Source organism: Serinus canaria, chromosome 2 (assembly GCF_022539315.1).
Source record: "Serinus canaria isolate serCan28SL12 chromosome 2, serCan2020, whole genome shotgun sequence".
Taxonomy (NCBI): Eukaryota; Metazoa; Chordata; class Aves; order Passeriformes; family Fringillidae; genus Serinus; species Serinus canaria.
In genome coordinates, this window is record NC_066315.1 from 39,691,193 (window position 1) to 39,835,371 (window position 144,179).

Consider the following 144,179-nt stretch of genomic DNA (forward strand, 5'->3'; position numbering starts at 1 on the left):
TTTAACTTTCTTGAAGTCATCAAGTAAGTTCCCACCCTGCGTTTCTTCTTTACTCATGCCAGCAGAAATTTCCACGGATTCCATGGAGGCAGACTATTCACTGTCCTCATAACTATCCCCCTGCTATGACACCAGCCATGAGGAATGTGTAAGAAACACACCAAACAACACTCACTAGTTGTGCCAAATAAAACTGAAATCAGACAACTCTTTTAAAGAACAGGGACACATTTAAATAAAAATGCCTTTACAGCACAGTCTCATTTAATTCCATTTAAGACAATGAAATCAGAGCAATAGTAATGCATTAATTTTAACTGGGGATAATGACATTTAATTAGTTATGCTGATTCAATTACATAGGAAGAGGAATGCATTCTGACAGCACTGGAATGCAGGATAGGACAAGAAATGCTCCAAGAACCCAGTCAGAAATGAAAGAATCCACATGATGAGAAACAGGAGACAAAGGAATTACCCCAGACTTGATCTGTGGCCCAGTCTAGTATCTGTCCCAGATGACATAAGCACATAAGCTTCAGAAGGTAAAAACAAGGCCCAAAACAAACAAAACCACAAAGAAGTGTTGGAGGATGAATCTACCCCCACTGACTACAGTGTAATGGGCTCTTCAACAAGAAGTTGTCTCACATTCCTTATAATCTTTATTAGCAATAACTAGCGGATATGGATAGTTTGTAAGCCAACTAGTTTCTAGATTTTCCCTTGAACTCCTTTCTTAATCACTGCAGTGGCTGAATTCCACTGTCTAATCATACACAGGATAACAGGCTTAAGGTGGATAAAGAAGCAGTAGACATGGTAGCTTTAATAAGACTTTTGATGCTGTTGCTGAATAGGAACGTATCTAATACCCTATCTAATACCATAAACTGGGTCAGATGAAGGTCAGGTGAAAATTCACTCCCTAAAAGACCAATTAGAAATATATTATTGTCAAAACAGAAAAGGATTTCAAACATGGTCAAGATGATGGCACAGGAAGAATCAAAGGTGATGAAAAATTCCCAAAAGATACTTTTCCTTATCCAATCTGGCGGGAAAAAAAAGACTTCTGGCTGGCTTCCCCTCTCATTCTCAAAGAGCATGGCAGTCACAATAGATACTCACCAATGACAGGAACCCACACAGACAACGTTTGAAGAATATTTCTTTCATTTTAACTGAATCAATATGGAAATCTATGTGTTTCTTACACACAAAAACTTCCACACACATACATATGTCTCAATCTTTCTTTAATTACTTCTTTGGAGAGTTTCTAAAGGTTAACAAGGGTAAGGTTCTTCCTTGTTGTCCTGACAAATGAAAACATTCAAGCTACTGCTGTTTTGGGATGGTTTGTCTTTTGCTTTTTTTTTTGTTTTGGTTTGGTTTTTGGTAGTTTTGTTTTGTTTTGTTTTCCCTCTGCACCACCTCATGCCATACATGGTGAGACCTATTCTAAGATTGCTGGGTCCACCAAATGTCAGTCTCTTGGTTAATTTCCAAAGTGTAACTTTCCTCTGTAGTTTGCCTAAATCCATCTTCTTAAACAGCAGTTTATGGAAGGAAAAAAAAAAAAAAAACAAACAAACAATAAGGGATCTCTGAGGTCTAGTGAGCAGCTCAGGTTAGTATCAACTCGAGAGTAACACGTAGCTCTTTGAAGTTCACCCTCTCTGCTCTCACTACCGAGCAGAGCTTTATAGGGAATTGTACCGCCATTCCTTAGAGCCTCTGGGAACCACGAGATTTTTCAATGCCTACCGAGAGCCCAGAGCTGTGAAGGAGCGAGGCTGTGGAGCACGTCATTAAGTGGAACGGGAGGAGGATGGGGACATTGCATCCCCTTCCCTGCACTCGACTGGACTCTCCCGTCCCCAGCCCTGCGTTTCCCCGTGTTCCCGTCCCGCCGTCCCGCGCCCCGCGGTCCCTCAGCGGCTCCCCCCGCCGCGCCCCGCGGACGACTACGGCGAGGCTCGCTCCCCCGGGACGGGACCCATCGGCCAATCGCCTCCCCTCTTCTTGGCCCGCCGGCCAATCGCGAGCCGCCATGCTGCGCGGCCCGGCACCGTTGCCATGGGCACGGGTAAGCCCCGACCGCGCCCGCCCCCAGCGCCCCGCGGGCCCCGCGGGCAATGAAAACAGAAGCGGCCCCAGTGGAGTCCAGGAGATTGTTTATTGCTTTTACCAACTTTCTGAAACGTTACAAAAGATAATTTTATTCTAGCAGTAATTAAAACAACACAAAGGCTGAATCACATTAAAAACGAGTCGGAGACTTGTGTTTTCTGTATAAACTGAATATTGATTCTACAGTTGGAATAATGTTTTCATTTGCTTTGGATTTGTTTATAAAGTAAGAAAACGTCACTGTAATTAGAAAAGCAGTCATAAAAAATTCGAACCGTACAGTATGTAATCACATTTCAAATAAAGAATATTAAAATCAAAACAGCGGTTCAGCTGCAAAAGCTGAACCTGGAAGACACCTTTGCACAGGAGCATCAGCAACAATAGAAAGGAAAATACTAGAAATTATGTGTCTTTCCAATAAAATCATTTAGAAAAGTATCGATTTTCAAACTCATTCATTATTCCAAATAAATGTCAACAGATACTAAATTCATTATGAAAGTGTCTTTAGGCAAAGTTCAATGCCAACTACAAAGTCCTAGAAGTTTTCACTAAAAACATTATAAAATAAAATTGACAAACTTACTGAGCAATTTGCTTTATATATAGCACTACACTTACGCTGACTCAAAGCCGTGTGCATCTGTAGTCTTAAAATTTGCCATAAAATAAATTACTGTTGGTATAAACAAAGTATTTCCCACGTTTTACCGTACTTGATAATTTTGTCCTAGATGAGTAATTAAAACATTACTAATCATAAGAAAGCAAAAAGACAACTAAGCTCGCTGTGGTGCTCGCCTGACAGATTCCGTTTGTGAACTGAGAGTCCTGAACCATTCACTTTATGATTGACAGAACCTATGTACAAGACAAACCCTTTGGAGCAGCGCAGGCTCTGCGATGTGACACCCATTTGGTACAGAAATATTTTACAGCCTGTCGAACCTGCCTTTGCAAAGGGCACGATTTAGGAAGTGACCGGATAAAGACAGAGATGCAGGTGAAGCAAATGATAACTTACAGGAGAACTTGCATTCAATGAAGAAAAAATGGCCAAGATACTAGGTTGAAAAAGATCCCAAAGCCATTAGGGCACCAAGTTCTACCCTGATGGGTTTTATGATGACAACTTGGCAATTTGGAACATTTCATGGAACAATTATATAAAATATTATGTTATAGCTGCAAAGTTAACCTAGGAGGAAATTGTTGTTAACTCGGGCATATGTAAACAGAATGAAAAATGTGTGACTGTAATACATATGAAAATGAGTTTTCTAGAATATAATTTAAACACAAAACTGCATTTTAAGTGATACATTTTAGATGATAATTTAAATGGAGTGGTCAAAATTAAGACCTACATTTCATGTAAACATTAATATTTATAAATAAATTAGAAAAAAAAAGGAAAAAGGAAAAAGAAAAAAAAAAAAAAAGAGGGACTTCCTGAGGTGGCTCTGCAGCCAGGTACACAGTAGCACTAAGCTCCATTCCAGGAAACCAAGGCATCTATAAAAAGTGCAGGGTTTTTTATTTTCCTCTAGCTATTGGAATGGAAATCCATTGGCGTAGTTTTTACAGGGCTTAAGCCCTATGAAAAAAAACCATAAAAATCAGTGCACAGCAATTGTCACTGCTCTTTTGCATCCATTAAGGCAAAACATACATCTACATACAATAAACTACATCCTTAGCTGTCATATTGTAATACTATGTGTGACTTTAAAGCAGAGAAGGTGTAAAATGACCACTGAATCACTTAACCATATATTAGCAACAGGGATTTATGCACTTAATACCAGATCTTCTGCTGTTCATATGGGAAGGAAGTGCATTGCCCAAGAACACTGGAACTAAAGGTCACTGTAAACTGGTTTGCCAACTCATGGTATTTCTGGCACTGATTAAAATATCTACACAATTAAATAAATACTGTGATTAGACTTGTGGGGCTTTGGTTTTGTTTCCTTTCAACGTTACTCAAAATGTATCCACTTCCTGTAATAATGACCAAAACTTCTGAAGTAGAAGCCAAATACAAAGTGTGCAGCACCATGGAACCCTGATTTCCAGCATTAAAGAGTTAGAAATCCAAGAGGCTTCTAGTAATTTTTTGGGTCTTTGGAAACTGTTGCAGGACAGTGAACAGGAAGCTAAAAATACAACTGAGAGGACAGAAGTACTGTATTGTGGATAATGCTACATAAAACCCTCAAAATATCCCTTCCCTCCTCGATTCAGAGCAAGAGGTACTTAGTTGTCAACTACTGACATGCAGATGGGTGTTTGGGTTTTTTTAAAATAATGTACAAAGTTTTGAGAAACCATCTGCTGTAGTTTCATTGTTATCTCAGTTTGATCAGAGGGAAACCATGGGTTACTTTCTGAAAGAGCACAAAGTCAAACTAAGGCACGAGCTACACTACTATCTAAGAATGCAGGTCATTACCCAGTATTGCTCAAACTGGTAATGCAGAACTCTCTTGCTTTGCCCCCGACCTGAGCCTGTTATGACTGTTTGGATACCATTATTCATATTGCTGTACACTACGATTTCCTTTCTTTAAACTGCCTTCTCAGAATTCAGTTAAATGAAAAAAGGAAAGAAAAAAATGCTAAATAATTGCATTACATTTAAAGGGAACAGTAACAGTCCATGTAATGTAAATACTATTTTTAAATGTTTCTATTATTCCCACTGATTGCCTTATTTTTGTAATATACAGTTGCCTTCTCTACAGGTGACACTTGGCTGAAGAGCACCAAAATTCCACCTCAAGTGGTATTTTCAGATAAAGTCTGCCCTCCTCCAGAATCAGCTCCGTTTGCAATTGTTGAGAATTTTATCACTTGGTCCATGGTAAAACTCCCAGCTCTGCTAAAAGCAGCATTATGCAAACAGCATCTTCTAATAATAAATGAGCACATATTCTAATTAAAGCCATTGTAATGCATCCAGAAAGGGCTAGTGGCAATTCAGCATGTAAAGAGATAATCGTGGAAATTAAAGCCAAAAAAACTAAGGCATAAGGCAAAAAAAAATATTAAGAATGGAAACTGCGCAGGTAAGTCATCAAGATTTTCATTTATATATAAAATTCTCATTATTTCAAATATTATAATGCTAAACACTAGAACTTGAAAATGTAAGTACAATAAAAGCACTGACTGCATCTTTATCAGTGGAGTCCCCAAAAAATCCCATTTACTTTAATAAATGAATATTTATTTTTTTCAATTCATCTTACATGATAGAAATTTATACTAATTAAAATAAATAATGTGTTTAAAAATAAGTTGGTGTGCTACCATATATGCCCTTTACAATGGAGAGGATCAGAACTGTACATACAAATACCACAAGCAATTAGTAATCCATAAAATAATACTGATCATAAACCTATTCCAGAACTGAGCTACAACTAATTTAATCAAATACACAGTAAATTAAAAAATTTATTAACCAAGAAATATATTTGATGAAGATATTAAATACTCCAAAATCTTAAAGCTGAGTAAATTAGACACTGAAAATCTATGGGAAAAAATGTAAGCAAAAACAGGAAGAAAAGAATTCAAGAGTACTGACGTGGTAAGTATTTATAATTTCCTATAGACCAATTGCTGCCTGTAAATCCAATTCATATTGTGTAAACATGGAGTGTCCAGAATGGCAAATACTGACTTGGGACTGTAACTGCCATTACTGTACTCATACTGCTACTGGACAATAATGAAAACTCAAAAGAATTCAAAAAACCAAAGAAAGCAGCACACCAGGGTATTTAGATACATTTTAAGGCTTAACTAACCACCTGACTTAGGGCTCTAGGCCACACCTGTAGAGTAGGAGAGACAGAATCCAGAAAACACTAGCATGGAGTGGAGACATAAAACACAGTAGTTCTTGTCAACAGCACATTAACATTTGTTCTATGAAACCACAAAAAAAAGTATACCCTGCAAAAACAAGCACTAATTGCCTGCATGGAAAATAAAACTTCTGTGGCGCACATTCTAACAGAGGTATTGCAAAATTTTAAGCAATGTGGACCAGTAATCATCAGCAAAAGCCGATGTAACTTTTATGCACGTATTGATTATGGAAAATAATAAGTATTCATTACAGTCTTCCTATTTAAAAATGAAAATAAAATTTCCAATAAAATAAATAGCTGAAGTGTGATTACCACTTATCTTATTTGCTGGGAAAATCTTTGCATTATGCAAGCATATCTACAGTGCCCAAAAAAATGGCAGAAATTAAATATATGTTGCTCCTTAAACTGGAAATCACACTTCCATGGTATAATATCCTACAGCGATATATATACACACACAAATACACGCAATTCCCATTGGTTCCGTTCTATAAAGATGTTTCAGCATCCACATATCTCACAACAGGTGACTTTTCCACTTCTATTTTCACACTTTCTGGTTTTTCAGGGCTGTTTGGAAACAAAGAAGAAAATGTAAAGTCTGGCCCACTTTTGGAAAGGTTAAATTTCAAATGTTTTATACTTCAAAATGAACACTGAAAGTATTTACATAAGGATGCTTTTATGATAAGGCACTTCTATTACATTTTAGTAATTGTTAAATAATATTCACAGGAATAGTACAAACTTAAAAGAGAGAAAACACCAATATCTCCTTCATAAATACCATATCCAATTCCACTGCTTTTATTGATTTGAAACTGCATGTGCAAAACATCTCTAAAAACAAACAAACAAATCCCCAACCCAGCCTGCAAAACTGTCTAGGTAAAAATACTCAAAAATACATAACAAGCAATATTACTAATATGTCTTTATTCTTGGGCAGGGAAACCATCTGTTCAGAAGAATGAAAGGTCTGTTCAAAAGGGGAAACCACACTTCCAACAACAGCAGAGGACAGTAAGAAACCTGTGTAGCCTGAACCTTCCATTCAAGTGAAGCAGAAGACCCAAAAGACAAGTGGCACCTGAACAAGTGACACTCTTAGGGAAACAGATACTGAACAGTGCCTGACTGAAGGACAATAAGGAATGTCCCAAGGTAGTTGGAAGTCAGTAGAAGATTAAATGGAACAGTCTAAGAGGGAGGATGAGTTTCAAAAGAGATGACACATTTGTAGAGTTGCTCTTTAAGGAAAAAAAATATATTAGAAATTCATGCAAAGAGAAAAATTCTGGGTTTCCTTAGAAGAGAAAAGTGTGCTGGGACTCCACAGTCAGTAAAATACAATAGATGGCTGAGGAAAAAAGAAAAAGCAATTAGGATCAAATCAGAAAAACAAAAAAATTGGAATTTATTTTCTTAAAAATATATGGTTTTTAATAAATCATTCCAAGCCATACAACATGTCATCTGGAATTATGAAAGACATGCCTCCTTCAAACTGCATTAGTATTTGAATATAAATCTGAAAATAGCAGTGCCTACAGAATCATTTTTACCACAGCACTAAATGTCTTGTCTGTACCACCAGATGAAGACAGTTATGCAGAAAAAACTTACAGAACTGAAATTAGTAATTTACTGGAAATTACTTTTGAATGACCAGTAGTGACACCTCTGAATCTCAACAGGATGCAAAGAAAGTATAGCAAATACCTCAAAACAGCAACCAATTGAGTTAAGGCTCAAGAAGTCTGCCTTTTTTAACATTTTCAAGATTAATGCACTAAAAACCCGGTTTCTGGCACCAGTGGTTCTTATTTTCCATTTGTAGTTTTAGCAAGTTCCCTACCAAGATGGATTTTTTACTGTACTAAGCTCAAGCAGGGTATACTATAGAATCAAAGGGAAATGTCTTATAGCAAAACATAATGAATAGATGGAATAATGAATACAAAGCTAAGCACAACAAAGAACACTGCAAACTGATCAGAAGCCTGATTCGCTAGCATTGCATATAATTCCACACTAACTTAACCTACTCAGGAAACAGGAAAGTGAGAGATGAAATTGTACTGAATTAGAACTGCCTGAAAACCAAATCTAAGCATTTTCATTCTTCTGGAAAAAGAAATACAGGCCTGTATCTCTTCAAGCCTTATATGCCCACTGACTATCAGATAATGCACTAGAATCATTCACAAATTCTGTAATAGGCTGCTTCTAAGAATTTAGCAAGGAAGAAAAAAAACCTACTGACACACATACTCTCTTATCTCCTCAATTTGTCTTCTGGATGGTCTCACTCATGTGGTACTCAAGATTTTGAAATATTTTCATTAAATATGTGTTTAACATTTTTAAAATGTTTAAACAATACAGCATAGACATCATGGAAATGGTGCCTGCCCTAATGAGTCTCTTGAGCTTTTCCTCTTACAGTACACCTCAGAGCTCTTTCTCGGTCTCCTTTACCCTTGGCTGACCTGCTGTCTGGCCAAAACAGCATACTTCCATGCCTCGTTAGGAGCAGTGCACGTGGTGAACAGACAGATGGTGTACAAGTGCTAGGTCACCACTAGTGCTTCCAGCAGTACCTGAGATGACTTGGACAGAGCCATGAACAGAGCAGGAATGCTCCAGCCTTGGCTGGAGTATGAACACTCCCTCCTCACCATGAATACTTTCACTGAGATGTAATTTTATACAAACTTGACAATTTTGTATCTCTCGAATATGTCTTCCTCTGATGAAATGGCGGAAAAAGATCAACCAATAGAAGATGCATACAATAGACAACAGGACTGCTTAGGTTTAGTTTCCTGAGGCAAACATGCCCATTCTCCCCTTTCCTACATAAAAAATGCTAAGCAATAGCTGCATGGATGATGAGCAGTCCACAGACAGAAGTTCTATAAATCACAAGCCTTTCAGGACATTGGGGATATTCTGCACAAATACTCATGTCTTGGCTTGTTTCCCTAGATAGATTCAGTTAGACAGGGAATAAATTAGGATAGAATAGCAGAATGATTCATCACACTCAGACTTTGTTCTTTGATGGGGAGCTCACAGAGAAGAAAGGCTACTGGCCTGTGTAGAAGATGCTTGTCAGCTTACAGGGAAAGTTCAGAGCACTGAGGGCTCATGATCTGTCCATGTACTTCATTCAAGTATATTTCAGTGAAGACGGCATTTGAGACAGGTTCAATTTTTAGATACTTAAAATGAGTTGAGGAAAAGCAATCCAAGCAACACACTCCCCTGCAAAAAACAGATCCTAGGGCAGTACAAAGCAACAGCAAAACTGCTGGACTTACCGTGTATTCTCAGTGGAATTTGTATTATTGAGCATCAAACCACTACCATGCTCATGTACAAACACACTAATACTTAGAAACCCTAAGCTCATCAGACTAATAAACACTTGTGTTAAGTAAATAAATAGTAATTTTAAAATTACTATTTAAAATAACACATTAATAAAATAGTAATAAAATAACTCCTTATTTTCAAATTCTAATTCTTCTAAAGTAAGAAGTCAGTAACTCAGATTCATAAACCACTTTTTTTTTTAAAAGATACAGTTCAATAAATACAAGTACAGCTGATAAACACAAGACAGTTAGAAAAGGTGTGAGTAATTATAGCTACCTCAGGTTAGCTCTTGTTACTTTGGCATTCTCAGTACTCATGGCAAGAGCCTTCCACTGTGCAGTTTTGGCCATTTCGTCTGATATGTTTACAACTGAGGGATCAGTGCTAAAGAACAAACATACTTTCAGGTTAGTATTCAATTCCTTGCAACACTATTATACTTACTGTCACTCATCATTTACATCAGTTGTGCCTTCTTTCAATATTTACACAGCCACAAGTTGAGTTCACCTCTTAAAAGTATGCCTCAACAAAAAACTGAAAATTTAACTCACTAGCACTACCATAATTACATAGAATCTCAAAATAGTTTTTCACATAGATACCAGTAAGATATTGAGAATACTTGAGAGGTAACCCATACCTAAGTTCAGAAAATTATTTTGCATGCCCAGAAATAATGAATTGAATTACACTGTTGTGCTAAAGCTTTCATGAATCAGTTACTTTAAGTGGCCTCTAGGAAATAATCAAGGGCAAAGTAACAAAGGTTAATGAAATTTCAAAAATTCAAGTGAGATTTGAAACTAATCAAAAATGTAGAAATTCCAATTATCTTGACAGATAAGTTTTGGGTTTTTTTCTCAAAAGCCTTATTAGATATTTTGTAAGGTTCTTTTGCCAGACTGCCCCCCTCCCAAGTGCTGCAGAAGATAAGTTTACCCTCACAGATGAAAAGTTTTTAAAGCCCATTTCCACTTTCGTCCTGCACACAGTTACATGTCTAGCAGACTCAGGTGCTGCCTGTAGGTCTGCTTACTGTTCTGTTCCATATTTAAGCTTCAGAATCTAACCCAGGTCATCTGTAAGTTTTTCAAATGGCAGAAAAAACTTTCAAAGCCATTCTTCCTCAGGGATCCCCACAAGACATATAAGGCAGCAGAATACATACAAAACACATGCACACAATTGATGAAGTCACAGCTCACTGTGAGAGCAATTAGCAACTCAAGTTTTTTTTTAAAAAGCTTTAGCATTTTCATTTGAGTTGCTTAAGTCTGATTAAGCCTGCTCTCAGAACAGACAACAGCACTCAGCAGAAATATCTGTCTAATCCAAATTTCTGTCCCCAACTCTCATCAGGGCATACCAGGTACTACCCTAGATCCATAGGAAGGCAAATTTTTAACCTAGGAACCCTTAGTATTATGGAGGAAAAGAAAACCTGTAAGCTATCCATCTGTCACATCTTAAAGTTGTGTTGGAAAAGTTGAGAACACCTGACAACTCAGCTAAACACAACCCCAGTAAGGGAAACACCAACTGAGACAAAATGCCTAACACCAAAGCTGAAAAAATTTTTATTACTGAAATTCCAGTACTTCCTTTTCTGGAAGAGAATCTATTTGTACATTTATGTTCAGAAAATAACACTTTGAAGTAGAAATGGTTGCCTGTAAAGCAGGTTTTGTGTACCACAGAAATTATGACATTAGCCTTCACTTAGGTAAACCAAATAATTACACACTTAGATTTCTTCTGAAAAACACAAGTGGCTGGCAAACACATGGCTCAACTGATGCTATTAGTTGCTTAATGCTCAGTATTTCATGCACAGTAGCACACAAATATTCCATCAAAACTGACCAAGGATGCTTCTTCACCTTAAGTACAGCTGGTCGAAATTGAGTCATCTGATCTGTTCAAGATGGTCATGTAAATGTATAATTAAGATGCAGTTTTAAAGAACAATGCAATATAGAAATACTAATGTAGCACCATGAGATATATCTTCATATTTCCTAATCATGACTAAGTTACCAGCTTGGGGGAAAAATTATTTCAACTCATACACAACCAACTTAATATAAAGCAAATTTTGGGTGCTGATAAAAGAACTTTTAAACAGACACATTTTATACCTGTATTTCAGGCTTTTTACAGGAAAATCTATACTTGCTTCTCCATATGCAAGGTGTACACTGTCATGGTCTGAAAACATTCTCTCTGCTTCCTGTAAATTCCAAGTAAGAAGTTCGTAAAATTACTCACATAGCAGAAACCACAGTAGTATCTCAAGCTGTTCAGTTATTATCTCAAGTCATTCAAGTTATATGACAGGTATTCCATAGGGGTAAAAGGCACTTCTGTGTAGGTACCACAGCTGAATGCAGGAGACAGAGCTTAGGACCTTTCCTCTTAGAAGTGTCTTATTAAGACAGGAGACATGGGAGACTGGGGAAGGAGGGTGTTCCTTCGCAAGGAATTCCTCAAGGAGATGCACAGCAAGGCAGGACTTTTATGGAGAAGTTCCAGAAGCTATATTACTGTATTTTTGGTAACTAGTAGTTGCACTAATGACAGCTCCACAAACACATAAGCAAAATGTCCCTGATATTATGAACCCTTCTGTGACTAATTTAAGCAGAATAAAGAAATCCTATTCCACCACTTCCCTCTCCCTCTCCTTTCTCTCCTTTTTCTTTCCTTCTAATCTGATGAAAGACCAAAATACCCAACATTTTTGTGCTAATAACTGCTTCTTTCCACTTTGCTTGAAAATTCTGATCACAAATAAAAATCATATTTCGTAATAGCATAGCTGAAACAGAGACTTAATTCCTTAACCACCAGCAACTGTTCTTCTAGTAAAGAATTTAATTTCTTAAGTGAAGAATTTCAAAACGTGTATCTGGTATATAAGGTCATATACTCAGGTCACATAAAATTCTTTTAAATTGCATTAAGTATTTCCTAGAAATTAACAACATGCTCAGTTTGATTGTTTTCAAACTTACTTCTTTCTCTTTTATCTTTTCATCATCTTCTGTCTTCTTTTTACTTTCTGGCATAAGATCATCAAGCCAGCTAAGCTCTTTTTTGGTGAAACACAAATCCATAAGCTTACGAATGAACACTAATGCTAGAACCTAAAGGGAACCACAGACAAAACACTATATATATTAAACTATTCAAATGAACAAAAATGAACACACTCTTTCAGAACACTCAGATTCTGTAACTGAAGCCCTTTTCTCTAGTACTAGATTTCATTTTACCCCAGAGGTAAATAATTTCCACTTTCAATAGCTATTCACAAATTAATTGCTTGTTTTCAGGAAATGAGAAGTCTTTGTGTTTCAGAAGTGAACAGCTTGTACTACAGGGGCTTTTTGTTTCTTTCCCATTCCCTTCTTTCTTAAAGGCAGCTAACATCTTCTGAAGAGACCCTGAATAATACATGTAGTCTTGTACAAAAACTATTAACTGGCAAACCAGAAAACTTACCATCATAGGGAAAACAACAGCAGCTGCAGAGGCTTTGATCACCCACAACAGAACTAGACAAGTGAGCTGAACAACTGTAAAGATATGGACCTTCCAGAGTGGCACATAACGCAGATAAATCAGGTCAGGCTGATGTTTGGCAGGCATTCCAAACAGTTTTAGACGGTCAAAAAACTGCATGGAAAATAAAATCATTTTTCAGTTAATTATTTTTTGCCTCTCCAGAAGAAAATAAATGTTTTTAGGAGACTACAGAAATGTAAGATAATCCCAAATTAAATACTAATGAAAGACAGTGAACATTCAAGGGGGTGGAACTGTGGGCTGTTTTGCAGGGATTGTCCCCCCTCACTAATAATAAAAAAATTCAAGAATATTTCAGAAAATTTGTTTCTTAGCTACACTACTGAAAGAATAAATTAAAAAAGAACTGAAAAGTTAAGACATAATATTGTAAGAACAAATATGTGAACATGACACTCAGGAAATTATCCTACATGCTAATCAGAAAATATGGAACAACTTTATTGTGGCTCACATAATGCAGGATGTTACAGTTTCCTTTTCATTCAGTGTTAAACAAAAGCAAACTGCTTGTTAAAATCAGACTTTACCTGAATGCCTTTTAAAGATGATACTCCCATGTAAAGAAAGACACCATACAAAACTGGCATTGGAATAAACTGGAGGGGGAAAAAACACCCACAGTTAAAAGTGGAACCAATATGACATAAGAGAGCAGTCCATATCAGTGAAAGGCACAGACCAAGTAGTTTTTTACTTTATATTTTACTTAAGAGAAATCTGAGGGCCTTTATTTAAAAGAATACATATGTATCATTGAGCAGCACAAAAATGTAGAACTAACAAGGCTATCAACAGGATAAAAAGTAGCTCTGCCTTGACTGCTCACTCACTCAATTTTCTAGGTTGCAAGAAAAAATTTCTATTCATGCTAAGTATACTGCTATAACTTTATGTTGCTATTTGATAGGAACTGTATCAAGACTACTGTATTCTGTACAACTTCATGAAACAGCCACATTAAGTTTTACTTTTGAACACTTGAATATCTGGAGCAGACAATACAAGAATCTCACCATACCTACTGAGCTATGAAAATGTGCGAATTATTCAGAGCTAAGTTTTACTTCAGTAAGAAGACCAATTTAAAGCTTATTAAAGATAATATTTATAATAATTTAAATTTTAAAATATAATATACAGCTTACATAATTTTATACAGTTTGATTTTACATTTTTATCAAATTTAAAGCTTACTAAGTTAAAGTTGTCCACTGATTTCAGTGGCTCTTGCATCAACCCTTCGCAGTGAAGCTTTCTTTGTTCCTGAATTCATTAAGCTTCCAAGTAAAGGACAGCCAAGATACAATGTGAAATCTTAATAAAAACTGCTGCTATCAAGACTGAACAAACACCTTTATTTAAACAGTGTGAAATAAAACTCTGCCTTAGGGATTCATTACTGCATGTGTGTGTGTGGCTAGTGTCTTCACTGTAAGTTCTGTAATTTGATATAGTGTCTTCTACTGCATTAAATCAGTATAAATCCACACATGGAACAAAAGCGCAGCTACTGACAGATGCAAAGCTTTGTTCTCCTTACTTCTTTTGAATAATAACAGTCATTCACACTGAAAAAGAAAAACATTTCTTAAAAGCAAAGAGTAATAATTCCATTCCTATTACCCTGGGCCCATAAACCAAAAAGTATTAATTTCTAAGAATAAAAAGTTAGAATATGGGATTTAAAACACTTTACTTCAGCAACCACCACTTTTAGTTTTTGCTTTTGAGCAACAATAAATCTATTTCAGTGTTTCTGCTTTTGATTCTGATTATTCACATTAGACAGCTGAGCTCTTGGTTAACTTTTCAATGAGAGATTGTCAAAACTGAATACTTTTTTTAGTAACTGCAATGGCCTTATTCTTTATGGACCTTTACATTCTTTAATAGACATACAAATGGTTAAAATTTAAAATTTATAATACATAACTACTTATTAAACTATAGCTGCATGTTTACAGCATTCTTCTTTCCCATTATCTAAACTTGAGAAGCTGCATTTCTTATGAAATTACTTGAGACCTGTCATTGTTTAAACAGACTTTTACAAAGTTCTTTAGAAATACCAGCAGTTATGCAGTTATCTGCATGTCTGACAACAAAAAGATAGCTCTCCTTTTAACTACTGGATTTGAAACAACAAAGTAGAAGTTGAACAGATTTTAGTAAATCTGAGCAAAATCCAACTGAATTAACTAATTTTCTTCCAACAGAGTCACTGAAAGGTCACTAGGGATATAAATTAGGGGATAAAGTGTAATCTGATGCTACAACACAACCTGCAAAATCACCATTATAGTGTGATCATGTATAAAATAATCTTGACACTCTAAAAATCAAATTAAGTTTAGTAAGCTGAAGAACAAGACGTGAAAAATGTAATTTCTCCCTTTTAAAGCAATGTTTCTGCTCCTTCTGCTACACTATATTACTGCTGCTCAAGTAACTTTACTTCTTTATCATATTCCTTTTCTCTCTCCATTTAAGCATTTACATAAAACCAGCAGTTTTTAGGTAATGTGAACTCAAGAAACTAAAAAAGAGCTGGCAAGAAAATCAAGTAACACAGGAAAAGGTTGCTTTCTTCACTACTCACTACATTCCTAGCTTTCTCAGATTTCATTTTCTTGCATCCTTCCATAATGTTTCTATTCAACTAACATCTGTTTCTAAAAAAGCAATTTGAGAATGAGTCCAGGCATATCTTACTTAACATAAAAGAACTTTCTCACATTATGAAATGCTGAATTACAGCATCAAAAGCACAAAGAAAATATTTTGGGAAAACTCTCTTTTACCTTTAACACAGAGGTCATGAACACTGACGTCCCCATCAGCACAAAAATCATCAATCCTGTCACTCGCTGCTCCCGGATTCCCAAAAACTTTGGTTGTTCTCCTGGTGCTGAGCATTCAGATTCAACTTTCAGGCTGTTAACATGACTTATAGACAGGACAGTTGCAGCAACAAACCACGGTAAGCCCATGATAGAACATATTCCCAACATAATACCAACCATGAGCAGATCAAGATGATAACCACAGCCTTTCTGTAAAATTAAGCAAACAAATAACTTGAAAAACTTTCTATTTATATGATCATACTTCTAACTCAGCAGGTGAATAACCTACAAGTATAAAAGTCAGATACTTTGAGAGCATCCACAAAATTGTATTTGTTCTTGATTAGTCAGTTTATATATAGCAACTGATGGTAATTTCACAAATTTGCGGAATGAATCTGATTTTAAGTAACTTACACAACATTAGACTTCTGTAAAAAGTACTTTTACCTTCAGTTTATGCTCTTTCCTGTTTATAATAACAGCTGTTATTTGTTGATCCATGAAAATGAGAATGGTACAGAGTAAAGCAGGAACAGCAGCAACCAAGAGTGTCCACCAGGGATTGCTTCCAAGAGGATTTATGAACCATCCTCGATCTTTTCGGGTGGGCTGAAAAAAGGACACCAACCCATCAACAATGAGAATTACATGACTAAAATTGACTGCAGATTTTATAATTACAAACAGTTTCAATGATCAACAGATCAGTCTCAAGTATATGTTTATGTTGTTTTCCAATGGCTTTGACCAAAAGACTGATTTAGCTGTTACAGGTGAACATGACATTTATATGGGAAAAATAAAACAAATCCATTTGATTCCTTCATTTTATACATTTATGCAAAAGAATGCTTCCCTTTCAGTAATAATATAAAACACAATTTTTTCTGTCAGATGAGACATACATCCAAAACCATCCAAAACAGAAAAGAGAAACTACTTCATCAACCACATTGTAATCAAAAAAGATTTACTGTTTCTATACAATTTGATTGTCCTACTGTTCATAAAACTTTAATCATTTTAAAAGTTATGCTTTTCAAAAGGTTTTGTTTCTTACTTCAAACTTCTCTGGAACATGAAGCTTAGGAGAAGGTACTCCTATAAGATAGTCAATCACAACCATGATTACTATGGTCAGAAATACTGCAAAGTCGCTGATGGTGGAACGCACCTATAAAGAAAAGACTTGGATTAAGTCTTGCTTTTTCACCATTATAATTTGCATGTGTAGAAAGACTATTTTCTCCCCTACAAAAAGTGAGGTTTATTTATACTATACTACACCACTGAACATTATTTTCTCTTGTTACTTTAAAATTTAAGCTGCCTGCCAGCATAGTATGAAGCTGCAGAAGACAAGTGTTCCGTACAGCTGTTCACTCATTTAAAAGTGGTCTACTGCAAGAGGCAAATAACTTTAAACTCCATCATCTTCCTTCTCCCCTCAATCCCATTAGGAGGCTCCGCCATCACAGCTAGTCCCTGATTCCTTAGGTCAGTAATATTCATACTTTAGTGTTTTAATCAATAGGAGGTGGATAATTTGCAATACATTCATATTATCAAAGATAACTTTATTAAACATTAGGAAGACATTACAGGGATGAGCTGAGGTTTATAGCAGATCTAATCACTGCATTTTGCCTACAGAAGTTACATAAATCAATCTAAAAAGAATCATCACATTAACATCTATTAGAAATAGTAATCCCCTGAGGAACCACTCAAAACCCAATAGATATCAGTAGTGTGGGAAAAGTAATTAATTGTTTTGTATGGCTAGGTGAGGAAAAGAGCAGCAATATTGTCTTTACTAATGATACCTGTCAATACTGATTAATGGGGGAAGATGGACTGCTTAGATCTTTTTAAGTTTAGAATATTTTGCTGTAATTCTACAAAAATACAGAATAAGCACCAAATTCTCTGCAGATGATTTCTTTCCTCAAATGTCCTAAACTTTGTAATTATTAGCTGAATTTTAGGTTTTATTTCCTTTCCTGTTTTAAAGAAATCTCTTAAGACAGAATTCAACTCCATTAAATTATACCCAGGTATATATTACAAGGTAACAATAGTCTAGTCTCTAATCAGAATTACCTTAGTTGGGAAATAGCGTTTGGTCTTGAATTTCTTAAGGAAAGAGGAGAGGAAAAATGTTGCAAAAAATAGTATGACAGACCAGAAAAGAACATCTGGAATATATGGTCCGTGATGGCCACAAGCTGATCCATGAAACACACCATGATATTCTAAACATTCCTGCAAAGAGAAAAACTCTTCATAAGTCTGTTTAATTAATTCAGTATAGTCAACTAAGCTTCCAACTTTTCCATATAAAAGAAAATGTGAGAAAGTTCGTAATTCCAAAAATTTGAGAAAGCTCATAATTCCAAAAAGGGAATTCCTTCCTTCACTACTACCTCACCCTGAAAAGGCTAGACATGTGTGCTGTCTGTTCCAGAAATGCCACAGTAGCCACCATGGATTATTTCAGGATGCCAAAATGCTGGGAGATGCCCAAGAAGAAACAACTTCTTTACGGTCACATTACCTGTATTCTGTTTTATGATGCAGGAAAAGCAGAATATCTAATATCAACTTTAAGCCAACAAACATAAAAAAGGATCTCCTCAGTTCCTCCCATCTCTTTGACTTTGTTTTGTTCAGTTAAGGGAAAAAACATAGTCTTATAAAATAAGATTACCCAAACCATAAGAAAAAGTTTCTACCAAAGTAGGAAAGCGTTGTAAATAATGGATTTAAAGAAAAAAGAAAACAAAGTCAGATGACAGCTATCCAAAAGGCTTACTGAAATGCAAAGCAAAAGTTCAAGTAGACACACAGAGTATAACAGGAAACAACAAGCCAATAATTCAAGTAGCTGGAAGCAGTAGTGCACTAACCTAATTTATTAGTTAATTCATTGAAAATTTTTATTTTATGGCACAAGTTCTCCCTTTTCACCATCTACCTTGATTGTAAGATAACACCAAATCCTGGGTCATGTCTGTCTCTCAGGTAAGACTAAATATGCTTTAGAGATAAAGACATACAGACAAAAAGGCATATAAAATAAGTAATAAATATAAAGGAATATAAAAACTAAGTTGAAAAGAAACTGTCATCCTAAGTGATTACTGGGAGCCATAGGTAGCACACACAAAAAAAAGTCCTGCTACAAGTCAAGTAAAGCATTGAGGTTTTACAATGGAATTTCTGCAAAAGAGGTGCTTTAGTGTGAATGTCTACACTCAGACACAAGGGGAGCCCATACACAGATAACCACTGCTGTTCTAAATGGCCTCAGATGACCAACCTAACAAGCATAACAAAACCAGCAGCAAATCCAAATAATTCAAGAGCAGGTGGGAATCAGATGCCAGTGTAAGCAAAGTGGCTGTACACAGCTGCATTTATTCCACTGCACACTGCCCAAGAAACTATTAATCAGCAAAAGTGTTTCTCTCTAAAAGCTTTCCAGAGCACTTGCACATGATAACTTTCCTCCTGTTCACCTACACACAAAATTAGATATTGGTATCAAATATCCACTTCATAAGTTAATACCTTGGAGCCTATTCTAAACAGTTGTTTTCAATTTCAAATAATTATTTTCTTCCAATCAATATTTAGGTAGTTCCTTAGATTCTGTGGGAGTTTTGTACCTAAGTCCAATAAACTAATGAAATGTGTTTACTGCCACACTTCAAATACAAATTCCATCATCACATCATATTAAACATATTTCTTTCAGGAACTGGAAGAAAGCAAATTCCTGCTTATTCATCTTATCATGCTCACCTGCAGGAAGATTACTGTGGTGCCAAAGAGCATTAAGGTGGCTACGTCAAGCAGACTTACATTAGCATTTAATTCTTTGGACTCACTCATCTAGTCCTCTACAATGACTATGTAAAGCCTTATGGAAGAAATTAAGAATGTTCAAAAATACAGTTTTAAGGAAAACAGTCCAGGTTCAGTTAAAAAAACAAATCAGATGAAAAAATGTAATAAACGCTGGTACTGTGCATGTGTTTGGTTTTTATTCATATGCATCTATACACACACAGATACATACACAAGCTTCTAGATACTCACAGAAACTGTAAGATTATTCCATGCTATATCTTCACGAGACTTATTCATAGTCCTCCACAAACGCAATGTTTCATTGCTTGGTTTCTCAGGCTCAGAACACACACATCTGAAGGCAAGAAGAAAAGTTTATATGCTTTTAAGCTGTATGTGCCAAAATGCAGTAATTTGAAGTAAATTCAAAAATCCTGAAGAGTTTAAACCAGAGTTTACCCCAAACTTCTATGGAAGAAGCAGAGTACAAGGCTTTTTCTTACATGACCTAGGACTATTGAGAGGGTGGGGGAAATGAAGAATCAGGTCACCCTCAAGAAAGACACCATATCTGTGTATGTAGTGGGCAAACTGAAGATATAAATGCTTACAGTGCTCAGCTTTAAAGCAACTGTATACATAATTTTTAAGCAATATTTTTGTAGAAGTAAAAATCCCCCTCCCTAATGCAGCATTTTGCAAACTCGAACTGAAGAATCCTTTCTGTCAGACAGGTTGATAGAAGTACACATCAGATAAAAAAAAAAAACAAACAAAATGCAATGGACTGAATATTGATTTAATGGGAGGTTTTCAAATAAAGCTATTCAAGTATACCAACTGGTAAGCTTAACACATAAACATTTATGTAGAAGAGGAAAAAGAGGTAGTAAGCAAGAAATAAGTCTCCTATTTCTATGAGATTCACTAAAGACACTGAAAAAAACCCCAACGAACCATGGAAGGGAAAATCTGCATCCTGGTGGTGTGAAGGTAAAGAAAAAAGAAACATTAAATGTGCATGGGCAAAAAGAACCTAGATTTGCAAAGCACAATGTCTGGAGAATTTAGAAAATACTAAGTAAACATATTTTCTTTTGTTAACTGAATTCTAAACTATCAGCAAAAGGAAATGGGAAAGGAGTGGAAAGCAGTAGCTCCTACAAAGCAGTTGCCAACACAGAATCATCAGAAGAGAAAGGAATTGCAACAATAAGCATGACGAGACAAATCATAATTGGTTGTTGGTCAAGGCAGCAACATAAACAACCAAGCTGAAGGAAGACTTGACAAATTTCTCAACAAAGGCAATGAAGATTAAGTATGCCACCAAGTAGATAAGCAGAAATCAGAAAGAGAAAGGAAAAAAACCCACACCCAGAGAAAATGTTAGAGTATTTGACATTGTCTTGTGGCTCAATTAACAGAACATGCTTGTTCTCCACCCTTTTCCCCACTGGGGGTTACAGAGTAGGGAGAAAAGGAAAGGGAAAGGAGCAAGAAAGCAATTGTGAACAGCTGGATCTCCTACAGCTTTGTAAGAGAAAAAAATGCAGGACAAACCCAAGCTGAACACTGTGGCATGTCCCAAAAACCACAGAGCTAAACCAAATTAAAACCCCACCTTTCCGTCTCCACCCTCATGGCCTGCCTGTGGCAAAACACAGTCAGGTGGCAAGTGCCCAAAGACCTAGAGTACAGTTTCTGCCAGCTCGGTGGATTGAACATGCCTACACAGAAGTCCAGTGAGGACCCAGAGCCACTGAAAACAGAAAGATGAGCAGCCAGTAGAGGAAGGGAAAAATAAGTGAGTGAGTGTGCTCCCACAGCCCACTCCTCACGATGTGGCCAGGTCTTAACAGCGGCTAAGACAGGAAAGTGAGTGTAAATGTCAAGTGTCAACAGAACGCCAGTGGCAGACTGACAGGCTGTTTGCCCTTTCCCCCTGGAAGAAAGTACTGAAGAAGCACTGAATGATTGCAAAAGTGGGCAGAGATCTTGGAGGGGAAACACAGTAATCCAAAACGGTTTTGACACTGCTAGAAGTCACCCTGTGTGCAAGGGGATCACTGTCCTGGCCAGGCAGAGCAGCTGCCCAGCAGGACTGAGAGTATTCTGCTCTCCAACTAGGGAACGACTGTCCCAGTGCAACAAGCAGGGACCCTCACCCCAGGTGCATGGACATGACCTTGTTAGGGGTCCCTCACCCACACTGTGACCACACAGGTACAACTGAAGTCGGAAGATGCACATCTCCAACAGGAGGGGAGCACTAACATTTAAATTACTTCTTTTAAACTATGAGAAATGTTTTCTCTGAGCAACAGTGAGCAGCATCTTCATCTGGCAGGTGTGAGCTGGTAACCCAACTCATGCTATTTCATGAAACTATACTTCCTAGAAGTAGCAAGGCAGAAGTCCTGTTCTGACCTTTAGCAAAGCTGTTTTAAAGCAGGCTTTGTCACAACCCCTTATCCCTTCCAAACACCCATAGCTAACACAGAAAATTCAACTTCACAGCATCTTGAGTAGAATTGTTTTGGTGTTCCTCATGCCCATACCACCCTAGCATTCCTCCTATCCTTCCTGGAAGTGGCACCCACTGCCATTTAGTAAACAATACATCTCTCTATATGTCCCTATTTATTTCACTAACAGATAGTAACTTGGAACTTACGAATATGAAGTCAGTTTATTCAAATCATTGCGCATGTTGAAGGGATACACTTCTCCCAAATGGATAAGCTTTTCCAATGCCTCGTAAATAAATATGATGCATATAAGTGCTGCAAAAGCTTCCTCAGTAAATCGAGTGATGTAGCACACGAGGCTGCTGGCATCTGTGGCTACAAGCATGATGCACAGAAATGCAGTCCACAGACCAATGCTAGCTCGCAGGGAGAGGTAGGAAAGACCATAATCCCTGGGTGAAGAAAGAAACAAAAAGCATTAACTGAGTCAAAACCCACCTGTATTACATTCTATTTGAAAAGACACTGAGGCCAAGCTTTATAGGTTTTCAGCACTTTTCTCATGCTTGATATTAGCTCTGAAGAAAGCAGAATTTTTTTTTTGTCTCATCTCTCACCAAAGCACAGCAACACTGCAATATGTTTCTAGGACTGACAGTGCAACTACCTAGCTTAGGAAGCATCATGGGGATGGGTCTCTCCAGAGCTACTCAGATGGTTTCTCCTAGAGGATAGATCGATCTCTGCTTACCCCTGCAGAAGCAAAGCCAACAACTTCACACAGTCAGAATATAACTTTTATTTCCATCCTTGCCACTTCTTATCACTGATTTTCTCATTCAGGTTGCCAGTGGCTCACAGCTTTACCAAATCATATCAATCCCTCAGTCTCTTGCCACTGTATTTACCTTCATGGACATACACGTTTACTGCACATCTGCTTCCAATCACAGCTATTGAAACAGGCTAGAATGCTAAAAAGTGCATCATGCCAATATAAACATCACTTACCTGCAAAATTTAAATAATATTTTTTCAAATACTAGAACTGGTCCTGTGCTTCCCAAGATAGTAAGAGGTTGCCCAGCAAAGAGAGAATAGGCAATCCCAGTTAATGAGGCTCCAAAGAGAGACTCTATTGCACTCTGTTTGGGGGGGAAAAAAAAAGCTGTAACTTTGCTGCCTTTCAGGTTAGCATTTAGCATCATATCCTCATAAATACAGCTTTAAGATGCACTAACTTAGAAACAAGACAAGATGTAAACACATTGCAATTAATTCCCATGTTTGAGACAAGAATAACTTAACACTGTTTTGCAGTAACAATACCACGGACAAGATTTTGAAAACTTCACCCCTGAGAAACATAAAGCCATCCAAAACCATAAGAACAAATTACTAGTCCTGCTAGCACTGCAGGAAAAGCATACCAACAATTATACAAAGTTACAAAAAACCAAAACAAAACAGCCTAAACTAAAACAAAAAACCCCAAACAAACAAAAAAGAAAATAGTTACTCATCATGTTGTTTACAGAAAGAATTAATGGTCTCTGTAAAGAAAACAGATATTTGTATTCCACCATACCTACAGTGTGCTGTATCAAACCTGCATCAGTCAACCAAGCATTACAAAAGGAAAAAAACAAAACAAAACAAAAAAAAACAAGCTGACAGGCAAAGGTGCGGGAGAAATCACTGAAGAATATTGGTTTATGTATACATGACACCAAAAATAGATGAGCAGTAAACCAATGTCCCGCCTGGTAATGCATTTCTTTTCAAGGAATTAAAGTATCTACTTCAGTTCTTGAATTAAGCGTTTCCCTGAAATATTTTCTGCCAAAAATACCCAGATATAATGTACCTCAAGAGAGAGAGGCCAGAATTTTAAATACTAAAATTATATTAAATTTGCTTGAAAACAGTTAATTACACCACCTAGCACAATGAGAAGTCATGGATTACATATTTCTGTGATGGAATACAGTGTTCCTGGTGGAACTTTGAATCATTTGCTATTTGGAAATTATGCAAACCTAAGAAAACAGAATTCTTCAAACTTGAGCTCCAATTCAGGAAAGCATCTGAAAATGGTCAAAATGATTTGCTGAACTGGGCTATTAAAATGAAAATGAGTCCTTTGTTCATAACATTAAGGAAAAAAACCATAATTCCAGTCTCTTGTTCTATTACCTTCAAATTAGTGTTTTTGGTTAGTCAATGCATTAACCTTGGGGCTCTCAGTCAGGGTGGCAGGGACAGGAGCACTGTGGAGGTGATGGCCTCTGAGAATGCGAGGGAAGGTTTCAAAGACAAACTGTGTACCTTACAATGTCAGCTACTGTGCTTGAACATGTGTGTGCAGTAACTAAATGTTTTATTCAATGATGCACACCAAGTATCTGAAGGCAGGAACAAACCCGCAAACATTTCCAGATAGCTAAAAGAAAGAAGGTGTTTGAGAATCAAGCTTTGAAAGGAGGGTAGTTTCATTATTATACATGTTGTATATTCAAAAGTTACACTGTCATTTTAGTTATCATTCCTACATTTACAGTGGGAAAACCAGCACACAGAAAAGACATAATTGATTTCTATCAGCTTGAAGTGCTACATCAATAAACAAGTATCTGAGTCAACAGCAATAATTGAAAGAGATAAAACAGTTAACTAAGTTTTAATATAGTACAAGCTTAAAAATTTCATTAAGTATCAAGGAGAATTTTGTAACACAGGTTTCAACAGCATCTTAGCATTTGATAAAGACATGTCTGAATACATCCTTCCCTCCCACAAAAGGACAGAGCCTTGTTTATTTGTGATAGATTTAAAAACAGAAAATACACTTCAAACTAGTTTACTCATAAGCCAATTGACACTAGGTTACTAACACTGCTGATATTAAGGAATTCGTCCCTGCTTCAAAAAACTGCTGGTGAAAAGGTGCTGGTATTATCTACTGCCCAACAAAACAGTACCAAAATTTCGTATGCATATGGTTTACATTTGAATCATTTACAATGAAGAGTATTTTCTGCTGATAAACCTCAAACACATTATTTTATTGTGAGCAACATATGTATTAGTGCAAGCATAAACACATCCTGTCAGTTTCATAAAACTGGACTGGACTGCTGGCCACACACTGCAGGCATTATCATCCTTGTAGGCCTACTACTCAAGGCCAGTACATATTCTTGGCTATCCACCTTGAGCCTCTGACTTTGCCTAAAGTAGGCCCAGTGGGATGGTGCACCTTTACTGCTATTTATTACTCTTAAGCAGCCAAAAAGAAGGCAATGCAAGCCTTTTCTCAATTCATGAAGCCATTCATCCAATAAGGCAGGATAAACATTTTTTACCTCCCCTGTGCATCTTCTCCTGTTCACATAGGTTCCCCACATTTTCCATAGCAATTACCTTTTGGGGAAGATCTGCTTTGGGGCAGGCTAATCAAGTGCTGTGGGTAAATTCTTCAAATACAAGTATAAATAAATGAGACAAATGCACACAGTGACTTGCCTCTGAAGGTCTAAAAGCCTGGCCGCTACCATTCTTTGTACTCACTATTCTGCCTTGTGTAGCTTCTCCCAGGAGCCCTCCAAAAGTGATTACAGGAGACATACAGGCACAGTATAGGAAAAGAATCGAGGCCAGGCACTGCAGGCTTAATGCATCCTTGAAGTCACTCAAGAAAAAAGGTGCTTTCCTTTTGATGTCAAGTATCAAACCACCAAAAAGCCTAAATAGGTGAGATGAAACTCGTCAAACTGTACACTAAAGGATTCTGGCTAGTTTAAAACTATGGGCTACACATGACTGCCAGTGCCTATTGCCGGCACAAATTAGCTATTTCATAATCCAGATTAAAGCATAACAATTAAAAACGTCAATGAGAATCTTATCTACTCCAATTTGGCAGTATTCCAAATATAATCAAGCAAGTTACCCACATTTTTAAAAGCTGACTATGGTTTTTTTTAATATATGGGCTAGATACTGAAAAAATAACTTTGCAAACAATTTCACCTAAATGATGCTTTAAGTCAATTCGTCTTATGATATTCAAAATAATGGAACAGAGAAATATGCTAAATCTCAACAAGATCACTGCACTATCACGCTTCAATATTACTACTCCAACACACAGTTGTAGCTTTTTATTTGAATTCACTACATACATATGATTACATCAGTAAATAAATTTAGTTCTATCATTTTTAATAGTGTTCCTATCTGGAGAACACAGATATTCTACTTAGTTCAACTAGGTAAATTATTACCAAGAATTTGAAAATCAATTTTTAAAAATCTTAAAGACTCCAAAATAATAGGCATTAATTTGCATTTAGAAAAATTATTTTATTTTTAATTATTAAAAAATCCCTTAACACTCCTAAGAAAAAGGAAAGCCTTATCTACAGATAATTTTGTGAGCAGAACTGAACTTTTCAGCTCCACATACTGTCTACAAAAACAGTAAAAGGTAATTATAACAAAGCCACAAAGGTAAAAATCAACACAAATGTTGTGAAGTCTTTCTCGCAAATGTATGAAAAAGATGCATTTGATTTGGAAGTTTATTATTCTGGGGATAACAACACTGTACATATGCTCCAAAATTTTAAAGTTGATTTAATCTCTACTCTCATTTCAGATACTAAAGTTTAATCATAACCAGGTATTTCCATTGTTGGAGACCTCTTTAGCAAATATTTTGGAATAAACAGAGAACAACTAACTGAAAGAAATTCCTTCAGTTTTATTTTATTTGTATAAGAAACCTGACCAAAACTCAAAGCTAACCAATACCAAACTACTTTTTGCCACTTTTCATTTCTTATTGTTCCGTTTCATACATGCTTAATAAAACAGACTTGCATTAATGGGATTTTTTAGTACCTAGCCCAACACCGAAAATTGCATATTCCTGCTGTAATTATGATAATTGCATGCTCCTGAAGATTAAAATTTAAAACCCAACTTTTAAAAGACAGTTAGTTAAATTAGGCAGCATCTTATGCGAAATCCTTCGCAAATGTGTTGAGAAACATTGCCAGAGGCTTGAAAATACTTTAAGAAGATTGGCACTTACAGGCAAGAATCCAACACTTGAAAAGGACAAAGGATGCGCTCTGACACTTGTACCGTGATTTTTTAATGCTTAAATGTCAATCATTAAGATGAAGATTTATCACTTTCATTTCTTTATGGAAGCTAGCATTTGGGGAAGTGAACACACCTTCCAGTTCTCTGAAGTTCAGGTCCAGCATGATGGCCTTCTTCTTTAAGACCCTCTCCTGTAGGAGTAGATCCATTTGGATATTTAGGTGCCTTCCTTTTCTCCTACAGAAGAGATGTGGGGGGAAAAAAGGAAAAAGGGAAAAAAAAAAAACCTTTGAGACTGTTTTTACACTAAAAAGTATAATTAAAAGAGAGCATGAACAAATCCTATGCCTTCCGCACCATTTTTCATATTCCCAGCTCACCAGCAGTCCTCCACTTTCCAAACCAATCTTTTGTTGAGTACAGATGACTAGAACTGTACAGTACCACCCAGAAGACCTTATTAGTACCTTGCACAACAGTATTCATCTTCCCTGTACCTACAAGAAATAGATTCCTGAAACACAATGAAACAAAGCCTAGATTTTCAACACACAGTAGAGGCTCAACCATGAGACAGGAATCTTTAGATACTTTTTTCTTCAACCATTTACAGAGCAGAAACGTTTAACATGTATCAGAAAATGACCTATTTTTATGATACACACCGTATTTAGTTGAAATATAAATGAGAAGTAATTCCCCTGCTGAGCAAGCTGCTTACCAGCTCCTCATAAATTTTTCAGCTGAGCATGCCTCCCAAAAAACCCAGAGCCCAGCTTATTTTGGAAACAAGTTATATAGTAACCTCCGGCCATTCATGAATAGATTGCACTGCTGTTACCCCATTCTATTCCACCCAATCTGCCAAACCACCACAGGACCCAAAACCAACCTCAACCTTCTGAACAAAAAGCTCTGGTCTCTCCCCTGCTTTTGATCCTGGAGGCCCAAATTCCTATAAGCTGTAAAGAGGGAGGAGGGGAAGAAAATCTCTCCAAGGACCCACTTTTGTTAGCTCTCATTGTAAGCCTGCATCATCACAACTGAGCAATATGATGGATTTTTATCTATTTCATAAACATTCTGTTATCAGTATATGCTACGTAAAACACATTGAACACTGTAATGAATACTGCATGCAAAGAGAAGTTCTTACAATAATTAAAATATTCTTGCTGACCATTCATTGCTAGACTACTCATAGAATTTTTGTTAACATGAACTCCAATACAGTTTCCCACCAATTCTTCCAGTTCTCACATGAACTCATTTCAGTATTTCAAAAGGAAATATTGTAAATAAAATTAACTTAACAGCATAGCAGAAAACTGATTAACGCGTTTCCCCCCCTTCTTAATTTTTTTTTTTTTTTGGTAACTTATATAGACAATCAACTTTTTCTTGCAAAATGGATGTGGGGACTTTCCTGATGCTTTACAGCCGTCTGGACAGGAGCCAGCAGTGTGGCCAGGTGGCCAGAAAGGCCAGTGAGATCTTGGCATGTGTCAAGTAGAGTATGGCCAGCAGGACGAGGGCAGGGGCAGTGATTGTCCCTCTGTATTCAGCAGCTCAAATCCTATGTTTATTTTAGAGCCCCTCACTAAAACACAGGACCTTTATTTCCCTTTTACCTGGGAAGGAACACTTTTTGGTGGCTCAATTCGTATAGATGGATCCCACTCCCCCGGAGGCAGGACTGTCACTTGGTCTAAAAACTCATCAATTCCTGACAACAAATCATTTCGGTCTTTTGCTTTATAGGCAACATCATGGAAAACCTACAAGAAGAAAGTACTCAACACTCATTTTTATTTTATTTTTTCTGAAAGAGGAACTGATTATCATTATATAATGATTACACTTGATTAAAAGGCATGGAAAATATTTTGCAGGTCCTCAAAAGTTTGGCTTTTACTTTACTTACATACTTTTAAACTAAAAACTACTGGTATTCACATTCTTATGGACCATAAGACATGGAAGTTTTATCTTCAAACTCAAAACTAATACTGAGGTAATCTCTAAAATTAAATGAAAAGGCAATCTTTAATTTTCAGGACATCAAGTTCATGTACTATTATCTGAACAATTCTGCCTTACAGCCACACTACCACTATGCTGTGCTAAATAATGACCAAAAATACTTGAAATAAGCTTCAAACCAAATCACAAGTTTTTATTAAGAATAAAAATGCATTTTTATACATCTACCTTAATTAAGTTTAGAAGACTGCTTAAAAAGCATATAAAAGCAATCCTCCTAAAAAAACCTGTACCATTTTACAGACTACTACATCATGAACTCCAAGATATATTTTATACACATAGAGAAAATAAATGCTATTTTGTTATAAAAAAACTGCTTGTAGAATAGGATCCTATTTTTTTCTGTACATTTGAAACCTGAACTGTTTCTCTCCAAATACCATTAAATTTGATCATTAAATCTTCTAATCTTAAAATAGATCTCTAAAGTCTACTCAGGTCTTTTTAGACCATCAAAAAATTGATTTTTCTTTCTATTTCAGTGATCTAGAGTAGTCTTAAAAATCAAATCAGCCTATCTAGAAAAGATCAGAAGCTGCAACTAAAGCTTTTAATATTCAATTCTCACACTGAACAAAAACTGTATTCACACACTCACTACCAATTGCAAAATGACAAATTTCTAGTTTACATCACCAAATTGTTGCAGAGCAAAAAGTACTTGCATTTTTGCTAGTACCTTAAAAATTATCAGAATTCAGTAGGTGGCGCTCAATGTGAAGTCAAAATTAAAACATCCTAATTTTGCTCAGCAAGATGGCAACACTCTTACAAGGTCTTGGTTCCCTCCTTTGGTCCTTAAACCAATAGGGCTCTAAGCATATGACTTCAAAAGGCTATTAAAATTCTCATTTTATTTATTTGACCTGGCTTAGATTAAAAAAAATATATATCTATGATGACTCAATTGCATGCATTTTTAAAACTTTGTGTCCTGAGCACTTGTGCAGCTGCTTCTGTCCTTTCTGACATACAGTGACTCATATCAAATGCAGTTCTATTTAATAGTTCTGTTAATCAATTTAACACAAAAATGAAATCTATATATTAAAGCCAAATTTTGTTTTCAGAAACACATTTAGGATTTCTTCAAGACAGACAAGAAGGGAAGGTAATTTACCATTATCTACTTCACTAACACAAAAAATAATTAAGTTTACAGTTCTTCATTTAACTAGTTTGAGGGTTTTTGCCTTTAACCTACTACTCCAAATCATGTACTAAAATCAGCTGGTAAATACCTCTTTCTAGACTTTAACCACAAAGCATTTAAAACACATCACTCACGTCATCTGTCATAAGCGTTGCTATTGATCGTCCAATTTCATGGTACTGTGGAGCTTTTCCTGCTGGTCCCAGCAACAAAAACAAAAACCTGTGAAGAAAGTAATACAGATGAGTATGGCTGACTCATCTGCATATATTCAAGAGGGAGTCTTTCAAATTAATGTTTAAAGAAAATTTAGTGGTGGAGTAAAAATACCATTTTCACTGTTTCAGATCTTAAAGACTGCTGCAACACTGCGAAAAGATTCTGCTTCAAGTCATTACTGTAAGGAACTCAAATCCTGAGCCAAAATTACTCAGATATCTTCTTAATTAAGCCTAGTTTTTCAACTTCTTATAATGCTTTAAACATTGTAGAAATCCACAGACTAGAGCTCAATGACTATTTCCCTGGGATTCTAAGCCTTTCTAACATTCCCAGTAGCAAAGACCTCTTAAGTGGTAGCCTAGGAGCTCTATGACCTGTCCTATGCTCCCTGATGATAACCTTTTCATGGGAATTCAACCCCCTTACCTGCTGTGACTGGGTATGGCACACAGAGGATGCACCCACTGTACTTCTTACAGTACACTTGGGCATACTCATAAGCCATATCCTAGTCTTGTGTCAGTGGAAAACAAGGGAACTTGGGTATTTGAACATCTATAAGAGACTTTCTGGGAAGCTGATCCCATCTGGGGGGTTGGGTCACAGCACATATTAGTAGATCCTTGTGCAGTAACAGTGCCTGACATAAAGCTCTCCAAAACCTTGAACAGGAATAACATTTTATAAATTCAAAAGGATACAAACCAAAGAGTGGACCTCAGTAATTAGTTTCACAACCTTCTTCCTATATTTCATGAAAATAACATTCCCAAGCACAACACATCTGAAAAAAGTAGTGTTTTCTTTCAACTCATAGTACAAAAAGGTCACTTGTGTCTCCTTTTCAAGTTTACTACTCTAACTGAAAACGAGAGGGCATCCTAAGAATCCAAGTATGCTATTCCAGATCTGCAAGTCTACACCATTCTGAAAAACTTAGGACAGAATAGATTCAGCTACAGTAATCAGTATGCAGAAATTTTGGAATTAGGGGTACTCCTGTCAACTACTCTCCAAAAATTCTCACATATATATATTTCTGCCCTTTAATAGAGTGCATAAGCTGAAAATCATGAAAATAAACAAACACTTTGATAATTTCAAAACATTAAAAATCCACCAAAAAACATAAATACAAATGTATGCCAAACATTACATAACAGCCCAATACATCAATGTGCACAGAAAATGAAATGTCATCCATGATGATTGATGAAATGATCTTCTACCTTCATCATGAGACCTGTATTTTGATATTTTGAACATCTGTGGTAAACATACCCACAGTATTCTGGTGAGATCCTTGGATTTGGGGGAGCAGGGGTGACTGCACCAGGTTGGATGGCATATTGCAGACTGAAAACTATTAGCTGAAGATTGACTACTCCAATGTCAATCATGTAGATTTGGGTATCCAATAAAAAATTGGTTTTTCACCACTTAAGTCATTCATATGCAGAGCATTTGTATAAAAAGAGCAGATGTTCAGATCAGACAGACCTTCAGACTTTGTGTGCTCTTCGCCACTGACAAGCTGTGTCACACCCAAGGAACTATAACTATCTTCATGCCCATCTTCAAAATGTCAACACCAGCTTGGAAGACTCAGTGCTTTTACTCCAAATCACCTTTCAGTTTCAAATCCTGCACTTGCTTAAGACAGCATCTTTACATGTATATAGATGTATATGTTTGTGTGTATGTATACAGAGATATATATATATAAAGATATACAATGCATTCAGAGAATTTTGTGGCAGATCTCATTCCTTCAAATTTTGCAGCAAATGACTGACATAATGTTAAACAAAACTCTACATTTTTTGAGCTTAATACAGTATATATAAAAATTTACAGCTATTTGAGATCTTAAATATTATTATCTTATTGCATAAGTAAAGCCAGACTTTCCAGGCATTTATTTACCGTGTAGGAACTGGAACCTCTGTGAGACCCGAGAGAAGCACAGCAGGGGAGAGCCTCACAAAAGCAATAATAGGTCTTTCTAAAAAATCTACTTCTCCCACTAACACATTTGATGCTTCTGCTCCTGAAGGAATTTTCCTCATGAAGTTCATATCAACCTATTCATACAAAGATGAAACAAGTGTTTAATCCCTTACATTTCTTAGCAGAAATTCCATAACATAATTAAGTTTACCAGAATTTACAAGACATTTATGCAACAAAGAAAAATTAAAAAAAAAATTAAATATCCCACAATACAGAAAAGACAAACACATTTAGAAAATGTCAGCCAGCCAGCCAGCCAAATAATAATAAACTATTTTCTGTAAGTTAGAATTACTAACACCTACTATATTCTAGAAGACTCCAAACTGCATAATCACCTTTCTAATATTATCATGACAAACATTTTGTGATAGGACATAAATTAACAAAATCTATGCACAATTAAGTAAGGAGAGTTCATGTAATTACACATGGTTTCTAGAATGCAGTAAGTTATTTCACAGCTATGTATTTCAAGTATGTCAAAATTTTGAAAAATAATTTGTATGTTCATACAAATCAAAGAATGATGGCTGAAAATCTTCACCTTTATTTCTGTACATAACTACAGAAGTGCATTAGAAAATGGTACAGCACATGAACTCTGTGTTCACATACATACACGCACACACACGCACCACTGACATTGCTAACTAGAGAACTTACATATGGCCTCTTGAGTCCCACACCAAGTGTGCCACAACTACAGGAGGCTGACTCCTATCCAACAGGAGACAAGGCAGGTGTACACAAGGACAGGCCAAGCAAAAATATATAAACTGTGACAAAGGAGCAGGAATATATGGCATCTGCCATGATTAGATCAGAACTACAGTGTAAGTTAGCTATCCTTAAGCAAAATTATTTAACTTGGCAAAACAATTTTCTTATAGTGTTTCACAGTATAGATGACACTTCTGACTGAACTTTATAGTAACAGCCACAATGGAACTTGCCCAGCAAATTTAGATTATAGAAGAAATATATGAGCTTTACAGCAGATTTTTTACAAGGTTTCTTTCAGAAAGTGGTATTACATGTTACTAATGTTACAACTTTCGTAGAGAAAACTCATTATACATATAAAGCAAATTCTTCTTAAAAGCCCTCTTCACACACACAAAAAAAAAAAAAAAAAAAAAAAGGAACCAACAAAAAGTTCTAGCTTGTGCAACACAATGTACAAAACTGCCCTCATAAGAGCTTTAATAGCAGATGTGTAAATATCTCCATCAGCATGAGAAATTACAGCAGCTGCACTCGTATGTTACCAAAATATTGAGAAGTATTCCACTAGGAAGAATTTTAAAACATGTGGCACATTTAGCCTAGATGGTATTGTGACACAAGTTATCTCTCAGTATATATTTCATGGAAATAACTAAGACGTGTCCCAGTGTAACTAAGGGGGAAGATACAACCAGCACAGTTTTTGTTACATAGTTATTTGATGCCAAACACCAAGCTATTTAATGTTACTTACCTTACTAAAATCAACAGTGCTGTTTTCTCTGCTTCCTCCTGTTCCAGTAGCTTTAACATCTCCACTTTTCCCAGTGTCCAAATTTCCAGGTGCTGACTGTGGAGATGCCAACAGCCCTAAATTAAAACAAAGGAGATAAGTTGAAAATGGTGCAGGAAATGAATTGAGTGTGCAACATTACCAAAACTCAATGTGGCAGCTTGCTTCACGCAAAAGTGCACGTTATTCAGTAAGTGCCCTACATTAGTATCATAAATGCAACATTAACAAGTCACTGTGTTGTCAAAAAAAATGACATAATTTAAAAAAAAAAAGGTATTGCCCCAAATGATGGCCATTTGCAAAACAGTCACCAGAAAACATCAGCTGCTTTAACTGCAGAAAAGATAACTGCTGGCACTTTAATCATAACTGATTTGGCAGTTAGTATATAGCATCTTCACAGTACTAAGAAGTCCTTGGACACCAAACGCAAACACCTCTAGTCTGCCGTGTAGCAGTTACTGCAGTTGTAAAAAGTGTCATCAAGCCTCACAAGGAATGTAGTCAACTAAGTTAACTAAGCTATAAAAGTTTAGTAGCGTACTACATGAAGGATAGCTTGCAAACCATGCTTTCAATCAACAGAGCTAAGCTCCCACTATTCATCCAACCATGTGTTACTATCTGGAATATATACTTGAGCTGAAGAGCACACACAATAAAGTTTTTTATGTTCAACGCACAGCTTCCCTCTAACACTCATACCAAAACAAAACTGTGTTATGAATCCTGCACATTGCCATCAGCACCGAATTGCAGGTTCACTAAAGGGTGCAAAAGGCAAGTAACCCAAGCATTCATACACACTGAATTCCATGTTGCATCATGGTTCTCTCTACCCAATTAACATTTAAAAGCCGGTCTAGGCATGCACAACCAAGCCCAAATCCCACCTTTTGAATTACAGAGCTTTTGCTTGTTCAGTTTAATGTGCACTAGAAATGCATTTGGCCTTCCTTGCTTGTCTACACTAGACCTTTCAGCTGTGGTGACAGAACATGGTTTCACATGCCTTCAAAACCACATCTAGATAAAGACTGAAGCCTAAACACTGTATTACATGGAGAAAGTTTGTATTTAGGCCAAGCATCTCTCTAGTCAAGATATAAATGAAACCCTCTCTGGCTATCTTCAGGCTACTGCTCTATCAAAACTACTGCCACATAACTACTTGCACACCCCCATGTTTATAATTTCTCCACTTTGAAATTTTTTTAGCATTTCAAATGATGACTAAATTCACTTTATTTCATCCCCATACTTGTTTTCAAAAAGCTCTTTCAAAAGGTCATCATATCAACAAAAACATGCAGGTCCAAGCCTTTACCGCTAATTTTCATTCTTACAGTTCATAAGGGATGTAAGTGGTGTGGGTAGTTTTTCCTGAAGCAAAAACCAAATCAAGTTAATAGGCTGTCATTTCCTTCATAAATCCTAGCATGCACAAGTAATGAGCCAACACAACAACAAAAAAAAAAATCCCAACAACAAAAACCATGTTCTACTCTTCTGCTTCAAGATTTATATGTTATTCACAAGAATCATATCATCAACCACCTACGAAACGAGCTGATCTAAGTATTTAACTGCTTAGGAGTTGATGTTTGTAGCACTAGAAAGAAATATTAAACAGTTATTGCAGAAGAGAAGCATCATACAAAAGTTTAGACATATAAACTCCTTCATTTTTCCCCTTCTCTGTAGCAATACAGGTAACTTAGAATGTTTTTATCTGATGAAAGATGAGCCATTATGCATCGTTTTGCACTTTCTGGAAAAGCACTGTGAGCAAGTGCAAGCAGAGACTAGAACAAAAAACGGAGAGATCATCAAGGACAAGGACAGAGAATAAGGATTCTAAATATTAGCAGAAATATTTATTTCTTCAGTGCTAAAGTGATGCTGATTCTTCTAAAAGGTTTGCCTTCAAAATTTCACCAATCGGTCACAGTCAAGGCTCACAAGTTTTGGCACTGACACAGGAATATTTGTCTGATCCTAAACCATGTGTGAATAGTTTTCTGTTGGCCTTGCAGTTGGACAGACTGCTGGTCTCACAAGACAATACTGCTCACAGGTTTTCAGACCTGAGCAAGCATTTCCATATCATTACACATATCCATCAATCTGCTATTTATAGAGAAACTCTGAATTGAAAAATTAATCTTCTTTAATAGTGAAAAACTTCTATTCCAAACTCACATTAATAAAATAACTTACTTCCTTCTCTTCTCTGGTTCAGTAGATGCAAACTCAAGGACAACTACCTAGAAGTACTTTTCAGATCTAAAGACAGAGAAACTCATTGTTATGAAGCTACTGAGGGGGATCCTTAAAAACACAGCACTCTTCCTGATGTTAGGCAGACGGACCACTTGTCTCCTCTGAAAGACTACAGTGAAGTGAGTCTTGACCAATTTGGAATAAAACCTCATAAACTCAAGGTATTTATAACTACACCATCACTAAAGAACATGTGCTTTTTCTAGCCAACTACACTTAATACTGTGATCATAAAAATCTAATCAACAGTATTTACAGAAAAAAGAAAGCAAGAAGATTACATAGTTGTCTCACATCTGTTTCATATGAAAAAGATGAGTAATATATGAGTTCAATACCTAAGCATGACTATTTCAAAATAACTGTATTTAGAAAGGCAAAAAATATATAATACATATCTTCTAAATATGAAGTCAACCATATTTATACTTGAGGAAATTAAAATCAATTTTTAAAACTAAATTCCAATGCAGCTCTAATGCAAAACAAAAAGTTCAGATTACTACTAGAGGGCAAATTTGCAAACTTCTCTGAATCAATATTTTCAGGAAGCAATTACTGTAAGAGGAAAGCCACTGTAAATGTTATTTTGCTATGTTTTTAAGTACATTTATCAGTGGACCAAAAGACCTCTTAAAGCTGACTTCTTTGCTGTTGTTCACAGACATTATGAAACCTCAATGATGCTGGTGAATTAACTGTTCATTTTTAGCTGTGACGCAGCTCCTTTCCCAGCCCTTCCTATGGAATTCATTATTCAACAGTTCAAAGATGGGAAAACAAATACTGCTCTTCAACTTATGACAAAATTAAAAAAACATTATTAAGAGAAGCCTTTGTCTAGTTGACTTACTATGAACTGATGACTGGCTGATTAAAATTAAGTGGTAGACCAAAGGTGTGTCTCTTTTCCCTCCTTTTACAGTAACTCACATTAAGTTCAGTAACCTTACAGCTATTTATGAAAATTAAAAAATAAAAGTCTGAATAATACAAGGCAAATGACAGAGGAATGTATACAGAAAAAAGCCACTTATTAGAAAATTGAAACAGCTCCTCACACTCACAGGAGGCAAATCAAACTCAATCATACAGATGTGTAAAATGTTTTCAGACTCTAATATTCTGAATAACTAGAGAAGTGATACAGACCATAACCTATAGTAGAATGGACCAGGAAGATTTTTTTGGTTTTTTTATCTTAATTAATACCAGGAAGTTAACTTCCTTGTCAGGGTTTTCTTTGACTCTTGCCTCCCAAGACAGAAATTGGTCCAGTTGCAGCCCTGAAGTCATAGTCTGAGAATGTCTTCATAAGCAAATCTAAAGAAAAAATATGTCTTTGTGTGGTCAGATGATTTCTTGAACTAAAAAAGCAGGGGAAACTCCAGAAAGCAAAAATATCTTCGTTGTTGGTGTTTATCATTCTGTGGAAAGACTTATGGATTAACTGGGAAATCATGCATTTCAGATTTTTTTCTTTATGAGAAACATCCACATGACGAACAAAACTGATTTGAACATGACTTGGAGATTCTAGAACCAAGCCTTAGTATTGATGATGGTAATAGCATCATGTACTTGAGCTCCATTTGTTTGCCTTTCCCTGGATTCTAAAGATCTTGTGTCTGGCATGCTGTTATTCCCCTCAGAGAAATGAGAACTGGAAAAATAATCACAGCTATTATTTTACTTCTGATTTCTAAGCACATTTGGAAGATGACCTGTGACAGAATTATTGTCACGTGAATTCTCCTCATTTCCCATAAGGAAGTCAGAAAAAGAGATTTGTGTTTGCTTTTCTGAATTTAAGTAATGATGAGGCCTCTATTCTTCAACTGAAGATAAGAAACTATGACGTAGTTTCTTTCCTTTTCAGTGATTTGGCTGCTAAAGTGAAAAGGCAGATAACCACAGCTTCTTTCTTCTCTGTCAGCATATTTCCACTGTTAGATGTAACAGTGTGCTCTTATTAAACAAGTGAGGAGGAAACAAGCAAAGCCTCAACTGATAGAAGAACTGAAGGAGATCAGCTCCCCTTGCTCCCAACATACACAGGCCTAACACAGTCAAACCTACAAGCTGGATTTTGGCAAGACAAATTTCTAGTAAGGGGAGGAAGAGCCTGAACATCAAAAGGAAAGACGACCCCCCCCCCCCTTAAAAATACAATCTGCCAAGTAGAATTGTGAAGTTTCCAAATAGGTGGTAATTTTGCAAAAGTAAAGCTAGTGTAACAGTACGTCTGCAGAATGCAAATGTTATGAAACTTTTACTAAAAGCATTTCAAGAAAGGATGGAAAGTTTAACAGTTTCTTTCAACTTACCTATACACCTACATACCTTTTCACATATAAAGAAGAATAGCTGCGCAGATAACAAAATAATAAATTGCTGAGTTCTGGCCTACAATTACAAGCTCCTAACTACTGTCTCTTATTTTGCATATCAAATACAACAAAACACTAATGGAGTGTGTGATCCTAAAGCAGTGCACTAATGGAGAACTATCTGGAAACAGCTGCAGGTGAACTGAACCTGACCATTTCATCAGTTAACTACTGCTGGTTTTAACAGTCATGGTTTTAAAAAGCACAAAAACAAAAATAAAACTGCTTGAAAGCTTCATGACATAACTAAACTATGAATGCCACTGATAATTGTATCCTTCCTCATTCTTTTCATATCTGCCCCTAATACTTTATCATGGCTTCAGCTGTACCTATCTCAGGATATCCAACACTGGTTTAAGACATTAACTCAACCACTGACAAAACCAAAGAAAAACTTGCTATGGACTGTAGGTGAGTGAAAGGAAAAGGCCACCATTTTTGACATTTTCCTTATATATTAGATTTAAAAACCATATTCCCTTTTAATTACACAAATGAATGTTAATTAAAGAATTTTTTGCTTGCTTTCGTTAAAAGCTAAAAAGTTAAAAATGCCAAACAAGACGACAGTCACAACTGAGAAAAAATAAACATGCAGGCAGAGGTAATGGTTATTGTATTTTTTGTGCCAAAAACATTGCAGTGCAAGTGACCCAGATGCAGAGAGCATCACACATGGACAGCTTAAATTTCAATAGTTGCCTGGTGTTTTGCCAATATTTTCCTCTGTCTTCTTTTCCTGGCTTTCCTGCACTTCTAAGTCCTCCTCAGGTGGGTGGATTACTACTGAAGGAATATCATCACTGGCAGGTGACACCAGCAATTCCTTGCCCTGAAGCGGGCTTTGCTGGGCACTTGTGGTTGGGCTGGAGGGTGGTGTGTTTTGAGGGGTGGTTACAGGGGTTGTACACCTTGAGGCTGCCGGGGTCCCAGCTCTTGAAGAAGGAAGAAGGTAACTGAGAAGAACCGACAAACGGCTGTCTCCTCTCAGGGAAAGATTGGAGGCAGAGAGACCTGTTCGTAAAGAGTGGCGGGAGGCTGAAAGGCCTTCCCCTGAGATAAAACAAATGGAACACCATGAGGCTTACAAAAGGGATAGATTATATCAGATTAAAACAAACCAATCCAAACCCACACAGATACAAATACGCATTAACAATTTACATAGTAAATTGCAAGCATTACAGGCTGAAGTGTCATACTCATGCAAGTAAGATAAGAGATAAGAGCAGATCTGATACCAGACATCAGGAAAGTCAGAAATTACTGAGGAGTACTAACTAGAATGCTGAAGATCTGAGGGAGAAGATATTATCTTAAGTCAGAGTAAGATTTGTTAACCAAAAAAAATTTATCTCTTGAAACTGACTCTTCAATTTTTCTAGAATTTCTTATTTCAAATTACACAGCAGCTGTTAATCCATTCAAAAAAATAAACTAAAAAATCATTAGCAACCAAAATATTACAAGACTTCTCTATCCGTTAACTCTATCTGTTATGCACAAAGACTTATTAATTTTTTAAAAGTGATCATGACCAAACATATCTAAATGTGTTAAATGCAACTGTCTTCCAATAAAAGTCTTGTTTTACTGAGAATTTTCACAGGCAGCTGTAGCCTAATTTTTGAAAAAGGCACAAAAATGAGATACACAGCCCCTTCTCCATATTCTCTTGCTGTGACTTACCAATAGCCCCATATGGCTAAAACCAAACATTGCTCCAAAATCCCTTGTTACTTTTGTTGCTATAGTTTCCACGTCCCACTAATTTCTTAGGAAGAGAACACAGTCTTGTGATGCAATCTTCCTTCAGACTGGAGTTTGTAATGAATTTTTCAGTTCTTCCTTAAGCAGGAAGAGAGACTGTTTATGCTCATAATAGTACTTCCATTTAGTGTTAACATTTCTCCCATTTGCCACAAACAATTTTCCTGGGATGACCAGTCTCCCTGAAAACATTACTGGTGACTTCTACAATCCCTGAAATCCAAAACATGCTGGTTTCATGTACCATGCCATCAAACAAGGAAACAGCAAACTAGACACATTTACTCTCACATTTATACCAAGCACTACAGGGACCAGTAAGTTGAACAACCCCAGAATAATTGACAAGAAGGAGGTGCATAAAGCATGCCTAGGTAAAGGTCACATACGTTCCCCTCCCCCCAAACAATCAAAGAGTTGATCCTACAGATACAAACCTGATTTAAGAAAAAAAGCTCCAAACTCAACTATTAAAATATCAAAACTGCAGAGCAGTAAAGAAAATAGGACCAACTGAGCAGACTTGGTTGCCTATAATAATCATTACAGTAATAACTAAATTCCATAAGTATTCATGTCCTATCCTAATACACAATTATGTGTGTATAAGAACATGATTTAAACATGTCCTAATACACACAATCCCCCTCTAAGAGGTGGGATCTAAGAACTAATATGCACATATACATGTTTGGTTGACCAGCTTATTAGAGGGTTACCAAAGCATAATAAAAAGAAAAGTAAATCAGCACATGCTGACAAGGAGCTCATCATATTATACTGGTTTCCTGTTTCAACATATATCCCATAATCTCTTGTAAAAAGAGTATTAAGAATAAAGTGCCCTAAAAAATGGAAGTGATACATGAAAGATAACTGTCAAGAAAGATTATACCTGGGGATACAGGTGTTCAAGGATGGGGAAAAGCAAGTTTGTGTGTGTGAAATTTTCATGTTTGCTGAACAAAACATGTAAGTCAGGAGTCACAGGAGACGTTATGCTCTTAGATAAATTAGCTGCATTTTCATTCTTGAAAAAATAAATCTGAAACTATTAGAGATATATTTAAGCATATATCATATAGGCACTGGCTAACAAAAAAAACTATCAGCAAGCTCAGGCATTCACTGGAGAATACTCCAGCATATGTAGCCCTAACAAGCACTTAACTAAGTGAAACATACTCTAAGCAATGAGGCATCCTTCAAGACAGAAAAGAAAGTTCACTTCAAGGACTGAATAATGAAATCAGAACTCAGTTTTCATCAGAGTAAAAACTTTCATTTTTTCAGAATAAAAAAAATCCATGTGTCTTACTTAATGCAAGGCAAAAGGAAGCAAAGTACAGAGATGAAAATAGAGGTCCCATAAAAACACAAGAATACAAGTAAACTGCTCTGTAGTACATATTGCTATTTGGAATTTGGGACTGGATGTCTAGAATAAATTTTCAGGAACTGATTCAAAAAAGGTATCTAAGAACATTGCTAATACCTTTCTTGGGTTTGGGATTTTTGTTCCCATTAGAACCTTCTCTACAAAACAAGGTAAACAGTGTTCTAGCTAACAGTACTACCTTCACCATTGGCATAGCAAACTTCTTGTCAAATCAACATAACACTGGGTTAAAACACAGTAATTGTCAGCATCACTGAACTCATGATCACCAAATCTCCTGTGCAAAGACTGTAAAAGCAAGTAGGATCCATCTGACACACGTATAAGTTATGCCACAATGCTGAAATTCCTCAAACATTGCACATTTTATTTAAGCATATACCAAAGAAACATTAGGATAAATGTATGTCTACTACTATGCTTCAAAATAATAATGCATGCTATGGTATACAGACAGGAGTAGAATATTTGAGTAAATTTTAAAATATCATCCACAGCTACATATCACACACACACTTATTGTTAGTTCTTTGCTCATCAAGAAGGAAACACTTATCTGTTATTACCAGCTGACCTTTCCTTCATCTCCCAGTGAGAGCATCATTTACCAGGTTAGTATGAACTGGAGGCTACAACTTATCTCACCATTTCGTTCAAGCAAGTGAGGGTCAGAATGTTTCTTGCCTATATCTGCGAAAGACCGAACTAGAGGAATCCGACTGCTGAATTTCTTCTCATTCTGATGATGGTGCCTCTTTAGAAGAGCCTCTCTCACTTTCTCTCTTATGGATTCATCCAGCTGGCCAGAGGCAATCATGTTGTCCAAAACCATATCTACAAAATAATAACAAAAGAAGAAAATTATATAGGTGGCTATAAAAACTCTCCTTCGCCTCACTCAAGTACTGTAGTTGCATTAAATAATAAAAGAAAATCAAAATCTGTTTAAAAGAAAAGTCTTCTCTTTAGCAAAACCATCTTCAAGAATCCACAGGAAATTTTCAGATGTCACTAAACAAGCAAATGTGAGAATAAGAAAAACACAACATGCAGATCCAAGAGAGGGTATTTATTAGTAGCATCATTTCAAAAAATGTATGGTACTAAGTACCTTATAATTTGAGCCATTTACTTCAACTTTCAATGGAAACTCACTTTCAAAAAAAGTATTTATTGTATTCAACAAACCTACATTAGGGGTGAGTACACAAAGACAAACCCAACAGAAAGCAAACTTATGACAGTCTTAACTTGGTGTTCCCTACTTTAAAAGTATATTCAACTACATAAAAGTTGCTATGCAATGAAATGAATTACACAACTCCCGTCATCTTCAGATGCTCTGCTGAGACTCTTTACTGAAATTCACATGATCCACATGCCTTAGAAGAGGAAGTACGAAACAAAATCTAGGTATATAATCTAAAACTAACTACTCATCTGTCAAACAACATCAAGTTTCAAAAGGGCATTTCACCAGTATGCTCATACCAAGAAAGCAAGCCTACATATCAGGGAAAATACCTACAGTGTTTCTTAGAGGCCAATTTTTTAAAATAATAAAAAATATAAAACAAATTCATAAAAGACCTCAACCTGCACAAAGCGACACAAACCTATGTGACAAATTTTAAAATATATTTTCCCAGTTTTAAATAATGTATGGAGACTTAACTGCATTGTTAACTTGAAATTGCATAGAACTTCTTACAATGAAAAATGTTAGGGCTCAGGGTAGGGCTCTGTTCCAACAGAACAACATGCAGTGAAGTGTCTGTCAGTACAGTGCAGCTTCTTTCGGAGATCACTAGTAACACACAGGCACTTGTTACAAGTTCTCAAAAGGAAACCTGCCACCCTCCCTCTCCTTTTATGAATAACAAACAATATTACCTACTGGGTATTGCTGGCTCCTGGAAACAAAACAGCACACTTGTATATCAAGCACTGCTAAGCCACATGCTTCACAATGGCACCTAAAATTAACTTGAAACAAATTCACACAATCTCTTAAGGCATCCCAGTTGCAACTCAAGCGCCCACTACCCAGAGTGCTGGTCACATGGAATTAAGCAACTACTTTCCTTATGTATTAAGAGTATCACTAAATTTGATTACTAAAAAAAAATTATAAATCAAAACCTTACATTTACAAAGATGTATTGAACACTCTTGCTCAATAAGTCAGAAAAATAGAAAGGGAATACCAATTTCCTGAGTGAATTTCAAGGATTTCAAAACAAGAAAACATTTCAAGTGCTGCCAAAGTTTCTAAGGCTAAAACACCTTGTCCTTCACGCATATGTTGATCAACATGATTCCTGTATGATACCTGTAGTACGAGATACCAGGAAAATTATGTAGAACTAATTCTAAATTCATTTAGGAGCAAGCAGACATATATAATGTGTATATATATATATGTGTGTGTGTATGCATGTATGCATGCATCTATATACATATATATATATATATATATATATGTGTGCATGTATGCATGCATCTATATACATATATATATATATATATATATATGTGCGTGTGTGTATGAAAGTCTTCAAAGCTGCCTGTATTGTATCCAAAATGACCATGTGATTAGTGAGGACACTCAACACAGCAGGTCAAACAACATGTACAGCATTTATTTCTGCTCGCCTCTTATAAAGGTGAAAAAATTTACCAGATGTGCAACAACCAACTGCACTAATGGTATCAAGTTAACATCAGCCAAAATATGATTAATAATAATGGTACTAAAGTGCACAATTAACTCCTAAAATGTTCTGGCAGATATTTACAATTCATCTGTAGTAACAAAGACAGAGAACATATTACGGGATTAGAACAAAAAGGCAAGTTCTGGGCCTCATCCTTAAGTACATACCAAGGAGCTCCTACTCATACCCTTTTGTAAGTGATGTTTGTAGGACCAGCTCCTCTCAACCATACCGCGAGAAGTGCAGCAAGCATGCACATACCTGTTTCTTCAACACAGTATTTTCAAGAACACAGACATCACCTAAACTACCTCAAGTTATAGATCAAAATTTAGGAATAAAGTATTTTTAAAAATTTTTGCTGCAACCTGCTATCTCATCAAGTGTGTTTGCTCTCATGTCCAACATGACGGTCCCATTAAGAATACAGCTCCGCAGTTCAAAGAGACTGTGCAGAGACAGAGTCGCCACATAAGGCTTGCTCCATCGATCACCGCCATCTTCAACAGCCTCTTCAAACTTCAGCCACCTGAAATGCATTCACATGCACACATTTATATTTCTCCTGGGAAGAAAGTTTGGCAAACAATCCCACTCTTCCATGTCCTTAGGCATGGACATAGAACAGAAAATCCCATTTAATCATACTAGCTTTCATTTTCTCAGGCAGCCCAACTGATTAACGTTTTTATCAGGCCTTAATAACCACAGTCAACTGTTTTCATTTTTACCCATTTTGTTTCTTTGGGCTTGACCAATGCCTGTCTCTTCACATGTTCTCATGAAGAATATGGCTATCTGCCTTATTACCTGATTTGCATCCTGATTTCATTAGTATTTTAGGATTAGAAAGCTGTCTGAAACATATGATACAGCGTGTTCAAGTCTCCTAAGGCTGCTAAGTCAGACATTTAAGAACCAGGCAATATTAACACGTGAAACTATAAACTGATCTGGATTCCCCTCACAGGCATTATGCAAATTGAGTCTCTACAAAAATTAACATGCAATAAGGTAGCTGGAAGTACTGAATGCAGAAGAATTCATCACAAGGCATAGGTAGAAGGAAGCAACAAAACTACTAAGGGTCAAAACCAATCATGGCATCCTGTAATGTTCAGGCATGCAATTTTCAAAAAACTAATCAAACACTACCCAAGGAAAAAATAATACCCAATTTTCCTTATGTTAGAGAAAAAAATTATACCCATATATATTGGCAATAATATACCAAAGAGATTTCTGAGATTGCAAATACCACACTAGGTGGACGAACACCCGTATTTATAAGTTGGCATATTCCTATCTTTCAAAATGTTTGGTATGATCAGTTTTAGGGAAGAGAACACAGCACCAGAAAGACTTGAAAACAATATTGATACTTTCAGAGTTTGAAAAAAAGAACTAAAGTTTAAGGTTGCTGTGCATGAATTGAGTAAACTCCCACAGATAGTGATGATTCTAAGCCAAACCTGGTTTGCAATTCTTTGAAATAGAATTACTATAAGATGTACCTTGAAACAATCTACTCCAGACATACCTAGCAGTTTCTCTCCATTCATATTCTTCGCCATCCCTGAAGCAAAGTTCAGCCATTTGAGTGAAGAGATCATGAGGAATGTGTTCATCATCATCTTCAGTACCCAAGATAAACTGCACTCGTTGGGATGGTGTGTCTTGAAGAAAAGGAGAAACTAAATAATTAGAAGAATTCATATTTATGTGAAATAAGAAACATTACATAACAGTAAAATCTCCTTCCCTCAGCTAGAAATAAGCAGGATAACATCCTCTTTAAGAGGGAAGAAGAACAAAAGAAACATATACATATCTTTAAAAGAAGGCTCTCTAAAACCTTTGCACTGTTTCTGAAAACAAAACATCTGTAAATCCATGTTCATGAAAATTAATAAATTGGTTTGGGCTCTTCTACAGATTGCCAATATGAAAATTAACATCACCAGCAGATTTGGATTAAAAAAACTAGAAATTAATACACCAAAACACTAGAAACCTTGTTTTCATTTTGAGAACAAAATAATTAATACCATCATGACACAAGACATTGAAGAAGAAAAAGTTAAAACAAAACAGGCTGATGGAAACAAACAGCCTTACTTACAGATCAGCTGCCCAAGCAATAGTTCAAGACGGTCATCAGTGAGTAGCCAGGCACTGACTGTTAGAGCAGCAGATTTTTCTGTGGTCTGTTGCTATTTATGTAGGATAAAATTTTTCATTGCATGGTTGGAGCAGTATGTATAAATTAGCATAGGAAAGTAGAAAACTATGTAGCTGAAGTGTCCAGAAAATATTTTAACTTCTCAAAGCATAATGCCTAGTGGAACAGGCTCAATAACTAGCTAGAAAACTAAACTATCCTTATTAATCACATAAGTGGTACATTTCAATTAATATAAACAAAACTTTAAAAAAAACACCCATTAAACCACATGATTTTAGAGATATTTTTAGTATTTATACAAAGATTTTGTTTCAACTCAAGTGAATTTTCATATTGCAAGGGTTAAAAAAAAAAAAGTACTAATTGCAGTGTTCTCTGAAGGCAGGCCAGAAATAGAAAATCCAGGAAAATCTCAATTGTAATTTTTTTTTAAATTTTCTCAAATTTAGAAAAATCTTAACTTTGTTCACTGAAACATCACTCTTATAGCTGTTACATATGAATACACAACTGTAGGCTTCTGCTGTAGAAGGAAGATGGCCTTTTAGATTTAAACATAAGATCTGAATTACTAACAAAGGTAATTCCACACTGAGATTTACTTTAGCATTTTTGTTCTGGTATATACCACCATCTAGTAGCGTCATTCTGAAATGAGTTCTTGAATGCAAACAACATTCATTATTAGTTAAGGTCTATAGCAGATTGTGTCCATCCCAAAATCAACACACCCCAGAATCTGGCCAAACCCTGTGCATGTAGTTACAGAAGCAAACAGAACAGAGAAAGGGAATTTCTGTCAACTTAATATCACTTATTTCTTCCAACACTGTACGGCAAGACTCTACAAACATGATGTCCATTATAATAATTTGTATTTGGGAGGGGAGGCAGTGAAGATAGTTGAAACCAAGAACTGTAGAATGATAAAAGGAGATTTGTCAGAGCATTTTCATTGGAAAACTCCTTTATTTCTCCCCATGTAGAACATGCTGCCAGTCACTAAAAGGTAATAGTGAACATGGTGTTAAGCATAGTGTTCATGCTTAAATTCAAGCATTGCACCATAATCTGCTCATTCATGGCAATTTAGGAATTAAAGTGGACTTAGGGTCTTGAAGAAAAACTGCCAAGCATACTGCCAAATATTTTCTTTTCAGAGAATGACAAGACAAAATTGTCCCCTCTTGAGGATAACTGGGGGATTGGGGGGGGGGGCGCCGTTTGTGATCCAAACCAAAATCTTATGAGGCAGTGCAATTCCTTTACTAACAGACAACACGAAGACTGAAGTAAATATTTAAATAAAATAAGATCATTGATCAAATTACCATGGCAAATGCAGCTTTTCACAGCTACATGCTTAGTTTCAAAAATCAGAGGAAGAAGCATACACGACTACACAATCTGAAAAAAGGTGTCTAATTTAAATAACACAGATTTTCATGCTACAGGAGAGCATTACAAAGCTCTAATCTAACCTATTCAGTGCAGGCTACTGAACATTCATGCAGACAGCTGGACCAAGTCCAACAGCTTCTGACTTAGATAAAACACAACCACAAAATCTGTCTGATTGTACACAAAAAGACATTAATTACAGTGAGAATAAAAGAAATAGCACAAAACGAACTACATTAAAGCACAGAGTAGATACTACAAGTTTATTTTCAGGAGACATAAAGAACATGCACAACACACTTCTTACCATATGATGGAGATTCTCGGCCATCCTCTCTATCATTATCTTTTTCTTTTTTTCTTCTGTGGTGCCTTTGCCCACGATGCCTATGCCTTCGACGGCCTGGCTTGCCAAGTGGGACATGAACTCCGATATATACAGCTCTGTGGCCTTTTCAAGAAAGTTTAAAAGGATAGAAGTAAACAAAAAATTATCTACTACCCAAATTTAGTATCTAAAGACAAGGGGTTTAAGAAATAGAAATCCAAAAGCACTTGACAAAAATTACCTTTAGTGAACTAACATGATCATTTCCTTTCTGTCCTTCCAGGGTGTCAACGAACTAGTGCTAGGCTAATTTCTCTCATAAATTAGGTCATATTATACATTAGGTCATTATTCATATTATTCATTAGGTCATTACTCAGTTTAAGAATTCAGTTGTGATATAATACAGAAGTACAAGTTTGACCTATAACACTGAAAGAAGCTACTTTATAAACATGAGGCCAAAGAAGAGAAATTACATTTTAGTCCTCTTTTTTTGCAGGGATTCATATCAGTTGTAAGAATGGCAAACTAATCTCCTGATTCAGCTTACTAACTTCATCAAGAAATTACCTTTCATTTAGAGTCTGCAAGTAGTTCTCTGTCCTTGAAACAGCTACCAGTATTTCCTCAAGCAGCACATAAGACCTCAAGGTCAAAGTGATGTTGAATTCCATCATTAACTTAGTATCAGGAACATAAAAGGAACTTCTACTCTGAAATGTATGTCAACACTTCAAATAACTTCCAGAGATGTTGGGGTGGGTTTTTTTCCTATTCTAGAATGTTTTAATAAATTTAGGAGCACATCCTCAAACTAATGAATACTGCTCTTTAAGACATGTACTTTCAACATCTTGCTTTTCCTTTGACCTTTGACATCAAGACAATACTAGCATCAACATCTTAGCAAAAGATATCAATCAAGTGACTGTTATGAACATATTACTACCATGTCTCCTGTAATGCAGATAGCATATACAATAGGCTTTTCATGGCTATTTAAACAAACAATTGCAGGAAGAGACAAATTAACTATAACACTAAATACTCTGTTCCATGGTGTTGAAGAGTTATTACAGAAGACTGACATTAACCAAAGGAAAAGGAAGTGGTCTTCCAGCTCTTAGACAGATGCAAATGCAGCAAATTTACATTATGAAGGCAAGCCCTAGAATTTGTGACTACACGTACATGCATACATATGTGCGTGCCTAGCACACATAAAGATGTTTAAGATTCCTGGTGATTATAGAGCATTAAAGAAACAAAAAGTAGTAAGATGTCAAGCTTATTTTCCAAAACAAGAATCCCTAAGCCCAAAACGATAGTGCTTTATAGAAGTTTTTTTACAGTGCTACCTGACTAAAAATACAAGCAAAAAGTATTATTCACACAAGTAAGTTCAACATTTAATTAATTGGTCAGATTCTTTTTCACATAACAGGTTCCAATTCTTGACACACTTCCAACACTAGTTTAATTAGAGCTGACTGACTGGCACTATGACCAAATCTGAAATTAAGCATATTAAAAGCCATTTGTTTCCATGTAAGAGTGGAAAAGAGATTAATTTCTGGAAGCACTCATCAGTCCTATTTATAGAGAGAGATTTTTTTGTGAGTTTCTTCCAACAATACCCAGCCCCTGCCCGGCAGCCTGACCTCTGCTCTCCATGACTGCTATGCACAATGCAATTCCCAGAGAAATTAATGGCAATGTGACACCTATAAATCACAGCACTTGGTATATACATGTGATACGATTGGGTCATATGCAATATGACCATCAACAATGGTCTGATGGTTGCTGACACCATCATGATACAATAATCTTATGCATAGGGAAAGCAAAAGTATGAGGTTCAAAAATAACTGCATTACTCACCACATTCCACTCAAAGCTGGAACTGAGAGAGCCACCACTCACTGCAAGTGCTGTTACTATGCCTGTTAAGGTTTCTGTTTTATTTTATATATTAAATTAACAGGTCTCAAACTACAGTTTATATATACACTCCAACTGTTCTATTTGTTGCCAAAGTGCTGGATTTTTTTGCAGGAACTGCTTCTTCCTAAGAGAAACTCTAGCACACTTCTAGTAATCGAGCATTTTATATAATTGCTTACTTTAATATTGTTAATAAGACTCTTTTAAGCATGTGTTTTGATCACTGCACTAAAGGGAAAAAAAAAAAAACAAACAAAAAACAATCAAACAAAAACCCCAAAAAACCAAAACCAAAAACAAAAAAACCAACCTTGAAGGAGTCTGAAACTGTTCAGGATTTTACTCCCTGCGAAATAAGGACTTCCACATTTTGGTCTTTCACTGTTCCCACAAATAAGAGACAAAAATCCCTCACAGATTTTCCAAGGATCTCCATCTTAAATGAAATACCTTGCTATTGCAAAAACTGGCATTTGTGTGACCATTTCCACAGTCAAAGACCATGCTGCTGCATGGAGAGGTGGAAATGATGAGTCTATCTCCTTTTACCTAATTGCACTGAGACAGAACTTTTTTTTTTTTTTCCAGTAGCAAATTTTGGAAGACAGCAGATATGCTGCAAAGACACAAGTAAAAGCTATGGAAAACTGAGCTGAAATAAGCAACAAACAGAAGGTGTTTTTAAACCTGGGTCCACAGCAAATGACTTTTACCATCACATAAACCACAGAATCATGTCCAGGTGCCTCATAGCTGCCTCAAGCACATCAAGCAGGCACTGCCAGGTTAGTAACCAGGATGGTCAGTCCACAGTCTACAACATTTGATACTGCTGTTCCACTCCAAAAGGAAGATTTAAAGGAAGCACCTTCTTGCCACCTGAACAAACAAGCGTTTCACAGAGACAGGGAACAGTCTAGCCACAGGTTATGATCCTGCCCTTCAGCCCACACTGCCCAGAAGTGACTACTGTGAGACTATTTCCTCGCATAGACATGGGCTTGCAGGCAAATGTAACCAAGAATACCTTCCCCAAAGCACTTCCGTATATGCAAATTGTTCAGACATCTGCAATGGTATTTTGGGACTAATATGAAATGTCAATGAGCAAATTATTTTCAGCACTTATAAAGTAAAGTGGATCACAATCCAATGTAATTCCATCAGAATAACTTTATGAGAAACCCTGATGTTGACAAAAAGCCTCTGAAATATTTTTCAGAGCAAGCAGCAAAGGAGGCAGTACAATAGACTAACCACAAAAAATTTACCTACAGCAAACAGAAGCTTATGAGTGCACCTGACTGTTCCTTAGGAAAAGGGACCTTCATTCTGCTATTGCAGTCATAAATAAAGACATTTCAACTACTGTCTAGAAAATCTGAAACTACTGCTGTCGAGTATACTGTCATGATTACCCAAAAACAGGTTACAGATGTATTCAACTCCAAAAGTGGGACAAAACATAATAAAAATTGGACAAGCTTAACTTTGATTCTAACTCAACTAAGCAAAGCATTGAGAAGCCTTCTAAAAATAAGATAGCTGCACTGAGTAGGTCTGTGTTTCCTTAAGTTTCATTATTCAGATAGGAGTAATAATGTTTGCAGATAGACAGATAGAGATTTACTTATAATTTACAAGGAAAAGTAAAGTGAACCAAAACCATGGCCATTTTTTTTCCTTCATTCCCACTGAATTGGGTGAAACAAGTTATTTTTCAGATTTTATATTTTTCAGAAAATTTTGGTTTGGCCAAAAACCAAACCTAAATGAAATAAAAAACCAGACCTCCAAGAAAGGTAATTAATATAACATTAATATATCATCAGTGAAAGCAATGGAAAGAAATTTAACTCTAAAATGGTTGGGATTCAAGTTTCTAGCATGGGGGTGTTATTTTTACAAGGGACACAACCTTTATTTGAATATTGTGCTTAGAAGTTCAAAAGGTACATCATGTGACCTACAAAGCTTTATTCACGTAAATGTCTGTAGCACAGTACCACTTTCAAACAAAGCTTCTTACTGAATTACTATAAACCAATAATCAATAGAATTAGTAGACTGCCCAATACTAAATTTAGTAATACAAAGCTCAAGAGATGATTGCTCTTTTTAATCCAGCGTGACTTTATCCAAGCTTAGCTGTTCAAATCCACTGAGAGTATTTACTACTTAAGGCCTTTATCAATATGAAACAAACTTAAGTGTTAGGGTCTTGAAACGTTTCTCCATCACAGGGTTGATCTCCAATCACATGGTTGGTCTCACTCCAAAAATCACTTTGGGTAAAGTCCTATAACATTTACAGAAAAGAAAATGCTCTATGTTTCCTGATTTCTCCCCAGAGCTCCTATGAAAATGGAAGATTTTCATAAATGAAGATTTCTCAAGTCTGAGAGAGATCAACAAAAATGCCCTGATATCACCAGGCCTTCTCTTCTCACACAGAACCTTGTATTTGGCTAGATGCCTTTAAAGCTTCATAGAAAGAAGGACATTGTTCTCCATCTTAAAAAGGAAAAGCAAAGGAAATCAAGTTTGTATCTACATGGATTCTCAAACCTTTTATTTAGAAATTTGAACTAAGAGTGATCATATATTAATGATGAATGTAAGGACCATCTGCAGGTGAGCTTCCTGATCCAACCTTGCTCAAAGTACAGCCAACTTCAAAGCTGAAGCCATGGTTTTGATCAGTTTAGTTAGGATGACAGCCATCATTTTAGTCATTTTACAGATATATGTACTACAGCCTACCTAGGCAACCTATACCAACCTACAGCAACATACTTCCTGAAAAAAAAAAATTCTAGTATCCAACTATCACTTCCAATATAGCATCTTATGTGTGTTCTCCCTCACCCTTTCACAACATACCATTGTGACCCCATCTTCCCAACTGAAGACTAAAACTTTGTGACAAGAATTACTGTTTTTTCTGAAATTCTTCAAATACTATTCTGAAGATGGGATAATTTATTTTATACAGAGGCCTTTTTTAATCAAATCATGTCATAATCTATTTCATTCTAGCATGGAGCATTACAGCATGGAAAAACTGGAGTATCTGCAAGAGAGACCCTAATCCAGTCCTTAAGATCATAAAACAGGGAAGAAATCCAGCTGTTTGATGTCTTGACTCACTTCTCCAAATGCATTACCCTAGTAGGAAAGATCTGGAACACAGCATTTCATTCCTTGGCATTAATTTCCCTTACATCACAGAGAGTACTTGTATGCACAAAAATAAGCTCAATGCAATCTACAACTTCTTGTGACCTTTTCTGTCACAAGACTGCTCTGAAGGTACAAGCACAAAAATGGGAAAAAGGAGGGGGATGTAAGAAGTAAGAGTAAGAACAAAAGTGTCTTTTCTTGCCCTTAAAAATTTCAGAGTCCATAGGACTTGTCCAAATATTCTTGGTTCTGGTAAAACTTAAGGAACAAGAACAATGCCTTTATACACACACACCCCACACCCTTGTTCATTTATAATGAAAAATCACTCAAGTCACTAATTCACAAAAAATACCGTCACTATGCTAATTTTCTAATTAAAAGTAATGTCCTATTTCTGAAGGACGCAATTAAATGCAGAAATTAGTATTGATAGTGAAGTTCCTGGCATAAGAAAGAAACTAAATATCTCAGACCAAACAGCATTTTTCACTTATTTTATAAACTTCTCATACACATTCCCAAGAAAGAATCAAATTATTTTCTACAGAATTAATGTATCACAAGTGAATATAAAATAATTTAATATAATCTTGGTCTTCAACACATCAACTGACTACTAAGCAGTCCTTTAATTACAAAGGATTCTTCTCGTAAAAGGAACTATTTAACTAAAGCTATCTCTTGCTCTCAGAATTAAACATTTGAGATAAATTTTCTAACCAAACCTGTTGAAAGAAGTAAAGAAAATTCTTTCACATGATAACTGCATGCTATGACTGGAGCCCAAAGGTTCCCCACAGTACGGCGTATTTTAGAATCCAGAATCCTGGGCTGTACTCTGAAATCTCCTGCTGCTCCTAGGAATTCGGTCTATCTGAGAATACACTCTTTATACTTGAACTGATAAAACTGAGAAGCCCAATCCCAAACCATAGTTAGCACAGCACAGGGAAAAGCATTCAGGAAGAGTGTTTTCTCACTACATGACAAAGATTGGCATATTATGCTGACAAAAACAGCAAATGTCAGATTACTCATTACACACAAAAGTGATGTTTTTCCTGACATAAAACCAAATGAGTTCGTAGGGGCAGTCATAGAGAAAAATGCACTGAATACTTCTGTTAGAGCAATGATATTCAGGAAGGCACTATCAGCATCTACATTAAACATGCAGGTAGAAACAGTAATAGGAAAAGCTTAGTGCTGGGTGGCAGTGTCACACAGGGATTCTGGCACAGACTTCCACCTGTGGCTCACTGCCAGCACCCATGTCCCTTGCCAGGGAAAGGAGCCAGCCCTTGGCACTGATGGGAGGGAGGACAAGCCATCCCTACAATGCACAGCCAAGTCAGACCAGAGCTGGGCCCCACGCTTTATCGGAGCTGAGGATCCTTGGTGCAGCCTGTCTCTGCAGCAGAGCTCAGGAAAAAGAACACACATACAGGGTAATTTCAAAGAGTTGTTTCTGTTGGAGGAGAAAAAACCTAGAAATAAGCAATTCAAGTAAGAGTCCCATTAACATTCAAGACTAGCCCTTTGTCCACTAAACACAACATAAAACCACAGAATGGTTTGGGATGCAATGGATCTTAAAGACCATCAGTTCCCATCCCCTGATAAAGACACAAGGCTTCCACATTCTAACACTGTTCTTGTAAAGTATTTAGTAAGAAACTCCTGAAATTAAATTTTCTGACTTCATCAATGGGTCACAAATACACTGTCATAACAAATTTGATCACACCCCTCTTTTGTACAAGTGCTTAAATTGATTGGTTTGCCAAATGCATCTACTGGTATTTACAGAAGGAATCTTGCTTCACAGAAGCGTTACTCATTCCTGAGAAAAACTCAACTCTCTCCTTTTTTTATTGATTTTGTAAATAAAAAAAAGGTAAATTTAAAAGCTTAAACTGCTATGAAACACTAACTTTCAGTGAACTGCAAATAAGAGATATCATCCATTCAGAAATAGTTCTAATATCCAACAAGGCACAAGTTTAGTCAATTTTTGGAACAACTGATTTTTAAGGGATTGAAGAAAGATAAAGGTTATGAAAAGTCATCAAAAAGTAATAGGTTGCAACATCAACTGCCTCATCTCAAAAATTTTATATTTGAGTGATCTGGGACTATTGAGTTTACTGCAAGTTTTAAGTTTTGGTTCATGATGTTGGGTAGAACTTCAGTTTTATGACTATACTACTTAAATAATACTTTTATGTGGGTTTCAGATTATGAAACTATTATAGTTTGCAGCTGTCTTTTTATAAAATTTCTGATGCAGTCAGAACAAAAACATTACATATTCTTATTTTAAATAAAAGAAGTTAGGGAAAAAATCATTAGGAGACAGTTTATATCAAACACTTTTAAAAAGCTTCAAACTGTGAAACACTTGTACAGCAAGTCTTCTACTTAGATACACAATATTCACCTAAGGGAAAAAAAATTAGAGGATTATTTGACTGCTTGTCCTTGTCAACTAAGATTAAGTGAAAACCACAGTTCTTTTCTTAAATAAAACTTAAGGCTCGTCAATGTGTAAGAGATAATAGGGTCACTTAAAATGTAAACATTACTTACACCTGCCACAGGATAATGTGAGAGTAGATAGCTATTAAACCATCTTAACTCTTGAAAGCTGGTGCTTGGACTTATGCCACAGAAAACTAGTCTACCAAGACACACATTCCTGACCTCAAGATTGTTTCTGGAATGAAACCTCTGTTATGTGCAAACTGCTTATCTGTGCTATGCCTGCTAAGAGTAACAGAATGTATCCCTTTTTTCTTACACTGTATCTAGTCAATGTATCGTCAAATCAAGGTTGAAAAGTAGCTACACATTTTAAAGATGGATCCTTGTAGTATCAAGCAGCCCAAGTTAAAAACGTTTTCCTTAAAAATCATTTAACAAAAAATACATATTACAAGATCACATGAAATACCTCTGCCATTAGTATTCTTGCCTTACTTCCAGCTCCTGGGTGACTTTGTTATTACTCTCATTCACTTCAGCTCAAAGAGGCTGACATCAAGTTAAGAACATTAGGTGCTCTTAAAAAAGGTTATTTTAAGATGCAATTCCCTTTTCTAGCTCTTCTGTAAACTGACATTTGTTAATCCAAAATAAGGCCTTACAGCTTCAGTAAAGTGCCGTACCTTTATTTAGTACACACACAGTCTGCCCACAATTGCAGTTTACCATCTCTAACCATTCCTCTTTTATGGGAAGAGTGTTACAAAACAAGCAGCCTGTGCCTAACCTTTCTAACCTAAACACTGTCACTCCAGACAGGTACCACACTCTGCCAGCCACCATAAATAGAATGCAGAGCTTGAGAAGCTCCAAGTCCAAGAACTATTTTCCCCTTTAGCATTTGTTTCTCTTTCCATTAACATTTCATCACAAAATTTCCAGAACATACCACACCAAGAAACTGACAACACCAAGACACCTTCCCTTTAGTCTTAAGGGCAAAATTATGCCCTCTGCTGGATCAAACCTATCAATATTAGTTTGTATGTGCTTTAAAGAGGTTAACTATCACCTGTGCATGTGGAGTCTAAAAAGTGTGGTGCTTCACAGAAGAGCTGAACTCAATGCACTGCTTGCTGACTCTCCTTGAAAATATATCAATGCATACTTCTGTAAAGGATCAAAATTCCTAGTACTCCTTTTCAAGTCACCAGAAACACATATTGAAAGACTAGACTGAAGTATTTTAAAGTCTTAAAACACTTTCAATGCCCAGTGCTTTAGTACAGAACTTCCCAAGCCTACAAGAAAATATTTGTGTCAGAAATGAAAAATAATGCTAGTTGGAATTGTTTTACTGCTTGCAGCCAACAATCCCATTTATCCCCTTGTAGGATTTTGATATCAGAATTAAAAACAAAACCTAAAAATTCCACATACCTACTTTCACCATAATAGCTTATAAATAATGAACTCTTAAACAGAGCTGTAAGTTCACATAAATTTATCCTCTAGAACATCCTGAGTTTGAAGACTCTCTGAGAAGGTAATTATATGAATTGAACAATCTCACTTACATACATTTTCTCTTTCATAAAGGAAAGAAAAACCATTTTGTTCTTACTTTGGAACAGTTTTCACTTTGATAAAAGTCAAATTATATGGTGCCCCTCTATTGCTCCATTCTATCAATAAAAATTTAATTCTTACAAACATACAAGGTACTAAAACATCTATGTGAACACCAAGAATAATTCCTATTTATGTGAGAAAATGTGTGCCTATATACAGCTTCACATATGTGATAATACTACTGGAAAACATTTTTCTTGTCAGATACTTATTAGTTATTTGTTAAACCTCTGTGTAGCCAGTGCCCTCTTGCACTGAGATACAAACACCAGGCCACTCCAAAATGAGTGAGGGAGTGAAAGAAAAGATGAGGGGTATTTTCCATAGCAGTTATCCAAGTGCTTAAATTGCCTCAAGCAGCCTGAGCCCCCTGCCTTGCCACCCAGTATCTTGGTTAACTGCAGTGCTGTAGGAGCTGAAGCTCTCTACCAGAATGTGCTCTGAAAGAGACTGGCTGCACATTCCCATGTCATTCTTTGTGGTCGAGGTATTACAGCTGCTAAGGCTGTTGCCTCCAACAGCACTCCAGCTGGATGCCTGCTTCCCCTTAACTCCTGCCTCCCTGCAAATCATGCACATTACTTCTTCTGGGTAATCTCCTGAGAAAAGCAAGAGAAAGAAATTAAGGAGGAGACAGCTGAAATCTCCACTAAAGATTCAACTGCAGAAACAGGCAAGGCAGTGGTTTCCCTACAGCAGAACCCCATCTAAACCAGCATTGTCACAGCCTCCACTGCTGCATCTCTCAGCCCCACATCCAAGCTTCCTTCCTCTGCTCAGCTCTGGCACACATCCATCTGTGTGGTATTTCGGGTGCTCAACAGCTGAGATCTTGACCATCTTCCTTTGTCAAAATGCTAAATTTTCCAATGGCTTAACAGACCTAGCTGGGACTCTGATTTGGTCAGGCCAACTGAAGTGTTAGCACAAGACAGAAAACAGTAACAGAATGAAGGGGACAGATCAAGAGTAAGACTGCAACAGCAGCAAACAACTTCAATCACTTTAAACTGTCTCCTGTTATACCACAGTATGAGAAAAAGATCATAGCAACCTGAATCAACTTTTCTTAGCCAGAAACTGCTGCCATTATGGTCTTCCAGTGCGCTGAAGCAGAAAGAGTCAGTACAATTCAGTGAATCTACTGCCTTTTAGCATTCTGCAAATGTTAATTAAGCTTCAGAGTATTCCATGTGAAAGGCAAATAATGAAGACTTTAACACTGGATGTCCCAAGTTTTTTCCTTGTTCATTAAGGAGCATCCATGAGTCCTCATCCCCAACTAATTTGTTTTCGAGTAAGAAAAAATGCCATGTCTTAGATGAAATATCTAATTTTACATTCTGCTACATAAAACTAACTCATTGCTATTTTCATTGCTAAATGTGGGATCCCGAGTCAAATAAAGAAGGCTACCATAATGCTTTACTGATAGCAGATTGTGGAACATACAGTTTACAATGGAATCAGAAGGACAGTTACATGTGTGTTCAGACTCTCAGTAGTTGAAGTGCATGACCACAATCACAAGGACACTTAACTTTCAGAAAAGAAAACAAACATCTCCCTCATGACCCCGTTTCCTGACTTTTAATTCTGCAGAACGTGACATCATTCATGCTGGAAAATTACTTACCAACAGGAATAATTTTTTCAAACCTAAGTCTAAGAAGCAAGCTTTCCTTGGAAAAACAGGGCAGGTCACCTCTGCCTTTCACCAGTTTTACTCCCAGAATTTCATGACAGCCATAAAATTTTGATTCCTTTTAGCAAGGAAAATTGATCTTTTATCCTTAGGCAAAAAATACATTTTAAGCAAACACAAAACCAGCACAAACTTACTCTCTAGCTCTTCCTTCTCAAAATTTGTATTGATAGAGCTGATTTTGCCCATATCCACAACAGCTTCTTCATCATGACCCTGAAGAAACAAGACACAAGTTTAAGTTACAATTAAATAGAACTACTTTTTTCCTAAATTCCTAAATATGTTCTGAGACAGTAAGTCATTACTGAAAACCTACCCATCCAATTTTTCAAGAAAACATTACCCTGCATTGAAGGAAAAGAGAGTAAATCAACAAACAGGCTAAATACCATAAAATTTCCTTCTGCAATGCTCTGGGATTTCATTACAATCAGGACACACATTTCAGAAGTGCAGTATTCTTTTAGCTTTTTATTCAACAGCAATCAATCTACTTTGATGAAATAACTGGTAAATTTATAAAAAGATACAGAAGTTAATACTGAGAGATCTCAAGCTCTTCTCTTTGGGGGGCAATTCCTGTGTGAGATTTTCCACTACAAATAAGAAGCTTTTTTGGACAAAAGGGTAGCAAAAATGTTAGGTTATCCAGCCTAAGGTCTTTCCTATACCAACAGCTCTGGAAATATCAAAATAACTGCTTCATTCAGGTTTCAACAGCCAGCTTGTTAACCTAATTCACCTTTTTTTTTTAACCCACAAAGTTAAAAAGCAGCAGTTTCCAGCAGACTTTTTGGGGTTCCATTACTACTGAAACGACACCATTCTTAACATGAAATAAATGAAATAGATATAGGCTTATCTCTGAACACATCCTCTAATCACAGTTAGCATATCACTGAAGCAGACCTTAAAACTGCCTTTTGCTCCATCTTGACAAAAATAAAGTAACTGAATAGTAGAAATCTCAAGCCCATCTCAGACTTGACATCAAAACAACATTAGAGTTGCCCTTCTCCACATGTCTGCATTCCTTAGAAATAAAGTCCACTTTTCACAGCTCACAAATTACAGCCTCCTGACAGAGCTGGTTCTACAAAAGAACAACTGCCTATGGGCAGTTTTACATCCAAATATAAGGGTAAGGTGAACTGCTGAAGATGACTGCCCCTGATCTTTCTGCTCCCTTGGGCACACACTTTTTTTCCTTAAATCAGACCTAACCATCATGAAATTAGATAAAAAGCACTTAAGAAATGTGTGGTTTCTTTGTTGTTTGGGGGGTTTTTTTTAGCTTTTTTATAACAACTTGATTAGTTTTCCATTAGATCAGCTCACCAAAGTGACTTCTCTTGTGGCCATATGACAGCCAGATCAACCACAAGTTTATCTGTTTGATCACTGCTTCTAGCAGCAGTTACATTGATCTGATGCATTTACATCAATGCACAGAGGATCTGTGGTAATCGGTTCATGAGGAAAAAACAGAAGCCTAAATCAGGAGTCTCACAGGAACCGGGAACCCTAACAGTGTTGACATTCAATTAAACTTTGGTCTTAGAATTATGCAATTACTTTATATATAGAACAGATTTGTCACCTCACAGGAAAAGTGGCAAGGATGAAAAACAACATACCTGTGTGTAACAGGTACAAGCAAAAACACAACGTATCAACTCCCACTCACCAAAAAAATTTTTTTGAACACAGAACTCCTTGATCTTAACAAAAAATATCTTTATTATGGTATATTGTGTGCATATACACAAAACAAAATTGAAGTATTTAACTACCGAGGAAAGAAGATTAAAGAATATGAAGATGACAGACACCACATGCTGGGAAAAAATTCTGATGAGGTTCAAAAAAAGGTTAGATGCAGCTAGACCACAAAAAACTAAAAGCAGCTGGCACTATGTAAATAAGTAGAAACACAAGAAAGAGTAGCACATGGCAGAATAAACTTCTGAAAACTAAATACACGTCAGTTCTGAGCTGTGCCCCTGAAAATAGGATTTTCAAGAAAGGCATTACACAGTAACCTTTGTCACTACTGCTGCTTTGTAGTGACAGTAGAGTTTTGCAAGCAGGTTAGAAAACTCAAAACCTTGTACACTCCATAGAGCTACAATTTAAAAAAATTGAGGCAATGTCTCTTGGGCAAGACCATGAAAATGTTCCAAGGACCTGTCAATAAAAAAGTGGTAGAAGTTTTTCAAGTGTCATGGTAATGAGATATGAGGGGAGTACGGGGAGAAATAGTATATTCTCGTCTCCTATACACCAAAATCCAGTGTACTGTAGTACGCTCCTGTTCACAGAAACAGATACACACAGTGTGCATGTTACCATAAAACTCCAAGTAGAGATGGAAGCAAATGGAAGAATTACAAATTCTCTGAACTACTTTAGGTGTTTTTTAATATCTGAGTAGAAAAAAAACCCTAGTAATAGGAAAACCGCTATCAAAATTTGTTCCACAATTAGCTTCATAGTTACAGCCACAGACTCCTGAAAATTCCTGTACCTAAACACTCCCATACCCAGCAGTCCTTTTAGGACACTTGAAATCTTGCCAAACACACAGTTTTTGAGCAACAAAGGAAGAAAGAGTTTTTCTCCAGATTATACAAACAGCTGCATACCAGCAGAAAACTGCATACACACTGTGAAAAATATACACATAAGAAGAAATTTTCATCTCCCAATAACATTTTGAAAGTGGATTTGCTGTGTGCCCTATATCACATTCTTAATTTTTATCACCCTTTGCTTCAGTAAAAGAGATTCTCTGCCAAACTCATACATACAGAAGCAGTCTTCAAAAACCACATCACGTGAAAGTAACATGTCTTTTAAGATTAGATTACAGGAAAGCATGCGTGCCCTTGCAAACCGTTCTATCACTATCTCAAAGTACACAACATATGCAAAGACTCTTCCAAGAATAAACCATTAACAACCACAAATATCATACATGAAGGAAGCATATCATTTACAGCCTTTGTTCAGAAAAACACAAAGTATCATTTTAACATATCTGTTTTGTGATGCCAACAGCAAATCCCAGTATGAGATATTTTTGCCTTAGGTCAGGTAAAAAAATCAAAAATATTCAAATACATTATAAAGTAATTCCAAACTACAACCTTTTCCTGGTTAAAAATAAAGTCTGTAGGGCATAGATTTCCAGTAATTAAAAATGATCTATCATGTCAGTTGAAGGCACTGAAGGCAGGGAAAATTTTACAGCTGCCGTTTCAGTTCTCTTGTCTACTTTCTGAACTTTTTACATAAACAAAGAACAGCGGGATTGTGGAAAATCTGTCAACTTCCCTGTTTTAGGCAGAGAATGACTGGAGCTTAAAGCAAATATTCCCGGGCAGTTTACCATTCACTGTATGTGAAACTTTATGTAGGACAATACCACAGATGCCCAAATATAGCTGCTGTAGACAATCCAAAGTAAAATTCAAGACTAATTTAGAATGTATGTAACTTTCATTTTCAGTCAAAAGACAGAACAATTGAGAAGGAAAAAAAACCAACATAAGCAGCAACCAAGGTGCCCTAGGGAGAGATTAAGCTTTCACCTTTGGTTTGCACTTTTTTTTTTTTTTTTTTTAAAGGAGAGGGTAATTTATAAAAACAGAACAAATCCTGAGTACTTCAAGGGAAAAAAAAAATAGGAAGTCTAACACACTGTATTAAGGTACACTAAGTGTACTTTTTCCTAACAACAGATTTCTGGATACTCATAAACGTACAGCAGAAACAGCCTCCATATAAAACCTTCATATTCAGCTAGAGGTGCCCGCATACACTAGAATCTGTCTTCTCAGCCTTCTAACTCTCCTCAGCATGAAAATGAAATCCCTTTTCAACTGCTACAGATCAGACAAGACTTTCAAATACTCAGTGCTCCAGCAGACTCCCAGTCGGATTCCTCTTGCCACCTCTGGTTTTCAAATTTTTTTTTCAGTCTGTGAGAAAAGAGTAATTCCCCCTTGCAGAAGAAATTGTTAACACTACTTATTTACCTTCTCAAACATTTATTGTCATTTAGTACAGTACACTTTTGGTATCTAGCATATTAATGTCACATGTTTTTAAAACTAGTACTGAAAAAAGAGTCAGTCCTAATTGCATGAATTTTTATGGACGGCACTGAGTTTGGAAGAACTGACAACCTCCAGCAGTATGTGGTAGCTACAGTCTCAAGGACTAGCATGAATATGACGCATGGAGTATTAAATCCAAAGGCAAGTTTCCACTGTCATCTCTGCAAGCACTTCTCACCATGCAACTCACTTAACCTTGTGCAGACACACACACATGACAGATTTCAGATGGGCATGCTGCCAAAGTGCATTACTGAATAACCACTTCCAAGACAGGCAACTTGCTAGAAGCACATTTTTAAGGTACTTGAAATACAGTTCAATCAAATCATTCTGGTGATAGACAGTGATCATAAATAGCTGATGCAGCTAACTGTAAACCTCTGAAATCTATGAGCAATACAGTAACCATGTTAAGAATAATTTGAGATCAACATTCAAGACCATTACTTAGCTAAGTCAATGTTTATGTGCTCCATTTACATTTCCTCAGACCAAAGTTCTTCCCCAGCAGAATTAGAGAGTGATTTACAGCACCAGAAGGGACTGTATTAGTGCTCATGGAGCTAAACAGGGCTTAAGAGAGGGCACAAACAAACAAACCTCCACAAACACCATCACCCTTTTCCCCTCCCCCCAAAAAAATTACATTACAACTTTCATGCTACAAAGAAGTTTAACTTCAGCATTTATTGAAGTAGATGCAAATAAAAAGGAAAAAAACCACAACCAAAAATGCAATACAAAAAGCAACCAACAAAAACTAACCCCAACTCAGGATGGGGAGGAAGGAGCATACTCATATCAACATTTTTTTCTTTATACATTTGTTCCTGGCCAACAGTTCAACACTTCTTATTTTAATAGTATTCTAATATAACTGCCTATACCATCCCAGTGGTGCTACATACTGCTTTGTGATTGTAATTGTATGCCGATCTCTCTGGCTTGAAGAGAAAGCAATCAGTTTCCCCCTCCTTCCCACAAGAACCCATGGATACATCTCTACTTTTGTAAGTACAAGAGATCTGGCAGACAGACTTTTGCTCTTAGGCTGAAATGTGGCACCAACAAATCATTCCTCTCAAAACAGGAGTACACCCTGCCTACAGACCCAACTGGCAAACCTTTGTAGCATATTGCTGTAGATTTACCAAGATCAACAGCATACAAGCACTTGTGCACAGTGCACTTTGCCTTTCACACTCCTTTCACCACCAGTAAGTACATAGGAGCAGATCAGCTGGATCAAACCATCCATCAACATGCTGTCTGCAAGAGGACACAACAGGAGAGGCCCTGTGCAAACTGAATCAGTGTCAACAGTGGCTTGACCTTTGGAAACATAGCCAAAGCAGGACTCTTGTTCTATTATCAGCCCTCCTTTGTGGGATCTACATTCAGGAGACAGATATGACAGCCATCAAAAAAAGCTCCAGTGACAAAAACAAACAAAAAAATTAATTAACAAAAGATTGTTGATATTGCTCTGCTTCAAAAATTAAGGTTTGGCTATAAAAAGGAATTAAAACCATCATTTTGACCATATATCTCAAAGATAAACAAAGAGGAACTACACAACCTCACTTTGCAAATGTATCCAGGTATGTGAGTGTACAAAGTATTTTTTAGACTGACCTTTTTCAAAAATAGATAAACAAACTCACTTGTTTTGTTACATAGGTATTGAAATATATTGTTCATGGTAATTTAGAACCCACAGGGTAATTCATTATTCATTGTCACAGCCACATTTCCCAAGTGGTCTGTTTCAGGTATTTCTGCTCTAGGCACACATAATACTCCATGTAGTCAGGAAATAAAATACATCTCCAATTTACAGAATGCACATACAACCCCCTCCCTATGCATTCAACCTTCCAGAGCTGCAAGTTAATAAGAACTAATACTTGAGGGAGTAAAAATCAGACAAGACCAGTGTTGCAGACCCACAGAATTAGGAGATGGAGTCTACCAAGGAGAGCAGCCCTGGAAGGGAAAAGAAAAGGAACCAGAAAAACAGTCTATTTGTTAAGGTCATATCTGAATGCTGTATGCAGAGTGGAATGACAATCACTCTTCTCCAGGCAAGCATCAGATCTACCCCATAGGTCTTCTCCCACTGCTACCCACACACAGCACCAAGCAGCCTTAGTTGAAAGTGAGTAAATAGGAAGGGCTTGTAGATGTGGTTTACCTGCAGGAACAACTAACAGCAGCACTTGGTAAGTTCTAAATATATTGTTTTACTTCTTTTTCAGACTGATTCTGCTTTTAAACCAGAAGTAAGATGAGCCCACAGTAGGCAGGAAGGCAGGCATCTGTAGCTGCTGCCTCCTTAAAGGACATCCAGGATTAAAAAAAAAAAATAAAAAATAAAAAAAATCAAAGTTCTTTCTAAATAACTGTACTGTTCAACTTTAGTTGAACGGCACAAGTGGTCCTATAGATGCATTTGTAGTAAGTTCTTTGGGCACAGTCTCCAGGCAGCAATACTGTATCATCAGAAGTTGCCAGAGTGATGAAACACTACCAGTTCTAAATCAAGCACTTCAACCTAACAGCCAAGGAAAAATGCACCACATATAAATGAGCCCTGTCTCATTTTGTCATCGTACAATTTTTAGCTGGCCTTCCCCTCTAAATATATACAGATGAGAGCACAATTAATAATAATTCACTTGCCAGGTTTAAAATAGGAAGCATACTGTTGATGGGTTCCCCCTTAGTTGTTTTTTCTATGGCCTCCTTCACACAGGAACAGCTGCTTTCTAGAGATTTTTATTTTCCCCTTCTATCTTAGCAGAGGGTATTGCTCAAACACTACAGGAATGACTCTAGTTCAGCCCAATGGCTTTGGTGTCACCACACCCCCCCTCCTCTTTTCCTGTGAATTTTACCTGCGTGTGTACAACTCCTATTTTACTCAACAATCCTCACAGCCCCTCCTCATCAAAGCTACGCTCAGAGCCTCGCAGGAAGGTGTGACACTTAGATTTATTTCAGTAAGACCATAACTATTACAGAAGAGGTTAGGGATACTTAGACATTTTTTTAGCCTACTAATCCTCTAATTAACTGTTCAGCTTACGTTACTAAATACATGTGACCAATCTGCTTCTAGAAGACTTACAATAAACACAGCAGCTCTACAAACCTTGTTTGGACAAGTTCAAAAGATATCAAGAGACTTCAGTTGGACTCTCCAGAAGTTTCACTGTACTTTAAATTTTCCAAAACTGTATGTGGAAGGCGCTAAAGATGTGTATGTGTGCTACTTAAACACCACAAAACCCAAGCACTTTCAGGAAAAAAGCAGTTCTAAATGCACTAATATTTTCCTTCTTGCACTATCGAAATCTAATGTTTATAAGTAGTTTTATCTCAGTTCTAGCAGGCCTTAATCCAGCCAGGGTCACACTAAGCACCACAATGTGCAAGAGAAGCCATGTCTCATCCCAGAAAAACTAAACGTGTCTTGGGACAATAAACCAAGTGTTTGTGTTAATCACAAGAGAAAATGAAATGAAGAAAAAGTCAAAAAGAGAAGGAAACATTATACCAACAAGAGACTGTCACGATTGTGAATGGCTATCAACCATGACACACCACAGCAATTCATCAAAAAAACTGGATTAGCACAAGAAAAAGAGATGGCTTGATTCCTAGCAAGGTGCAAGTGAGTATTTGATTTACAAGTCTATTTGAATTCGGCCTGAGTATTCTGCAAGCCAGAAAATTCACCACCATGCATAAACTTAGCAAATACTGTCAGCAATCCAACACAAGATATCAAATTGCATATCTAATATTATAGTAGCTATTTCACGAAGTTGCATTTTATCACTGCCTCACAGTACTAAATTTCATTCAAAAAAAACCCCAACATATCTCCATTCACTTAAATGTAATTAAGTGAATTCCTGAAATAACAGGTAAAAAAAAGCAGAAGTACTATAATGTTTACAACTAGTCCCCTTAAATCTGCCTAGTCTTCCAGGCACATTCATGCTTGATAGAGTTCTGTACCCAGAACTCAAAGTAGCACCACAATGAAAATAAAAAAATCGAGCACTGTACTAGAGAGACCTTGACAAACAAAAGGCCACTATAATCTGATGCACTGTAATATATCAAAATCAAATTCTTTCTTATGCTCACACAAGGGAATAGAAAATTCAGCTGTCATACATAAAATAATTCAGAGATCTTTAAAGTTTTACACCTTAGGAAAATTCCATCCCAGAGATTTTAGTTTCTAGGAAACTTTAAAGCAGTAATCCCTGTTACAAGCTGCATTGCAGTTACATGCAGTGGTAATGACAACTCATACAATGGCTAAGAAATAGCTTGTAACACTAATATTAGAATTCATTGTATAAATCCCCACAAATGGAGTTTTTTATCTGTGCCACTGAGGTCTGAAGAAAATGTTATCTCTGTGAACACATCACCTCAGTTACACAGCTCATTAAGTTCACTTGCCTTTTTTTTGTCAAAAAGGAACAATTACCTGGCTATTTTAAGATTCTCTACCAGAAACATCCTGGCTATACTTACACAGAATCAAGTAAAGCCACAGTTGATAACCTTCAAATTAAGAAAGGCTGGCTCAAAATAGTGCAAAAGAAAAAACAACCCAATCCAAAACACTCAAGCAATCTCAAAGTCTGGTAGTATACTGTCACAATTGTATGAGCACATTTTCTTTCTGAATTAAGCTTGTTACTATGATTAAGCAATTCTAACAACACAGCAAATATCTTCCCTAATATAGAAATCTCTACTCAAACTACTACTTCTATCACCAGATCTTTCAAAAATTTCTTCCACAACTAGCGAGTCTAAGGTAGCACACAATTCTGAGCCACAGCTGCTAAAATATCACTTGCATCAAAACACATTCAAGTCATTATTACGTTACACAGCTGCTATTTACATACAGGTTGCATTTTCTTCCCTTGACGAGCTTCTTCCATGCTGATGTGCAGAAGCAGAGAATGCCCTTGTAGGAGACCCTGTAATGAACCTCCCCAGAGATCAGAGCCTGCGCATACATGACTGCTTTAGCTGGCTGTGCCTGACACAGATGTACTCCGGGAAATTGCTCCCCAGCCAATCGCTCCCGCTCCGCTCGCTCATCTCCCAGGCCACTGATTACGGCTACCGCAGGGTCACACAGCGGCAGAATGGGAAAGACAGCATGCCTTCAATTCCAGCTCAGGGAATACCAAAAAAGGAACCGAAACTGAGTTCCACACTTCACATTTTCTGCATCAACAGCTGCTAAGAACAGCTCCAAGGTAATATTTTTGCTCTGATCCAAGACTTCATTAGCACTACAAAATGCATTTGTACCACGGGTCCCAGAACAGAACAACCCAGAAGTCAAACATCTGCTGAGTGTGTTTACAGCTGTATTATCAACCTTTCACTGAATACTCATTCCAGTGCAGGTGTTCCGTTGTTTTCCTTTTCAACATAAGCTATATATTCTTGTTCAGCAAAATAAACCAAGGCTTCCTAAAAAGAAAAATTCTTTTTTTTTTTTTCCTCTCCTCTCCTACCTTGAAAAGGTAAAAAAGTATTGATGTTAGCTTCAATTAATCTCATGTGTCCTCCCAGAGTAAGCTGTCTTTGTTTCAGGTATTACTATTCAGGTGAGTATTACTATTCAGGTGAGTAGCTCTATTTTTTCCTTCCTTAAGGCAGGCTTTGAAAAATGCAACCTCTGCTCGAGCAGATCAAATTCAGATCTTCATCTTACTCTTTCCCTCTTCATCACTAACATACCCTTGTCCCATCATCAAATGCATAGGAAAACTGGCTCTTTAAGGAGTTATCTATAACTTAACCTTTAAGACATGCCACTGCCTTGCTTGTTCCTTTTTCTTCTTTCACTCCTACGTCTTGTGTGATGCTGGACTGATGCCACCCCAACCAACAAACAACTTGGACAAAATAGAACAAGTAACATACTGTCCATGAACTTGGTGCAAATACACTGTGCAACTATGAAGATGGTATTTATCACCTAGCTGTAGAGAAATCAGAAGGCCACATTCGGTTCCTCTCACTGCCTGAGTCCAGAAAATTCTCTAACCATTGGCTAATCAAAGTATTCTCAGACAGTGCTGACAAGAGAGTTTAAAAGTAGTTTGTTTCCACTCTGTAAATAGAAGTTCACTCTAACACACGTATGCATCTTTTAACTTCCAAGCTATTGAAGGACTCTCTGCTGCCATATGTAAATGGTTATAAACAAAACGACTCACACAGGAAGCACAGAGTTAAACATAAATATCAGATACCCTAACTCTTAGTGATCTCTTCTAAACTGGGCATCCTAAATCACACCTATTCTTTCTCTAACACAGAGCACGGATTCACACAACTCTTCAGCTGCTCAGATGAATACTGAAAAAACTATGCTGAACTATGTCCTGGTGGCTCTCCCATACGTCAACGAACTGTTCTTAGCATAAATCCATACTAGAATTCAACTGTTGCAAGTAAAAAATATGTTTGTTTAGGTTGGGAGTGGGTGTGGGAAGGGAAAAGAGGCTGTTTATTCCTTAGGGATAGAATGAGAGGGGTGGGAATCACTTTTTTTTTTTAAATTTAATTTTTATAGGTTTGGGAAAAAGTACTTGCTTGGTTTGAATACTTAGAGAAAAAAAAAACCTTTCTGAAGCAGCTTATTGAAATTTCTTTATAGTCTGTAGTCTGCCAATTCCTTTTTAACAGTCACTCAGTCTTGGAACAAAACAAACAAAAAAAACCCACTCAGAAGCAAGACAAGCACATTTTTTTCAAACAGATGGAAGTTTTTGTCTTTTAAGTCCCATACCAAAACACTTTGTGGATAAACGTCTGCTCTTCCCTTAGAGTAAATACCAGGAAAAAGCTTCCCATCAAATGGAGAACAGCAGATCAACTTCAAACTGCAATTGTCTCAACATGTTTAACTACAGAAGTATTCTAAAACAAACTGTAGGCAAATATATTCAAAATTATCACATCCTTGAACGTGTTCAGTGACAACACTGTGAGAACTCAGAGCAGAATTGTGCTGGAGCAATATTTTAACCATATGTTTGATGCTGCAAAAAATATCTCTATGAAATGTATGAGGACATTTATTTTAATAAAAGAACCATAAGTACCTATCATGAAACATACCCTTTTTCCTTCAATCTTTCCTTTTTCATTTTCACTTTTATACCCCTTCAAATTCCACTTATTTGACCTTATCTCAGTCTATAAAACAACATTTTTGAAAGATGGGTCCAAAAGAGTATGTACCACTTATCTAGACCAAAAAAAAAAATTCATCTGAGCTCTTACTTCTTTGAAAAACTTTTCGTATTTTCCCAAGTGATACACAGCTCTGATCCCAGTCCATTATGAAGTGGCAGTGAACTGCTTTACTGCAGGGTCTGCAGAGTGTCTAGCAGGCAGAGCTGTGCTTAATCTGCCATTCCGAAATGGCAGGACATTTAAAGTAGCTGCAGTAAGCAGGACTGAGCTCTCAGCAGGATTTACCACATGAGCTCCAGCCCAGCTGCTATCTGACATAGTCAGATATGAGCACAAGAAAACTGAGTGCTTGCTTGCTTGCAGAGCAAGCAAACTGACATACCCACACATGCAGCCCTGAAAACTCTGTATCTATTGATACTTTAAAATCCTGGTTTGGGGGGGTAGGGAGGTGGGCTGCTTAAGAGCTGCATCCACAGTCCAAAATCAACCCTTCCTTTTATAAGCAAATAAGATCAGGGAGTTGGAGTTGATGATTCCCTATATTTCCTTCCAACTCAAATTAGTCTATGATTCTATGACTATCTTTTCTAACATTGCAGCCCCAAAAAACCAACCCAGTGCCACCTTCTTCATTCAGCTGAAAGGACAGCATCTACCAAGCTCAAAGCATCTCTCTTTAGGAAAGAAAAAAAAAAGGCAAGAAATAATTATGAGACAGCATGACAATACTTCTAAATGAGGCTTTATTTTAGGGAGGGTGAGGGTGGCCCAGGCCATGGGGGGATTCAGGAGGGAGGCAAGGTGCTAGGAAATTAAAATGATGAAGGGGACAAGTTGTAGAACACAGTCTAAAGTTCATATGTCAAACACCTCTACAGATGGCTTTGTTCAGCTTCTCATCAAAGGGGAACCTATTAAGTAATATTAAAAAAACTTCCTAGGAGTTTCTTTTTACAAAGAAATTAAATATGGGGTATTTCTCCAAAGAAACATTACTGCCTTAGCAAGGGAACACAGAAACCTTTGCCAGCAGTGGCTCATCATTTAATGAATTAAAATTAGCCATAAAATCCAAAAGTCTTACTGCCTACAAGTATTTTTCAGAATACACTTTCTATTTAACACCTAGTTCCTAAGACATACACCTGCACAGCATGCTTCAGCTTGCATTGGCACGTACACATGGAACTGGGTTTTTCCAAACAATGAAGGGAAGAAAAAAAATAGATGTATTCTGTACAGATATTCTCTGGTGTATTGATTGCCCCAGTAGTGGAGTCTTGGGTATCTCAGCACATTGCAGGACAGCTGTCAAAAGCCACCAGGATGCTGAGGCAGATCACTAGTTTAAGCCCTCCTGACATTACACAATGGCACATCATTTGGACAGCTGAATACATAGTCTCTAGAGATCCTACTGAAATTTATAACCTGAACCCTTATTAACAGCAAGATTACGATGTTCTCTAGTGTACTATGTACTACTTGATTAATCACACCACATTCTGATCTAAATAAACTGATGAAGTAGAAAAACAAAAGATGTGTGTAAAGTTTTCCAGGACATGTTCCAGGACTCAGAACTGTCCCTCACTATAGATGGGTGAAATTCGCCATGTTCCAACAGAACCCACCAATATCTTCCAGCAGCATGCATGAGCATGTGGTCAGCATGCAAATGCCACTGAGCTAGGCTAGGGAGGGTCGGGTGATTCGATTTGTTGGGGTTTTCAGGAGGTTGGGTTCTTAAACTTCGGGGATGTTTTTAGTTGTCTGTTGTTTTGTTTGTTTTTTGTTTTTTTTTCTGGGGGGAGGGGAAGAAGGGATGGCAGGGAGACAGAGGAATTCAAAGCTGCTCACTTTACAACTGTAACATCCTGCCTTTAGCTAAATTAATCTCCAGGCATTTTGGCAGCATTTTTGAGAGATATTCTAGTTTTTCTTTATCCCAAAATAGTCTTAGATTGCTGTGCAAGTTCACAAGAACTATAAACCAGGGCTATTTCAACACTATTAAGACTGCCTAAGAAAGGCCATATGTTTAACTGTTCTACAACCATTTATGCAGATATTCTAAATTATGGAGTGGTTTGGGCTGGAAGAGGACCCTGAAGATCATCAAGTTCCAATCTCCCTTCTGTGGGCAGGAACACCTTCCTCAGAGTTGCTCAGAGCTCCAACATGGCCTTGAACACTTCCAGGAATGGGACATCCACAACTTTTCTGGTAACCCTACTGCAGTGCCTCACCACTCTCACAGTAAACAGTTCTCTCTCACATCTAATTTAAACCTACTCTCTTTCCATTTGATCCTATTCCCCCTTGTCCTGTCACTACATCCTCTCTTAAATAGTCTTGTCCCATCTTTTCTATAAGCTCCATTCCGATACTGGAAGGCCACAGTTAGATAAGTCCAAAGACTTCCTTTTTCCAGGCTGAACAATCCAAAGTCTCTCAGCCTTTCCTCATACACGTGCTCCATCCCTCTGATCAACTTGGTGGCCCTTCTCTGGATTCACTCAACAGGTCAATGTCCAAATATTAAACACTTATCCTCTAGATTAATTCCCTAGAATAGATGGCATCATTGTGAACAGCTGAGGAGTCCAGATATGAATCAGCATAATAACAGACAGATAATTTTATCTTGTTTTCATTGACATTATTTAAAGTGCTTCCACAATAAGATCTGCTTTCCCTGACAGCAGATCCTCAAGAGGTAAACAGCAAAAGAAAAACCAAAAAAATAAATTAAAAAAAGTCAAATCATCCAATTACTGAGTTAGGACAAATTGCTCAAACTACACTCAAACAGAACCTTTCCTTGACAAGACCATCAACCATCAGCAGCCAATAAATAAAAGAATTCTTCCCATGAATGGTGCAATTTTTGAATGATCATTCACCTACATGTCATTCCCCAGAAAAGCAAAAGAATGAAATATCACAAATTCACATGAATTCAAGGCTTAATTCTTCACCTTCAGCTTTCCCTATGTCTCAATTTCTCTATTGATACAACTTCATCCCATTCAAATCAAGTGTCTGTATAATAACTTACTAACAACATATTTACTTTTACAGTGAACAAAAATTACTACTTACAAATCAAAACTGAGTAAGTTACAGTGGGAGGGTAATGCAATGTTTCCAATATCTATAGATAACTAATACAAGAGGAGGAATCAGCACTCTACTGACCCACAACATTTCTTTTTAATAAGAATACAGGCAGGCAGGATGGAAATACAGTCTGCTCGTGCAATCTGAACTACAGCAGCACTTCTTCATAAATTTTTAGGTAAGTGCTGTAACATACAGGATTTAGGATATACAGGATTTAATTATTTATTAAAATAATATGCAGATTATTTTAATTAAATAATTTTTGAAAACTGAAGGAAAAACCAAAAAACCCAAACACAAAACAAAAACCAACAAAATAAAAAGTCCACAAGTCAGATCTCCAAAGTTATGCTGAGGAACTTAAAGGTATTTGAAATCCTTGTAGCATGAATGCCAGTCAGATTATTACCACTGTTACACACGCTGAATATCAACCAGCCACCAGCGTACTAGCAAGCCTCTACCACATCAAATTCACTGCTACAAAAAAAAAAAAGTTTTAGCAATCCACATATATTTTATTAATAAGGCAGACAGTACCAGAAAGCTGCAATTCCTGTTTTGTGCTAGCGCTGGCCATAATGCAAACCTGCAACATGCCAGATCAGGGAACTGAGCCAGCAGTAAAATTGCACTGATGGTATTTTGCCCCTTCAATTAGGATGCCACCCAGTACCGGTGAGGGGAGACTGCTGAGCCCAGAGGAGGTAGAGCAGGACCATGGGGCAACACCAGCAAAGTCTCAGACTCAGACTCTAGTGGAACCACACACTTCCACTGCTGTAGCTCCACATCTCAGCTTGGAGAAATGGCAAGGCAGCAGTCACATCACTTTCTACTCTTCTCATAATATTTTGACAATGCAACATCTTTGCCTTACATTGGATCTGATGCTGTCCCACTTCTGCCCCCTTTGCCCTTCCTCACTCTCACAAGCACCAAGCTCTTTCCCTGCCCTTGCACACACTGACAAGATGCCTTCCAGACTAAGGGACACCAGAAAGCTGAGAGGGCACACGAGCCACAGCCATTTAAGCACACACAGGAAACATCCCAGAGGACATGGTAATTCTGGTGGCAATCAGCATCACAGGATGAACTTTGACAAGCATCACTCTGGTTACTTCAGAAAAGTAGGCATGACACACTTAAAAGAAACCAAAAATTGTGTGCTACTGTCAACTTGTAAACTGTGGACACCCATAAGTGAATAGAAAATGTTCAATTACATGCAAAATGAGGCCAGACTTATACTGATATTATGCACTGAGGCTACTACAAAGCGCTGGGCAAGGGGAAGCGGCACAAGCAACTCCCAATTGCGAAAGCAAAGTTTTCAGAAGAAGCACAGAGGGGAAAAACCAAGGAAGTTGGTGGCGCCTGTGTGTTTGTGGAATAGATATTTTTGTTTTAATATTTTTTTTAATAAAGACAATGTGTAAAATAAGTCAGGAAAAAAAAATAATCACCAGCATTGGTGGTTCAGTGGTAGAATTCTTGCCTGCCACACAGGAGGCCAGGGTTCGATTCCTGGCCAAAGCAGTCAGTACTTTTAGGGAGGTGATTCCATGACCCCACTCCACTGAGACCCCACCTGGTTCCCAGCACAGGAAGGACATGAACTTGCTGGAGAGAGTCCAGAGGAGACCCACTAAGATAATTAGAGGGATGGGGCACATTTCCCTGGAGGAAAGAGAAAAGTCTCTTGCACTTCAAATGGAAAGAGAGTAGACTCACATTAGATATCAGGAAGAAATTCTTTCTGTCGGGTGGTGAGGCACTGGAACAAGTTGGCCAGAGAAGTTGTGGCTGTTCCACCCCTGAAAGTGTTTAAGGCCAAGTTGGATGAAGCTCTGAGCAATGTGGTCTAGTTGAAGGTGTCTCTCTCCACACTAGGGGTGCTGGAACTAGAAGACTGTGCCTTCCAACCCAAACCATTTCTTGATTCAATTATTCTGATTACAAAATGAACATGTAACTCACTTAACCTTCACTTTGGGAAACTAAAACTGACAAGGTCTTTTTTGAGCTTGTAGTGTTTTTTAGGGTTTTGTTTGCGTTTTTCAATGGCTTCAGAAGTTGAATCAGCTTATGGGAAAGGAGAAAGGATGTAGTGGAAATGACATTTTTCCCTTTTAGAAATCAGGAACTAGTTAGTTCCAGCTCACCCTTACCATGAAGCCATATTTTAAGACACACACTTTCTTGCCAAAATTTCTTCCATTTTCCTCTTGCATTTCCTAAAGCACAACAATCTTAAAAGTCTGAAAAGCCTGAAATAAAGAAATAATAAAGCCTGAGGTAAAAAAAAATCTCAGAACTTGAAATTTCTGGAAGTAAGTCCAAGGTCCTTCAGAAGGGCCACTGACAGGACATTTAAAAGGAGATCCACTTCTGTTTCTTACTTGTCTTGCCTAATATCTTGTAAAGCTATACAAACAAGCTCATTCTGTTTTAAAAAAGCAAGCAGTTGATTTTCTGATGTATTAAGGGTAATGCTTTCTCACAGAACCTACGAGCAGGTTTTGTGAAAAGTCAGTTTAAAAGTAAGGTGTGGATTCTGGCACAACTGACTCATACATGCCACTGTACACGCTGCTTATTTTACAGCAAAGTTCAGCTGACAAAATGCAAAGGGAAACTGAGCTAGAGATCTAAAATAGCCAAAAAAAAAAAAAACCTACCTCTTTTGCAGCCATTTTTTGTCTCGAGAACTACAATGACTGACACAGGTTTTATAATTTTATTAGTTTCTGTTTTGTGAATAACCACGTAAAAGACAACACAGTACTTTTAAGAAGGACACACATTTCTCTTGCAAAGAGAAAAAAAAAATTGCTGTAGGACTCCTATTGTAAATTTATGACTTGAGGGGCTACTTAGTAAGAAAAGGTGACAGCATCCAACACCTGGCAGGCAGATCAGATGCTCTTCATTTGCTTAACACTTAGAATTCTCTACTTCAGAAAGCATTAGCATGGTTTGCATGGGAGTTCTAACAGGCCAAGAACTATTAAGAAGGGTGCTCTCTGAAAAGGCATTTTTCATTATTTTAAAATAAACAACAGAAGTTACCCATCTTTCTAATAAAGCCATAGACCACATTTTCATACACCTTAATCTGTACACTACCATCCAGTAGCACAAATACATGTTCAAGGAAAGACAATTTATTTGAGACAATGATTTTAAGCAAAATTGGAGCATGTACAACAAAGAACTTGAACAGGCTTTTGGCTTTCCCACTGACTTCTGGAAGACAGACAATTATCTAGCCTTGCATAAAGTCTATTCATAAAAATTCTGCTGCCATGATTTTATTGTAAGGCAAATTTGAACATGCAGAGTAAACCTACACCAGCCATACTTCTTGCGATGCAATCATAGCAGTTCTGACCAGCCCTAGAACTCTAAAACTGGCATCAATAAATCAAAGTCATTGCCCTAGACACAAAGTCTCCTCCTGAACTCTCTGCCTGAACTTGAAACAACTTTAAGATGTCCTTACAAACATAATTGATACCATTAAAAGATAAAAATAAAATGCCAAGCCAAATGCACAGTGAACTGAACATTAAGACAAATACATAAAATATATCATCCAGACTGGAAAGCTAAGCAAAAGACCTTCAAGGAACATGAATCAAATATGCTACACCCAGTGGCTACAAGAACTTTATCTTAACATTTTAAATTCAGGATTTCACAGCGAGCAGGGAATTTTCAAATGCTGAAAAGAATGCAAGAGTTACTTTAGTCAATGGCAATTGTATCTGGCAACAAAATTAATTTTCTACACATATGAGATAAGGAGGAAAAAGAGAAAGTAAAGAAAATTGCATTATGTTTCTCATTATTTAGAAACCAAGCCTCCAGAACAAGTATTTCTTTTTAATATTATCAAATTTGTAGAGAAACCACTTACACAGAATCCAATACTTCCTTTTACTGTGGCATATAAAATATGAACAACACAGCTAACAGCCCTGGGGATGTGTTATGATATCAAATAAATTTCTGCAATCAGATATCTTAATTACATATGCATTTATACAACTTTAAATGTTCAGCTGGGTTTTTTCTGGGAAGGAAAACATCTTTACGTGGTGGCTTTTGGCAATCAAACACACAGCTTTCATCATTCCACAATTCCAAAAGACTGTTCCACCTCAAACTGATACAGAAGAGACTTTGAAAAAATAAATGAGATACATGAGAAACAACAGTGAAGAGCAGCTTTATTAGAACTGTCTCACCTACTCCAATAAGCAACACTTAAATATTTAAATAGGAAAAATTTGAACATACTTGTCCTCTAGGTACTGCCCATTTTTCTAATGATAAAGCTCCTTTTTCCAGTGTTACCTCACTTAAGTCTGGGCACACACAAAAAAAATCAACCTATCCACCAAATAACTTGTATTTATTCTCACAGAATAATTTGTATTTATTTCTTCACAGAACTGACTCTACAGAAGAAAATCAACTGCCTGTAAACCAGGTTGGAAAAGTATCACCAACAGCAAGTTGTAAAAAATTTCCCCCGTAAAAAACCAACAGAATCAAACTGGCTTCTACTGCACTCTAACCTTCATCAAATGAGATAGTATCTGAATGACAATAAGACATTGAACTTTGGCAGAAAATGGTACCTGTTAATTGACATTTGAATACACTTTGATATTTGGGGCAGCACAACATCATAGCTTTTGGTTATCTTAAGATCAATTTCAGAGCTTTTGTCTGAGATGTAATTTATTTAAATAGAAGTAATAATTTCATATCTGATTTTAACAATGTTTTACACACTTAAAAACTGAGGTTTCCAAAATGACCTGACTCTTAAACTTGCAACACTTTCATCATTGGTTATCAAAATCAACACTAGCAGAACCATTGTTTTGTGGGGTTTCGGTGTTTTTTTAAAGCATATAAAGCAGAATTATTCAAGGACAATGAGACAAATAAATCACTATTTTAAAATACTTATAACCAGGCCAACTGTCCATTAAAGGCTTTTTATGCTGTCTGAGGGCCCTGTGCATTGACAGGAACTCAAAGAAAGCATAAGATGCCCTTTTCTCACTGGAACAGAACAACTGTGCCAAGAGGAAGATCTTCCACTAAAGAAAAACTGAACTGTAGTTCACTTTAGAATTACAACATCCATACCAGGACACTAGGGGGAACCTGAAAGCAGTCTGCTTCAAAAACCTCTTGCACACTCTGATCCTGCCATTGACTCTAAATTTTCATTCATGAACAAGTGATTTAGATATACAAGGGAAGAGAACCTTTTGCAGACAACTGAGGTCATAATGCTTAAACATTTGAAATGTAGTCATACACTGGGAAACAAACATGGCATTCTGACAGCCTCAGACAGGAAGTTATTGTACAGTAGTACAGAGAACATCCTTCGCTCTCTCCATTCTTGCAGTTCTTCCAGTCTTTTTTATTGAAGAAAACTGTGAAGCTGCATACTCAAATACCAAGAAAATTATGTTAAACAAAAAGCAGTTGAAAAGGCTGCAATGCTTCTTTACCCTTACTGTTTAGGAAATAAAGCAGCCTGAAGAAAAGTTTGTTCTACATATTTGAAGCTTGTTTCAACTTTCGACTCATTCCATAATGGATGCAACTTTTGGATTTTTGGTAACACCTGATAAAATGTTATTAGCAACTTACACACATTCATAAACATGCCTTCTTTCCTAAACAGAAGCACCTGGGCACATTGCACAACAGGGAACTACGCCACAATTCAGACTTTTGGAACCACTGCGTCAGCAGGTTTCACTTCTGCTCTGAGCGTTAATTTAAACATGCAAGATAACCCCACATTTCTACAAATCTTTTTGGAAGCATTAGGAGACAAAGATAGGCATACAGTTTTGAGAGATGTCATTAGCCACATTCACAGGCTAACACTTTCTAAGGAAGATGGAGGAAGAGGGTGATAGAAGAGGGTTCACTAAGGATTTCCTAAAATTACCCATTTTCTTTTTTTTTTAATAATTTTTTTTTACCTCTATCTACTTATTGATACTTTAAAGCAATAACACATTTCATAACTAAGCTTTGCCAAAAACTCCCATATTCTTTCAGTTAGCCATTCATAAATTTTCCAGGTATTACAAACTAACTTGACTGAATTCTTTTCTGCTAATGTTACCAATAGAACTGCCAATGCATAATAACAAACACTTACAGTTGGACTTGAAGACCTTAAAGATCTTTTCCAACCTAAATGAGTCTGTGATTTCTATTATTCTAAAGGAGAGACATCAGTGCTTACACTACTGAAGTGGAACATCCTGAATATTTTGTATTAATTCTGAAGTATCAACTGAAACACAATCTTTCTAACACTAGCCTCTTCGCCAAGATTTTATGAACAAACAGCAATAAAGTCACAACACAAAAAATCCTCTGCTTAAGTTGCTTTTACAGGAAATTTATGACACCGCACAGGAAAATTTGAACTTTTGTAAATTAGGAAGCCACTGAAGGGGCCACTTGCAAAAGGGTATTAGTAATACATGATCTAAGAAGGCATGAATATAACTCACCCACACTACATTGTCTTGACAATCAGGCACCACTTCTTTGCAAAGTGAGCAGGCCTTGAATTACAGATATTCTCTATTACAATAACAGAGATGCACACAAACAAAAATGAGTATTTAAAACCAGAAACCTTACTTAGCCCTTAGCTGCCAAGGAAGACAAATTGCTCAATCCTCAGCTTCTCTGTTGTGCTGTAGGTGTATGCTATAGCACTTTCTAGGATGAAAAGAAGACGTGATTGCTCTCAGGTGAGGGTCTCAGAATACCATAACAGGACCACAACCAATTATCCAGTTTAAACCAGGTAATTCCAGCTGTTTCATTACAGCACATTACATTTCATTACAGTTGTTCAGTCTCTGAACAACTTTGATATAAACCACTGTTCTCATTAATAAGACTTCTGTCAAACTACCTTCTACAAGTAAGTTTAACACATTAACTTACATAATCAGTAGAGCTCATTTAACAAAGATCAGCTTCCTCATCACTCATCAACTGCAACAAGAGCTCTGCTTCTTTTACATGGCTCAGAGTCTTGTTGCTTCACTTGTAACCAACAGTTTTCAGGTTTGGATTTTCTATGATTTGGATTGATATAGGATTATTGACCTTTATGTCATATAGAATATAAAGCATGTAACTTGCTTTGAAACTTTTTGTCCCCAGTGGTGGTGTAAAATTAGGAGATCACTGCTCATGCCTGTCCCAGAGCACGATCACTATGGAAAAATAGGGTTATATTTATAGGTTCTTCAATTTCTGGTACTTCTAACAAAGCTGCCTTCTCAGAGCTTAGGGGGCTTAGAAGCAATTTCTTCAGTAACATGAACAGCACATGGCAGAGAGAACCAACAAAAGAAATGCTGTCACATACAGGGCACATTTACATTTCAGCTTTTATTACATTACTATTTGCCTAGAATTAATATACTGGAAAGCTGCTGTGGGTCTCTGCCTAGAACACACTTTGCTTGGAGCTTAGCAACTCAGGCCAAAGTTGAGAGACACTAGCACAGTAACACAAGGAAGAACAATGTTTTATACTTTAAAGAAAGTCAGTTTTCAGTTATACCTGAAGCAGTATATGAAACAGAAAGGCAGCTGAGTTGCAAATGCTCCTTCCCATTTTAACCGAGAAGCACTGGTCTACACCCACCAAGAAAACTTCTCTCCATGCTGCAGTATAAGTCACTGTCAATTCTGCAGGTACGTGGAGTAAGCACACCAATTTTCAGACACAAAGCACATTTTTTTACAGAAAACATCCTGGGGGAATCCTTCAACATCACGGACTTACTGCTCACACAGAACAAGAGACTTAGTGCCAACCCAGCTCCTTTGAGGCCATCTGTCAATACAGAATCAATTAAGTTGGAAAAAGCCTCCAAGATGAGACCAACCTTGGACCAGTCATAAACAGGTGAGGTTAAGGATGGAAGTCAGGCAAACCTCACTCTAACAATGAAAAGTACTGGATACCAAATAATGAACCGCAATAAAGGAGGAAAGGGAGAATACAGCCTTGTCAAAACACTTAAAACTTGTCTCTCCTGCTTGCTGTTACACAGTAATTTTCAATAGAACTCTCAAGAATTACCTTAACAGAACCTAAAGAAGGACACCACCAAGCCCTGCTTTGCCCCATTTCACCTCTCACAATAAGCCACTTTCTTGACCATTACCTTAATTAATGATTCCTATGTAAGCAAAAAGACATTTAAAGCAGTTCCCAGATTATTCTCCTCTTTTCCATCCGATACTTGACTTAAGGAATAACACTGGACTTAACAATGTTTATTAAGGATTTGTTAGTGGCATGCTAGATTTGTACTAAAGTATTTCTATGTAGAGCTCTACAGGAGGCAAGTTCTTCAAAATAAGGTCATGTCCATTCTTTTCTCTAACAATACATAACTTCTTCCATTTAAATTTAGTACACCTCTAAGATAAATATATACACACACAAATAATCTGTTCACCAAAAAAGAGCCATTGTTCAGCTTTCATTAAATTGTACAGCATATTGTATACATTCATGGCACTTGGATTTTTTTAGCAACCCTCAAGACAGGAAGGAAATTTTTTTCTATCTTCACCCAAGAGCCTGTTTTATACCATAGTACAACTGAAGCTGGAAACAGGTTCTCCATATCATAAAGTGGCCATAATTCATAAACCTGTTTACAGTCTTACTTGCAATTGATCCTCTGAGCTCTTGACCGCAGCAGCAATGCAAGCCACAAGACAGAAGGAAACATGCCATCTTGGAGGGATGTATTTCTTTACTCTTCACTAGAAATTCAAGCACGTTGTACACTTGTACTTCATTTCCAGAAACAAGCATGCATACAAATAAAGATTACCTTTCTGTCACTTCTAAAAGGACTCAGGTCCCCAGCCACAGCCCCCCTGGGCTCTCAAGAGCTTCCACAGCACCTGACACCTGTACTGTCACTGTCTATGCCTATCCCCAGCTCTTGCCACCTCTGCAGCCTCTAAACAAACTTAAATCTCTGTTTGGAAAAACTGACACCATTCTCTACAAGCCATTTCTTAAAACAGATACACATTTTCCTGGATCCCTGATGCTCTCAATGCCACCAAAATTTTCATCTGTCTACAACCTTCTCCAGCACCTGGAAGTGGACACTTGTGACATTACTCAGAATATGCAACAGTGGCAACTTAACTCAAAAGTATTCTGCAGCAACTTCTCACAGTGACAAGACTACAGCTTTAGCTGTTTGAAAAGTTATTCTCTAAGCAATGGTCATCAAGCATTAGATATTTCTTCCGAGAACAGCCAAAGACAAAATACACCTTTCTTTAGAAAGCTGAAGGTACTTATTTGTTAATACAACAACCCCAACACAGTTTTCAAAGTGAGACCTACTCTTCCACCCCTCCCCCAGAGAAACCCAGCTATAGAGTTGATATATGTGGACTAGGAAGCAGACCTGGTTTGAGGACTACCATTTTCACATGCAAACGCTCACCTTTACATTGCCTCCAGGATGCGGAAGTTTATAATCATCAGCCTGGCCTAACATAAATGCAAATACAGTAAATATCCAGTCATACACCAAATCGCTCAAGTGACAGGGAGAAATTCATTGTCTTATTTAACAAAGCAACGTATTTCAAGTTATTTCTTATTAGGACTAGCTAAAATCACATATACCAAATGGCTTACAGTAAGTTGTCCCTATTACCAATGAGAAAAGCACACTGAACTTTCTTGTTTGCCTGGCTTTTCAAAACCTTCTGTCAATGCAAAGCACAGAAGACAAGTTCATTCTTTGACCTTAAGCATATCAAATTTTTTCAGATCCCTCTTTATATTTTGCCCTTCATTTATATCTTTATGGCAAAAGCAACTCACTCATGCTCAAGAATTAAACCCTCACACTAACATTATTTGGCTTCACTCAACAGAATATGGTCATTTTCTTCCTCAACTATAAGCCAATAGGCTGCCTACCAAGCCCATCTTCACTGTGCAAAAGTTATTTGTATTCATAAGTGGGGTAAGTTCACTGCATTTAATCACATCAAACAAAACACTGTTTGACAAATAAGGTTTCCTATCATGTCAAAATAATTTGGTGGACAGCTGTTTCATTAAAAAAAGCTAGCATCCTACCCCTATTTATTTTTTTCGCTATTACCCCTATTTATTTTTTTCTCTATCCTGATGATAAGATTTCTTTAAACTTTTGTGTGTCCTGCTTTAAAGTCTCAAATCTATAATTTTACTTTGCTAAAAAATAAATCTTCATTCAAATGACTTTCAGGAAAAATACTCTCAACTTCTCAATAAACTGATCTTTTTCAGCTAAAGCTCTACCTAAAGCATCTGTGTATAAAACAAGGCCCAAAAATGTTTATTCTTACAACACACAGAACTATGTACATTTATATATTTCAGTAAAAGCAGTCAAAGTAGATCTAGCAAAATACACTGCACAATATGCTGAAAAATCCCTCTGGTTATGTTTCTAAAAACATGTAAAGCAATTGTAAGCATTTCATATAGCAACAGCAGTTAAGGCAGGTAATGGATGGCAACACTGATGCCAACAAGCAAGAGAAAAAGTTGGCTTTTTTCTGACATATATCAGCAGTTTGAAAAACTCAGGGATTTCCACAAAAATCAGTCACAATAGCTTTAATCAAATTGCTTGTAATTGCAATCTAAAATTAAAGCTGGTTTTGTAAACTTAATTTATAAGCAGAAACATTATGTATCTGCAATTCAAATTCAAATATTAATTAGAAGTATCTGCTTAATTAATTTCCTTTTTTGATATCTCTCAATCACACACAAGCACAGCAAAGTTAATAAAAAAAAAAAAACAAGCTGAAAAAGGAAAGGATCCCTGCTACTCTTGGGTTTATCACTTCCTTAAATGAGTCATAACAATCATCAGATGCTATCTGTTTGTTTTTATATAAACAGTTTTAAAATTCATGGCTGGTAGGGTGTAGCCATTTGACAAAAAAAAAAAAAAAAAAAAAAAAAAAAAAAAAAAAAAAAAGAAGAATTTACCACTAACAGGAACACCAACTGTGGCTATTCAGTAAGAAGTTTCTCATTTCCTTTTTTGTACACAAAGTCTGTTTGGAAATATGTTTGACATGTTAAAGAAATGCATGTGCTTACATAATAGTATATCTTCACAATAGTGCTGTACAAGTCAAAGGAAAAAAAAATTCAAAAATCAGTAGCCTAAAACAAGCAGTGAGGTTAAATACAATCTTTCCAATAGCTTTTTTTTTTCTTTAATAGAAACAAAGAAGCAATAAATCTGGCAGTAGTCTAAAGAATTCTACCTTGTGGCTTAGAACGCTAAAGAGTTTGCCATCAGTCCTTTGACTTCACGATTTAGTCAGAGAACTTACATTCAGGTGAGCAACTAGGAAAGAAGATCCTCCAGTTTTGTACTCACCCTTCTAAGCACTAGTAGCGTTATTCAGTTAAAATCCCTCTATAAAAGAGACAGATGAAGAAATTCCTAGAACATAGACTGAAGCCACGGTGTTTCAAGCCACACCTATAACAAACTAAGTTTACAGACATCACAAACAAAAAGGAAAAAAAAACAAGGTTTTCAAAAAACTGAAGCACCTCCAGTATGGTAGAACTCTCTCTGCTCTATATAATGAGCTATTTATTAAATGCTGTTAAATATTTCCAGGTAAGAGAAAGAGATACCTATTACTACAGGCACATGATCTGGCAAAACATGATTATGAAAATCTGTTGTGTTTGGTCCCTCCAAGCTGAGAAGCCAGGAAGTTATGCAACATCAGCCAAAGCAACAGCACCAGCCAGTAAAAAACTTTAATGATTACTGTTACTGAATATTTGCCTTGAAGAAATAGCAGTCATTACAAGTTTACAGCACTGAAGTTGTTAAAGTAATATTGACATGACATGTCCATCAAAAACCAGCTGCAGGTAAACCAAAGCATTCACATGAACAAACGTATTTTAAGTCTATATTGTGAATAGAACTGGATGGTAGTGTAATAGTTTCACAATATAAACCTGGGCACAGCACATCGATCTAGCGGGGTTCAGGACACAGATGGCACAGCAGCTCACAGCCTAAGTTACAAAAGGCCCAAAATACCTTTCAAGTTTGTGCAACGTTACAAGGTGAAATCTCCAACATCAGCCAAAGGAACAGGTACATCCCAATTCCAAGAACTGCACAGGGAGGATGTCACCATCCAGATGCTGGCCTGCAGGAAGGCTGTGCAGCTCCTCCGTGGCTTGCTGCTGTGATTCACAGTGGCCTCCCTCACCCTATGGGAGGTGTGCTATCTTTGAGCTGCTGAGCAGGCCAGGTGAAAAAGCTGCAGGAGATCAACATATGGCACAACAGAGAAGATAAGATAAGCAGGAGGTCCTGGGAGGTCTGCTGTTTGCCAAACAATGAATAAATCAGGCTCATCCAATCCTCAAACTACTGGACTTTCCTGCTTATCCATACAGACACCAGTAACACCTCCAAAATGCAACTATTGAGCAAATCAAGAGTGATTACTGAGCACTGTGGGCAAGGAAGCCCATGAAGTGTTTCTCAGTCTCTCCAGTGAGAAGCAAAAGGCTTAGGGCAGATTAGATGCTTCCAGAGGGTCAGCGCATGGCTGTCAGCAGAGCTTTTCTGCAATGACGACAGAAACATCTTCCAGGAAAAATGATCCCTCTGACAAAGTGTGGCAGGAGTGTATTTGTCACCAGGCACAATAAGTCTGGGAGTATGGCTTTAAACTAGGCATGGTGAAGAGAGGTTGTCACTCTGAGGAGAAGTGAAGACATGAGAACACAAGTTTGGAGGCTCATACACTTCCCTCGTGGAAGTGGCCTGTCTGTGAGCCGATCTCAAGTGCTTCTATACAGCATGGGAAGTGACAGGATTCAGTCCATGCACCACTGCAGAGCTATAACCTCATGGGAATTAGAGAGTGATGGTGGGACAGCTCACATGGTTGAGGTACGACAATGGAAGGTCAGAGATGCTTTAGGAAAAACAGCCTGGAAAGGTAAGGAACATGGGTTTCAATCTATGCAAAGGGATGCCTGCTTTGCTTGGAAAAAGTGACAAGGCATTGAAGACCCCATAGGTAAGGATCAGAGAGAGAACAGTCCAACATGGGCAACTTTGTATTAGGTACCTGCTACAGACCTCCGATGAAGAAGAGGATGTAGCACAACGTCATTTGAAAGCTTCAGGAAACTTCAGGATTGCAGATGCTCCAGGGCCTAAAACAACTAGTATCTGCTGGCAGAGTACAGGCAAACACAAGCACTCCAGGAATTTTCTTGAATTTGTTGAAAATCACTTCTTGGTGCAAGTCATCGATGACCTAGCTAGTGAATATACTCTGCTGGACCTGTCACTCACAAACAAGGAAGAAGCAGATGGAGATGTGAAAGCCTTGGCTGTAGCAATCATGAAATCATTGAGTTTAAAGTCATGAGAGAGGGAGAAAAGACAAATACTACAGCATACAGAGCACAACCCAACACATAGTTACAACATGGCACTTCAGGAGAGCAGATTTCACCTTGTCCACGGACCTGCTTGCAGAATCTCCCAGGAGACCACAACGGAGAGTGAAAGCAAAGCCTGTGAGTACTGGCTGACCTTTAAGGACATCATCCTCAAAGCACAACACGCAGGAGTTCAAGCAGGCCTGACAATGGACCAGTGGACCAGTGTGAAAGAAAAGGGAACCTGTGGCTGAGCTCAAATGCAAAAGAGAATACATGAAAGGTGGAAGCAGGAGTGGGAGGAATATACAGACATTATCTAATTGTGCAGGGGTGGAGTTAAGATAAACCAGAGCTCTGCAGTGGTTGAAAATAATAATGGATGCAAAAGGTACTACGAAAGGAAGAAAACACACTTTTAATTTTTTCATCCAAAAGTGAAGTTATACAGCAGAAACAGAAAATAAATCTTTGTACAACAAGGTGTTATTCATACCAGCATCTGCTAGCCATCCTTTATTCTAAAAAAGAGAAAATCTGAAGAATTAGGGCTTCTAAATGCAAACTGGAAATCTGATCAGTTAGCAATGAATGTGATTTACTAGCTGTATTAGCTTACTCATAACTCTATCTAAAAGAAAAAAATAACACATGCTTCCACTTAGCATGATTTTTGAGATTCAGGACACAGCATTCTGAATCTCTTGACACAGCAACAAAATTTTTGCACTGAGAAGCAGTCACAGTTGAGAAATGGACACCAAACAAGATTCTATTACAACAGCTCTGTGAACAGATTTGCTTTAACTTCTTTCTGTTCTTTGGTAACAAAGACATACATGCAAAGCAGGCTGATTAGAGATTCTCTAGTCTTCTGATTATAATGAGCCAGTGAAACTATCAGTGTGTTCACAATGTTCAGCGGCAGCATTTTTTGTGGAAGAAAATTCTTAACTTTTTCAAGTAAGGAATTACTGGCACCACTACCCCTGCCATAACCTAGGTATTCACAATAACTTACCTACCTTTTTCTTCATCCCAAAATAGATCCCAGTCAAGACATAGCCAGCATATATTTAGTAGACATTAGTCATGGAAAATGAAAAGGAATCAGCCTAGTACAAAAATGAGTAAGGGAAAAAAGAAATCTTCACTTTACATTTTAGGGAAACACAGTTTTTTAAGACAGTATTTCCACACACACACTCTAAATACATGCCCTCGTAGTAAAAACAGTAACTGAAAAAAACAGCCAGGTTTTCATACAAGTCCTCAGTTCACCCCACCTGCAAGCAGATCTCAGCTACCAGATCCTCAGAACTATAGCTGCACTGTAAAAGCAACAGTAGCAGAGGGCAGAGTAGGTCAAACAGCACAATTCCAACACACAGGGGATGCTTCTCTGTAATTCCCACTTCCTCTCCACAGTTTCCACCCACATGCCTCATTCACAGGAAGCTCCAGTTTGTCTGGAGGCAGACTCCAGACATTCTGTTAAACTGGGGCAACAGTTCGACAACAGGTGCCCAATCCGGAAGCAACTACTTAAGTTTAAAAAAATCTTAAAGTCTGTTTTTAAGTTTAAAAATATTCTGATATTTCAGGATACTATCTTAGCACTACTAGCAAGAATCTAAGTCTAGATGCCTTACAGCACAACTACATCATATGAAAAATATGAGTACTCATTCTGTAAAAATTGTAGAAAATTTAAACTTCCAATTAGTTTGAATAAGTAAAAATCCATCCAACAACTACAAAAACCCTGAGCCACAAGAAATCTCAAAATCTCTCACAGTAGGATTCTGGGAAAGAAGATGACTCACCTATACTTCACAAAGTATCATGCAGTGAGAGTTCAAAGACTCGAATTAGGTTCTACAAGTTGGCAATGTGTTAATCTAAACTCATCTTCAAAGCAAAAGACAGAAGAGAGGGGCAAAGAGAAGGTCTAGGTGGTGCATTACTAAGGATATAATGCAGGGACAGAGTCAAACTCAGAAAAAACTTTTAGAAAAGAGGATCTTATATCTTCTGAAGGATAGATAATACAATGAGTACGGCACTGGGAATGCTTCTGCTAAAATGGGACTTGCTAGAATTAATAAGCCGGGGGTATTTCAAGGTTGTGAAGCACTCCAGCATTGCTGAAACAAGACAACTGACACCAGTATATCCAAACAGGACAACCATTTAATTACATGGGTTTGAGTAATTTTAGTTTAAGGGACTGGAGAAGGAAAAACAAAAGCTCAAAAAACTTTGGGCTGGTAGCCTTTCCTGGCCAGAAGTCACAAGCGCATCCAGACTGTCAGATAACTAACGCCACTATGGATCAATATTCCAAAAAGCTACTTCAGGCAACACAAGGTGTACAAAGCTCTATTCATGTGACACTGGACTATTTACAGAGACAACTGGAATTCCCACAAAGAACAAGCATTCACCTTTTTCTCCACATTTGTGAAAATTGAATAGCCTTCCTGCTGTACAGTCCTGGCACTGTTACTGGAAAAATAAAACATTTAGTCTTCGCTGTAGGTAAAGAAATTAATAAAAAATTGTAAGCCGTCCTCTAAAGTCAAAATGACTGACAACACTTTATGAAACAAAGTTTTCCAAACTTAGGTAAATAGACAGGCTGATACATAACTAAAATGGCTCCATCTACTGGTTAAAATGTACATTTTCTAAGTTATGACACTCTAGTGTAGAGAATTTAATTCCCAGTGAAACAAGGAACTCTGAGGTTGCCATGCACAAACACGAGACTCTCAGACAGATAATTGCTTCTAATAGCTGTTGAGATATGTCAGCAAGGTAGATTTGAGATTTGGGCCATTTCAAATACATGTTGGTCTTTTTTAAAAATAAAGTAATACTTTCATCTACTGGTAATTTTGCAAATGTAAATTTAGAAATGCAAATATTTAGGAATATTGAAAGATGATCTGTAAAATAATCAAAATTCTCATTTTACCATTCAGACATTTTGTGATCTACACAACTAATAGTTGGTGTTCATCTCTGTGTCCTTACTTACAAAACACTCAGTTGAATTTCACTATTCATAGCACTATTTCAAAACATTAGCTGGGCATCTATCTTCATTTTAGCAAAAAAATCTGATGTGTCTCTAAACTTCATCATTCCAGAATGTGCTATACCAAAAACATGACAATATTCATTGCAGACCTTCTGTAGCTAAGTTTGAGTATACTCAAAGTATACTTATACTCTGCTTTTTATCTAACACTACTTATAGAGCAATTCTATTTACTAAGTATTACTACTGCTTCGGGGCCATGAAAGGTCCTGTGTAACAGATACCCTTGTGTAACAGGCATCAATATTCAAAGGCCCACAACAAATTTGGTGACAGGTCAAGTCACCTGCAGAGGCAGATAAATGACATGGATATAAACCAAAAAAACTACTCAACTCGGTACCACCCCAGCTTATTCTGGACAAAATAGAACCATTACAATGAAGCGAAATCAAAGTTCTCAAGTAACACAACAAGTTTTTGACAGCCATGGTAACTTTTCAAGAACTCAGAAAGACTGCCAGACATACACTTAAAAGCTTACAGAGGCCCACAACACAGTCCAAGCTGTACAAGGTACGCACAGTACCCAAACAGCACAACAGAGAAAAGCAGCTTGTCTCTCCAAAGTCACGGCTTCAAGTCTGCAAGGCTGGCAAGCTACTACAATTCTCTCTGATCAGGGCTATTTAACTAGGGCACTGCCACACAGCTACAACTGTATTGCTTGAACTTGTGCAGAGCATTTGTTCAGCCAGATGCCACAAACTTGTGGGGGAGGAGAGTTTCCTGCACAGTGCTCAGTTATGCAGTACAAACATATCCTCAGTTACCCTTGTCCAGCCATAAAGGCAAAGCACCAGTCTGAGCTCAGTATGCTAGTAGGAAAAAAATTTGTATGCAGAGACCTGTCGCTTGACTTCACATCACAGAAGCCCCATGTTGAATAAGACGACAGCAGAGGACAGTGACTGCAACCCACCTGATAACATGCAAGCACATCTGTTAAAAAAATTTTCAAAAGCTGTAGCCAACCACATAGCCACTTCAGAAAAAGCACTGTGACACTAATGCCCTCTTCAGTGAGATAAGGCAGACCACAGTACTTTTCTGGTTTGATTAGGAAAGCCAGAAGGAGATCCTTGGAAACATGCCCTTCTCCAACAGAGCCACTTTCAGTTCTATCATCATCTACAGTAGAATTAATGATAAAAACAAATGTGTTTCATTGAAAGAAGACACAAACAAACCCATTACTTAACTATACTGTGCAGTCTACAATCTTGTGATTATTTTCATATACATGAAGTAGTATCAAACACTAACAAAAAAAAAAGTTTCCATCTACTTTAAGAAAACAAAGTATTTTGAAAATATTACCTGCAAAACGTCTAGAGACAAAACTGCACTACACATTCCTTTAAATGCTACTTACAGCTGTTGCAAAGAAGCCCACCAAACATTACAGTAATGAATACCATAATGACAAAAGCTAGGAGCTAGAACTAAGCTCACTCATATGCAGTATCAAGCATTTTTAATACCATAACTGTAACTGTCAAACTCACCACTGTATAGAAAACAAACTACCACGTCCCACCCCTATTTGAAAAACCCAACAAGAATTACCATAAGTAGCTGTTGAGGGAAGAGGAAAAACAAGACAAGCATACAACTCTCCTCCTCCTTACACTCACAAACTGCAGCTGTTTTCAAATCAGATTTCCTGGGGCTGTTGCTCATCCACTTACTAACCTCAATGTATCTTGTCTTCCAACGTTTGTCCAAACTCCCCTTAAGTTCACACTGTATACACTGCATAGCAAATATACCTGTGAATCCCTACACTGAGTTTGTTTGTTTTGAACTGAGCACCCAAGTCTGATTTCACTGTGCTCCTCCTGTTTCATGCTCACCTACTTTCTCCACAGGAGTTTTATAGAACCTTACCATATCACTGTTCCATCATCTCTACTAGGCTGACAAGTCCTAGACTGTTAAATACTTTATCATCTTTGAACTAAATTCATATCCTCTTGTTATTCAGTGAACATTTTCCAATAATAACACACCTTTTCTAAGATGGGGGGCAGAACACTTAAGAGTATGTAAGGTATGAAAGAACCATGGATTTATGCAGTTATGTATCTTTTTCCTATTGTATTTTCTAGTCATCCCAGATGCTCTGTTCATCAGTCACTCTCTGGCTGTAATAACTATCAGGCATTCATTTCACATCACCCTTCCAACTTTCAAGTACATATTGACACCAATGAGGTTCTTCAAAACACCAAAGTTCCAAACACTTATTCATTCTTTTCTGTAAGACTGGACCCAAAGTATAAAACAAGCAAGGTTAAATGATCTTCTTTTCTATTTTTGATTAACTAAATGGGAGGGGGCAGCATGTGACTGATAGAAGTGCTCCTCCATAAGAGAGCCACCAGATCTCAACTTATTACATATCTAATATTCTATGAACACAGAAACAACAGAGGAGGAAGGAAGAAAAGGAACTTTAGGGACTCCTCTCTTTGATTACACTTCTGTATTTTTACGCCACAGCAATGAAGCTCTCAGATTTGATCTACACTTTTTTACAAAGTCCTTCCATCTTATTGAGATGTTTATTTCTGAAAAAGTTATGCACATGTAAGCAGTTTGAGCAAGCTTTGCTAGCAGGGAGGTAGCCTGTAGTGTCAAGAAACACAGAATTAGAAAAATTACATCAACCTCTATTGTCAAAAATACTCATCTTTTGGATTAAGTAGCTCTCTTGTATATAAAATTATACCTCTGGAATATGAAAATCACAACAAATCCAATACTGCTACACTATGCAATTGCCCAAAGATCAGCATATCCTGTCTTTCTGTAAGCCATTTAATTAATGTGTTTTCTCCAGAAATTCCTTTTTTCCAGTTCCTACCACCTCTTCTGCCCTCTCAGTTTTATAACCTGCCCTCTCACTTTTCTAACCATTTCAACTCAGCTGGAATTACCTCCCAAGTACACTCTGGCACCAAAGTCTGGTATTGCTGTTGCAAGGAAACCAATCTGGACCACTCCACTGTGTACCTCTGTTCACAGCTGCATCAAAAACGACCGTGCAATGATACAGGAGGAGTTCATTCCAAAAAAATTAATTTATCTTACCACAGAACCTAAATGACTGCTGCCAGACCCAACAAATGTGCTCAGGGCACACTGACTTTCATGACATCTGCAATACTCTTTTCATTTGGATTCACCTGAAGAACTACCTGAGATGGTAACCATTACCATCTTTCACTGCAACCCCACACCTGAAGCTCAAAGTTTTTCAACTCCCTCCACACAGTTTAGTATCTCTTTGCTATATATAGGGAGTATTCACCTACCAGCTCAGAAGAGATACCTCATACAGAGGAGCAAGGTAGTTTTAACATGAATTAAACCTATTAAGCAGTCTGCTCTTCCACAGAATCTACTGTGAAGAAATTTACATGAATTGGGTATGTACCTACTTTGTAGCAGTGACAAGACACAGAAATGGTCTAGAACACATCTGCAAAACCTTTCAATGCGAGCACAAGCATTAACATACAAAGCCAACATACAAAGATTGTAACATTTGCAAATTTCATGGCCCTTTGAACCACTAAGTTATCAACGCTCCTGTTATAACAAAGGAAAAACACACTGAACATACTGATGTCACAGGAAGCGAGCACTTCATTAGACTGCCAATTTTATCAAATGTGACTCAAGTCTCTCCTTGAAGAGTAACGGAAAGATGATGAAAACTCATGTGTTTTCAGTGTTATTTCTCTGTCCATCACAGCACTCTTTGTGTTACAAACTACACATCCCTCCTCTTCAGGCACTGAAGACAAATCCCTGCGCGACACCTTTTTGGAAAAGGCCCTGAAGGAGAACATCAGAGTAAGAGCTCAGAGGCTCATTAACAAAATCCAGACCTTGAGTCATCTGAAGGGAGGGGAAATTACAAGCGTGGAACCACATGTATTTTTCAGCAGCACAGGAAGGCAACACATGCCTGCTTCACTGAGCCACCCGGCCCGAGAAGGAAATGAACCCAAGCTCCGTAGTTCTACCCATCTCCCCCTCACCGACACGTCCACTCCCCAGGACCAGACCCCGCCGGGGAAGCGCGCCCACCACCCGAGCCGACCCCGCCGCCGTGCAACACGAGGACAAGGGGAAGCTCGCCGCTTGCCATGTGTGCGCACTTCTCCCTCGCCCAGGAACTCGTCAGCCAGCGGGGCAGGGAGAAAGGCGAGGCCAGGGGCGGCCGCGCCGCCCACCGCCGCCGGCACAAGCCCTGCGGGGTTCTCACAAAGGAACGGGGGGGTGGACGGGGCAGCCGCGACCGCCGAGCACACGGAGCCCGCGGCCGAACAAAAGGCCCCGCCGCCGCCCCCCGGGGATGGCAGGGGGCGGGGGGGAGACACGGCCGCGCGCACGCGGCCGGCACGCGGGGACACCGGGCGAGAGGGGCCGGGACCCCCGGCCGAGGGGCCCGCCGCCGAGGGCTGGGCAGCCACGGCAGGGGGGCAGCCCCGCCGCGTCCCCAGTGCACCGGCAGGAGGGCAGCGGCACGACCCCCGGGCAGGTCGCGGGGTAGCGCTGCCCCGTGCCGACCCCTTTGTGCGCCCCCCACCGCACCGCACCCCCCGTTACCGTGGTGAGCAACGGTCTCATCTGCTCGCCCGCCCGCTCCTCTTCCATCGCGGCCCCGCCGAGATCGCCCGGGAGACAGAGCGAGAGAAAAGGGCGCGGAGCGCCAGACGAACGGCGAGCTGGAACCGGACGCGGGGGCTGCACTGCCTGGCGGAGGCGGGCGGCGCCGGTGCCCTCAGGACGGGGCGGCCGCGACTGCTCCGCCGCACCGGGGGCTGAGCCCGGACCGCCTCGGCGGCGCGCCCGCTGCCCCCGCCCCGCGCCGCCGGCCGGGCCAATGGCAGGCAGCGCAGCGTGGCCGCGGCCCCGCCCCCGCCGCCCGCCGCCGCCGGGGCTGGAGCGGCGCGGGGCGCGGGGGCGGCGCGCTCGGTCCCACGCGGAGCCGCGTGGCGGGCCCGGCTCCCGCCGCCGCCCGGGCCGGGAACACCGCCGGACACAAGGGATCAGATCCCGGCGGGACCGGGAGCCAGGGAGGGTGACTATGCCTGCTTAATGCTTGCCTTCCCTTCCCTTTTTTTTTTCCTTATTCTTTTTCCTTTTTATTGTTTTTCGACACCCTTCGCACTTCCCGGTAACTTCTGCCAGCCTTTTACCACGCAAGCTGAAATTTTCCATGCCAGGTGTCTGCCTCGGGCTGATTTTTTTTTTTTTTCTTTTTTTCTTTTGGAAAAGAAGTAATGAAAATCATTCAGTCACTTCCAAAAATAATGTTATTTGCCCTTGCATAAATAGTTCAACAATCCTTAATTCAAAAGGCTGGGGGGATGGGAGGGAGCAGTATCAAGACTGTACTTCTGGCTGCCTCTGTAAAGCTTTGCTCCAGTGAAAGTTTTTAGAAACAGCTGTTAACACTTGTCTAGTGGAGATAACTTTGCCTCTGTAAAAATTACACCCTCCTTAGGCTCATTCAGTTGTGAAACACCTTGTGCTGATGGGGCTGAACATCCACATACAGCAGGTGAACCATCCCTTAGTGCTTCCTGTTCTTGACTACATATTCACCTTGCCCTGGGGCTCCTCCTCACACCTACTCCCCTACACTTTAGGGGGATTGCATACTGTGGCTCCTTTTTCCACCCTGACACTCTGCAGAGTTTTTATTTGCCCTCAGCTTCTGGGCTGAGCTGTCACTGAAGCTCTAACATTAACACACGGTGGGCACCAGGAGGGCAGAGAGGCCACAAAGCTCCACATCATGAGCAATACAGCCAATTCCCTGGATCACTTTTGGGATGCTCTGGGCTTAGCATTTGTTACAGACAGTGTCAGAACTCTGAATGGCTGGGAAGTGTCAGGAAGAAAATAGCAGTGACTTCACTGCAACAGGGCCAGTCCCAGCTTGACTTCAGAAAGAAGCAAAAATTCTAGAGTCACTTGATGAGAGGCACAGAGGTTTCAGGATCAGGCAGGGATCACAGGAGATGCAGTTTAAGAGTGAAGGCAGGCAGGCTGAGGCAGACACAGCACAGTCAAGACAAAGCAAGGCGAGGGGATCTCAGCTGGACTGGGTCTCAAACAAACCCTCTCAAATGGAGACAGAAGAGCTTCTGGTCTTATCAGCCGTTTTGGAAGCAGCAAATGAAAGGAATGCGTGCATCAACAAATACCGTGCTGAATTAAGAACACTATAAAAGGAGGCTCTGCAGAGCCCGTGGACAAAAATATAAACCTGCTGTGGAGGCAAAGCAGGCCTCTGGCACTGCCTACCAGCAGGAGGCTTAGCACAGCCTCAAACACCAGCTGGCCACAGGAGAGCAAAAGGCTCCTGATGTTTGCCTGAGCCTGGGGAGGAAGGGCTGATTGGTGACCAGTAACCCTCTCTATGCTTTTCAGGAAAGGTGCTGGCAGAGCCAGATCAGTCTGCAAACAAAATTAGTTCACCATTTCTCTGAACAGAAGCAAATGCCCTGGAGGGAATAGCAGGTGCACACACCGTTGGATGGCACTGGGCACAGATGCAATCCTTGCAATCCTAGCCAGAGCTCCTGACCCATACAACCTGGAGGGAGGTTTTGAATTAAAGATTTGGCATGCACCTACACCAGGTCACTAAAACCTGCACTTTGAGAAATGTATCATTAGTGTCAACTACACCTGCCTAGTTGTACTGAGAAGATGAAGTAAGACAAGCTGTGCAGAACTGATTGAATAGGGAGCAGTCTAAACACATTCTTCAATCAAAGATTATGACCCAGAGTTTTAATGGATAATAAAGCACTGAGCACAACCACCAAAAAAATAATAACCTTGATATTAAGGGCCTTGATACACCTGCAGTATAACTGTGACCTATTCTATCTTTTTCTTTTCCAGGAACAGTACTGGCAGAGTTTCAGCCCAGTTAAACCATTGAAAATGGTCTTGTGGAAAACAGCATGGCTATAAAAAGAGATGGATTGCAACTTCATGTCCCATGTAATTGGTGCTAAATATGTCTTGGGAGGCAGATTGCAGTGCTCCTCCATTGATATTGGGATGAACATAACCCATCTTCACAAGCACTGAACTTCTCCATTCTCTGCGAATTCAGTCCAGAGAACAGTAATAGCTAAAAGAGGACTTACCATAATGTGCAGTGAACTACAGTATTTAGTGAGGTTTCTCAGGAAATAGCAGATGAAGGGTTAGAGTGAGAAAAAGGTCTGGTCCTTCAAAAAGGAGCCTACTGACATGAATGCCAGTTAGGTTTGGCATAAAAGGATGTTCCTTTCCCCTTGATCTCTGAGAAGGGACCTCTGACAAGATGCTCTAGCACTTTTTTCACTGCCATCAGAGAATGCCCAATGGACAAATCAAGGTTCAGCAGGGCCCAGCATTCATCCACCTTATTTCCTTTAGCACTCTGTGGAGAACATCTCCAGGTGAACACACAGTCATTTGCTGAGCTGAAAAACTTGTTTGCTCATTGCATTCCATCTGGTCATCATATGTATAACTATAGCAGAAAAGGCCAACCGGGCTTCCCCATGCCATGTTGCCTGAGTGCAAAGAAACTGATGCCACTGTTTACAGCAAGTTGACCAGACTGTCAAAACACTCAAAACTTACCAAACCTCGCAGAAGTCATTATCACAGTAGAAGCAGACCAGATTTGTGCATACGAATATGAGTGCAACTGTCCTTGACACACCAGGTGACGTATGAAAGGAGGTGGGTAGGGCTTGTGTGGCACTGAAGAGGTGGACCTTCAGTATCTTTAATAAGATACTGTACCTGGTCCACTAAGAGTGGCCTGATGGTGCTTTTCCTCCACTCCTCTTCCTCCCTTTCCTTCCCCACCCCCTCCCCAAACACATTCTTGGACATAGATAGAAGCGGCAGAAATTGCTGGATAAGCCAGACCTCTGATTAGGAAATTGCCTGTCTCCTGTCTCCTTAGGGCAGCACCATAAGAGTCAGCTTTGCACTTTATTCTCCTGCTGTTTAATTTCTTGCCAACTGCCAGGTGCTTAAAGGACTCAAAGAAAGGAAGTTAGAGGCTGATAAAAGCACCTTCCACCCAGCCTGACACCAGCATCACATCCACTCCAGTCATCAGCTGCTCTGGCAGGTAGGACCTCTGACAGGAAGTTACCACAGACTTCACAAACAGGATGGAAAGATGACGTTTGATGGGATAACTGGAACAGCCTTTACTTCTACCAAAGTAGATTCTTTCTCAAGGCTTTTATCTATTAATACTGGCTGTTCTTACAGGCTGACACAATATTACTAACAAAAACATTGTCAACTTTAATGAAGCTGAGTACCTGGTACAGGTAATCACAACAGGAGGTTATTTTAGCAGCGGTAGCACCCTAAGAATGGCGAAGGAGGAAAATGCCAGGAGTCAGTATTCCATGGTCCTTGTAACCTTTTCTTTCAAGACAAGGCAGACATAATTTCCATGGCTAGGACAGAGTTTCATACTGAGGAGTCGTCAATACAAAAATAAAAGAAGGAGCTGAGGGGAAAAGAAGACAAGGGACCTGCCCCCTCTTTCTCATTAGAGCATCTGATGCTGGCAGGAGCAAACAACATTAAAGAAACAGTGTGAGGGGGAGAGGGAAGCAGTATGAAAACAACCAGTTCCTATAGCACACTAGGACAAAGAACATTCAAATAGGAGGAACAAAAGTCAAACAAAAGGAGTAAGGGCAAAAAGACAAAAATACTAGTGCAAACAATCACATGTACAGAAGGAGACAGGCAAGAGAAACACCTGGGTATGTTGAGAAGACTGGCTCCAAGCAAAAAAGTGGAGTAAACCTGGGGAGAAAGCAAACCTGATTGCTCAGGGATCAGAAAGGTAAGTATCAGATGTTAAATGGGGTGTGAGGGAAAGAAGGAGTGAGGAAACAAACATACAAACTAGGGCTGCAAAAGGAGAAAGAGGTGTTCTGACCTCTTAATGCTCTTAAAGGAAAGGTCTAGGGAAGGAAGATTCTTTGCTAGGAGGAGTACAGGAGAAAACTGAAGGGTCTCAGGACCCCGCCAATGAAATTTCTATATCACATTTTAAAAATTAAACCTTTTCCTATGTGCTTAACTAAATGGTGCGTTCTTTATACTCTAAGTACCTGTTTGCCTGCTTCAGACTGAAAAAAACAAAGACATTTGCAAAGAAAGCCAGATGATGTTGCATTTTGAGGACAAGTGTCATACAATACTTAGCACATAAAAAAATTACCAGTTCAGCTATCTAAAACTGAATACTGAAGATCAGTTGAAACTTGACATTGTTTGGCTAGCTATCTGCAAAAAAAGATAAATCCCCCTTCCCATGCTTGTGAAAGCTATCATGAACGTCAGTGCTTATGAAAGAAACAGATATATAAACTTGAATGTTAGTAAAAAGCAAAAAAGAGAAACAATACATCACTCCAGTGGAGTAAATAATAAATAAATACATCCTAAGTCTGCACAATTAAAATAAAACTCCTAGAAGCCATTCATTAAATGCTGTCATATTTTCTGTGATGAAGGCAGTATGAGTGATCTTGTAAAAAAAATAATAAACCCCCAAAAACCTGAAGCAATTGTGTAAATGAAAACCATCTTATAAGACACATGAACAAAAGGGTCAAATCAAAACTAAGAACAACCTGCACATTCTAGCAGATCCTTAATTAAGATTTACAAATGTTGAATGCTCATCTCTGCACAGTTTGTGGGTGTAATATAAAATGCAAAATTGTGACTAAATATTTATTGTAAATTCACATGGTCAAGGATCAAAGTTATTCGTGTTTCTTTCCAGGAGATTTAGTGTACTATGTGGTTTTTAAATGCTTATGAAGAAATAATCAAAGGCCTGATGAGTTCATAATCTAAAGCTAAGAAAAGTAGACTTGAGGACAAGTGCAGCATGTTTGAGGTATACCAAAATTACCAAATTCCAAAGTTGAGGAGTAATCAATCTCCTAAAACTATCTCTTTTGTGATTGTGCTCAAAAGAGGTTTCAGTATAAACAAAATGATGATGTCACCATCATTACAGTCACTAGCTTCAACAAGTACAGGTTCAGATGAGTAAAGCAGATTTGAAAGGCATATAGCAAGTCAAGACAGGCTGCTTAATGAATAAAATCACTTCCACTTCATTTTCTCTCCTCAATTCTCCTTTTAAAAGATCAATTGTCCTATTGTTTCTTTTTTTCTTCCACAGAAAGAGAAAGAATGCACATTTTAACTATGTGTGTTTGAGCTGTTACACAGTTCAAAAACAAGTTTTTATCTAGGGAAATTTATCTCACCTTTTCTTAAAACAAAAAAAAAAAAAAGGAAAATGTGCTGCTTCATGATTTTCTGGTATAGACCTCTGATAGAAGGAAAATATTTATTAACTTCAGTGTATAGAATTTGGCCATTTTAGATGGCATGGTGAGATAGTATGAAAGGATTCTACACTAACAAGTGTCTTGACTGTGTGTCCATCTATTGCTATTTATCCCTCCCTTAATCATACATGATACCTACCTTGTCCAACTAACACTAACACAAATAACAAATTTGACCATCAACAGTAGCAGTAGCAGACTTCAAAGAAATTTTCAGTTAAATTTCCATACAAATCACAATTATATGCAGCTGATTTTTAACACCAGTTTATATTTCTTACCCTATCCAGCCTGTGTGCATTATATAAAATGTACCCTTGTGTAGAAAAGCAGTGAAATCCATCCTCAGACTTGACTATCTGTTTAATGCTCACTGCATTTCAGTGCAAACTTAGCATCACCATGGCCAGCTTGGTAGAAGGAGACACCTTCCTGACATTTTACCTCCACATGGTTTAGCCCTATGGTATTTACTTTTTCCCCAGACAAAGAAAGGAATAGTTGTCTAACATAAAAGACAACACTGGCACAATTTAGGTTGGAAAAGGCTTTTAGATATCAGAAGAATGAAATCTTGGGAACCCTTTCAGGAGGTTTAGGGCAACCTTGAGAAAGCTATAAACTACTTAGCTTAAGATAGACCTTGAAGTAGTAATTAAGGACTTCAGCATGTAAATGCCTGCAGTAGGAGAAGACTCTTCCAAGAAAAGATTCCAAGAAGTTCTTTCCAATCATGCGGTCTCACACATTTCACGGCTGCACTTGTTCCTTGTTTTCTATACAGACGCTCAGTGTAATATTTTAACCTCACCCAAGCAGGTCTTCACATCACCAAAACAATCAGCACCCTTTATTACAGCCCTACTTAGCCTAAAGTCATGAGTTTAACCTTTAACCTGCTCCTCAGCCAAGGAAGAATATTAAAGATTAGTCAACTTCTGCAAAAATTTTTCACATTTTTCATTCACAGAAGGAATACAGTAAATAAACACCAAAGATATTCATATATCCAGGGTTCCAGGTAGCTGAGGTAAATTGTGCAACATGGGACCAAATCTCTTTTCCCATAAGGCTCTCCAGATGATCATATTCTTCCCACACAATTTCTCTTCCATCACACCAGGGAGTTTAATCATACCTGTTGTGATGAAAAGCCAAGTTCTAAATGAGTTTGGACATCCTCTGGACTCAGTTCCAAAATGCCCAACACACCACATGCTAATTATCTACATATAAAATGCCTTCAGAGTTGTCACTTCTGTTTCAAAATGACATACCACAAGGTCTTCACCCAGGATCTGGTGACTGTACCTTTATAAACAGTTTTCACATCATCTGCATTAACATGATTTTCCTTTTTTTTTCAATAATCAGCTGGGATAAGGAAAAAAAAGCAAAAACAAAAATAGACAATAAGTTTCTGCAATCGCTGCCTTTCCAAATGAACTATCTTTATGACATAAAAGTTTTCAATTTGCTGTTGTGATCTTTGTTTTCTGGCCAAAAACATAGCCAAAAAGCATGCCTAACTTCAATGCTTTTCTTCCATATTTAAGTAGTTTCAGCTTTTGAGAAGTAAGATACTTAGAGACAGAAAACAGAAGCATAACAAAGTAATAGTCTAATAATATTTAAATAAACAGTTTTAATAAATCAAAATACAATATTATTTAATTACAGATTGTAATGTGCTTTACTTATTTTTATCAAATTTATTAAATATTGCCTTTTTTCTCTAAAAGAGTAACCCTATATATTTCTATTTTCTCCACAAGAGATAGGAAACATTGACTTTTAAAAGGGAATTAAGCAAGAAGGTACCAGTAAAACAAGAAGGTAGTTTCACTGCTGGCCTCCTGGGAGAGAACAGATTTGAATATTGTTCCTAACAGAGCATGGTCAGTATAGTGAAAAAGGTATTTGTGGATGAAGGACACAACTGATGTGAATGAGGTTACACGTCCCACTAGGCACAGCTTTGTGATATTTTGGGGGAGGAAGTGGTGGCCTACTTTGTTTACCCCCTCACTTAAAGAGAAATACTGCACAGTTCATCATCTTCACTACCTCTGGTTTTCTGGCACTCTTAGGGGAGCATGGATATATGGAACATTTATTTACAAGTCAAATGCATGTCCCACGTTTAGTTATGTGCTAATTAAGATGACAGTGCTGCTAATGAGCTGTATGTATTCCCTAATGTAAATCAGATTAGGAATTACAGAGATTATAACCTCCCATGAGGGAACTGTTGTCCAAATCCCTTGTGTAAATGTGACTCCTAGAAAGTTCAGATCTCCTATCTGAGACTTCTAGAGAACAACTACCATTACAACATATTACATTAAAGAGTCTCAGCTGAAAGAAAGAATTATCAATGGCAAATGTAGGTGCATTATTCATGAAAGTCATTACAGCATAAATTCAGAGATTACAGTCCCTCAGAATATTATTCTTAGCAAAAACAATTCATCACCAATAGATAACATGAAACAAAATAATACTTTCCAGGTCCTTGTAATCTAATCTATCCTTGTATCTTTTTCTCAACAAAGAGGTATTCACCAGATTGCATTAATAGGTAGGATGTCCACAAAAAAGCCTAGAAATAAAACAGATCAGAGCTGAAAATTTTCCCGAGCTATTACCAAAGCACACTCTGATTCTTGTCATTCAGGACTCTTCCACACATGTGCTTTCAATTCTAATGATCTACTCTAGTTCCAGTCTGGAAATTGCCACGGCACAAATCCCACCCATGAGACAATTCTGGGCAAAGAAGGTGTGAGACTTAGAGCAAGAAGAAAGCAGCCAAAAATGAGGAGAGCCAGCTAAGGAAAGCAAGGTAAGCATGACCTGTCTCAATTCCTAAACAGCCTGTAATCAAGTCTAGAAGATTTGCTGAGTGAGCTGGCAGTGAGTTGAGAAGTGATGGCCCTAGGCCACACAGGGCAAATGGAAATTGCTACCTGCACTCTCCACGCTGTACCAGTTCTTAGAATATTTATGAAAGTACCAAATTGGAAGTAAACGCTACCCAGGACAATCGTTCTGTCAACAAATGGAACACATGTTTCTGCAGCACTCTGGTAACTGACTGAGTAGGAATCAGATTACATCCCACCAGCCAGCTGGGAAGCTTAGTTTTCCCTTGTGATTGCGAACCACCAAGTTGTTTTTGGCAAGATACAAGTAGCCGTGGCTGTGACAGACATCTAGTCATTGAATTTCCAATTATGGAGAAGTTGCACTTAAGAGTTTCAGAGCTGAAATATGGACTTCACCTTAATTCCACAGCTATTGCAAAACAATTTGCCTATGAAGCTGCAGGCCAATCTGGGCAATAAAAGCCATGGAAGTTCGGGAAAAGTTTGCCAATGCACTTTTATTTGTCTAGAAAAGTGCCTTAGATGTCTATATTGTCTCAAATGCTAATAGCCAGGGCATAGGGATTTCCAGTTTTAGTAAAATGCAATGATTTTATCTCAAAATTGGACTGAATGGTATTATTCGGGGATGAGTAAGAAAGCAAGCTGGAATCTATTGATACCAAAATTTAGACAGAAAGGAGCTTCTTGGATATTCTTCCTTTGAATTTGCAACATTAAAATTTTATCCTGTTTTCCTGTCTTCAAAAATCATCTGGCTATGCATTCAGCTTCCACTCAGGTGCCTTTAAAATTCCTTTGTACTATGAGTTCATTTCTTGCATATTTTGTATTGCAAAAAGGGTTTTCTGTACAGGTGTACAAGTAGATAGGACTGGCACTACTTTCTTCATGCTGCTTAAGTGCTCCTTATATTCTTCATGATACCAGTTCTTTAGTATGGTCTGTTTTGAAGGTGCAACAGAGTTGGACAATCTCAAATTCTTATCTGATAATAGAAAAGTCAAATTTCTTGATAGGAAAAGCTTTTCTTTTTGTGATCATGAAGGTCACCTAACATAGCAGAAAGTTTCATACACAATATTTGCTAAGAAATTCATACAAAGGACTTCAGAAAAATCAGGTATTAGATCAGATATGAAATATACTAAAAATGAAGCAATATATAAATAAATTAATTTTAAATAAATAACAAAGAAAGAGAAAACTTGTGGAAACAGAATATGGAAGTAAATTTTAGGGAAAATTTTTTACAAGATGCAATTATTTGTATCTTTTGAACTGGGCTACTTAATGTGAAATGCTTTATGTCTGTAAGCAGATGTCTTTATTCCTGACTAGACTGCCACCATGTGCCAAATGGGTGACAGCAGATACTCCAGAATTTGAGAAAATCTAGGTTCCTTACTTAGTGTGTTCGTAGCAATTTAAATTTCAAATAGCCAAACCTGGAACAAAACCCCAAGAAAACAGGCATAAATCTTGAACCTAACTCATAACTCTCATTTCATCTCCCAGTTACAAAATTCTTGCTTACTTTGGTGACTTGCTAAAGTATTCTCAGCCTAAAGTAAAAGCAAAACAATTATCCCTGTGTTACGTCTTCAGGTGTGGTATCACAGAATCATAGAAGAGTTTGGGTTGGAGAGAACCTTTAAAGGTCATCTCCTCCATGCCCCTGCAATGGGCAGCAACATCAGCCCATGGGGTAGCTCAGAGTCCTGTCCAATTCTATGACTCTGTGATTCTTGAAAGCGACATGAGTATTAATTCCATGGTAGGAATAGCAACTGAAAGCAGTGGCTCTGAGTCACATCAGCAGATTAACTAGTGCTTTGTACAGAGCTGCACAGAATTTCTAATCATCTCTAATTTTGATACAGACTTTCAGATTATTTCTTCTTAAAAAACCAAAAAACATAATATTCACTAGCTTAATTTAAGGATTTTATCAATGTATGTAAGAGGATTTTTGGAAACAAATGTTATCACTATCTCCAGGACAGTGGAAGTTCCTATGACACCAAAGGAAGAATGCTGCTACAAGTACAAAATATCATAGGACAACAGCAGTAGTACATAAAACAACCTAGACTAAGCTGTTTTTTAAGATGCTGACTTTGATGATGCCTGTGAGGGATCTAAAGGCATGTTTGTACTTAATATAATAATATATTAATATAATACTATAGCAATATATATCCACTTTCAAGAGCCCATTTACAGCACATGGCTCTCCTGAAGCCTGTTTTATTTCAGCTTAGAAATTATTTTTTTCTTCCATACTTGTAGTTCTAATACTCCAAAAGTATTTGATTATAAAGACCGAAACTAACTGTATCTAACAGAAAATCATCTTGGCCTGGATGTAGAAGGGGTAAAAAAAGCCAAATACAGTCTCTGTTGTTTCATTCTTTCCTGAAAAGACACACTCTGAGCAAGACTCTTCCTTACTAAAGATTTGCAGTTCGTGTAAATCATCTTGGCTACCCTGGCTTGACTGCATCTGTGTCAAGCAGTCCATGCACAGCCTAAGCAATAGCAGTACATCATCTCAGAAGAGTGCAGGGAGAGATGGAAGGAAAGAAGCTGACCAGGCATGAGACTGTTCTAAACTGAGAACCAAGCTGGCACATTAGCATGGAACTCTGCTGGGGCTGATCCCTCTGGTGAGAAAGCATCCACAGAGATGTACCCCCAGATAGTTGCTGACATTTTATTACTCTCCTTTGCCTTTTATGGAAGCTGCCATTTATAGCCAAGAGACAGTTCTTGTTTTATTCCTTTCTAGTTTCTGGATCTAAACCAGTAGTAGAAGTCTGTTCAAAAAACCCACATGAGACTTCCCAGTTTAAAGCTGCCACCACCAGGCTCCTGAAGTTTGAAGGTAACATGCAATGTGGTTTGGCTTTCCACCTTATCTTCCCATCAGCATTGTCTTAAGCTTTTATTTATATTGTTCTGTCACAAGGAAAAACATACAGAGACAACTCTTTTATCTTCAGCTCTGTGGTGTGGTTTGGAGTGATTTTGGCAGTATCGTTTATAATCCGACCTGCTCAAGCTGTGAGTAAAACATTCATTTACACCAGCAGATACAGAAATCATGTTTACACATTCAGATCTGACTTAGTGCAACCAATAATTCTAACATGCTTTTTGATCCCTAATGGCAAGGTACAATAAGAACACACAGTCTTGCAATCATTATACACACTTTTTTTCTATTTAATAAAAAAATTACTATGACAGCCACAGAGAAATGTATCCCACAAATTTAGCACACCAAAATTGTTTATTAAAATAAAGTTCCTAGGATTTGGTTTCTCAAAGAAAATCCACATTATAATGACAATGTGAGGGTCACAAATTTGGTCTCTATTCTCAGATCACCCAAGATATTTAAGTGTTACTGTTGCATTGCATTTCAGTAAGAAATTTGCTCTCCACCTTCTTCTCCATTACAGTTACATTTGAAAGAAAAACAAAACACTACTGAAAATAGTTGTTAATTCAACATTAACATAAGTTCAGCAAAGCACTGCACAAATCTTCCAGTACAGAATATGGCTTTCTTTGTTTAAGCTTCTAAATTACATTTTATAAAAGCCTATTAGAATTTATATCACCCACCCAGAACCCTGTATAAACCCTAAGCTCTGCAAAGTGTAATACAAGCCAAAGATAAAAGATTGTAAAGGGAAATAAAATGCCAAACATAAGTTTCACAATTTGCCAAGAATACCGTAGATAAAAATAAAGCTTGGAGTTTAACTCCAACACTTGGCTGCAGGAAAGCTTACTTTGCTGAGGACTAGAGTTTAGAATTATTCCCCAAAGAACTCTGGCACTAGGAGACTACAAGGACTTATGTTATTTAGAAAACAGTTTCTTCTACAGTCAGAATGATTAGCTTTCAAGAGCATATCTGGCTTTCCTCCTTCTTAGTTTTTAGTTAATATAAAATCCTTTTGACACTAGTCTTTTTGGAGAAGACCCAGAGTGGAGAAAAATGGTTCCATTAAAATAGGACAGCTTTGCAACAGAGATGATAAATTCCATTATGTCTCAGAGCAGAAGCAACAGCAATCAGATTTTTTTGGGTACTTTATTTTCTCTCTGGCTACAGAGGAAAGGATTTTCCCCTGTGAGTGGCTACACCCCAAATAACTCAAGTATATCACTGTTCTCTCAAGATGTCTGGGCCAGAGACAAGTTACAATTCCAGAGCTTATTGCTACTACCAAGTTTTGAGTTTTGCACATTGCTCCATGCAAGGGAGTATATACCACCATCTATTTCTACCACTGAAATGCTCTGCCCAAATCTAGTCTCTGAGAACAAGGCTATATTATCTCTTTGCAGCACTCATGGCAGTGAACAAAAATCAGCTCCTAACTTGTGAGACTGCTTCCCTTGCACCTATTATTTCTGACTCAGAGTCAGAAGGCCGGTGTGTGATCCCATAGCTATGTGGTTTGATCTGCACCTGGGCTGCTGCAGTCCTGCTCTCCTCTGCACGCTACCATTTATCTCTCCCGTGCCAGCACTGCTGCTTCTGCAATTGTTTGGTGAGGTGAGCCAGCTGAAAACCAATCCTAAAAAAAAAGTATTCATTTTTGTCTGACTCAGCCCTCAAAGGAGAGAGGACCATGGCAGCCCCCAGTAGTTCAGCTACAATTGCTGCAACACTGCACCTTTTTTCACATCTCCAGCCTGCCCATCAGATCAGACTCTTCTATTTCCACCACTAGATTTTCTAACTCGAGCCCCGTGTTTTCTTCTTTCCTCTTGCAGATTCTCAGTTAACTGAAGCTCTTCATAAGCACCCCCTGAGCTATCTCATTCTTCCACTTCCAATCCCCTGCACTGAACATCAGTGAAAATGCTGCCATGCAGTGACAACTTGTTATAAACAGAGATCAAAAATATCCCCCTTGTTTACTCACCCTGCCTATTTGCAAGACTTGTTTATATGACAGTCTTTGAAGTACTGGCTATGTCTGTGCTACATGCTGCTCAAATACAGAACAAAAATTTCAGCTGAAGACACAAGGCAATAAAAGTTCCATGCCCTAGATCCAATAGAGCAGTTGATATGGTGTGTGTATCAGTACCAGGACTTTCAGTGCTGGTACCTGTTGCCATTGCCATTACCATCACTGATACATTGGAAAAAATTAATTAAATTAGACTTTTACAAAAGAGTTGTGAGGTAAGGAGCACTTGTGTCACTTGGGCTGCACATTACTCAATTAGCTGCCCATTATCTATGCTCACTGTGCCTGCCCTTGTGAGGCTCAGCAAAGAGAAACAGGGTTCTGTGAAAAGCCCCCCACAGTTGCAGCTACTTTTGGGAGCAGCAGAGTGGCCCAAGCCAGCAGGACTTACTATAAAAGAGAGGAAGGATTGTCCTTATCCCATCATACTGACTAAAGCCCACAGACAGCAGCCCTTCCACTCTGTCCTCAGACCTGTGTGAAACCTGAGCACATTTTCAGCCCAGCTGTAGCAAAGTTATTTAGTGAAAGAGCCCTGAATGTCACCTGTATACTGCTGGCACAGGTTGCATGCTTTGCATGCTTTTTGGAATGTAGAGATTCCTCACAAACACTGAGCTTGTGGGATGAAAATGTCACTCAGCACTACCAGCATGTTTTTTTCAGGCAAGAAGGTAGGGACAAATCGAAGGCCATTCCTTCTATCCTTGCTACAGTCCTCAAGCAAGCTGGACACTATAAATCTAGGACACCTCAAAGTACCTTTATTAACAGGCTCAAATGTGATTCCTAGCAACAAAGTCCAGACTTGTTACTAAAATAAGATGACAGAAATTAAGTACTCTTTGCACATATTTTGCCAGTAGATTTCCAGAACAGGTTCTGTATGACTTTCCTGATAAGAGCAATCCTCCAGCAACTACCCCATAGTGTCTTTGCTCTTCAGGTAGTATAAATTGTAGTTGCTTCTTAGTACTTCTCCACCCAGGAACCCAGACACCATCACTCTTTTCTGAAAAGCTCACTTTCTAGCCCACCTTGCCAGACAAAATCTCCATCTCAAAACTGTACTGATGCCTGGGAAAGGATTCTTGGATCCCTTAGGCCTGCAGGTTTGTAGTGCCTCTTGGATCTCACTGCAGGACATAATAACATGGTTGCTGGAGCCTGGAAAGCAAAAGTGGGCTCTGCTAGAAACACATTAGGTAAAGGCACAGCAAGAGCCTTACTGAGAAGTGAAGAACACATACAATCCAGGCTGCTCTCCTCCAGAATAGACAGGTCCTTGATAAACCTGGCAATGATGCCACTCCACGGTTGTCACTTGGCACTTGTACCTCCTAAGACCCAGAAGGAGAACAGCTGGCAGTGCCCACTGAGAATGGATTTCAGGTATTACCCCTGACTGGAGATATACACTGAGAAGGGGATATAGACTTCATTTACAGCAGGAATACCTCTGTCCTAAATCAGGTTAAACCTACACTTTGACAGAGACACAGTAAGAGCAAGGGGAGGCAGTTCAAATTACTCTGGCACAAATTCTTTTCACTCAGGAAGTCTGTAATCTACATTCCCCCTCCTTTGCAATGTGTGAGATGCAGGCAGGCGGTTAGAGAATAAAAAATCTGACTTTTTAAGACTGACTTATCCCAGGGGTGTGTCCTAAGGAATCAGACTGAAAGAAAGGACTGAGAATTTCCACTGAGGAGCACACCAGGAGAGCACTGAAAGTGCTCTGGAAAGTAGCATATGACAGCCCACTGGCCCTCTGTGTAATGCAGCTATGTGCATCCCCACTGCACTAGAGTGAGCAGGGTAAAGTGACACTCTTTGCCTCACAGCTGTGGCAAGCAGAGGCCATCTGTGTGGCCAGGTCCTGCAGTGCAGCTGACAGGCACATACCTACACAGCTCTGCGCATGCCCACACCCAAATATGTTTGTCAGTCAAGGAATTTTGACAAGATACCCACGGGATGGCATTCACACATCTTGCAAACTAGAAGATTAGATTTTCCATGGACACAGAGCACAGAAAAGATCCTACAGAACAGGACTCTGGATGCTGGTAGGATGCTGTTCACAGTGTCTGTGCATCTATTGTCCATAGCCACTCACAATGGTGGCATATCACAAAGATCCTGAGCACAAACATAACAGCCAAGCAGCCAAAGGCCATGACCTACTCTAGCTTTTAGTGTCAGACCTGGCTTTAGTCACATTGGCCAAGACTAGTGACAGGCATAAAGAAATTAAACAGCTGGCCACAGTTCATCTGTATAGAATTAGCCTAAGCACTATAGCCACTCTCTTTACTTCTGCTAGCAGAGATTGATCTGCACCCAGTGTTCTGCATTGTACCAAAGGACATGGCTCCACGCTGGCAGCCTGAGCCTGTGTCACACAAACCAGTGCTTCTAGGTTGAAACCAACCCTCTGTATATTGACTACTGTGCCAATAATGTTTGCTTCTTATGTTATCTTATTGGAACAGCTTCGCAGAAACAGAAGTCATTTAATAACTCCTTATCCAAACTTCAAGCTGGGTTTTATCTTTCCACTCTTCTTGCAAAGGATATTGTTTGGGAAAAATAATCTGACTGACCGTGGACTTCTTTCTGTTTGTTTCTATGCCCTTGAAAGCACTTACACTTAATTTCTTTTCCTCTATGTAGTCAGACAGGTTTGACCATTTTCTAACTTGGCCAGCAGATATGATGGCCCATGGATATGCATCCTATCTCATGGTTAAATGTCAGTTTCATTGCTTTTAATGCAATGTATGATTTATGTGGCATCTTCATACACTAAGTGCTATACATGCTGGATATGCTAGGTCTATATTTTGGATCTCATCAGTGCAAGTGACTACAACAGTCTTTATCTTTATAAGCTCAACACTCTTGAAGAACCAGTATTAGATACACATTACACTATTGTAATGAAGGAGAAAGAGCAGACTTGGACTTCAAGAAATTTTTTTTTCCTAGAAATGTGTATTTGGCAATGTGGTAATGTTCTTTTCATCTGAAGGTGACTAAAGATTCACAATAAAAAATGAATAAAATCTATTAAACAGAGAAAGGGGGAGGGACTTCAAGTCAGAAAAGAGACTGATGGCTTTCCATAAAATGTTTCGATTCTTGCTTTGATTTCCTTTAGCTCTGTGTTTTGCTGTTGCCTAAGGAAAACTCTCTGATCGAACAGATCACATCTAATGTCAGACAGAGTTAAACTAATTCTGTTCTCTGGAATACTGTTAGTTTACCAAAATGATGCATCAAATCCCTAACTAGTTCAAAGGCTGTATGTGCAAGTTATTATTTCCCTAGAGATAGGACAATCCAAATAAAACATTGTTTCTGCTCCTTGGACCAGAAACAGAAAAGGCTAGTTTTGCAGTAACAGGCACTCCTAACATTAGGCCTATTTTGTCTGACAGAAATTACTTGAAAGATTATCAGCTTTATGCCTCTATTGAGGACTGTAAAAAGATCACAGAATATCACCCAGATAGCAATGAAGGAAATTATTTTTTCAAAATACAAGTGAATTTCCTGTGTTTTTAAGTTTTCTGAGTTCCACTAAGAGGAAATGTGCTTTCTTTTCAGTGTTGCTGTAGAAAATTCCATTCATGAGAATTGGACTGACAGTCTCTGTATCGCACACTATCCAAAAAGAATCTCCCATAGACATATTAGCTCATTTACTGTTATGAATGGTAACTGCTTACGGCAGCACAAACAGCTCTGGGGACCATTTGATGTAAATTCTGCAATCTCCTAATTCCATGCAGCTCCAATGATTTCAGTGCAAATACGTTAGATTTAAATTAGCACAAATAAGCAAAATTAGAGCTTGGAACCACACTTAGCAAAGTTTTCTCACAGTCAGTCCTATTAGCAGAAAGAATTATTTGGTGTTTCCGTTTAAACATATTTAGTAAGCCTTAAAAAACCCCTTCTTTCCTGCAACACACACACAGGTACTGTCACAATGTTACATCCCACTTAAGTGTCTTCTGTAAAAAGAAAAAAAGATGCAATTCCAAATTAAAATTGTAGCACAGTGTGTCATTTTTGGCATAAACAGAACTACCACAGATGGGCTTAAGTTAAGCTGTATCTCTCTGCAGACAGCGGCATTCAGAGCAGACATGGCAGATTTATCACACTTACACCGTCTCATGTATTTATGATCCCACTGGAAAATAAAACTAAAGAAAAAGAGAAAAAAAGTGCTGACTCCAGTTACACCTTTAAAATGAGAGCAGGTACAAACATGCTCTGCTTAGAGCTGCGTCAAGAACAGCTCATTCAGACACATGCAAAAAGCACATTCACCCCTATTCCAGCCTCCCAGTGAACTTTCACCAGCATGCCTATCAGCCACCAGAGCAACCCAGAAAATCACTTAACAGTACTTGTCAGTAGGATTTCACCCCTCTCTATTTTCAGGTGCATAATTCCTAATATGAGGAATTTGGGCAGCTGTGTATCTTTGAGAATCCAAATCTAAACTTTAAGTAATTCAACCTGAATCATTAACATATATTTGAAAAAACCTACCCTGTTGGGAATCCATCCTTACCCAAATCCCTATGCCATATTTGGATTATTCACTGTGCTCTCTGCAATCCACATCCCACAATCCCCTGCAGCAAATAACTAAAATGCTTACACTTCCAAAAATCTGGCACTTCTGACTGCCCGTGGTTATTCATACCTGAAGTGGCTCCTTACTGGACAGCAGGTAAACTGGTGAGAAATGTCAGTGACTTCACAAAGTGTGAAGTCTTTCCTCTGAGGAGGAAATGTTTTGCCCATTACAATCTTTTACCCTCTCAAGTGTTACCAAGCACTGGCACAGGCTGCCCAGGGTGGTGGTTGAGTCACCATCCCTGCAGGAACTTAGAACACGTGTAGATTTGGTGCTAAGGGACACAGTGGACTTAGCTGTTAGGTTTATGGTTGGACTCGGTGATCATAAGTGTCTTTCCCAAACTAAATCGTTGTTGGATTGTTTGATAGAATCTTGGATTGATTCTTAGATGCATGGCAGCACCTAAAGCACTTATAAAGTAGGAGAGATTAGAAGACAGCTCATCAAGGCAGCATTTTGCACAATGAACACTGAGTATCAGCTGCTATAGAAGGAATTGAAATATTTTATTCCTTCTAGGTTAAATTAAATCAATTTGAAAGCTTCACAGTCTAACATACAAGATCTACCACAGGGAGAAGACAGAGAGTATTTCTCTACAAAGCCACGAATGCTGATTTCAGAGAATTCTCTAAATCAGGCAGACCATCACTGGTCATCAGAAAATGTCTTTAACGGTTTTATGGTGTAAATGTCACTATTCTTTGATACATTTGGATCTAAAATTTTAAAAGGAAAGAAATACACCATACATAGGTTACATATTTTGCATCAGTCCATTATCTAGCATGTATGTTTCTTCTTCTGTAATTGTTTTCAGGTTCTACACCTTTGTCTGCTGAAGCCAAACAAAAGGAGATGAGATATGTCATCTTATGGATTTCACACACAAAAGCACTCAAGTTGTGAGCTCAGGCCTCGGGAAACAAGTTCAGACACCATGAAGTTCAACTGGCAATTTTCTTGCCTGAAAGATACTTCTTAGGGGAGGAGGAAGACTCAAACCAGTTAGTGACGAAGAATGTGGGCATCACCTTTCACAACACTCACATTTGTAAGATTAGCTGAGTCCAGCCCATCCTCTCACTCCTTCCTTGAAGCAGGATCAAAGTACCCCAACGCATTTCAGCAGGAGTCCTAAAAATAGAAATATATTTGACAAATAGCAATTCAGATGTTTTGTTTGTTTGCTGGTTGCTCTTTGGGGGTTCTCCCCCCAGGTTTCAAGGAGATTCCTTGTACATGAGGAAATAGACATCTGGGGGAGAACCTTAAGGTATCTATTTCCTCATGTACAAATACACGATCCAGACTCATTATGTGTATTCCTGAGACTCAAGAGGACCAGACAAGTCTTAACCACCTAACTAGGAGATTCCCTGGACATGTAAGCTTTGCTCAGAGACACAGCAGGCTGCTGCCTTTCAGCAAGCCCTTGTTGTTTTCAGTGCCTGAAGGGGCTCTGCTTTGGGCCCCATTTAAAGGAAATCACAGAACACAGAACCAGAAGAAACCTCATATAGAAGTCTCTCTCCCAGCCCTGAGACTGAATCAGCAGCATCCCTATGATTCTCCATGCAGTGATGGTGCAGTTTTTCCCCATAAAGGCTGCAGAAATGATAACTACCTCAACTATTAAATGAGGCCTTGCCTGTATGCCATCCAAACATCACTTGCTGCAACTCAAGTACCATGCACAGATAACACAGGGCATCATTCATGCCTTTCCATTTTGCAGTTATCTTGTCTATATTTGATGTCTATTTTATCTTTCTTTGGACTGCTCTTTCCTAGACTAGGGACTGACATTTTTTCTGTTTTGTCGATCTTGTTAGCTGGAGATACCAGCAGGAGGACAGCACTGCACTTCATTGATTGCCATAGTGACAACTTATTTGTATGCCTGAAGACCTTTATCTTCTAAAAATCTAGGATTTCAAAAGTCATTATGACATATACCAATAGACATTTTGTCTCTTCACTGGTAAACGCAATAATTTCATTTACCACTGAATTGAATTATTTTGCTCTGCCATGAAAATAGATGATTTGTTAGTGCACAGGACTTTTATTGAATTCTGTAGCTCATCTGACTACAGCAAACCACTGGGTACCATAAGTTTTTTCTATAATACATGAGAAGAATATGCTATTCCTCTACCCAGCTACACTTGCACCTGCTGACAACAGCCATAGTCAAGATAATTTTACTAGTAGCAAAATTAAGAAATAGAAGATTATTTCCCCTCCCTTTTCACAAACACATCATGTAATTTTTCCAGTATCTGGCGCTTATCAGTTTCTTTATTAGATACCTTAACTATATGTTTTCTCCATACCAACAACTGATAAACGACCACAGTCAAAATGGAAAACCACATCTGTTCAGGAAGTGTGCACAGACAAGAAAATTACTTCAATCATTATCTCTGTGTCTCCACAAGCCAGAAAGTAATTTCTGGCTTTTCAATAGGAAAAATGAAGGTGTATCTGTTTTGCAAAGTACTTACTACCTGTAATGTTTAGACTTTGGTATCCTTTTGTAAAAAGTTAAGTGTGGAATACTTCAGGTGTCCATAGTTAAAAATCACCACTACAATGTAGCCTGCATGGACAATTAATAACAAAATAAATCAGAACAAATTACACACTGACAGTATAAAGCAATGCTGGAACAAAGCAAGTGGGAAAAAAACCCCACAAAGCTCTTTGTTTAGCAGATGAATCAGTTTCATCATCCTTGGTAACGAGATCAAGCACTGTAATTAACTGTCAGAAAGCTAGTAGTGTAATCCATCCAAGCTAACTGAAACCAGGGTGAGATGTCTGAGTATGTTTTTGTGGAAGGCTGTTAGATTTGCAAGCCCTCTTCACAAGAACAGAAAACAGGATAAATATTCTTTTTATTGAGTTACATACATTTTAATCACGCTGTAACTAAAAGTCTTTAGAAACAAAGAGCAAAAGGAAGAGAAAAACACCATGCTCAAGTAGTACCTTAACAAAGAAAAAAATACAGAATGAGGCGTCATATAACTCAGCAGTGTCTGTAACTAACTAAAGTGTTCAAGAGCAAGAGGTCTCAAGTTGGAGAGCTGATCTGTCAAAACTCTGCCTCTAAATGATTCCCACTCATGTAAGAACATTCATAAGAAGAGCTATAGCACTGATCTTTATGCTTCTCTCCACAGAAAACAGTTCCTAATATAATTTTATACAGTGTCATGTAGCATTCCCTTTTATGTTTGTCTCTTTCTATTTCCACTGAGTGAGAGTCAGTAGATTTCAACAAAGATATATTAAAATTTCAACATAACCAGAGTTTAACTGCTTTCAAAATACCTGAGCTGGTCAGAGCTAACTCTTACATCATATGAAGCACAGATGTGGCCACTCTGTCACTTGTGAACAGGCTCCAGCATCTCAAACCCACTACAGGCATAAGTGACCCAGCCTTCTCTACAGAGCGTTGGATCCAAGCTACACTGAAGTCTTCAGTTTTTTCCAAAAAAAACAAACAAAAAGAACTCTCTAAGACACCACTGCACTCAGACACATTGATGTTTAACCATGCACTACTACAGACTCTGTAATCTTCCATTCTGTGGTCTTCAGGGCTATAGCTAAGTTCCACTGTTGGAATAACCTCGGCAAAACCCTTCCTTCACGACATCCCCAACCTCTGAATCCTTCCAGTGTCACTTTTCTACCCAGCACTCTGCTCTGGCTTCTAAGATCTCCAAAACTGTTTGGCTTCTCTATTAGTTCACTCAATTGACTTACTACCTATACCCAGAAACAACATAAACCCTTTACAGTGACACTGCAGGCCACTAATCTGTTTAGCAGACACTTTTAATCATTTGGGATTAGACAGAATATAAGTAACAAAGCAGGCATTATTCGAGAAAGGAAGGAAAGAGAACAGATTCGGGGTTTGACTTGAGCCTGGTGAAGTTTGACCCAAAATATTTTTAGGAACTGCCTGAAGCTATTTCAGAACCATTAGCAATTATCATTGAGAACTTGTGGGAGAAGGATGAGTCTTTTGATAAAGGGTGAATACAGTGCTTATCTGTAAAAATAGAGAGATAGGAGGACCCTAGAAATGACAGAGCACTTAGCCTAACACTTCAGTTCTTAGACAGACATCAGAACAAACCATTCAGCTCCTATGTAAGCACCTCATAGATAAGGAGACATCAGCAGGGATTTGTCAGTAGCAAATCACTTCAGTCCAAGTTAATTTCCTTTGAGGCAAACAGCAAGCCCAAAATCCAGTGGAGATATGAGCCACTGTTGGATTGTTGCCTTGTTAAGCCTTTCATGCTCCATCACATAACAGTCTCACAGGCAAGCTACATCAACATCTTAAGACAGGTACAAAATATGGAGAAAATATTCAGAATGATGAGTTATCAACAAGAAATTGTACAAATGGAAAATATATCAACCTCTGTAATGCAGAACACTGCTCTTGAGCCTCAGCTAGTCAATATATGTATCTATGATCTGAAAGCAGGTAGATACTTACTAAAGCTGCAAACAATGTCAAAATGGAGGGAGCTGTGAGCACTGGGAAAGATGACAACTGAAAAGTAATGAGTAACTGGGTCTCTGGCCCTGTTTTCTATGATTGTATTTTCCTTCATATCTAACCTTATGCAAAACACAAGCTTTAATCCCCTAATCTGACATGTCCTAAGGCTTCCCCTTATCCATTTTGTGCTTTCATTCAATACTTTTTGGCCAAATCCAGACAACTTTGTGTTTCCTCTCAGGCTGTCACAACTCGATACTTGACTGCACGTTCCTGTTGAGCAGAGCTGCTTTTCACTGTATTTGCACATCCCAAAACTTTGCTGTGGTTTCCAGCAGTTTACACATTACAAATCAGTTGAAAGAAAAGGAAAAAAATCCTACATAAACTAGGCAGAACTCTTCTTTGTCAAAAGTGATGATTGTTGTTTCAGCATTTAAGTATTTTGAATGTTTTGCACAGGACATCGCACTGGACGGGAACTGAATTTAAATTTGCATGCACTTTTAATTATGCTTTTTTTTTTTCATACAATATCTAAGGAAGAAGTATTTGCCTCTGGTATGTACTAATAGGGCTGACGTGGAAAACAAAGTGAAGTCTATATAAAATGAAATCATTCCATACAAGGACACCAGAGCCTAAGGGATGGAATTGCCAGCCCTAAATGGCACAGCAGCCAGCTTCTGCAGTGTCTGGTCTTGCAAACATTGAACACACATGCTCAGCTTGACTATGAATAACACTATTGAGTTGAATGAAATTACTTACAGTAGTAAAGTCCATGCATAAGCACTCACAGATTTGGGATTTAGCATGGGCCATTAGAAAAACAAAAGGAAGAAACTGATGTCTCCTGTGCTACAGGGAGGTTTCAAACCAGCAGATCTGCTCAGACCCTGGTCCAGAAAGGCTGGAATTGCTGTAAATACCTACTGTGGAGTCTTCCAAGCTAGCAGATGGGGTGGAGCTCCCACGTATCAGAGGCACCTACCCCAACACCTTCACAGTGTCCGTGGTGCTTCTGGATCTAAGGTGGCAAAAAAAGGCACTCTCAAATTGGGCACCTGTGGCCTTTTCACTCAGTTCAGAGAAACCAAATCACATACTCTATGTTCAGTCACAGTGAAGTACAAGCCAAGAATAAAACCACAGAGGCTTTTACACACTGCCCTCAACCCACCACACTGCTATTTTCCAAACTCCCAGGCAAATGAATACACAGCCTTTGAAGGGCCAGCCTCCATACTGCAATTCATCTCCTCTTTACTATTTCTGTCATCATTTAGATCTGACTTTGGTTTGCTTAATAGTTTTAAATGTGCCTTTTTTTTTTTTTTTTTTTTTAATTTAGGGAGTCAATCAATTCACTAGATCCTAAGAGGTACTTAGGTCACAACACAAAAATAAATTACCTATGGAGGATTGAAAACAGACATGTACTCTCTATTCTGTAATGCTTTATGATTTAGTCACTGGAATGGAGAAAGGATGATGCCACAGTCAAAGCACAGGACTGACACTTAAGTTAGAAATATCCTCTGTGATTATAAGCACATTATCCAAATTCTTCAAACACTGATGAGTTTCCATCAGTGATCCATCATATACAACCACAATGTCCGGGCTGGATACTTAGGTACCTTACACTCTCCATTCTGGAAATCCAGAAGGTTTCCTTTTCAATACCTCATATGCTGCACACCCCATAACTGATGTTTTCAAAGGAAGTGAGAGTGAGGTGGGGAACATTAGTTCAGAAATCAGAGCATTCAAGTTGTGAACTGGGGTTGGATTTCAAATCCTAAGGCTTAAATCATTAATGAAAACATCTGAACAGGAAAGTGTTCTGGACACAATGTGTTATTTCTTACATTTTTCTCTCTCAAGTTTGCTTGCTCCAAAAACCACACTCACATACCAGTCCCTGTAAGGTCAACCTGAAAGTGTTGTAGTTATGGCAGCATTAGAACTGAAATAGCCCCACCAGGAAAGTGCTTTACAGCAGACTACCTTTGACTTCAGCATGGGAAAATAATACCAACAACCCTTTTAGGCTGACACTTCTGCCTGGTGTAACAGGAAGTGGTACGCCCAGCGCTCACAGAGCTCATCTATCTAAAGCAGAGACACAGCAGAGCACAAAGCAGGAGCCAAAGAGCTTTTATCCAGGTTCATTGCCCACCCTGCTCTGCAAGGCAGCAGGACACAAGAGCAGGGCTGAGATGATGGTGGCAGTGCCCCATCTCCTCCTCTGAAAGGCGCAGGGCACTGATGCAGGACTGACTGCAAGGCAGTGGTGCAGCAGAGGAGGAACCAAGACATTGTGCTTGCAGTTACAGTGAGTCCCTCCTGGCACAGCTGCTCAGATGTCAGTGGCACAAGTTCTGTGCTGCATCTAGAGCTCGTTTTGCTGAGGTGGGCTCGAATAAGCCCTACAAGCTGAAACACAGCTTTGCTGCCATAAACTGTGGCCACAACAGGGAACTGGTCTGAACTTTAATGGCACAGTGAACGGACTAGCACCTCCTCCAGACAGAGAGAAACTGTGTGCAGAGGTTGTTGTCAGGCAATCTGGTTATCATTTCCTTCTGCTTTCTCCACTTGAACAAAATCAGAGATGTTAGTCAGCAGATATGGCAAATTAGTCTCACCAGTGATTTTGTCAGTAATAACTCCTGATGCCTTCAAATTTAATTTTTTTTTTTTTTTTTACTCAGAGAAAAATATTAGCAAGTCCTCATTGTTTGTATTCTACTTCAAAGTTGTCCAAAAATGTATTTTTGAGAAGGGATTATCTGTAAATACTCTTTTATCAGGATTATTCTGAACTAAAAAGTGGGTTTAAATTTGATCACTCTCCATTCATAATAAAAAAAATTAAGAAGTCCTTGTGTGAACAGACATATACACATCCTTATGCTATCCTGTCAATGCACTGTTTCATAAGATTATACTGTCATATGACAACAGGCTCATTTTTATCACAGGCTTGTTTTGAACAGAGAATGTGTTTCAGCAGTTTGTTCTTCTGTCTCATGGGTGGGTGTTTGTCAGAGAAAAGATACAGATGGGATGTTTAAGCAAGTGGACAGAAAGAAGTCGTGGAATACAGCTCCAGGGTTTTGACAGGTGTGAAACACTCCTGAGCTAACTCTGAACAGGACACCAAGTACAAAATAACAGGCACTCCAAGGACAAGAAAGCTCAGGGTAAAAAACAGGAACCCCAGAATGCCCACTGAAGGCTGTCCACATTCTGGAGCTGTTGAGAAGTCTCTGCTCTCAGAGCAGAGCAGAGCTGCCACATAAGCAAGAATCAGAATTAACCTTGCAACAAACATACGTAGTTTTCATTTCCTGGTATTTAATATTTCTGTAGAATATCTATGTTTTGTTCACTGCCATGTCACCTGCTAGTTCTATGGTTTCAGCCACAATAGTTTCATACAGCTGAAATGTTTTTCCTGGCCACAAAAGTTTTGCCTTGCCCAGATAGAAATCCCCTCAAATGTTTATCTTGGTCTCTTGGAATACTGGCCCAAGAAGCAGAAATAGAAAAGTACAGCTAATGGAGCAAACAAGTGGAGAGGACTGAAAAAGGAAACTGGAAAACAAAGTTCTAAAGAACAGAAGGGTGAGCTACCTTCAAAGATATCAGAAGAATAGTTCCAGCTGCGAGAATAAAAAGGTGAAGTGTGTGACTGTTTACTTTTGTATATATTAACAGAGGAGAGCCTTTTGTATATATTAACAGAGGAGAGCAACTCAACAGAAGGCATTATTACTTCTTGTGTGCAATAACAGCACACCTGAAACTACCAGTGAGGAGCTTTAACTGTACTAGACCCAGTTCTTACCTGAAGAATTGTCCTTACCCATCCCCTTGAGTTCCCTGTGCTAGTACTCGGCAGACCGGCATTTTAGCACCCCTCACATTCCTTTGACAGCATATTCATGACTCCACAATGTGTGTGGAGGGAAAAGTCAAGCTCATTGTTTTTAAATGCACTAAAACAAAAGCCAGAAAAGTCAACCGTAGGGTATTTACATGCTTATTACAAAAAGCAAGGATTGGGAACTGGACAGCTAAGATCCATTTAGTCACTGTCTTAGCCAAGATGATTTCTTTGAAATTTGGACAGATGCATGACAGAGTTATTGCAGCTCAACAAACAGCTGGCAATTACTTTAACTGCAGCAAAGCATCCACTCTGTGTCAAGAGATCCCAGATGACAGAGCAATCCAGACCGATGGGGCCCACAGGCTTCCAGCTGTGGCACAAGATCAGGAAAACCAAGTATTGTGCCTGACTGTAAGGATGAAAGGCCTTTAATAGTCTGCTCAATGCCAGGCTTCATACAGATAATTCAGACCTTAATTCTACTGCCACAGAGGAACTGAGCACCAGCCTTGCTAGATCTTCCACATCTGCCTTGTCTACCAGATTTTAGTTAGACAGGATCTCGGCTCCCTTGTTAGAGTTGATTTTAAAGAAAGGTGAATTGGGCAAGGTGGTCTAAGTAGGTAAAATGTTGGCTGATTTAAAAAAAAAAAAAAAAGGTAAAGTAGACATTTCTGTTACCTCACTGCATAAGAGCCAAGAAAATGCTGAAGCAAACTGAAAGATGATAAATTCAGAGCTGATTAGAAAGTTGTTATAAATATATATGTAATATAAGAATTTCAGCCAAACCCTGCAGTCAGACAGTGTCACTGAAGCTGCAAGTTAGGCAAGACTCTACCAGGGTTTACACATTTATGAAACAGAGTTATGGTAACCATTTTTTCAAAGGTTAATTAATTACACTAATTACAACAATTACATGCTCCCAGGCTCAGTATTTAGAGATTGCATTGCAACAAGAAAGAGGCTCCTTTGAGGACAGAACCTCACACATGCTAACTAAAAGCATGCTGTGCCTTGCCCTAGAGCACCCTATACTGACCACTGCTGGAGAAGAGGAACTGTCATGCTGAAGCAGATTTGAAATGGATCAACTCCAGTGACTCATCTGAAGATACTGTACAGGTCCTTGGTCAGGCAGTGAGGGGCTGCAGGGAGCTGGAGACAAACTTTGCAGCAGCATCACTGGGGCAGCGCTGGGCTGAAATGGCAGCTTGAGCCCTGGACAGGGTGAGGGAAATCCCTTAAGGAAGCTGGGCAAGGCCATTAGTGCCCTCAATGCCATAGCAACTTATAAAAAAAAAAATTAATTACTCCCAGTCGCTAAATAGTTTTTCTATGATCAACTGAAATGTGGCTTCCCGAGTTACACTGAAAAAATAAATGCTCATCAACTTTTATGAATAATATCCCTATGTCTTTCAAAGGGTGGAGGCATGGGAGTGGGAAAAGCAGACCCAAATTCTACTCTTGGCCCTGCTAATAACCTGCAGAGGGGAGGTCACTTGCCCTCAGTTTTACCATTTTAGAACTGGGGACAATGCAACAGTCCACAGCTACAAGCAATAAGCTTTACACATGGCCACAAGAAATGGGATCATTTTGCATCAAGCCATTTTGAAAACACTCAGCATTGAGGTTGAGATACTTGTTTTGTTTGCTAATACATGCTATATCTTGGGGTTATTTTCTAGCTAATTCATACCCACACTCTCTTAGTTGCCAAGACTCCAAACAATACAATTCTGGGAAAGAGAGAACTCTCTCTTCAATGCATTTAATGTAATATTTTAAGACTATGTAGAGCAGTTTATCTGTATCTAGATGACATTGTTAAGGCCAATATGACAAGCCTATCTAGACCTGGATCTGTGCAAGCAGTACCCCTAACAAAGAAAGATCAAAGGTGAAAATATGGTCAAAGTACTCAAAGCACAGGGTAGATTGTTTTGGTTTGTTTTTAATCAGGAAACTCCACAATTCAGCACAACTGTGTCCTTCCACATACCGAGTGCTGTTATCTCAGGAGTCAAGCAGTAATCCAAGAAAATCTCTGCTCTGCTGATTTCAGAGTTGTTGTTTTTTCAGATACATTATTTACAGACCATCATAAGTTTTACATTGGTCATAAGAACAGATGTTGTCACTGTTCCAAGAATCTAAAAAACACACCTAGCCATCAAAAACAACCAAAGCAGAAAAAAGAATCTTGAAGCTCTGTTTACATCTGTTGCTCATGAGATAATTATAGGCAGCTTTTCTGAATAAACAACCTAAAACTCCAAAATAATTTTCCAAGTGAAATCAGATAAAAAACACAGAAGTGCCATCAGATAAAAAGACATCAGTGTTCCAGTCCAGTTTTACTGGTGTTATGTCTTTCCATTGACTCCACAGAGATAATATGGCCAAAGACAGCAGTCAGCAAGAGGGCCTGAAAAATGTAAGCGCTGGATAAAGGATATGAAGGATAAGAGCAAATTTGGCTTGAATTATAATGTAGTCAGGATAAGGCTGGACTTTGACAAATAAAGAATTCAACTGATTTCAGAGAGGGTCTCTTATATTTCACAGTCATCTTGGGGGATATGCAACACTATTGACTATTACCTTCTTAGAAAGGTGTAAACTACAACTGTCCCAAGTACCTTCACTACTCATTGGCCTGGAAGTTTATCATAAATACTAGAAGCAATAATCCCTATTGAAACTGTGTTATCATGATATCAAGAGGTTGGCTTGCATGGATATTTGGTCACTGTCTGCCAGGGAGGTAGTCAGAAACCAACTAAAGCTGTCTGGCTGTGCTGACATTTTACTCAGGGTTCACCAAGTCCTTAATTTCTGTAAGTGTACATTAAAATTTGAGCTGCTGAGAATGAAGGGAGGAAAAAAAGTTGAGTCCCTGAAGTCTATTCTGTATCAGGTTGAAATTTTTATTTAAAATCAAGTCTGATCAGTTCTCTAACATGGGTAAAAGTCCTGTATAAGAGGCCATGTCACTCTCCATTCCAATGGCCAGAAGCCATCGTTTCCACAAGAAACAAAAGCAACTAAAAGCTTTAAATCCTATCCCATTGTAGGAACACAATTGAATTCTCTTGCCAACATGAGGACAGAGTATACATAGTCACTGCATAGGACTGACAGTCTGTGTGGGAATTACTGAAGTCTAGCTGCAAGATTCCCATATACAGACATTTCCTGCCACGAGAATGTTACAGTAGCAAGTCAGCATCCAAAGTAATCTAAAGAACAAAAGGAAAGCCTCTAATAGAGGGAGAAGGAAAAAAAATTATACACAAAGATCACTTCACATATTCAATATAGGCATTTAAAGTGGAGGATATCAAGGTCATATTGTGCAGCCTTTTTTCAGGCACATCAACAGAAGTGTGTTTTTAAAGTAAAGCCTGAGGCAGTATCTGACCTTTTTCAATTTTATTTTCTTTTTCCTTTGGATAAGATGGTTGTGAGATGCTGCTTAGGAACAGAACTAGAGGGCATACCAAACTCAAACACACATTTGAAACTGAGCATCATCTGTTTCAAAGTATGGTCTCAAAGGAACTCTATGAGTATCAGTAAAAGAGAGGAAAGATTCTTGGGTCCATAGTCTGACAGTATAAAAATAATTTATTCTTGCTATAAACAAAGCACAGAGAGTTTAATTAATCAGCCATTACATCAGTCATGTTTTAAGTGAACACAGCAATTCTCATAGAGGTTTGACAGCCTTCCAAACTGTTAAATTAATTTTGTGGTGACAAGTGAACTAATACAGATAATGCTCTGAAGCAACTCTGTCCACCTACCTCCTAAGAAATCTTGTTTAGTATAGAGAAGAGAGGTGTAGGCTGTGACTGTATCAGCTCCAAAATCCAGTTCATCCTTGTGACCTTGAATGCTTTTGCTCAACACATGGAGAGAAACAATTTCTGATTTCCCCAGAATTGCCATGATGCATCTCCTTCTAAACAAACAGCTTAGGCTAAATACTTTTCTGTCTCTATACACACAGACATCTGGGAAGTAAGCAGCCATCATCCATGTCAACTCCCCTTCTATGTTACTTCAGATCAATCCCACCGTAAAGACATGAACTATTGAGTCTGCAGTGATTTCCACTGTTCTTTCACTTTCCTCTTCCCATGTCTCATGACCTACAATTACATTGCATATAACAATAATTTTTAAAAAAACCAAAACCAAAATAAACTACACTAAAGCATTTGTTTTTCAATGTACACAGGTGGTACACCTGTGCAAGGAAGCAGACTGTCTCAAACCTAGCTCTGATGTTATTACACAGCATTAATATAACACTTCCATTTACATCCTGTATCTCACTGCTACCATTATTCATCATTACTTCACAGTATTAATTACAGTGTTATCAGAACAGCTTTTAAAAGTGATATAACAGGCACCTGAAAATATTTGTGTGCCGTTGCAAACGGTGTGCATTAATACATATTGTGCCTGAGCACTTATGTGCCTGAATAAATGAATAAACTCTTGCTTTCTTACAATGTGTTCTTAGAACAACTTGATTTTTACTGAATTTTCTGTTTTCAGCTTCTCCTAGAAGAAAGTAGCTTTGAAAAGCATATTAAACCAATCACATCATGCAATGAATTTGGAACCCCTCTATCTGTGAGTGCTGGACCGGCTTGGTGCTCCCCTCTAAGGAGCACGGCTGCCTGATGCAGAGGGTGTGATTAACACACGTGTAACATCTCCCTCTACTGGCTGAAACACTAGCAATACTTCCATTTCCAAGAAAAAAGGTTTCATCTGCAGTGAGAATCCCCCCATCAGGTCACCTCCCATCCTCTAGTTTTTACACACTTTTAATCTCTCTCTGAAACCCTAAAGCAGACAAGGTTTGCATGGTGGCTCAGGTGATGATGAACGGGGCACAGTTCAGTGAAACCCCAAATCCTTGATGCTAAAGGCCTTAGTGAGATGCCAAAGGCCTCAGCGAAATGCTCTGAGGACAAGCAGACTGAAGTTCAGTAGGGCCTTTCTTGGGAACTTTGGTCTAAAGAGGACTTTGCAACTACAGTTGCTTTGCAGAAGCTTTCATCTTGGACACTGAACAATGTCTGATTTAGCAATACTGATTATTAAATTGTTTTGAAAACTCGGATCTTGAGTAAAAACCAGAGCCCATTAAATATGGATGCTTTACCAAACCTCAGTTCCTCACTCTTTGATGACCTCTGAAGCCATAACTCAGTGTTACTGTGTGCCCCACACTAACAGCATTTTTGTATCTCTGCTGTCTTTAAATGCTCAACAGCTGACAGAACTGATGAAAAATCATCTTGATACATTCTGAGAACAAGAAAGGCTCACCTATGAACACATTCCAGACAGAAAGGCATGGCAGGGATACTCTATGAGGAGAATTTCACCACACAGCACCTGCACACACGTTCTGTTTCCAGCAGTGCATTACATGCTTCCTCCCACTCTGGAGAACTAATAGTTAACAGAGCCTTTGGGCTACAACTAGTAGTCTACAGCTAGGATTTGTAAGGTACAATTAATTCCTACACACTCCAACACCAAATGGCATAAAGCTAAGATAAACACATTCTAAAGCTAACCTCCTTTTCTTAAGCTGCTATCAGAGTTGCCCATATAGATCTCCTGTAGTCAAGAAAAACCGAAAATATGATCCATTCCATTAAAAATGGAGAATTCACTTGATACTAACCCTTCTAAAACGTGGCCTACACTATAGATTCTTGATATATAGGCTACAGACACTAATATTTTTCCTGCTACAAGATTGTGAAGTTCAACAAATAATTAAAAACTATTTCTATTATAATTCAGACAACTGTAAATAAGGTAAATGAAAGAAAAATTATGTTATACATAGCAAGGAAGAATTATATTCTTTTCTTTCTTCTCCATCTTTTAAAAGGCTTTTTAATTCACCATTTCGTTCCCTTTTATTTCCCCGGTTCTTTTGTTTGATAAGCTTTTTTCAAATTTCCCTTCCCTGCATCCTGCATGCAGGGCAAAACGATTCATGCAGAATTCATCACAGGAAAACAAACATAATATCTCGCTCCCATATTCCCTAGAGGGAATTAACTGAAATTACCAGTTCTTGGGAAATCGGCATAGGAAAAAAGCAGGAGAAATTACTATAGCCAAGTTGTCAGGGAAACAGTTAGCACACTGGCAGCTCAGGAAAATGGGCTATTTGAAACACTTTCTACTAAGTACCCAAGTAAACTCTAGGGTGGCTTGTGGGGATTGGAGGCACACAAAGCCTGACAGCATTATTGCCTTTGAAAGGCTCAGTAACTCCGGCTATTGTGGGGGAGCGCCCTGCAGAATGGACCAGAATGGACGCTTGCTACCTTTTCAGCACAGACAGAGAGTTCTATGAATAGCACTTGGCTAATTCCCCCTTTGTGGAAGTCTTTAGGAAGCTTTTCATTGTATAGCCCATTCTATAGAACTCCTAAAGCCAAAAGATAAGAGTTTTCTAAGGAAATTGTCCAATTCTAAGTGGGCTTTTTAAAAATCATTTGTGCCCAGCCCTGTTCCATTTCCTTTGCTACTCAAGGGGCAGCAATTATCACAGCGAGCAGCAGCCAGACTTTTGTGACAGAGCTTCATTGCTTTTAGTCTTGCACGAGTACTTGAAAGGACAGCACTCTGCCAATTCCCGATTTGGTAAACTGCACCTAAGTCACAGAGCTAACAAGGTGCAACTCAAGGCGGTGATGATCAGTGCAACACTGCCCTGAGCTCGGTGTTAGGGAAGGCTGCAGACTGTGACACGACCTGAACTTAGGGCACGCTGGGAACCTGCTGCTGCGGTGAGAGACTGGCTCCAACAGCCCTCCCTCCACAGGTGCACTCAAACCCAGAGGATGTCTTGTGTGGCTGTGCTGGTACAAACACATCCAACTACAACTATGGCTGGGAGAGCAGAAGATGAGAGCTAGAGGAGGGGGCTTTGTGGCACCACTGCACCTGAAGTGGAATTTTTGTGAGGAGAGTAATGCAGATAAAAAGAGAAAAAGCACCACGCCTATGCCAACTAACCTTTCAAGCTGACTGTGTTACAAACAACTGACCAGTCAAAGCAAGAACATTAACTCTGGGCCAGGGTAGATGATGGAAAGAGGGACAAGAATTCCTAGGCTTTAGCCTGACCCAGGACTGCAGTGAAAATGTAACAAATAAAGAAATAAATGTCTTTTACGTCATATGGGGAAATGCCTTGGTCAATTGATGATTAAAGGTGTGGAGCTCTCACATACCATTGTATTTCAGAAGCTGAAATAGGCAGTAGCAGATTTCCCATTATCATTGCATTCACATGGATCAGACCGAGACCCGTGATCAAAAATATACGAGCCAGTCTGGGTTCTTCTAAACATAATCCATGCAGGGGTGGAGGAGGGGGGGAACATCAAGAGATAAAACACTTGCTGATGACAATAACATGTTAACATCAGAGTAAAACCTGAGATTTTTGTGGTCCATCCCAAGATTTTTCTCCCAATTTCCCCTCTTTCAGGAATACTGCCTATGTAATTCCATACTTAACTATATCCAAAGTTATTTGATTACAAATTTTGAGACCTGCTAAAGACAAAGTTTTGTGACCTGATTTTACCTTCTGTTTCACAGGCTGTGGAAAGTTTCCTGCATGGCTTGCTCATAGAGCATTAAAGTATTCCTCTTTCTCACATTACTTGATTTGCCTGCATGAACTGCAGACCTACGAGCCCTGGAGATCCATCTAACTTGTACCTACTTATCCTCCCTACAAGTGTTTGCCATCTCTGGCTCCCTTTCACCTTCAGAGCGTGAGGATGTGCACGCACATATCCAAGGTGTGTTAAGAGGTTAAAAGGGTGCTGGGAGCATCACGTAGATGATTGGAGGCTCAGCTTGGCACAAGAAAAAAGGCCAAGGCATGCCAGAATTTGCAGAGGCATATTCCTCAAGTTGCTTGAACTTTACTTGGCTTTCAGGCTCCTAGCAAAGACCACAAGACTGAAGGTCACCATGCTCATACAGAGAATTGTGAAGCATGTGAGTGCACACACCATTGATTCTGTGCACATCTGAGGCCCTGCCATCAAGGGCATTTTGCCATATGCATTCCTCCCTACAAAGGGTTTCTCCTGACAAGGAGCAGACATTACATTCAGATCATTCATTTCACTGCTATAAACCTCCAGAGTAGCCTAGCCTGCAGTTTTGCTTTTCTCTGCTCTGAGGGAAAACATTCTCCAGGTTACCAAGCACATATTGGAAAACTTCTTCGTAGTTCTCCAGGTTACCAAGCACATATTGGAAAACTACTGGGGCTGAAGAGGCATGGGAAAAAGAGTGAAATCCAAGTCTGTAGCCCCAAGGGCAAGAAGGGATTGCACAGCACTGTCTGGACAGCCTGCCCGCAACATTTGGCTCTTCCCAGCAGTGCTTACACTCACCTTCCTCATAAATTAATCTGCTTAAGCCACCTCTGCCAAACCTTGAAAGAAGAGCCAGAAGGCACCTGAAGCAAAGTCCCACTTCTATGAAAATTGCCCTGCTGCAAACAATTGGGAAGGATACTCTTGCAGAGACTGGGACTCTGATTCAATTCAATTCACAGCTCAGCAATCAATTTCCACAGCGAGACAGAGAAAGGCAACCTGTGCCTCAACAAGTGATGTGTGACAGGGAAACAGTGCAGCCTTTCTCCCACAGACACCTTTTACTGGTTTGCAGAGCTTGGCTCTGGGGTTACTGATACACAGTATAATCTAGAAGGACTTTGAAGTATCTGAGCTAGCTCTTGAGATTAACTTTAAGAGTGGAAGACAGTCACATTAATAGTACCTTTGGTCAGTTAGCCCCCACAAAAAGCAGGGTCTGCCCTATAGGATGCCACCTTTTTCTCTCTACCACTAATCTCAAGACCTTTGAGAGGAGAAAGAAGTTGGCAAATGTCCCTGGCACAGAGTGACAAGGCACATACAATGCTGATACTCCACAAATATTTTGGTGAACGATCCCTCTCGCAAATATAACTCCCTTTCTCCCAGAGAAAACACAGCAACTCTGTTCTAGGACTTCTCTAGAAAAAGCATCGCCATATGGAGTTGAGGAGAGGGTGAATAAAAAGGGAACTGTGGCATCCTTGGACAACAGAGGTTGTGCAAATAACACAAGTTGTGGTTGAGAAGAGAAACATGGCAGGTGAGGTGGGGAAAGGAGGAGTACAGCATTTCAAAGGGATCACGATAACAGACATGTTAACATTGGTATATAATAACACTTAACATGACATGCATTTGGCATTGCAAAACCCCTACACCAGCACAAACAGCATCACAGGATAGCATCAGGCCATGTGCACACTCTAACCTGTAGGCACGTTGTTCCCACCACCTTAAGTAGGAATTACTAGCATCTGACTAGGGTTTGGTAACATTTTATCTCCATGCACGCCCCATGTGCCTGCACTGAAGTACAGATTAACTGAGACAGTGTCTGTCAGAGGATGCTAGGTGTTGGAAAAAAAGAGCACCACTTCATCTGGGAGCTGTTAGCTCCAAACTCACGCTGTGTCTTAAACATACAATACAATACAATTCAAAGTTGGTTTTTTCTTCTCTGCAGGCCTAGTCCCTAATGGTATCACCAACAGCATGCTCTAGCTTGCATTAAGCAGCACCCTATTCACAAGAAGTAATTTTGCAAGAAATTGAGGTGATTTCAGCATATTTCTAGGTATTAAAAACGGTTTAGCAAGTATCAAACTCTGAAGTAAAGTAGATAATAGGCATTAATCACCGAAGTAAATCCATTAGTCAGTTGCACAGCATTCGTGGCTGTTCCTGCACCTACAGTATCGATGAAGTCAGAATGAAACATCAGCCTTCTCCAACTTGCTATAGCAAATCCATGTTACTTGAGCAAAATAAAAAATTCCAGCCCCGTGATCTCCTCCTTCACTTTTGCTAATTACTTTGGTACAGAGATTTCAAAACCATTTTTATGCCACAATAAAAACGTAATGGCTCATCTAGCCTGCAGAGGCATAATTACTACAAATATATTTGCAATGCAGATAATGATTCTGAATAGCATGTTTCCACAGGCAAAAGCTAAAAGGAGAAAGCAGACTGATGACTGTCACCTGACTGCCAGTCTTGTAAAACAATGCTCCCTCCAAGAAGATCAGCACTGCTGCCTAAAACCTAATGTGCCTAAAAGTATGTGTCTCAGGCATCACTTAAATATTTGATCTTTTGTCACATTATTGGTCAAAGTGGTGTATTTTCAGAGGGTTGGGTTTTTTTTTTTCATATCTTGTCAATTTTGCTGTAAGCAAAGAGCATTAGATAAAGGATCACTAAATTAATATATTTCACTCTGGAAATTCAAATTTCAGTCAGCTGTTCACCACTACAGAAACAGCTGTTCAACATTTATGCTTATTTAATGCATAGCATATCCAGATTGATAGCTAGACATCTCCACAAAATGAGATGTGGATTTATAAGTTTGTAATTAATATACAAATACAATTGGATTTATCAATACCATTCCACGCCACTGTAGGCAATCTCCTTAGTTTCCTAAAATGACAAAGAAGGGTCCACACATGGCAAATAGATCCACATTCTTAAAATTCCCTATTTAAACTATCCCTGTTCATGAAATGCAAGAGGCAAAGTTGAGGAAGAAGGGAAGACCAAATTAAAATAAAAAATATTGGTTTTCCTTTTTTAAGTTATGGAAGGAAATAAAAAACCTGCAAAATACGGAAAATAGAACTAATCTTAGTGAGGGAAGTGTTCTGGAACTTTAAAGTTCTATTCATAATTAAAATGTAAAGGATGGAGGGATTCTGAGAAGCCCAGACAGGTATTTCTGTCAAGCCAGTTATGACTGTTTGCATTTCTCCTAGTCACAGTGTCCAGGAAGGTTTTACCTTGGAAAAATGGCAGCAACCATCTGAAGAGCAACAGCCTGTCTCTGCTGCACAGTTACCAGCAGTACCGCACGCGTTCACCCCAGTGCACGCCAGCTCAGAAGGCAAATGCTGCCTTTCCTGCTCCAAATGGTCAAAGGTAAGAACATGGAAAGGAAACTCCCGTGCAATGCCTTTGCCCTTGCCGAGCAGCTGGCAGTCTGAGGCACTTCCAGAGCTCCCTCCTCCTGTGAGGGGGTCAGAGCTGAGGAGACAGGACATCCATCGTGTCCGAGCCCGTTTCCTGACACTGCACACACACACAGGCCACCTGCTGCAAAGCCCCCCAGCAACACCCCTGTGCCAACCTCCTAGCTTGGAGCCATGGCCTGGGGGCACTGGAACACAGGAGTTGGGGAGCAGCTTGCATTGCTTCCACATCTGCTCCCAGGTGATCCTGCACCACCCCTTAGCAGCGCTGGCCAGCTGTGCCAGGGCTGCACTGGGAACCACACCGGGGCCTGACCCAAGTGACCCATAACCATCTGCAGCCAGCTTATCCTTAGGACAAATCAGTCTTCTGATCCCACCCACGACTCCATCCCATGTGCTGCTGTAGCAGCACCACTTCTAGGGGCATGTGGGGAGGGTGGAAAAAAGAACAAACACAGGAAAATGCCTGAAAACAGGAGGTACATATGGCATCCCATGGCCAAAATAAGTAACTTAGTAAGTAAGTAGTTTAAAGCCCATTCTCGAAGACTTAACATGTCTGAATTTCTGAATTCTGAGCCTTACTCCTCCTTCATCAATCCCTCTTTCCAAGAAATCCATGAGTCTAAGTTTACAAGGCATATTTTGAAAACTGTTCTCTCACTTACGGTGAGGGTTAAGTAACCACCCTCACATCATCTCTCTCTCAAGCACACAAAGCCATCCCCAGTACCATGCTAGGTGGGTTAAGTTCTTGTGGGGAATAATTCACTTTTGAAGTAATTGATCTTGCCAGATTCTTTTGGTCTGTCTCGAGCAAGAACTCAGAAACTGCTGAAAACACGCAGAGAGATGGACAGCAAGCAAAAAAGAGAACAGAAAGGAAAAAGAAAATGGACAAACAATAAACATGCTTGAGTCAGAAATTAAAATGGGTTAGTTTTCAGGTCTTGTCTAGCTTTAATCCCAGATGATGTGCTTGCCTGAACCAATCTGTCCATTGTCAGCAAACAAATGGCAGTCAGCAAACACTTCAATAGTCTTCTCTTGAGTTATTTTTTATGTTCCAGCTTCTTCACTGCCAAGTGTTCAAACCTATTTGCAATGATTTGATTTTCTTTCTAGTTTGAAGAATGTGATGACAGTCAGTGCAAGAAAGCTGTACAATAGTTAATATTGTGCAAGCACTAGAATGATGAGAACACTGTTGTCAGTAAACATGGTCATTTGCCTAAAATGCATTTATCCAGTTATTAGGCTGGCTTAGTCCATACTCGTGTGGACTACTGGAATTACAGAATACTAAATCTTCAAATTGTTCATTTAATTCTATTGACAAAAGAGAAAAAATGAAGCTGAACACCTCAGGATCAGATGGGCAGTCTTGTAGGAAGAGCACATTCCTTGGAGAGCAAATGGAAGGTCTTAGCTACCATATACAGCTTCCTAAGCCATTAAGGACACAGAGCATTGTCTGTTCACAATTAAGTCAACAGCAAAACCTCACTGGCATAAGAATCAGTACCCACATGAAAGCTGATCTGAAACACATGTCCAGGCCCTAGCAAGCTACCTTGACACAATGGTTCACCCTTTACTTCACTAGAAGCATTTCCCCCCTGAAAAACAAAGGCAACTTTTAGTAATATTCTTGCAAGGAAGGAAGTCCAGAAATTCTGCCTCATAAAAGATCTCTTTCCTTCCCACCCACTTGGAGCTGATTTTTTCCGCTTCTTGTCTCTCTCATTTCTAAGTCAAACTCCTAGCAGCTGCTTATTGAAGACCTAAGTGGTGATTCTGGCTGGCTGGTGGCAGCTTTTTTCTTTCAAAATAACAGACAAAGAAGGATACACAATAAGAAAGATTTCTTCACAGTTTCCAACACAGTGGATGAGTAATTCCAAAGGTATCAAGAATTTCTTCCATTTGCAGTATTGCTCTTCTGCTTTATTTAGAGGATATGACAAAGAACTAACTTAAGAGATATCAACAATGCTATACCACACAGAACGATCTGCTTTGCAAGGGGGAAGGATGTCATTAACAGCTGGCACATATAAAAGTTCATTGCACATTATTCTTTTGCAATGGAGATTTCTGAATCCATTTCAATAGTTTATCAAGATAAAATAACATAAACAAAACAAGATAAAACCCAAACAACTCCTCCTGTAATTTATTCAAATGCTTAAACACTCCGTAAAGATAATGTAGTTTCCTGCTGAGTGACAAGCAGGTGGTATGTAATAACCATACACAAATGCTTTTCTCCCTTTCAGGTTTGATTTAAAACTCAGAGAAGATTCCAGAAGAAACAGCAAACTGCAACTTGCTAAAAGTAAACTGCACTCTTGAAAGCACACTGCATTCACCACAGCAATGGTGAGATCAGAGAGTGCTCATGGTGAACCTCTCTCTTTTGTCTATATCCAAGAGATCTGAATTCAGTTTTGATGTGCTGTTGATTTTGCTCACTTTTGCAACATTTGATAGAACTGCTGTTATTTATTTAATCACTACCGCAGACCCAATACCAGCTGCAGATAAATCAACAAGAACATTCTTGTTATTCTGGCATGCCTTCTGTAAGCTCTTATAAAAGAGATTTCCATTCTTGCATGCCTAGGAATAAAAGTTCCATCAATCAGAATCATTCATCAGTTTTGTAATGCCCCTCTGCCTGACCTTCATTGCCTCATGCAACAAGCAACCTGCTGAGTCTTCTTCTGTAAGGAAGAAGCCTATTCATCTAATCCATCAAACAGAAAAGGAGTAGTCATTTTGGTCAAATTCATGGAAAAGGCATGCTGTGGTGGCTAACTGAACCCCAGGATCCACATCAACTTAAAACTCTTACCTTCCAGGACACAACAGGGGCAATATTGCAGTAATCAGACAAGCAGGCAGCTGACAGCTGCATTTAAACAGATTGGGCCTGATCATCTTATGGCCAATGTTGTAATGAGAGGACTACAAGCAAGAATTATTTTAAAATTACATCCCATAGATGCTGCTTTTGACAGTTTTTCAAGAACATTTACAGTAATATTCTCCTTTAGGATAGGCAGCAAAAGTTATATGTTTCATTTTTCAAAGTTATATTTTTCAAAAGTTATATTTTTCATTTTTCACAGCATCAGAAAACTTCACTTGGGTATGACATAAAAGAATTAAAAAATGGATTGGGTGATTTTGAGTATGCCTTTGGTGATTTAATCATATTCAAAACTACTGCTGAGAGAAGGCTGATTCTATGTGGCCCTAGTACAGAGACCTGCTAAAAGCTCTGACCTGAGCTTTAATCATGCATAAACAGTATCTGAAAGAGATCCTCTGTTGGAACCAATCCTTTCATACCTTGACTCACATTCTTCTTTAACCAACAGGAGATATTTAATAGATTAAACTATTAAATATTATTCTGGTCCAGACCTGGATCATAAATCCTCAAGAGAACATTTTCAATTAAAACAGCCTGAAATGACCTGGTTTTCAATGCTCATCCATCTGATACATCATTGTGGTTTAACTTATTATTCTAGTCATGGAACTATTAGGTGCCACAGCAGCATCTTAATGATAGATTAGGACAAACCCTGGAATTATACAGCTTTGCCTTTTTTCCAAGCCTCTTGACCTTATTTTCCTAAATCCAGCCCAACCAAGGATCTCTTTAAATTGTTAACATTGCACAGATTTTTGTGGCACGAAACTACTGAAAAATATATTATGAGAAAAGCAGAGGCATCACAGATGGGGAAGTAGTGGCAAGAACTGGAAATAAGAACTAGAAAGGAACTGGAGTTTTTACACTGATAAAAAAGGTTCACCCTTTCTGTATTCATTCTGAAGTTCTGTTTGCTTTGTATTTGAGGAGGAATATTTATTTCCTCATTTCTCATCCCAACCTAATTTACACCACGTCTTTCCCCAAAAACTTGCATTTACAGCAAGGAGAAATAGCATGAGAGAAGACTTTATTTTACTGCATATAACTCTATAGTAATATTTACACACCAGTTTGTCTTAAGTACTTCAAATATTCACTGACATCTATTCAGAGCTGACCATCTAGCACCCAATATCACAGAAAACAATCTCATGTTTCATTCTTTTAAAAACTTTCATGAATGTTACTTTTCTTTGTTAATTCTGCATCATTTTTTCCACTCTTCCAGATCCTTCAGAGACACTTATATGCTACAATATGGCTTGAACTCAGACTCCCAGGCACTGCACCAAGAACCGTTAGCTTTAACAAAATATAATCTCGTTCTGCTTTTTTTCTTACTGCTTAGCCAGTTCCTCATCTCATGCTCTGCCTCTCTCTCCCAGTTAAATGAAAAATAACACCCCGTGTGGAGCTTTGTCAAAGGCTTTTTGAAACATGATCTCTCCATAAAAGTTGCTGCAAAGATGTAGACTACACTAAACAGAGAAGGGATCAGAAGGCCAACTGCCTGGGCATGACTCATTTTCTGCCACACATGTAAGCTGTGCCTCGAGAAAGGCTCAGAGACAGAAATCAAGACGCCTGTGCTAAAATGGGGTCTGCAGTTTAATGACTGGCTCCTAGTAAGCTCCAAGCTTCACTGCTCTGAAAAGGAATTGTTTGTGCAAATCGTTGTGCTGGCTCCCAGCAGACCCTCCTTGTCTAAGTCATTAAGACTCTCCCTCTTACCACTATTAGTCATGCTGAATACTAATATTATTCATTATTACTCATAGTTTATTCTTTGAATAAGCTCATTAATTTCAGTGAGAAATTCGCAGCAGGACGTATTAGATAATCTATGCATTTATGTATGCATGTATGTCTAATTAAAGGGTATCAAATGAGATGACAGTTTTTACTGCTGACTAAGCTGATCCTTGAAACTCTGGACCCAGAAGTGAAAGTGTTTGTGGCTGATGCTAAAGACATGCTAAGTCAAGCTTTCTAAAGTACCTGTGGCAAAATCAATCTTTACAGCAATTTTCATGAGGCTACTGCGAAGTCACGCCAGCCTTTCACCTCTGGGCTCTACTGTACAAAAGAGGCTTAGAAAGGGGCAGTTGCCTGTCCCTCAGTACTCCCAAATAACACATTAGGAACAAAACTGGGAAGCAGACTTAGAAGAAAACACACACAGGTTTGTACCTCACAGACCACTCTTCCTGGTTTTTTTTGTGGACGCCACTGACATTGAAAACATTTCTGCAGATCTTCCTTCTTCCAAAGCTGGGGAGGAGAGCAAGTCAGTTAACCACTCATTATGAGACCAAACTGTACTTTACATCCCTCTGAAAGCATCCTGTGTTGGGATCATCTGGGAGCAAAGGGCAGACTCTACTTAAAGAAGTGAAGAGCTCACGAGAGCATCTCCAATCATCCAGGTTTTTAGGCTGCATGAGTGTTGTTGCTTTTTATTTTTTGAAAAGGAAAGTTAATTTTCTCAGTGATTTCAGCACATTGCAAAACTTCATGTATTACAACATTAATTCTTTAATTATATTTTTGAAGAGGGAAATTCTTGTGATAACTTTTTACAGAAATAAATCGGGACAGCAGTGCTACAGGCAGGAGGAGACTGGAGGGGGGATGCTGTCTGAAAACAGGACAATGAGTCAGAAAAGCATGACTGCTGTCTGCTCCCTGATAATTTCCTTCAAATGTTAAAGGAGCTCCTTCTATGGGTGAGACTTCTGACTTTTTCCTTCATACCCCTGTCTTCCCCTCAGTCCCCTCCCCCAAGGAAAGTTTACCAGCACAGCCACACAGTCATCACCCATCCTGTTTTGTCACCACTACCCACCTCATCCCTATGAAAGCCAGCTGGATCAGGCAATGCCTGTGCAGCTAGGCTCCTAATCCCATCAGGGGAGGGTGATAGCAATCTGAAAGTGGCAAGGCGGGACACTTTCTAAACACTACCACCCACAGGAAAAATTGTACTCAGCTGCCTACAGACTATGCAAATCTGCCTGTTCTCCTGGCCTGGAAAAGGAGCAGGAAAACAAGGGCAGGATCAGTCTGTGCCATTCACTGACAAGGCCTTGGAGAAGCAGACACAGTCTGTGCCCAGCTCTGCGGAGCACACCTTGAATGTCAGCCCTGCAGAGCAGAGCCCTGCTCTGTCTCGTGTGCTAGACATGGCTCACACGAGTGGGTCTCACTTCATCTGGTCTGGAGCCAGGGTTAAACTTCATGCTCAAGGCAGAGCCACAGGCTGGTGTGACAGCTGAGGTGAGCTCAGTGCACCACGAAGAGGTGACAGTTCTTTGGCCACTAGACCCCACTTACTGTGTTTCCACGCTCCACAATGTCCTACTGTAAGGATGCACCCGATCTACAAGGGCTCCTCTTTCACCCTCACCATGCTCTGCCCCAAAAACCTTCCCCTGCCACAAGCCTGGCTGCAGCATGTCTGACAGGCAATCAGGACATGGCACCCTGGATGATACAATGCTGCCTGCTTCCCCAGACTGTAAACATGAACCCTCCCTTGCAGCTGGGGACAATTTTAGTCACCACAAGCTCTTGAAAACAACTGGTATGTTTTTCTCTGATACACAAACTAAGGCTGGGGAAGGAAACATTTATCACCTCATCCATGGTGGAGCCAGACTACAGGCAGGCACCAGTTATCCAAAGCAATTAATTAAATTAGCCTGCCACTGACTGAGCTCTCAAATAGTTCTTTTCTGTCAGACAGGCTTCTTCACACATGAGGAGTGGAGTTTTTCTCAGACTTATTACCAGAGGTACATTAAACTTCTTGATTGCTAAGGTGTGTTTCTAGACAAAGGCCAATCCCAACATGGGCCACAGCTGCATACAAACTGTCCACCACTTCCTTTAAGAGCTCAGTCATAATTCATCATCTCATAGGGATGGACCGATGCTGACTTTAGCTTAATAAAATAAAAAAAAATCAGCTTCAAGGCTGCCAATTCCAGTAGCATAAAACCAGGAATCTTTCGGACAAAGCTGGCACCTTCCACACCTGCAAAATTCAGGCCATATTATTAAGAATCCTGAAATTTCAGTTATATCATTCCAGCCATATCATGCAGAAAAGTCTGAATTAATACATTTCTTTGTTGGAGAAATAGAGAAAACAGTTATTTACCTATCACATAAGAATATAGTGAAGAAATATTGGGTAACATCTCTCTCCCAGGTCATAAATCATCACACAGGTATCTAGGACTTCTTTTTAATACAAAAAACTCATCATATAATCTGTCTTCTACATATACAGTAATGGCAATTCCCATGGATATGATAAAATTACCTGTTACAATCTTTAAAGAAACGTGTTTTATCTGGGGTCCAATGAACAAACACCTTTTAAGGAAAAAAGAAAGCAAAATGCCAAACCCACTTTAAAGCCATTTCAGTTTTGATCATGAGGAATGCTGGGTCAGTCCTGTGCCCAGATACTGGTAAGCAAATGGCAAATGGACTTCATTGACTTCAATGGGAGAACAATAGCCCCTCGAGGCAATGTATTTTAAGTTACTGATATTCACAGGAATTTCCCTGCAAGCACAAATGTCATACAGTAACCACTGGGCAAGAATAGAATAGTGACATTATTACTAGTGCAGAATAATGGCTCGTGACCCTTGCACTGTGCCCTATAGTGCAAATATCACTACATTTATTAAGCTATCGCTTTTCCTTTGTGTCTGAGGGTATGGATCACAGCAGGCAGTATTTTCATTTCTACAATGACCTTTGCAAAGCTCACACAGCTAGATTATGTTATGGTAATGGTACAACCCAAAGGTCATGAGACATTATTCTGCCCTAGTAACTATTTGGGATGTGATGGGAGTTAGAGGAGGTATCTCTCCCTTGGGCCAGTTTTCCACCTCTGGAGACCTGGGTTCAGTATTGGCCACACCAGTGACACACTGGAGGCTAAGAGTCCTCACTAACATTTCACCAGGTAACTGAAGGCTGTGCTTTCTGACTTGGTGAAGTTCATTCTCTCTTTAGCTCCTACTGAATCGTCCAGACACTAATGTTAATATCAGAGGGAGTGAGATCCAATTTCCAAATGCAGAGGAAAATGCTGCCACCCTCTAATGAGCAGACAACATGAAGCTACAAAACCAGCTTGAAGGTGAGCAGAAGGCACTGTCCTGGATAACACTGACAAAACAAGCTTCTAACTCAGCAGTGCACAGCTTGCTGACAGCAGGATACACTTGTGCTCTGATTGTCAAAACATTAGATTATGATGACAACATATTGTACCAGTCCATACTTTTCAAAATGACACAAACCTAAGAGAGTGGATGAAAAGCACAGCAAAAAAGAAAAAAAAAGTTTTAAGAGCGTTTCATGTGAATTTGTATAGCAGATAGGAAAGTGAACAGCAACACTGGCTAATGGGTACAAATGTCTGCAAAATATGTGTATTTTCATCAAAATATCATTTAGGGACACAGCATGCAAAGTGACAATGGAAAAGAAAGGTAAAATCCAAGGCTTAAAATCACATGGAAGACAAAAAAAGCAGCAATGAGACACTAAGGAAGCAGAAGCTGTTGCATCCACTGGTGAGCTCAAACTATCCTGTTGATTCACACACAAGGAACACCAGGTGAAGTAGTTGCAGCAGAAAGAACAAGATTCCTAGGGATGACACACGAATCAGAAAACCATTCACCTCCGTTGTTTCAGAACACCCTGTTCTGGCACTGCCACAACATGTCACTTTGAAACCAAAATGGCATTGAGAAGAATTACACAAACATGGGCATGTGGTTCACCCTGCTGGGGCTTGTTGCTTGTGATGTAACCACCTGATTTTTTTCCTCAGTGTTTTGCATGCCAGGATTATACAATTTTTTTTTTTTTTTTTTTTACAATTTTTAGCCTCCAGGCCTTAATTATATTTGTGTTTTGCTGGTACAACAGCATTTCATGCTGTGTAACTGTAACAGAACACCACCATGTCATGTCTGTGCAACAGTAAGTGCATTGCATGGTTCTCCTCACATTAAGCTGATACTGAAAACACCTTAAATATTTCTACTGTGATAGAAACAGGGAACAATTACACGGAAAGAAATGAAACACTGTCAATTTCACAACAGTTTTAAAAAACAAGAGAGCATTTGGGGACTAGATTTTTAGCAAGGTTACCAGTACAGTTCCATCTAGTTTTTCTCATTTTGTTCTTAATAAAAAAAAACCAAAACAACCAAAACCCAAATCAAATAGAAAAAACTGATACAGTTTTCAGGGGAAATTACAACAGAATGGGATTTTCTTTTTTTTTTCTTTTTTTTTTTTTTTCCCTGACAAGGATTGGTCATGGCTGGTGAATGTCACAATTCTCTCAAGCGAGCAAACAGGTTTTGTGGCACAAACCTGCCCTCTGCTGGAAGTACAAGAAATAGGAAATACAAAAGAGAATCCCAATATATTTCCAAACTGATGCTTTCTGTATTTTTTGTACACAAACAGCACTTCTTCACATTACATGTTATCTTTCTTGGAGTGAAAATGAACTGGTTTTTCGAACTCTGAATAATCCACTTTATTCGATGCTACAGAACAACACCTCATCTACCAAGAGAACATTACTAATCCAGCATAAAGGAGGAAGGCAAATGCTGGTACAGTGAAGAGGAAGCATTGACATGATAGCAATACGTATGTCTTCCTTTCCTCGTGAAACTCACCATTAAAAGGAAAATCTGCATTTCACCTCTGGAATATTAAATCTTCTTCTAATAGTGTCACTCTCTATAAACTGAAAATCACAGCTGTCATTGCTGTCTTGTCCCATTCCTGTATATTACCAATTATTTTTTACCATAAAAAAGCCAAAAACCTGCTTCAACAGCTCCAGCATATATTCTGTATTCCCATACACAAAGATCAATGCATATTAAATAGACTCTTAAGTCCCTTCAGCCTGATAATACAAACACATCACTTTTTTTCTGATTTAAACAGAATAACCTTGTTAAAACTCAGTCTCCTTGCAAATAAAGGGCCAGCCAGGCCAAATGAATGAGAGTGACCAGTTTTTCCTCCCTGCAAAGCTGCAGGTGCAGAATGTTCGTAAACACATGGTTTGTAGGTGCCATTCATTAATTGCAAAAGAAAAGCCCTATCTCTTCCAGCAGCCACTCACTCTTGACTGAAAGCTAACTTGTGCCTCATTCTTCAACCCTCCAGTTCATTAACCCTGGGTATTGCAGCTTACCCAACCTGGGCACACTGACAAAAGGTAACTGCTAATGGCCAGAACTCAAAAAGCCACTTGTGCCAGGAGATGAACTTCAGGACCACTTCCATTTTTCATGGACTTCATGCCAGTAAATAACTGTGCACAGGTGCTCCTGCACAAACACAGGGTTACCTGAAAGTCACTGTCACTGCACATGTCCCAAGACCTGCAAAACTCTTCACCCATGTTTGAAGATGACTTTCCTGTAGATGTGATCCCCCCATCTTGGTACTCCAATGGAGCAAGTGGGGCTTGAAACATCAGTGTATCTAAGGTGATCAAACACTTTTAACCACTTCCACAGTTTCACAGTGTACCTGCATTCAGATTCCACAGCTTTCTGGGGACTGATAGCTCACCTCTCTGAGCACTACCTACTGCTGTACCATTATCCAGCCATGCTTTTAAAATCATTACCTGGCAAAGGCATCCACTGCTAGGGCTGGGCTCTTCCAGAGC

The 144,179-nt window shown here is 38.5% G+C and overlaps 1 protein-coding gene across 6 annotated transcripts; it reads right to left on the bottom strand.

The window, feature by feature from the left end:
- Positions 1-3,183: 3,183 nt before the first annotated feature.
- On the bottom strand, positions 3,184-95,723 carry SLC4A7 (solute carrier family 4 member 7). 6 transcript variants are annotated; one of them, XM_009086135.4, is made up of 26 exons: positions 68,751-68,944; positions 59,821-59,899; positions 48,706-48,849; positions 46,353-46,488; positions 45,181-45,341; positions 42,741-42,929; positions 39,629-39,979; positions 34,209-34,324; positions 32,639-32,796; positions 30,625-30,712; positions 28,923-29,069; positions 27,425-27,528; positions 25,750-25,924; positions 23,191-23,324; positions 22,386-22,631; positions 19,958-20,063; positions 17,957-18,118; positions 16,914-17,027; positions 16,301-16,462; positions 15,806-16,057; positions 13,532-13,600; positions 12,918-13,091; positions 12,428-12,559; positions 11,552-11,643; positions 9,687-9,794; positions 3,184-6,596 (listed from the first exon to the last, which is right to left on the bottom strand). In XM_009086135.4, exons 1-26 carry the CDS (start codon positions 68,784-68,786, stop codon positions 6,515-6,517), a joined length of 3,717 nt encoding a protein of 1,238 aa, XP_009084383.1. In that variant the 5' UTR covers positions 68,787-68,944; the 3' UTR covers positions 3,184-6,514. The 6 variants fall into 6 exon arrangements, with proteins under 6 accessions (XP_009084383.1, XP_030095406.1, XP_050826455.1 ...); XM_030239546.2 differs by lacking the exons at positions 39,629-39,979; positions 68,751-68,944 and adding an exon at positions 95,502-95,723; XM_050970498.1 differs by lacking the exons at positions 39,629-39,979; positions 68,751-68,944 and adding an exon at positions 86,406-86,631.
- Between the last annotated feature and the right edge of the window lie 48,456 nt (positions 95,724-144,179).

What these genes read in the sequence shown, in the direction of transcription:
- SLC4A7 (XM_009086135.4), bottom strand. Translation starts at nt 68,786, where the DNA reads ATGGAAGAAGCTCGTCAAGGGAAGAAAATGCAACCT. An exon ending in GAATGGAGAGAAACTGCTAG is followed by an intron (nt 45,342 to 46,352) that starts GTATGTCTGGAG and finishes AATGCATTTCAG; the next exon opens with GTGGCTGAAGTTTGAAGAGG. An exon ending in TCACTTGCTTGAACGAAATG is followed by an intron (nt 39,980 to 42,740) that starts GTGAGATAAGTT and finishes GTTTTATCTCAG; the next exon opens with GGGAAGGCCTTTCAGCCTCC.